Below are 144,179 nucleotides of genomic sequence, written 5' to 3' on the forward strand. Positions count from 1 at the left end.
ACAAACCTGAATTATTAACTTTTAATAAAATAAATAATGATTTTATAACGATAAATTGTCATGTCATTTTTTATTTTCATGACTTTCTAACGTTTATAAGGGCAGTTAATACAATTAAATTGAAGGTAGACATTGAACTATTGACCACTATATCACATTTTTTAGCCGACCTGACATGTCAACGTCCTGAGCAACTTTCCTCACGCAGCATAACCCTCATCAGAGTGATCATACAGAACTGACAGAATCAAACTTTAATCTCTCCGCCATTTTTGTTCTACCCGCGTCCGACGCTTTTCACTGTGTAGTACGACGTGCGTTGGGAACGTATTGCGTATTACGGAGCTGATTTCCACTGCCAGTGTGAAGGCGGCGATACACCTAAAAACACAGACATGGCGACCGGCAGCGCTGCTAATGTGGCTCTGAATCCACTTGTTGACAAGAACGGAGGAAAGAGCCATATATGGAAATATTTTCGATTAGGCTAATGTTGCCATAAGGGGCCGTTCGTTAATTTAAATAAGGCATACGCGCTCCACTCAGAATAGAAGTGACGCGGTGGCGGCGCGCTCGTTTATCCAATCGCGCCTCTGTTCAAGGTTGCATAGCAACGAGAGACTCCACGGGACAGCGAGCACTTGTGGAAAGGAGAAAGCGGTACGAACTGTTTCCACGAGGAAGTATCACCTACTGCTCATAGTCCTGATCTCTCTTCCGGCTTAATAATACCAGTCACAGCGTAAAATAAACATGAATGAGCATCTGAAAGTGTGTTAAAAGATAGAGTACAACTTATCGAAATCCGTATCATGTCACATTGATTCGCTCAATCAGCGTTTCAACCGTGGAAAGACGTCAGTTAAACAGCTTGTAATCAATGTCATGTATCGTCATATTTACCTCAGAAAACCCACATCAACTCGTTAGTCAGCTAGAAAAATAACTCTAAAGAGGAGTATTTTGCTAAATATATACACCATATTACATATGCATTATAATCTTAATGTTCTTCAATATTTAATGCATATTTGAATAAATCTGGCAAGTTTTTTTATGACAGTCACCATTTAAATGTTTATATAATCTTCTTATTATAAAAATAAATAAAAGTGTAAATTTAAGTGTTTGTATAGCTACAAAACAGTTCATTATTACCTTCATATTAGGCTAATGAAGCCTAGCAGGTTACTACAACTAGACTCCCATAGTTTACAGCATTAGTTAAGAGATTTGATTTCCTTGAGAAAATTAGCCATTTATTGTAACTGTCTGATATCCAAAATAATTAATATTGAATCGAATCGGAATCGAAACGAATTGCAAGCTTATGAATCGAAATCGAATCGAATTGTGAAATTTGTGTCAATACCCAGCCCTACATTCTAATATGATGATATCTGCTCTTTTTTTAAAGTTTCTTTTATTATTAAAAAATAACATCATGTAATAGTATTTCACAATATTAGGCTACTGTTTTTTCTGTATTTTTGATTAAATAAATGCAGGCTAGATGAGCATAAGGCTTCTTGCAAAAACATAAAAATAGTATCACTGTCACTCACACACATCTGAAAAACCCAGAAAAATTAAGTGCTCACAAATTGGGTGTGGCCTTTGCCATTGAGAAAAAATGTTCAATAAATTGTAAATAATCTTTTTTTGGGTTGTGACGTTTCATTTTTCCCCTATCAATTTCTACATTTTAGTTTGAGTTTTAAAATTTACAGGTTATTTTTTATTGTATAACGACCTCTTAACTGTCAAAATATCATTAAAGCTACATTATGTATTTTTCTCCGCCGCTAGGGGTCGCTAACCTCTTACGATAACAAAGGCGTAGGTTTAGGACGCAGTGAATAAGCGTAATGATGGAACTTGTCATGCAGATGGATCTAATGTGTATGGAAAATGTATTTATACATTTTTCAAACTCATGGTTGAAGGGGTTATTTAAAAAAAATTCTCCCGGAGGTGCAATTCCCCAAACCGCACACCGCCCCGCCCACAGCCCCACCCCGCCCCGCCTAAAAGCACATTTGTAACGTGTAGTACATGTTTTGTAATTTGTAATCTACACATTTGTAATGTGTAGTACATGTTTTGTGTTTACATCGGCCACGTGCTTTCATGTCATGTTTTGTCTTTTGCTGTATAGCACACAGCTTGTGTTTTACACTAGCTGTGTGCTTTCATGTTGTCATGTTCTGTGTGAACACGTGTCTTATGAGTGTTCTCATCGTTCTTCAGGTCTCATTTTTTGTGAGCACAACTGCTTTTTAATTTGTTTTATTGGTCATGTGTTTTTGTCATGTTTGGTATGAGCACATGGCTTGTGCTTGTCATGTGTTTGTTGTGCCATATGTGCTTTCCTGTCATTGTGTCGACTCCCATCTTGTTTCCTGATTATTAGTTATTTTGCCCCACCTGTACTCCCTCGTTACCTGACTTTTTTGGCTCCCAATTTATTCCCCTTGTTTGTTTTTTATCAATAAAATAAAGCCCATCAACTCTGCATCGAGTCCTCGCTCTTTTCACCATCACCACACCTGACAGTCGAGTTTTTAAAAAAAAGAAGAAAAAAGAGCTTCCCCTCTTTGAAAGACCAGCAGCCGCCACTGGAATTAATGGTGTTAAACAAGACATGAGGCTTATGACAATTTGCCAAAATAATATCCGAGAAATGTTTCCTTTTAGCCTCTTTCACAGTTTCCTGGAAATGATGCCAGCAATCCCTTAAAATTTGGAGAGACACCTGCGCTCAGCTCTACGGCACTCACGTCTGGCCGCACGAGTCATGTCATTTAGCCAGGGCTCAGATTTAGTTTTAGGCAGCCTGGATTTTAAAGTGTGTATGTCAGGTTAAACATTTTTTTTTAGATATATTAAATAATGTTTAGATGTATGAGTGAAAATGTAATTATCATTAAAATTATTACTGTAATTGCCCTACATTAAGCTTTATAGCCATTTTTGTCAAGATCATATTTTTAAAACTCAGTGGAGCTGCATGTGATGTCATAAGAGGGAGATGTGACAAAAACGTTCTATTCAAGTATGGAGAGTTTTGAGTCTGAGGAGATCCAAAATCCCCCTCAAACCTCCGATGGGCCACAACCTTACAATTTTGAATGAGGAACCAAGTAGCGTTGTTACACAGCCCCACCCCGCCCCGCCCACCGCGGCTTGGTAACAACCTCCGGCACCTAACAGCACCGCCGCTGAAAAAATTTCTAGGGGAAACACTGCTATCAGCATGTGTTTGGCTGTTCGCTACTGATGTTACACCTAAACTCAGGATCAAAGCCTGTGTTGACAGAATACCAAATGTGCCAGTTAATGTATTCAAGCAGCACATTCATTTATAATTTTGAATAAACTCCAAAGCACAATGACTAAGTGTGTATTTTTTATTTCAATTGTTTGTCAGCTTGCACAACTGTCTGTCACCATGCCTTGATGAGTATTGATTATTAATAATGTTATTATAATACTCCCAATCAACTACTGCGGAGGGTAAAGGTACTGTTATTTCACCCTTTTTAATTTCGTTGAGGTTGTGTTCCCACATCGTTAGCTAGTTTGGATCGCTATAACTTGAATGACTGTCAACTGTTGAATGAACGAGTGTCAAGCATGTCAAATCGCGCTTTGTTTACTTCCAACCGGAAGTCGCGCCCACTTTTGACGCAAGGCCTCATGGGGCGTAGGAAACTTGTGGATAAACCTCGCTGCTGCACGGCGCTGTCGCATATTAACCCTTCCACTGCTGCTCAGTTCTCGGCTGCTTTTAGTCAGAACACCATCACTCCTGAGTCTGTATTGCACACAGAAGAGCTTAGCGCATGGTTTCACTCCACCTGCCAAACTGTTTTGGACAGTGTGGCTCCATTAAAGTGTGTATGTCAGGTTAAATTTGTAATTATGATTAACACAAAATAGTTAGGGGAAAAACACGTTTGTCAAGTTGGTGTATTGTTTTGTATGTTTTTCGATACCTAAAGGCAGAATATAAGATGAAAAAGTTCGTTATTTTCAGTACTCACTTAAAACTGCTCCTCCCCCCAATCGAATCACTTGACGTCATAAGAGGGAGACGTCTCCCCAGGTCGCTGAGAGTGAGTCAGTGAGCTGTGTTGGTAATTGTACGAATGATAGAGCGAGAGAATTATTTGATTAGGACATTTATTTATTTAGTTATTTAAGTTAGGTAGTTAGTTAGGTAGTTAACCAGGAAACAGGTTTGCCAACCGCAATTAAACCCTGAAGAAGAAGAAGAATAAGAAAAAGAAGAAATGTATATATGCAGGCGTATTATCACGATGGTGAATTACTGCGTTTGTACTGGGTGCAAAAACACCGTTAAAACCGGTCACAGAGTCCACTTTTTGATGACAGCTGCGAGACTAGCTCTCAGAATATCAGCACTTCGGCAAACCTGACTGTGGCGAGGGGGCGTGAGTCTAGCGGCTGCGGGAGAGAAAGGACGGAGCCGCACGGTGAGATTAGTAGATCAAGTGCAGATGATGAACACCTGTGTTTGATAGCAGTAATTTTCCGTGGAGAGACCGTATATAACCGGCGAATGAGAGAGCGAGAGAGAGAGTTGGACTGGGACTTCACGCGGCTACTGCAACCGAGACTGAGAAGCAAGTGTTGAATCGCGTGTTTGTTTATGGTGGCGAATGCGCTACTGTGCGCCTCGTTTCTTTTTTGTTTTTTTCTGAATAAACGAGTCCCAGTCACGCCGACCCTGTCTTCTTTCCACATACTGAACCTCTTCACACTGACCTATTCTGATAGGCTACCGCACATCTCTACCACGTATCTAACAGTAACGTAATTCCGCATTAATTAATTTGCACGCGAGTTTTATTTATTTCAACCCTGTATTCTCCGTGTAAATTCATGCACCGAACCGTGACGGCCGTACGTTTCGGTTCAATACGAATACATGTACCGTTCCACCTCTAAGTTATGCCTATACTTACCAAGACACCTGACCAACTCTCCACTGGTTCTCTTCACACCAGATATTTATGTTTCTTCGAAAGGAATTATTTAAATTTCTGTTTGGTTCCTCATTCAAAATTGTAAGGTTGTGGCCCATCGGAGGTTTGAGGGGGATTTTGGATCTCCTCAGACTCAAAACTCTCCATACTTGAATAGAACGTTTTTGTCACATCTCCCTCTTATGACATCACATGCAGCTCCACTGAGTTTTAAAAATATGATCTTGACAAAAATGGCTATAAAGCTTAATGTAGGGCAATTACAGTAATAATTTTAATGATAATTACATTTTCACTCATACATCTAAACATTATTTAATATATCTAAAAAAAAATGTTTAACCTGACATACACACTTTAAAATCCAGGCTGCCTAAAACTAAATCTGAGCCCTGGCTAAATGACATGACTCGTGCGGCCAGACGTGAGTGCCGTAGAGCTGAGCGCAGGTGTCTCTCCAAATTTTAAGGGATTGCTGGCATCATTTCCAGGAAACTGTGAAAGAGGCTAAAAGGAAACATTTCTCGGATATTATTTTGGCAAATTGTCATAAGCCTCATGTCTTGTTTAACACCATTAATTCCAGTGGCGGCTGCTGGTCTTTCAAAGAGGGGAAGCTCTTTTTTCTTCTTTTTTTTAAAAACTCGACTGTCAGGTGTGGTGATGGTGAAAAGAGCGAGGACTCGATGCAGAGTTGATGGGCTTTATTTTATTGATAAAAAACAAACAAGGGGAATAAATTGGGAGCCAAAAAAGTCAGGTAACGAGGGAGTACAGGTGGGGCAAAATAACTAATAATCAGGAAACAAGATGGGAGTCGACACAATGACAGGAAAGCACATATGGCACAACAAACACATGACAAGCACAAGCCATGTGCTCATACCAAACATGACAAAAACACATGACCAATAAAACAAATTAAAAAGCAGTTGTGCTCACAAAAAATGAGACCTGAAGAACGATGAGAACACTCATAAGACACGTGTTCACACAGAACATGACAACATGAAAGCACACAGCTAGTGTAAAACACAAGCTGTGTGCTATACAGCAAAAGACAAAACATGACATGAAAGCACGTGGCCGATGTAAACACAAAACATGTACTACACATTACACAACACTGAACAGAGCGAACACGACAATACAGAACGCTAACGTTACGCATGAGTACGACCATAAGGTCATCCTGTGCACTCACAACCGAAAACAAACACGCGGAAAATGCATGTCCGAATCCCAACACAAAAAAAAACAAACTAGATGCCGTGATTCAAACACCACGCCCGCAAATGTAACAAGACACCTGGCATCGACGGAAGAAATGTGGGAATTAGGTTGAACTGTGAAATATCTGATGAAAATTGCAAATACTAAGAAATATGTTACAGCAGTTTTCGAGTAAAATACACACAAAATCCGCGACGAGACTGCGCTCGAAGTCTTTAAACTAGCTTCCGCGTCAGCGATTTTTTTATTGGGTGAAATCGCTGTCAATCAAAAGGAGATGCAATCCTCCAATCATCACGCGGACGCCCGGACGCCAGGCCAGCCCACTTCCCTATTCACCCCAGAGACGCCCGGCGTCCGTGGGCGGGATATAATCGCAGCATTTATCCAATGACCGTCTAGTTTAACAGCACTGAAAAAAACTGTTCAAAGCAGCCCCATTGAAGTCAATGGACGCCGAGCTTCAACGGGGAAATGCCATAGGAAAATGCATGCACTGTGACGCGCTACAGGTATGCATGAGAAGGAGATCAAGTCAGCCGACCTGCTATTTGTATTCTGAACGAACTCGTCTTCGAGATTACCATGTTCTAACGCATTTTTACTCAATAAAATGTTAACACAATAGTACACATTTGACCATTATTTTTTTGACATTATAGGGGAAGCTGAGCTTCCCTTGCAGTCTTAAAGAAATCTCCACTGATTAATTCAATTTTAAATGCCCCACAGAATGCTTGTATGGAGGCATCCACTGCTATGTGTGAAAATTTTCTATGCTTTTTTACTGATAAGGTCACTTCTATTAGGTCCCAATTTGCACCTGCAGCTTCTGACCCTTCAATCTCTGTCCCCTGCTCGGCTGTTTTTGATCATTTTGAGCCGGTGACTTTCTCTTTCTTAGAGGAGGTTGTTGGTCACTTGAAGCCCATGGGTTCTCCTAATGATGCTGTCCCCCCTCGACTATTTAAGGAGGTTTTCCCTACGTAGGACCATCTGTGATTGCAGTTATAAATAGTAGTCTGACCTCGGGTGTGGTCCCTGAAATCTTTAAACATGCAGTAGTTCAACCTCTTATTAAAAAGCCTGCGCTAGATCCGTCGGTTTTTACTAATTTCAGGCCTATTTCCAAATTGCCCTTCCTTTCGAAAATCCTGGAGAAGATTGTGCATAGTCAATTATTGGCATTTTTAAACGAACATAGTATACTAGAGGTTTTCCAGTCCGGTTTTAAAACCTTGCACAGCACCGAAACCTCTCTTTTAAGAGTTTTTAATGATATCTTTTTAGCGACTGACTCTGGCGACTGTGTTATCCTTGTGCTTTTAGATTTAACTGCTGCATTTGACACTGTGGATCATGAAATTGATTTCACGTTTACGGCAGTTGGTGGGCATCAGTGGCATCCCAGATAGCAAACTGACATTGAATCAACGTGGAAACATGACATCGAAACAACGTTGATCTGACATTGTTTTGCTCATCGAATTAACGTTGAACCAACATCAGACGCGTCATTCTTTCAAAACTAACGGAAAATCAACTTGAAATCAACGCGTTGTTTCAACGTTATGAAAGCAAACCAATTTTCGATTTTCATTTAGCTTTGAAGAATGCCGCGTCTGACGTTGGTTCAACGTTAATTCGATGAGCAAAATCAACGTTGTTTCAATGTCATGAGAGACGTCGTTTTTGGAGGGACCACTGGGACCCCACCGATAGATCTGGGCTCTTTGGCTCCCTACATTAAACCTTGCATTTCAAACCTTGGTGTTAAAGTGGACCATGAGCTTAAGTTTGACTGTCAAGTTAAAGCTGTTGTCAAATCAAGCTTCTTTCATTTGAGGAAACTGGCCAAAATAAAGCCATTTTTGTCAAGACAAAATTTTGAAACTGCAATCCACGCCTTTGTAACTACACGGCTGGACTACTGTAATTCACTATATGTGGGGGTTAATGGGTCCTCCATCACCCGTCTCCAGATGATACAGAACGCAGCAGCACGTCTTTTAAGGGGCACACGTAAACGGGAGCACATTTCCCCGATTTTAGCTTCACTACACTGGCTGTCTATTCAATTTAGGATTCATTTTAAAATTCTGTTATTTGCTTTTAAATCATTAAATGGCCTTAATTGCCCCGCCATACCTCTCTGAGCTTCTTCACTCGTATATACCCGCCCGCGCTCTCAGGTCAGATGATCAGCTGCTCCTGACTGTGCCTAAGACTAAGCGTAAGCTCAGAGGGGACCGTGCCTTTGCCGTGTCTGCCCCAAAGCTATGGAATGAGCTGCCTTTGCATGTTAAACAGGCCTCTTCTTTACTTGTTTTTAAAAAACTTCTTAAAACCCATCTTTTCTCTTTGGCTTTTGACACCTAGCAAGATGTCGACTCCATTAATTTTTTTTTTTGTTACTAATGATAAATGTAGGGTTTTTAATTGTATGTTTATGTTTTCTGTACAGCACTTTGGTTGACTTAGGTTGTTGTAAAGTGCTAAACAAATAAAGTTGGTATGGTATGGTATGGTATCAACCACCACGGAGGTCTGAAATCATGCTGTCACGATTCCTGTCTTGTGTTTTCCTTGTCTTGTGTGGACTTTAGTTATTTCCTGTTTCTGTGCCATGTTTTGTAGTCCTTTGTAGTCTTTATTGTTTAATAAGTTTCCCCAGGTGTTTCTGATTTATCACACCCCCTTGTTCCCTCATTTAACTTGTTTGTCTGTGTATTTAAACCCCTGTGTTTCAGTTGTTGGGGGTCGGTCGATGTTTCACTGTAGCGTTGTTTTGAGTTCTTGTTTCTGAGTTGTGTTCTGAGTTCCTGTTTCGAAGTTTCTTTGTCTTCCGTGGATTTCCCTTTTTGTTTGTTTATTATTATTATTAAAACTGTTTTCTGCATTTGGATTCCCCTTGCCTCCTCATCGTTACAGATCGACCGACCACCTATGAATCCAGCAGGACTTCAGGAAAATCTGCAGCTAAGTAGGTGCCCTCGCCTGATCTGAATCCCCAGGATGGCTGCTGCTATGCCTGATTGGTCTGAGTACCTGCGCATCCTGTCGGATGTGCGGGCTCAACTAGATCTTTGCACCCTGCCAGATATTCGTGTTATGCGAGATATCAACATCAGCCCCGCCGAGACCGCGCTCACCGTCAGCACCGTCGAGCCTGAATCCTCCTCATCGCTGGTTCCGTCCAGTCTCGTCAAGCCTGAACTCTCTCCATCGCTGGTTCCGTCCAGCCCCGTCGAGACGTCCAGCCAGAGCCCGAGACCGTCCAGCCAGAGCCCGAGACCGTCCAGCCTGAGCCCGAGACCGTCCAGCCTGAGCCCGAGACCGTCCAGCCTGAGCCCGAGACCGTCCAGCCTGAGCCCGAGACCGTCCAGCCTGAGCCCGAGACCGTCCAGCCAGAGCCCGAGACCGTCCAGCCAGAGCCCGAGACCATCCAGCCAGAGCCCGAGACCGTCCCGTCTGTCCAGCGAGAGACGGTCCACGCCCCGTCTGCCCCAATCCGGGGACTCAGCCCAAATATTTTTTTTGGGGGGGCCCCAGTGTCCCAGCCACGGCCGCCCGAGGGGTCTTCACCGCCGTGGCCGCCCGAGGGATCCTCACCGGCATGGACGCCCGAGGGTCCGACAGCTTCACCCTGGACGCCTGAGGTTCCGACAGCTCCGCCCTGGCCTTCGCCTCATTCTACTCCGGCCACGTTCTGCGGCCTCCACGGACCTGGCCCTCCATCCCGCCCCCAGATCCGCCTCCGCTCCACCTCCCACCTGGACAGTTTTGTTTTTTGAGCGTCTGGAATCCGCTCCTTAGGTGGGGGGCTATGTCACGATTCCTCTCTTGTGTTTTCCTTGTCTTGTGTGGACTTTAGTTATTTCCTGTTTCGGTGCCATGTTTTGTAGTCCTTTGTAGTCTTTATTGTTTAATAAGTTTCCACAGGTGTTTCTGATTTACCACACCCCCTTGTTCCCTCATTTAACTTGTTTGTCTGTGTATTTAAACCCCTGTGTTTCAGTTGTTGGGGGTCGGTCGATGTTTCACTGTAGCGTTGTTTTGAGTTCTTGTTTCTAAGTTGTGTTCTGAGTTCCTGTTTCGAAGTTTCTTTGTCTTCCGTGGATTTCCCTTTTTGTTTGTTTATTATTATTATTAAAACTGTTTTCTGCATTTGGATTCCCCTTGCCTCCTCATCGTTACACATGCCCTCTTTATAGAATGGTGCATCAGATTTTTTTATGGTTCCAGGATAAATTTCTCTCTGTCAGATCTTTTATATTCCTGGAGTTGATAATGTGGGAGCAGATATCCTGTTGAGGCAGGGGCTCAGGCCCTGGGAATGGCAGCTCTACCCTGAAGTAGTCGCCTCTCATGAGAACACTCATTGCCCTCTCTGGTACTCTTTCTCACATCCAGCTCTTTTGGGCCTGGATGACATGGTACAGATGTGACCGGGGTCACGTCTATACGCTTTTCCCCTGATCGCTCTGCTCCCTTTGGTTCTGAAAAGGGTCAGGAGGGTTACTATTTTGCCCTGGTGATGTCTGTTTATTTGTTAGTCTAGCCACGGTGTTAAATAAAAAACCTTGGATTATTTTGTTTATTTTCTATTAGTTTGCGGCGATGTTTAGCCCTGGCTGCTTTTAGAGCCTTTTTGTAACGTGACCTACTGTCTTTCCACGCGATTCTAAAGACCTCTAAGTAAGTTTGTTTCCATTTACGCTCTAAGTTACAAGTTTCTCTTTTGATAGCATGCGTAGCACTGTTGTACCAGGGTGCTTTAGTTTTCTCTCTAACCCAGGGTTCTCGAGTCTCACGCATTGGCCGTGAGACACACGCAATCCAAACAGTTCACACGCTCACACGCCACACCGTGTATTTCTCACGCTGAAAAGGCAACGTTAGTTGTTTACGAGCCGTAGGCACACAAAGTGAAGTTTCCTGCCGCCAGCACGTATCTCTCGGACAGATTGCGTTCGTTAGGTAATATAGACGCGTGAACACACGGAAGTTGACGGAACATTCTCGTCGTTACTAGGTAACCAACAACATCGGGTGAACACACGTTGAGATGGAGAAGGGAAGATAGCTCGTCTAACATTTTTAGGCTAGAACATTTGATATATAGCCCATCGTATATATTGATGCAGTCAAAAACTCTACAACTACTTTGCAACTACCAGGCCAGAAGGTTTGGCTCAGTTTGGCTAGCTTACATTACAGGTGAATATATTAGGGAAATGTTAGTAGGGATGGGAAGCAATGAAGATGTATTTCTTCATTTTATTTCAAAATATGTATAATGCTGTATTAGTCTTTCTAGTTACATTAAGGCTACATGTATTAAAGCAGAGTGCTCTGGGTATTATTTTATATCCTGTCAAAACATACATTAATCATGCCATTGCATTTGTATTTTTCAAAAATGTCAGGGAAAAAGCAAAAAGATATTTGTGTACACACACACTTTAAAGGGCACCTATTATGGAAAATTCACTTTTACATGGTGTTTGAACATAAATGTGTGTTGGCAGTGTGTGAGCAAAACCACCCTAGAATGATAAAAATCCACCCAGTGGTTTTTTTTACAATCTCAATAAATCATGTGCACTGTCTCAGAACGAGCTGTTCTGAGATTCAGCTCTTTGTGACGTAGAACGGGAGACAGGGGGTTGATTGACAGTGTGGCTGTGGCCTAGACCCCGCCCTCGGTGATCTGTACACGACAGCCGGTAATGTCTTTTGGAAACATAACTTAAGTGTTCTGTCGTGGACTCGTGGGTTAATCCTGTTGTTGTGGCTTAAAAGTTAATCCTCAAGTGTGGATCGTCATCTACTGTTTGCGATCCACCGTCACCCCAGTAACAAGTGTATTTTATGATTTTTGAGCAAATAGTCTTTTCAGTCGATGTCAGCCAATTCAACAACAAATGCGTCTAAAGTTGTTGTCGTCGTAGGATGTCTGTTTATATAATTTAAACCTTGTTTGTATAGTGTGTAACCACACGTTTATAAATATATAGATTTTTAAAGATATTGTATTAAAAACCGCATATATGTTCTTGTTCTGTAAGTTAGCCATCTTCTCACATTTGCCACAGAAGCACCTGTATGACAAGTAAACATGACGCCACAGGTCCCTCGCATAAATGTAATTTCGCTTGTAAGTTACGTTGCAAACTTTATCACAGAATGTGTATGTAACATTAGTTTAAAAAAAATGCACCAGCGTTAGTGTTTGTGTGTCTGTGTGTGTGTGTTGCTCCACCATACTTGCAAAGAGGACGCGATTACAACGCTAAATTACATAAATGTATCAAATAACCATACCGAGACGTACTGGTCCATTCTCATTTGTGTTTATTCTGCCGGAGTCTCTTCGTGCTATTTATTTATTCCGATTCAAACGTACGCTGAATGACAGAAAAAACAGCGCGTCTCTCACTCTCCCCTTCTGCTTAGACCGACTGCCATAGCCATAGGTATCAAGTTACGCCCTCATCCAAAGGCAGGGCGGGGATATGCAGCTCATTTGCATTAAAGTGGCATACCCCCTGAAACAGCTCATTTTCAAACAGGCCCCAAAATGACATTTTCAAATGGTTATAATAAATTAACTGTGGGGTATTTTGAGCTGAAACTTCACAAATACATTCTGGGGACAACCGAGACCAATATTACATCTTGTAAAAAGGGGCATAATAGGTGCCCTTTAATATTCTAATATGCCCATTTGTTCACAATGTCCCACCACACAATAATCATTATACCATTTCAACTAGACGCATTCAAACTGTTTGGAGCAATTTTTTTATATTTTTGTAATTTTTTGTATTTTCATTAATATAACATTACAGAGTAGGCTATATTTGATGCGATGAATTGCTCTGTCATTAATGACATTTACCAATTGTCATAATTTCAATTTGTGCTGGTTAATTATAAACAATGGGTGAAATTGTTTGGGGGGGGGGGGGGGGGTTAATTGGGGCTCCTCCCCTAACCGCATGTGCATCTCACTCCAAGCTTTTGATAAAACTTGAGAACCCTGCTCTAACCTTTTTTTAATCTAATTGGTGCAACAATATCTAATGTACTAGTGAAAATGGTGCTTAAACTGCTGCTAGACATTTCCTCTAGTTCATCTGTTTTTTTGGGTCCACTTAGCAGCTGAGATAGATCAGGTAAGCTATTTGAGAATCTATCTATAGTGGTTGGAAGGATGTTCTGCCTGGTCTATAACGTGGCGCAACATGAAAAATTTCAGCAGTACGTATTATGCAAGTTAACATGTAATGATCTGTGAGATTGTCGCTTTGCGGTATAATATCTATATAAGTTGGATTGGTTCCATATAATATAATTAAACCAAGTGTATGATTTAGACGATAAGTAGGACCACTGACGTTTTGCTTGACGCCAAAGGAGTTTAATGAATCTGTAAACGCAGCCATAACACATCATTTGTATTGTCTACGTTAAAATCTCCAACAATTATTGCTTTATAGACATTCACCAGATCTGAGAGAAAGTCTGTAAACTCTTATGCTACGTTCACACCGGACGCGAATCGCGCGTCAAATTCGCGCCTGACGCGTCTAGTTTGACGCTTGACCACTAGTGTTAATTCGCGTGTCAAGAGCGAAACTGGCGCGCGTCAGAATCAAAATCCGTTGGCGGCCATTGTTTTTATGTCGACCGAGCATTCATCAAGAGATTTACCGCTCTGTATTTACTCTGGAGAGCAGAACAGCGGAGTGGGGATCATCGTCGCCGTATATTTGTGTCCACCGGACCCTTCAGAGCCGAACCGTTTGGCGAGTTTCACCATTTGCTCGCTCCAGGAGCTGCGCTGGATGACGGCCGCTGTCAGCGGTACTTCCGCCTGTCACGCGCCTAGTTTGATGACCTGTTGTCCCGCATCTGAGCGAGGATCTTCCGCGCCGCGCTCCACGCCTCATTCGCGCCGCAGGAATTTTTCACGCGCGTAAAGCGTCTTTGCATTGACTTAACATTGAAATCATTTGCGCCTGACGCCCTATTCGCGTCCGGTGTGAACGTAGCATTACAGGAATTCAGCATATGGCCCTGGAGGTCTATATACAGTAGTCAAGGCTAGAGATAATAGGGATTTATTTCTTAAATCTAAGAGCGTAACATTTAGCATAAGTACTTCAAACGAATTAAACCTGTGACCTGTTTTCTGAGTAACTTTAAGAATATCTCTATAGATTGTTGCAACACCGCCGCCATGACCGATCAGATGGGGCTCATGCTTATAACAGTATCCTGGTGGACTAGACTCATTTAGACCGAAATACTCATTTGGTTTAAGCCAGGTTTCAGTAAGGCAAAGTACATCGAAATTATTATCTGTGACCATTTCATTTACAATAACCGCCTTAGGTGTGAGCAATCATTTAGAAAATGTTTAGAAGACCTAGCTTTAGAAATTGTTTTTGTTCACTGATATTTAGATTTTCTGGTTTAATTACAACATGTTTTTTCCTAGATCCTACTCTAGATTTATTGGTTGGCCTCACTATGCGGGGAATAGACACAGTTTCTACATAATATTCTACACTACGTATAGCAGAGTTTCCGCTAGAAAAAAATGGTGCCGGTCAAAGTGACCGGCAGAGGTTTAGTTTAACGGACATTTTGATGATATGCCCGTCAAATATCGCCTCTTAATTAGTCAAGTTGAGGAAAACTGGAGGCAGGCTATGTAACTTAAAAAATGACATAATCAGGCCGTATAGAATGCAACATGTTTATTAGCATAACTTTCAAATAGACGGAAACCATGAAAACATGAACGTCCGATTGGCGTCAATCAACGCCAATTTTTTTACTATGGTTTCACATTAGTTTAACAAACCAATCCCCCTTCTCCACATACAATATCTGAATAGTAGTTTTTACTCAAGCGAACTTAATTATATACACTCTCAGCGTCTCATTTAGCTGGTAACATTTAAATTGGCCACCGTGAAATGACTCCTTGTCAAATTAATTGGAACAAACAAATGACTAGGCCTATAACACTGTCTCGCGTAATTTTAGGCTACTTTTTACGCTGATTTGCAGTGCTGAAATGTGCAGCTGCCGACTTAAAATCAAAACTTCGCAGCGTCTCTCCACAACTTACCTTAATTGTTCTCTGCAAGGCAATTTCGCTGCTTCGTCTTGATCCGATTCTGCAGTGAGAACCCCCTCTCTGCAGGAACACTCGAGACAGGGAGGCAATCTTGGCGAGCTTGGTCCAATCTGGATAGATTTCGTTGAAATCGTGCCATCTGAACTTGGCATAACTTACATTCGCAGCAGAGCATGTGAGCGGAGTGGAGCGTCTTCACGTCTTTTCCCCGCCTGACTAAAGTTGCTTGCATTGTATTCAGCATCCCCAAGCGAGTCTGCAGCGCAGAGAGGGTTTTCTCCGCTGCTGGCCTGCTTTCAAGAAACCACCGCATGTGTCTGAAGCCTCAGACATTGTCCAAACTCGTGTTCTTGAAGGTGAACTCAAAAGAACTGTAGGCTAGATAAGAAAAGCAATTCTTTTTTTTTCTTCTTTTTTTTAAGTTTGAGACAATTTAAATTGTCATCCACGTGCTCTCTGCACAAAAGTTCAGTTAGATATATAGGCGTCTGGTGGCCTGGACGTTGATGTTGATGTAGATGATTTTTATTTACATAATTAGGCCCATTGATTCGTTTAATTTTACTTTTTTTTTTTTTTTTGAACAGATGATATAGCCCTAAGCCAATTTAAATTTTAATAGTGCACTTTGCGCAAAAATCAGTTAGGCTTATCAAAATCTGGCCTAAAAATGAATTAGCCTACTTTTAAACATTTATGTAGGCCTATATATTTTTTTTTTATACATTTTTGTACATATTTTTATTTTAGTTATATTATTAGGCCCATTTATTCGTTTAATTTTACAGCAGTTTGTGTGTACAATGGTTATTAACCCATTTACATTTTTATTGTGTGCGTTGGGCAAAAGTTCAGTTATCAAAATTCTGGCCTATAGTTAATTTACTTTTAAAACTTTTATGGATATTTTTTTTTTTATTAATTTTTTATTAATATTATTAGGCCCATTTATTCGTTTAATTTTACAGGACTTTTTGTGTATGCTACATTCCTGTTCTTGCTAGTCCTAATTTGTAATTTGAAATAAAACATTTCTGTTTGGAAAATGTTGTTGTTGGTCTTTAGTTTTTGTAAGGTAAGGCTGAGCGTTAGCGTTAGGTAAGGTAACGCGGAGCGTTATTAACCAATTGATCCATACATAAGGCGCTCCGGATTATAGGCGCACTGTCGTTTTTTGAGAAAATTGAAGGCTTTTAAGTGCGCCTTATAGTGCGGAAAATACGAATACATGCCGTCTTTAAATAAATGCACAAAAATATACATTTTTATTCAGCTTATATTTTAAATTTTAATAATGTCGTGTAAGTTTAAATGTTAGAAAAATAAATAAAGAAAGAAATCTTGCCATACTAAAAGGGCACCGACGTTTCTGTAGAATGACCGTATAATAAATCAACAGATCCTATTTACCGCTATGTGTCTGCGGATATCTAGGGATTCAGAAGGGCATCGAGCCAGTGAAGTAGATCCATGCAATCCTCGGGGAACCGATCTTGCAAGGTATCTATCAGATGTTGAACCTAGCGTTCCCTGGTTTTTTGAAAGCTTGAATGTAGCGGTCGCTTGAATTGGTCACTTTGACATCCTTGTATGTGCCGTCTTTAATAACATTCAAACGGTAGAGCCTGTTCCTTTATAACTGTTACGATGCTAGTGCTGTTGCAAGAAGGATAAGGCTGTGGATCCATGTGCAGCACACGCTTTATTTACAAACTAGACAACATACTGGACTCAGGAGCATGAACAACCAACACCGCCGTTAACAGTTCACATAAAACAAGAACTCACAAAGACAGGGTAGAAACACAGGGCTTAAATAATGAGGGACAAACAAGCTAAACCAGATAATGAGGGGGGCGTGAGAAATAATAAACACCTGGGATAATTAATAGACCGGGAACAACTGATAACAAAATAACAAGACACAAAACCCACATTATAACATAGCCCCTCCCCTATGGGCGGCTCCTGACGCCCATAAAAACAACAAAAAGTTCAGGTGGGCGGTGAAGCGGAGGCGGTCCGGGGGAGGGACGGAGGGCCAGGCCTGTGCAGGGGAACCGGGCAAGGATATAGCCCAGGCGGGCCTGGACCGCAGAGCGTGGTCGGAGCAGGACGAGCTGAAGTCCAGGGCGGAGCAGGACGAGGCGAAGGCCAGGGCGGAGCAGGACGAGGCGAAGGCCAGGGCGGAGCAGGACGAGCTGAAGGCCAGGGCGGAGCAAGACGAGCTGAAGTCCAGGGCGGAGCAGGACCAGGCGACGGCCAGGGCGGAGCAGGATCAGGCGACGGCCAGGGCGGAGCAGGATCAGGCGACGGCCAGGGCGGAGCAGGATCAGGCGACGGCCAGGGCGGAGCAGGCTGTGGACGTGACCAGGGCGGAACTGTGGGACCCTCGGGCGTCCACAGCAGTGAAGATCCCTCAGACGACCACGGCGGTGAAGACCTTTCAGGAGACCACGGCGGTGACGACCCCTCGGCCGCCCACGGCGGTGAGGACCCCTCGGGCGACCACGGCGGTACAGGACGAGATGAAGGCCATGTCTGTATCACCTCCATGGCCCTCACAAGGTATCCACTGCCCCCCCCCCCCCAAAAAATACTTGGGGAAATCCACGGGAATCCACCGGGGCTTGAAGGCTGCAGGAAAGGCGAGGCGCAGAGGCGGGACAGGCAGGGCGAGACGCAGAGGCGGGGCCGGCAAGGCGAGTCGCAGAGGCGGGGCCGGCAAGGCGAGGCGCAGAGGCGGGGCCGGCAGGGCGAGGCGCATAGGCGGGGCCGGCAAGGCGCAGAGGCGGGGCCGGCAAGGCGAGGCGCAGAGGCGGGGCCGGCAAGGCGAGGCGCAGAGGCGGGGCCGGCAAGGCGAGGCGCAGAGGCGGGGCCGGCAAGGCGAGGCGAAGAGGCGGGGCCGGCAGGGCGAGGCGCAGAGGCGGGGCAGGCAGGGCGAGGCGCAGAGGCGGGGCCGGCAGGGCGAGGCGCAGAGGCGGGGCCGGCAAGGCGAGGCGCAGAGGCGGGACCGGCAAGGCGAGGCGCAGAGGCGGGGCCGGCAAGGCGAGGCGCAGAGGCGGGACCGGCAAGGCGAGGAGTCCTGGTACGCTCACCGGAAGCCTGGCGAGCCGAACGAGTCCTCCTTCTCCTTCTGCGGCGGCGTGTCACAGGGCTAGACACGCTCACTGGACTCAATGGTTCTCTCACTGGACTCAATGGTTCGCTCACTGGACTCAATGGTTCGCTCACTGGACTCAATGGTTCGCTCACTGGACTCAATGACTCACTCACAGGGCTGACGTGAATCGTGTGCTCGGCTGGGCTGACGTGAAGCGCAGACCCTTGAAGCTTGCTCTCCTCCACGCACACAGTAAACGCAGAGCCGTTCTTCAACAGCGCCAGGTCGATGTAACATTCTAAAGACCCGTGCGGATCTGGATCGGGCATCAAAGACCGGAGTGGTTCTTCTAATCCCCCACGGAAGAATATCTTCAAACATTGGGTGTTCATATGCGCGAGATGAGCCAGTTCAATAAACTCCGCTACATACTGTTCAATAGTCCGACTCTCCTGATGAAGACGGAGAATCTGGATATCTGGACTCCGGGAAAGCATGGCTGCTGGATCACGAATGGGTGAGTTCTTCTGTTACGATGCTAGTGCTGTTGCAAGAAGGATAAGGCTGTGGATCCATGTGCAGCACACGCTTTATTTACAAACTAGACAACATACTGGACTCAGGAGCATGAACAACCAACACCGCCGTTAACAGTTCACATAAAACAAGAACTCACAAAGACAGGGTAGAAACACAGGGCTTAAATAATGAGGGACAAACAAGCTAAACCAGATAACGAGGGGGGCGTGAGAAATAATAAACACCTGGGATAATTAATAGACCGGGAACAACTGATAACAAAATAACAAGACACAAAACCCACATTATAACAATAACATAGCCAAAGGTCGGTGTATTTTTGCTTTATATATTTTAGGCTTATTCTCTAATTCAGATTGTGTTAGGGGGGCTGGATTATTAGGCAATTTTAATCTGACAATTTGACCGGAGAGATTTAATTTTGTCGGACATTTCATTTTTTTCCCGGCCAATGTCCGGTAATTACCGTACAACGGAAACCCTGGTATATAGATTACGTTTGGACAGCAAAGACTGTGATTTGGATTTTGACTTACTAGTCATCTGGTGTGTAACGTCTTGGAGATGTTGTCTGACAGAACAGCCGCTCCGATTCTGCTGTGGTCCATCTGCTGGGGTCCATCAAGTCCATCAGCACGATACAGCCTAGGTCTCTCCCAAAACAGATTCCAATTATTTACAAAGAGCAGTTTCTGTTCATTACACAATGACATTAACCATTCATTTAATGCAAATAATCTACTGAACTTTTCCTGTCCTTGGCGGTACGTGGGAAGCGGTCCAGATACGATGATCGTTGCTTCAGGCGCTGTGGTGCGTACCGTCTCGATCAGGCTCCTGTAGTCCTTCTTCAGAACCTCAATCTGCCACAGCCTGATGTCATTCGCTCCCGCATGCAGCACAACAGCTCCGACGTGCTCGTCACCGTTCAGGATCTCGGGAACCTGTTCAGCAACATCAAGAACACGAGCACCAGGAAAGCAGTGAGTGTGTGCACCTTACCCTTACCTGAATTAGCATGGACATGACGGACTATGGAAGTGCCGATGATCACGGCGTTGTCGCTTTCCGACTCGCGGAGAGGGGAGAAGCGGTTCCAGATGGAGATCTCGAAGACCGGGAGGGGCGGATCGGTTCTAGCTCTGGTCCTGGCTCGTGTCTTCCACTGTGGGATCACCCAAGGTCTATGGTGTTGTGTCGGTGCCGGAGTCAATGAAGCCAGAGATGATCGCGTCCTCCTGGCCAGAGAAACACACGGAGTAGACTAAGTCGGAGTCAAAGAGTTACATACACTGACTTGTGAGCATGGGCGTGTGATGTTTCAAGCGCTGATCGCCGATCCAGCAGCTCGGCTTGCTTCTCCAGCAGACCACGGATCTGTTTCTCCACCGATTTCAGCTCCAACTTCACAGAGAACAGCTCGAATGTGTCCTCACCTGCACTCCAGAGGTAACGTTAGACACGCATCCGATAGTTTCGCCATTATAACAGATAAACAGTAAATTAGTAGTGATACTACAAATATCACTACTAATTTAGGACTGAAATGTCGGACATAACCCGTATCCTTTCAGTGAAACAGGTGTAAAATGAGACGGCCGATAGGCAAGAGGCCACGCGTGAAATGCCAACGGATTAAAGCCTAGTAGCCGAGATTTGGAAAGTTGGATCTAAGTAGCGATATTAAAGCAATCCAATTGTTTTAAAATAGATATAAAAATAGAAATTGCTTGTTTATAAATGAGTGGTAAAGAAGAAAATCAAGGATTAATGAATCAATCCGATGGAGCTACATACACAAACAGAAAATGTATGGCCGGAAATAAAACGCTCGTCTAACCTGCCACATGAAGTCTCTTCCCTAGCGCACTCCCATGACAGATTGAGCCTGTCTGAAGCGCTCTCCTGAACCCCCAGCATCTCATCATACGTGGGGCTTTGCCCTCAAGAACTGCGTGCATTCTCATCACCCAGACAGTGAATGCACAAGTCATAAGTGTCTTCACAAATTATGTGTGTCTCTATGGCTGTAGTAATTGTTATTATGTATTGCAGAATGCATCATGGTTGTTTCACTAAAACATAAAAAAGTGGCAAACTGCTTGCAAAATAAGTAGTAAAGGAGATCAAAAGCAATTAAAATAAAACAAAAATTAAACAATTTAAAGTTTTAAACTAATTAACCTAATTTCTCTTGAGGCTGGCGGGGGTGGGATTACCTTAAAGAAGGTACCCGGTTTGTGTGTTTTGATTCACTTGAGACAAGTTGTTTTATTATGATTTACTGCTATGAAATATTAACCACACCCTCTAACGTTTTTTCATTACAGAGTTGTACAACATACAACAGTATGTTGGCTGGTGAGTATATAAAACAAGGCTTAACTCCCACCTCACATTTTGAGTGGTTGTTTGACAAGCAGGAGAAATGCATGTTAATATTTTATTGATAGTGACAACATTGTGTATTACCAGACTTATTCCTGCTGTGTGTGGGGTTAATTTAGGCACATGCATCCTCCAAGATGACCCTCAGCCCCCTGCTCTCTTCAAGGACGGAGACTTCATCATTGGAGGGGCTTTCACCATTCATTACTATCTAAGGACAGAGAAGCACACGTATACTAAGCGGCCACAACCACTGGATTGCAGTGGCAGGTTAGAATTAAATATGAAATAAAATGTTTTTTTTTTTTGTTTTTTTGTTTTTTTTACAGAGCAGTCTTGAGTGGGTTGTTATTTTGCAAAAATTTCATAACTGTCTTTTTGATTAAATTAATCAGAATCAGACCATCAAAACGTTCACATGCTTATTTTTTAAAAATGGTGGTGGTGATGGCACAGTGGATAAGACATGCCTTATGTGTGAGAGACCCGGGTTTGAATCCACTGTGAGACACCAATGTGTCCCTGAGCAAGACACTTAACCCCTAGTTGCTCCAGAGGCATGTGACCTCTGACATATATAGCAATTTTAAGTTGCTTTGGATAAAAGCGTCAGCTAAATTAATAAATGTAATGTAATATAAATGTAAATGTAAAAAGGTTTCTTAAACCTAATTTTTTTGTGTGTACTTCAACAGCATGGACTTCAGAGAGCTGCGTTTTGCTCGTGCCTTGCAGTTCGCTATCCAAGAGATAAACAACAGCTCTAATCTCTTACCGGGCATCACATTAGGGTATCATATATATGACACGTGTGCTTCTGTGCCAATGGCAATCAAAGTATCATTTCAGCTTGCCAACGGACTAGATCTCATATTTAACGACACCGATTCCTGTGAAAAATCAGCTGCGGTTCTTGCTATAGTTGGAGAATCTGGTTCCACACCATCTATAAGCATGTCAAGGCTTTTCAGTCCTTTTGGAATTCCACAGGTGTTTACTCAGTAAAACTATATTTTAGTCTTCCAAGAGATCCCCAAAATAAATAAAAATGTGGCGTTATGCCAGAAACTTAAATATCATTGTATTTTTGCCATATGGCTAACACATTTTATTTTATATGTTTTCTTCCCCTCTTGGTGCACTATAGGTGAGTCATTACGCAACATGCGCGTGTCTCAGTGACAAGCAGCAGTATCCTACTTTCTTCAGGACCATCCCAAGCGATCACCATCAAGCGGCCGCACTGGCACGGATGGTCAAGTACTTCGGGTGGACTTGGATCGGGGCTGTGCGCAGTGATTCAGACTACGGGAACAATGGCATGGCATCATTCCTAAAGGCTGCAGAGGAGGAGGGAATCTGTGTAGAGTATTCTGAGGCCTACCACAGGACCCAGCCGCGCAGTAAACTGAAAAGAGTTGCTGATGTCATTCGCAGATCAACAGCTCATGTAATAGTTGCCTTCCTGGCCTCAGGTGACATGAGACTTCTTTTAGAAGAGCTGAGTCAGAAGCCTCCTCCTCCGATGCAGTGGATTGGCAGCGAGGCGTGGGTTACAGACCCAGAAATTCTGCGGTTTAATTTGTGTATCGGTGCTGTAGGCTTTGGAATCCCGCGGTCTGTTATCCCGGGATTTCCTAAATTTTTACTTGACCTGTCTCCAGAGCAGGCGCTGAAATTTCCCCTGTTGACAGAATTCTGGGAAAGCTCATTTAGCTGTAGTCTAAAACGGCAGACAGGTTCTTCAACTGGTATGCCACCATGTGATGGCACAGAGGACCTGCGTGCATTACAGAACCCGTACACAGACACGTCCCAGTTGAGGATCACTAACATGGTGTACAAAGCCACATATGCTATAGCTCATGCTCTACATGGCATTGTCTGTATCGGAAAGTATTGTGACAAAAACATCAAAGTTGAGCCCAGACAGGTACAGTTTCTTGTCTTTTTAATTCTCATTAAAATACAGTATTATTAATTTACCTTTTGTGTAGAACTACTATATTTTTACAACAACACCCACTATTTATTTAAGCTACTGATTATCAGAAAATAAGTTTAGTCACAACCCATGTCATCACAATTTTTCATGTCTATCATGCAGGTTTTTGATCAGCTTAAACTTGTGAACTTTTCCAAAAATAATTATTCTGTTTCATTTGATGCCAATGGAGACCCCGTGGCCATCTATGAACTTGTGAATTGGCAGCTTCAGGGAGACGGTTCAGTTGATCTTGTTACAGTGGGTCAATATGATGCATCCCAGCCTAAAGGACAAGAATTCAGTCTGCACAGAGCTATCTTTTGGTATGATGGCAGTGAAAAGGTATAAGATGTGTTACGAGAGTTGTGAAATACCCCTGTTTTTGTATTTTTTTTGATGATACATTTTCTTCTAACAATATAAAAGGACAGTGTCAAATGTATGTCCAACACTTCTATTATTATTTTTATATTATAAAATATACATTTTATAATATAAAAATTAAATTAAATATAAAAATAAATACATTTTATAATATAAACATTTTATATTATTATTATTATATATTATTATTTACTATATTATTTTTTTTTAAAAGTGTATTATTCATTGAGAAAAAAATAAGTCTTGGTTCATTTCGGACTCTGATGCTGTTTGTCTCCTGCAGGTGCCTGTGTCTGTGTGCAGTGAGAGCTGTTCTCCAGGTTCTAGGAAGGCTGTGCAAAAAGGAAGACCTGTCTGCTGTTATGACTGCATTAACTGTGCAAAAGGAGAAATCAGTAATGAAACAGGTAATGTGTAGCCACATTGTTCTGGATAAATCACAGATGGTTCTGACCCAGTGATATAAAAGACAGTTTATCATAAAGAAACAAAAGTTATGGTTTAAACTGTACAAAGTTCTTACAAATCTTGGGTAAGATGGGATAAGAATAAGAATATTTTTTTTTACATAATCTGATAACCTGTTATTCTCCATTTTCTTTCTGTGGTTCATGAATGACTTTTAAGCACTGATTTATTCATCTTCCAGATTCATTAGATTGTCACAAATGTCTACCTGAGTACTGGCCCAATAATGAGAAGGACAAGTGTCTTCCCAAACCAGTGGAGTTTCTCTCCTGGGATGAGATCCTTGGGATTATCCTGGCTGCTTTCTCTATTGTGGGCTCTTTAGTGGCTTTGAGCATGGCTTTATTGTTCTACAAAAACAGGGCCTCTCCAATAGTAAAAGCCAACAACTCAGAGCTGAGCTTCCTGCTGCTCTTCTCATTGACACTGTGTTTCCTCTGTTCACTTACTTTCATTGGTCGGCCCACTGAGTGGTCCTGTATGTTGCGTCACACAGCATTTGGCATTACTTTTGTTCTCTGTACCTCTTGTGTTCTGGGGAAAACAATAGTGGTGTTAATGGCTTTCAGGGCTACACTTCCAGGAAGTAATGTTATGAAATGGTTTGGGCCTGCACAACAGAGACTCAGTGTTTTTGGTTTCACTCTTGTACAGGTACTGATATGTGTGCTTTGGTTAACAATATCTCCTCCATATCCTTACAATAATATGCAACACTACAAAGAAAAGATAATTCTAGAATGCAGTTTAGGATCAGCTGTTGGTTTCTGGGCTGTACTGGGTTATATTGGCCTCCTAGCTTTCCTTTGCTTTATTTTAGCTTTTCTGGCCCGAAAGCTCCCTGATAACTTCAATGAGGCTAAATTCATCACATTCAGTATGCTCATATTCTGTGCTGTTTGGATCACCTTTATTCCAGCTTATGTCAGTTCCCCAGGGAAATTTACTGTAGCTGTGGAGATATTTGCCATTTTAGCTTCAAGCTTTGGTCTGATTCTCTGTATTTTTGCTCCTAAGTGTTTCATAATTATATTTAGGCCAGAGCAGAATACTAAAAAACACCTAATGAGTAAAGTACCATCAAAAGCCCTCTGAGTCACACAGTGCAATCCCCGCAGTGATGCATACAAACACTCGCAAATTACATATTCTGTGATTTTAACACATCAGTTGTTATACTTCTTTTTTTTCTTAATGGTTGTGCTTGTAACAGTTCTGTTAAAAAAAATGTGAAAATGGAAAAATATATAATGAAAACATTTGTCAATTTATATTTTTTATAAATTCTCTTTACAATTCTGTTGGCACATGCCAACTGTGATACTTCATTTTATAACACTTTCTATAAAGCCTGTATTTTTAATGCATTATAATACATGCATGATGCCTTACAAACAACCTTATAATATGTTGTATTATCTGATAAATAATCACAACAATTACAATACATTATAATACTTACCAATTTGTAGTTAAAACATTTAAAAGTGCAATGCACTATAACACAAAATGAAGCCTGTATTTATAATGCATCATATGCTTAATGCATTATAATGCACACATAATGCCCCATAAACAACCTTATACAACATGCACAATGCAACATTTAGAGTGTGCATGGAAGATATACAAAATGGCTATATAGCCCCACCATGGCAACAGACAGCTAAACATTTGAAACAGCACCTCAAGGTCATTGTGTCACATCCTCCAACTGGAGTGCCCATGAGCTTCTTCAGAGGGCACTCCTTTTGTCTCTGTGTTAATTTTAAGGACTACATTCCCCAGCAATCCTTCGCCTGAACTCATTATGGCTTCATTCAGTACACCTGTGTATTGTTACCTTACTTGCTCTGCTAGCGGCTACGCGTCCTTAAATGGCCGTGGCCATTTTGTGTGTTTGGGCTGCACACACCATCAGCTCATGAGTCTGCTCCAGAGCCCGCTTTAGCCCATAAATCCACTCCAGAACATGCTCAAGCCCCAGAGCTCCCTGCTTGTCCTGTCTCGACAACGGAGGTCTTGAATGACCTTACTGTTTGCCCGGTTATTGCCACAGAGGCCATTACTGAACTCTCTGTCTGTCTTGTCTCAGCCAGAGAGGCCATTCTAAGTCCCTGAGTCTCGTCCGAGAAGACCATGATACCATGAATACTCTGCTCACCTTGTCATAGACAGTATTCCTGGATGTGCTGCCTGCCCTGTTATGGTCAAAGAGGCTTTAAATAAACCCTCTGCTTGTTTTGACACAACCCCTGAGGCCAACCCTAACCCCTGTGCCCTGTGTTCCAGTTTCTCCTGATCAGCTGCGGTGGTCTCCAGTTCCTCCAGATATGCCCTGGGGATCTTCAGCTCCAGTGTGGTGGTCTTCGGCCCCGCCAGCTCAATCGTCGTGGTCACCAGCTCCTTCCACTCTGCCGTGGGGGTTTTCAGTCTCATCTGCTCTACTTTGGTGGTTATCTGCTCCACTGTTGTGGCCTTCTGCTCCACCCTGGCCACCTGCACCACCATCTCCACTCTTGACACCATCCCTGCCTACTCCAGCCTGGCCACTTTCTCTGCTGGCTCCACCCTGGCTACTCAATCCGCATCTGTCTCCAGTACTGCTTCCTCTCCACGGACCTGGCCCTCTGTCCCTCCCCCTGTTCCACCTTCGCTCCACCTCCCTCCTGGATTTTATTTGCTTGTTGTTGGAGCGTCTGTTAGCTGCTCCGTAAGTGTCCTACAGAGGGCACTCCTTTTGTCTGTGTTAAAATCAAGGATTACATTCCCCATAATCCTTTGCTTAGATGGTTATCTTATTTGCTCTAGCTGATTTAAGCAGTGTCGTCTCATGATTTCTTTGTGTAGTCTTGCTAGTATGTTGCCACTGTGTGTCTGAGCTAATGTATTCTTGTCCTGTATCCTGTGTTCTTGACTTCTACCTGGTTGTTTATATTTTACCCTGTTAGGATTATCTTGATTTCAGCATGTTTGGACCATTGCCTGCTTTTGACAACCCTTGATAAAGACTGCACTTGGATCTTCAGCCAAGTCTCAGTTATTGCATATTAACACCTTGAATGGGAATACTGGCTTGCCAGGAACTACCCCCCTCTTTGTCGCCTCATACATATACTCATTATATAAAACGTCTCGGTTACGTATGTAACCCTCGTTCCCTGAGTAGGGAACGGAGACGTTACGTCAGAAGTGACGGAGATTGGGGGATTTCGCATAGAAAGCCAATCCTCTTCGAGTATTTAAACACGAGCCAATGGCATGCAATGCCTTGGGGCTGCGGAAATTTGCATAGCGTACTCCGCCCTACTCCGTGAGTATAAAAGGAGGAAGTGAACGCAACCGCAGTATGTCTTCGCTGAGGAGCCAAGACTGAACTCGTCATCTACCCAGCGATACAGCAGAAGTGGCAGGGAGACGTAACGTCTCCGTTCCCTACTCAGGGAACGAGGGTTACATACGTAACCGAGACGTTCCCTTTCGTAGTCACTTCGAGTTACGTCAGAAGTGACGGAGATTGGGGGTCTGTGCCATCACGCCACTTCAAGCTGTCTTCCAGTGCCCTGCGAAAGACTGAACCCCCGAGCCTTACCTCTTTTTTTTTTTTTTTGGGGGATCCGACTTTGACACAGGATTACCAAGGTACACTGGGAAACATATCCCGAAGGGGACATGCTACCAGCTGCCTACCGAAGGGAGGACTTATGAATACACATATGGCCACATAGGAATGCATATGGAACACTGGAGTACCAACCGCAGGTGGCTACTAATTTAAACTCCAGGGGTGGCAGATGGCTTGCCAAGGGAAGACATGCTCAGAGAGGCTTACAGTGGATAATACACATGAGACGGTTACCATGGGGAACCGTGCGCATGGAGGCACCTAGCTAGCATCCAGAGCAACAGCAGTGGTGCCCGCATCGTCGGTGCTGGAGGACTCAAGACTTCAATGGAAGAACTGAGGAAATATCGCACTTATCCAGTCCGGGGAGTGGAGTGGGGAGCAAGCGAAGACACCTGAGCGGATCCAGAACTGGCCGAAACGAGTACGTGAGAGGATACCGGCTCAACTCGCAGATTATAGAACCTGGCGAAGGTGTTGGGTGTCGCCCAGCCTGCAGCTCTGCAGATGTCTGTTAGCGAGGCGCCATGCGCTAAAGCCCAAGAGGAGGCCACACTCCGAGTGGAATGGGCCGTCACACCAAGGGGGCACGGAAGGCCCTGCTGCTGGTAAGACAAAGCAATGGCATCCACTATCCAGTGGGACAGCCATTGCTTTGAGAGAGCCCTTCCCTTCTGGCTCCCTCCATGACAGACAAAGAGCTGGTCTGAGGTCCTGAAACACTGCGTTCTGTCGACATAGGTGCGGAGAGCACGTACCGGACAGAGCAGTGCCAAGGCTGGGTCTGCCTCCTCCAGGGGCAGCGCTTGCAGGTTCACCACCTGGTCCCGGAAGGGAGTGGTGGGAACCTTGGGCACATATCCAGGCCGGGGTCTCAGGATCATGTGAGAGTAAGCCGGCCCGAACTCCAGGCACGCTTCGTCAACGGAGAATGCGTGCAGGTCCCCCACCCTCTTGATGGAGGCCAATGCAACCAGGAGTGCTGTCTTCATGGACAGAAACTTTAACTCTACCGATTGCAAAGGCTCAAAGGGATGCCTCTGCAAAACACTTAAAACTATCGGGAGGTCCCAAGAGGGTACGAGGGGAGGACGAGGCGGATGCAGCCTCCTCGCTCCCCTCAGGAACCTGATGACCAGGTCGTGCTTCCCTAAGGACTTACCTTCCACTGCTTCATGAGAAGCGGCAATGGCCGCGACGTAAACCTTAAGGGTGGAGGGCGACAGCCTGCGCTCCAACCCCTCTTGCAGGAAGGAAAGCACGACACTGATCGAACATCTCCGGGGGTCTTCTCCGCGAGAAGAACACCAATTGACGAAGAGGTTCCACTTCAACGCATAAAGGTGTCTCGTGGACGACGCTCTTGCGGAAGTGATGGTTGCCGCCACCGCAGGTGGCAGCGAACTCAAACCTGCCTCGTCCCGTCCAGGAGCCACACGTGCAGCCTCCAAAGATCGGGACGAGGGTGCCACAGAGTGCCCCGTCTCTGAGAGAGTAGGTCCGGTCTCAGAGGAATAGGCCAAGGAGGTGCTGTCGCGAGGAGCATGAGCTCGGAGAACCATGTCTTGGTGGGCCAATAGGGGGCTACCAGCAAGACCTGCTCCTCGTCCTCCTTGATCTTGCACAACACCCGTGCAAGGAGGCTCACTGGGGGAAACGCATACTTGCGTGGGCCCCGTGGCCAGCTGTGCGCCAGCGCATCCGAGCCGAGTGCCGCGGGTCAGAGAATAAAACTGGGCGCAGTGGGACGAGTCCCGAGAGGCGAACAGGTCTATCTGTGCCTCCCCGAACTCGTCCCAAATCAGCTGGACCGACTGGGGATGGAGTCGCCATTCGCCGGAGATGGGACGGACCCGGGACAGCTCGTCGGCTGCCCAGTTCCGGTCTCCAGGAATGTAAACTGCACGAAGGGACCTCAGGTGCTTCTGACTCCATATCAAGAGGTGGCGGGCGAGCTGCGACAACTGGCGTGAGCGTAGACCCCCCTGGTGGTTGATGTACACTACTGCCGTAGTGTTGTCTGAGCGGACAAGCACATGCTGGCCCTTGAGCAACGCTCGGAAGCGGTGTAGGGCGAGCCGTACTGCCAACAGCTCGAGGCAATTGATGTGCATGAGGCGCTGGGCTCCTGTCTAGGAACCGGCGGCTGCATGCCCATTGCACATGGCACCCGTGTAGATGCATCCGTGGAGACAACGAGATGCCTGGAAACTCGCTGTCCGTTTACCCGGTCCGTAAAAAGCTGAGGTTCGACCACGGGAAGAAGGTTCGGCGGCACGCTGGAGTCACTGGAACTCGGAGCGAGCCGCGATGCCATGCCCACCTCGGGACTCGATCGCGAAGCCACAGCTGAAGCGGTCTCATATGAAGCAAACCGAGCGGCGTTGCCGCGGCCGCGGATGCCATATACCCCAGGAGCCTCTGAAAAAGTTTCAGTGGAACCGCACTCTTGCTCTCGAACTGACGAAGGCAAGCCAGCAGTGAGTGCGCGCGCTCGTTCGTGAGCTGCGCGGACATGGCGACCGAGTCTATCTCCATGCCGAGAAAAGAGATCCTCTGCACGGGGCAAAGTTTGCTCTTTTCCCGGTTGACCCGAAGGCCCAGACGGGCTAGGTGCCGGAGCACCAGGTCTCTGTGTTCGCAAACCTGAGCTCGAGAGTGTGCTAGTATCAGCCAGTCGTCGAGATAATTCAGGACGCGAACCCCGTGAACCTTCGTGAAGACGCGAGGGGACAGAGCTAACCCGAATGCGAGAACGGCGTACTGGTATGCCTGGCCCTCGAAGGCAAACCGAAGAAACGGTCTGTGTCGAGGGAGAATGGAGACATGGAAGTACGCGTCCTTCAGGTCGATCGCTGCAAACCAATCCTGATACCGAACACATTCAAAAATGCGTTTGGCCGTGAGCATTTTGAACGGTAGTCGATGGAGAGAACGGTTCAAAATGCGCAGGTCCAGGATCGGTCGTAACCCACCGGTCTTTTTGGGGACAATGAAGTAGGGGCTGTAAAACCCGGACCTCACCTCGGCTGGAGGGACCGTCTCGATTGCACCCTTCGCCAGCAGGGTCGCAATCTCCGCTCTCAAGACTGGGGCATTGCCACCGACCATCGTGGAGCGAACTCCCGTGAAGCGGGGAGGAGACCGTGCGAACTGAATCGCGTAGCCGAGTCTGATCGTTCTGATGACCCAGCGGGATATCCCGGGAAGCGCTAGCCAGGCTTCCAGGAAATGAGCCAACGGGGTCATGCGAACCACAGACGTCCCCCCGGAGGGGCAGCGGTGCGGGTCGACTGGCACGCGTGCAGGAGTTACCCCGCTCGGATGCGTCGAAGCCCACTCCCCGACAGAAGGGACCAGGGAAAGCGGAGCGTTCCACGGGGGTCTGTTCTGCCGGGGGTCTGGCGACAGAGGGGGAAGGGATTGGTGTAGCCCGGGGACGACACACGCACCCTTCCGCGCCCTCAGAGACAGAGAGGAGTGTGTGGGCTGACGCACGGGGGCATCGAGCGCACCCACTCCAGTCTGTGAGCTCAGTGAGGATGTCAAGTCTTTCTTTAACCAGTTCAGGGTGCTGCCCACCCGTGGGTGAGCAGCGGGGAGCTAAGAACAAAAGATTCTCCCCCGGCCCTCCACCGGGGGAAGGAGGGGGCCTGCTACCGCCTCCTGAGAAAGATTCGAGATCGTCACTGAGCGGCCCGTGTCAGGATCTTCGCTTGGCCTGGCGTTTAGCGGGGCGAGCGGCCTGAGGGGGCTGTGACGCCGGCCTGCGGCCTCCTCGACGCCGGGGCCCGGGTGAAGGCTGCTGCTGGGGCCGGGCGGGAGGGAGGGGAGCCGCAGGGGGGCGTCCTTGGCGGCGAGCAGCGGGAGGCACCTGCGCCGATGACTGGGTGGAGGCAGCAGCTGGTCGCCGGGGCAGGATGTGTTTAATGGCCTCCGTCTGCTTCTGGGCGGTGGAGAACTGCTGGGCGAAGTCCTCGACCGCACCGCCGAAAAGGCCAACCTGGGAGAGCGGAGCGTCGAGCAGACGAGTCCGCTCAGCGCTCTGCGTTTCTGCCAGGTTGAGCCAGAGATGGCGCTCCTGAACCACCGAAGTGGCCATCACCTGACCGACGGCGCGAGCGGCCACTTTCGTTGCCCGGAGAGCAAGGTCAGTGGCGGACCGCTAATCTTTAAATGCCGTCGAGTCAGTCCCGCCCTCGTGCATGTCTCTGAGCATCTTCGCTTGGAAGACCTGCAAAGTGCTCATGGCATGCAAAGCGGAGGCCGCCTGTCCCGCCGCTCTATAGGATCGCGCCGCCATAGCAGACGAGAACCCACAGGCTTTGGATGGGTGCTTAGGAGGACCACGGGTGGAGGCGCTCTGTGGACACAGCTGCATCGCAACAGAGCGCTCCACCGGGGGCATCCCAGTGTACCCACGGGCGGCCCCACCGTCGAGGGGGGGAAAGGCGGGGGAGAGATCGCGCTCTCGAGTGGACAAAGGAGCCCCCCAAGAGCGCGATAACTCCGCATGCAGCTCAGGAAAAAAAGGTATCGGAGTTGGCCGTGGCCTTGCGGCGGCAGCTTTGTCCAGATACCAGTTATCCATCCGCCAGAGATCGGGGCAGGATGGAGGTTTCCATTCTAGCCCGATACTCCCAGCGGCTCGAGACAGCATGGCCGTCAGCTCGGGATCTGACACGGGCAACGCTGGCACTCCCGAAGGGGGCAACGCAGCCGCATCTTCCTCTCCCGAGGACTCAAGCCCGCCTAGTGATGCAGTGATAGACATCACATCATCATCTGGAGCGCTGCTAGAAGCAGCCGGCGCCGCCGAAGAGACAGCCGACTGAATCGAGCTGGCGCTCGCTGGCTCACGCACTGACCCGAGGAATCGTCGGGGCTCTATCCCACACCGTCACCGTTAGATCCCCGGGTCGACGGGCCCCCTTTCGTGAAGGAAGCCGTTTGAGTAGGGGGGACCGGGGCTCTCACTCTAGTGAGATCATTGAGCCTCGACCTCAGTGTGGAGATGGTCATGCTCCCACAGAAGGAACATGAGTCATCCACGAACGCTGCTGCTGCATGCTGAATGCCCAGGCATACAAAGCAGCGTTCGTGACCATCAGATGATGACAGAAATCTACCACATCCAGAAGGGCACGGGCGAACCATCTTTAAAAAGACGTGCCGCGTGCAGCTCTTTCACTTTCACTTTTATGAGAAAGGAGAAATTCACTCTTTCAGCGCTGAGGCTACCAGGGAGAAGTGCAAAGTCTGGCAGACCACTGCTCAGATCGCAGGCAATGCAGAATCTCGCTGGGTACCGCCGTCACACCAACACTGAAGAGGACGCTCGTTCTCGAAGAGTCTTGAATCAGCTTTTAGGAGTGAAGAGGTTCTCTTGGTTCCGAAGCGAAAACATACTGCGGTTGCGTTCACTTCCTCCTTTTATACTCACGGAGTAGGGCGGAGTACGCTATGCAAATTTCCGCAGCCCCAAGGCATTGCATGCCATTGGCTCGTGTTTAAATACTCGAAGAGGATTGGCTTTCTATGCGAAATCCCCCAATCTCCGTCACTTCTGACGTAACTCGAAGTGACTACGAAAGGGAACTTACATGAATGTGGTTAACCAGACTGTAAAAGAACATATACCGTATTTTCCGCACTATAAGGCGCACCGGATTATAAGGCGCACCTTCAATGAATGACGTATTTTAGAACATTTTTCATATATAGGGTGCACCGGATTATAAGGCGCATAAGATACTGCAGTCAAACTTTATTAAGCTTTCTACCAACTTGTTCAAACGTTGATGTGCATATTAACAATATCTCCCAGCCTTGCTCACTATTCTCCCAAACGTGGAGGGGAACTTTTCGCTAATTCAGTAAACGCCTACCGTTGTAAAAGAAAGTCTGATACCACTAAATCAAACGTTAGTGCATACTCAACATTGTTCAGTTCAGTTGCGTATGACACGTAAAGCTCACTTATTTCAGTTCATTCCCTATCCACGAATCCCTCGAATTCTATGGTCTCCAACCTGCCCCGCTCCCTCTTGTCATTACCCGAGTCAGTGTTGCTGCTTGTAACGCAAAGTTGAGATGTTGCCCAGAGATAAAACATTAATGTTAGATTTCGGATGAAAAGATGCACGAGAGACGAGAGTTGTTGTATTTATTATTTTAAAGGAGCAATGTGTGACTTTTAGCGACATCTAGTGGTTCGGTTGCGAGTTTGCACCAGGTTTGCACTAAGGGCTCAGCCCACTGCTCACCCCTCCCTTTCGAAGAAGCTACGGTTGCTAAAACGGGACAAACATCTCGTCGGCTGAGACAGCAGAGAATAGCCAGAGTAAGCCAAGAGTGTGTAACATTGTCACTGTTTCTGTACCACAGTCCATTATAAACCACATCATGAATACTGTCTGTTTACAAAGCCATAGTCAGGTGAGGATCAAGGGTTTTAATATATAATTTAATAAAATAATAATCAGCTGATTGTCTCACAAACGTAACCAGCAGCACATTTATCCCCACATACTGTAGCAAACCCATAATACAGCGAGGGAGCAGCTATATATTTTTTCTAACAGGGTAGTAATAGTTTAGCTGGCTAATATGAGCTGTTACTGTGGCTGAGCTGGGACGCGTCTGCATGAGTCCAAAGGTCGGAAGTGCGCGCGCTGTTACAATCATGTCATCTCCGCATCCCATAGATACTATTTACTACACACAATAGGCTTTTTTTCTCTGATTTTTAAAATTCTTCGCGATCGACTTTAGTGATAAAAGACTTTAGTAAAAGTCTCTATCGACGGGTTAGTGATTCCTGTAACGTACTGTTTTACGGTCAATGACATGAATACTAATCATCAGCTGTCTCACGAACGTAACAGCACATCTATCCCCAACATAACAAACCCATAACACAGCGAGGGAGAACTAAGTTACATGAAACAATCCCAACTACATATTTTACACCACTCACAAGGGAAAAGTCACTACTCACGGAGTGTAAGGCAGCGGCTAGCTTCCAGCTTTCCGCTACTTCTCTTTCAAGGTAGTGATGAAACGCGTTCTGTAGCACTGTGTGTTCGCGTTCGGCTACGGTAGGAATATGACGTCACAACATGGCGACCTTCATAGAAGGGGATTCCCTCGGTTATGGAGCTATTAATGTCTCATTCTAAGGTAATAAAAACATTACGGCTAATTAAGTAAGTTCTTTATACACCACTGAAAACATAGTTATGGATGTCATATTGCATTTCTGTTAATAGATACTCAACTTTGTTACACATTGCACCTTTAATAAAACCACTCAAACGTCACACTCGTCTGCATACATGGGGATAGAGCGAGAAAAAGTACACAAACAAACATCCAACTCTGGTCACAATAGAAAAAAGAATATAAAAGAAAGAATACAGGAGAGTCGGCAGAACGGTTATCTCCTCTCCTCACTTGTCAAAATCTGACTGACACTCATTTTCTCATTTTTTAGTCCGATTTCCATAAAGCACAAAGTGACCGTTACTGTACGTGCTGTTGCCTGGCAGTTCAGAGATTATTCCTGCCTTCGTCAAAGCTCGATTGATCCAAAAATAAGGCGCTTCGGATTATAAGGCGCACTGACGTTTTTTGAGAAATTTAAGCCTTTTGAGTGTGCCTTATAATGCGGAAAATATGGTATTTGAGCATGCACCTCAAAGTATACCTGTTTATTTTGAATATTTAAATGTTTATTTGCTGATCATTTTCAGGACAAGAACAAAAATAACCAATTAGCTGCATATATACCTGTGTTGTAAAACTTCTAAAATATCGATTGTTTATTTTTGTATATATAAATATTAAGCGCTACCTATTAAATATATTTTATCATTTATTAATCCATATTTATTATAGGTATTTATTAAATATCTTGTTTTTGATTTCCACTAATCATTACATTTATTTTTCTTTTATACTTTATAAAAAAAAAAATTTTTTTCTATTTCTACAACAATTTTACACACATTGGTCAAAAATTACCCATATAGTAACCTTTGATTTTTATAAATAGTATAAATACAGTTATACTATTTATTTTTCCAAAAGGGGTAAAATTACCAAAGGGGTAATTTTTTACCAAAAGGGGGAAAAAATCCACTTCAGTGCTCCTCCTACCGACCAATCTCTCTGCTGAATGTGGATTATAAAATTGTATCCAAGGTTCTGGCGGCTAGATTGGAGACTGTTATCACTTATTACAGCAGACCAAACAGGCTTCCTCCTAAATAGGCACTCTAGTTCGCATTTTAGAAGACTTTTAAATATTGTGTATTCCCCTCCATCGCGCTCCGCAGAAATGATCATATCTCTTGATGCTGAAAAAGCGTTCGATCGAGTTGAATGGCAATATTTGTTTGCAACTTTGAAAAAATTTGGATTTGGAAATTCCTTCATCTCCTGGATAAAACTCCTTTACTCGCATCCTACAGCCACAGTAATTACTAATGGACAGCAATCAGAGTATTTCTCTCTTGGCAGAGGCACACGTAAAGGCTGCAGTCTGTCTCCTCTACTTTTCGCCATTGCCATTGAGCCGCTGGCCATTGCTCTTAGACAATCTGGGGATTTCCGGGGTATAGAGAGTCGAGGCCTCACACACAAATTATCCCTATATGCAGACGACATTATTTTATATGTCTTAGATCCACTAAGCTCTATTCCCTCCATTCTTAATATTCTGACTCAGTTCGGAAACCTCTCTGGATATAAAATAAATTTTGATAAAAGCGAGATGTTTCCTCTCAATCAGTCAGCCACTTTAATTTCTGAATCACATTTCCCATTTAGAATTGTCAATAAGGGCTTTAAATATCTTGGGGTAGAGATTACGCCTGTTTTCTGTCTCTCTTCACTAAGAATTTTAACGTTTTGTTTGAAAAATGTAAAAAAGACATGTCTAGATGGATGAATCTCCCGCTTTCCCTAGCAGGACGAATTAATCTTTTCAAAATGGTCACGTTACCAAAATTCATTTACCTCTTTCAAAATATCCCCATCCTGATTAAAAAATCTTTTTTTGTCTTATTGGAAAGTAGTATATCCTCTTTTATTTGGAACGGTAAACCACCCAGAATCAAAAGAAGTTCCCTCCAAAGATCTAAAAAGATGGCTGGTCTAGCGTTACCTAATTTTATTTACTATTATTGGGCATGTAATATAAAGACAATGCTACATTGGATGGGAGGAGAGGGTTCCAATGGGCATGAGTCCTGGACGCAAATGGAGTTTGCCTCTAGCTCATTTGATCTAGGCTCCACACTTTGTGCTCCATCTCCTCCCCCTCAAAGCCAATTCTGTGCTAACCCAGTGGTCTATCACTCTATTAGAATTTGGTCTCAATTTAGAAGACATTTTAAGTTGCAGACAACGTCGATACATTCCCCTGTAAAGAACAATTATAATTTCCTACCTTCTCTCTCAGACTCTACCTACGGAACCTGGTCCTCGAAGGGCATTAAATCTATTCCCAGTCTTTACATAGATGGCAAGTTCGGATCGTTTGCTCAACTCTCAGAATTATTCGATTTACCTAAGTCCCACTTCTTTAGATTTCTCCAAATTAAACATTTTGTCCAGAAAAGTATTACTTCCTTTCCAGATCTCCCAGAGAGCAACACAGTCGACCATATCCTTGCATTATCCCCGTCACGTAAAGGTCTAATCTCGACTCTCTATAACAGTATATGCAATGTCTTCCCGCAATCCTTGCAGGATGTCAGGAGACTTTGGGAGAACGTTCTGATGTTCTTTGGAAGGCTGTGCTTGACTCAATTCATACATCTTCTCCTTGTGCCAGACACAGCGTGATATAACTCAAAATAGTTCTAAGAGCACACTTGGCCAAGACAAGGCTGGTGAAAATTTTCCCTAATGTTGACCCTGCGTGCCCTCGCTGCAAAGGTCAGCCAGCAGATTATATACATATGTTCTGGTCCTGCCCTAAACTTAATATTTTCTGGGCCAACATATTTGGTGCCTACACTAAGATGCTTAAAAAAACATTATTCCCAATCCTGTCAGTGCCCTATTTGGATTCACCCCTTAGAATCTCCCCCAGAATTGTCCCCTTATAGCTTTCACTTTCTTGATTGCCAGGCGCCTCATCCTGCTCTCCTGGAAGGAACATACACCCCCCAGCTTCACAAGGTGGATTAGGGATGTAATGAATTTCCTCAAGCTTGAGAAGATCAGATATACCCTTAAAGGCTCCTTACAAACATTCAGGAAGGTCTGGTCCCCCTTTTTAGAGTACTACGAGAGCTTGCAAATACCATTAAATAAAGATGACTAAGCTGTTATCATCGGTGTAAAGTGGCAACCCCCCCCCCCCCCCCTTTTAAATTAATTTTTTAATTTTTTTTTTCACTTCTGCAATCCTTAGTTTGATAAGCACTTTAATGGACAATCATTTTTGTGAACATCTGGACTTAAAGGAACGAACTGGGATGGTTGGGTGGGTGGATGGGTGGGCTGGGTTGGGGGTTTATCTTTCATTTTGATTAACATCTGTATAATACATCTGTAATATGTTTGTATAGATTTGGCCCAACATGAGCTGTAGTAGAAAATGTTACATGGTTTAATTTAAAAATTCAATAAAAAAAAAATTAAAAAGATATCAGACTTGGGAAAGTTAAAGATATGAAACTATGTGATATTTCATGCAAAGGTAATGCTCACATAGGTAAGCATTATACATGAGATGATACAACACATTATAAGATTGTTAATAAGGCATTATGCGTGCATTAATGCATTAAGAATACCTTTATGATCCATTATAAATACAGGCTTCATCTGGTGTTATAATGCATTGTACTCAAAGTTGTAACCACAAATAGGTAAGTATTATACTGTATTGTGACTAGTGTGAAGGTAATTTATCAGATGATGCAACATATTATAAGGTTGTTTGTGAGGTATTATGCATTTATTATAATGCATTTAGAATACCCTTATAATGCATTATAAATACAGGCTTCATAGATAGCAGTACCAAGTTTTTTAAAATTTATTATTATTTAAAATGGCTTTATTTATGTCAAAGCGGGTATCAAGTAATTATAATGACACATCTGACAATAAAATACAGAAAATTAAGTAAAATTAGTAATTTATTTCATTGCGTGCAATAGACTAGTGACAGACTAGTGGCTCCCATATATTTAAAGAACAGGCAAACATATATGATAAACTGGAATGAAATGCTGTCCAGATGGACAAGGTCAGTGTCATGTTGATAACATTTCATTTGGACATTTTTCCAGTCATTCCCTTCTTTGTGTTTAAATCAGGCCTCAACAGAATCACATAGCATTTAGGTATAAAAATACAAAACAGAAGTCCAAAAGTGGAAGCTAGAATGGCAAATATCTCAACAGCCACTGTATATTTCCCTGGTGAGCTGTTGTATGCTGGTATAAAAGAGATCCACACTGCAAAAAATATGAGCATACTAAAAGTGATGAGCTTAGCTTCATTAAATGAATCTGGAAGTTTCCTTCCAAGGAAGGCGAGAGCAAAGCACATGCAAGAGAGCAGCCCAATATAGCCCAACACCAGATAAAATCCTAGTGGCCACACATCTTTACATTCTAGTACAATCTTACCACCATGATAGGATGTGTTTTTGTACGGGTAAGGGGGTGCTAGTGCTAGCCAGCAAGCACACAGAATAACTTGGCCTGTCGTGCAGCAAAAGATGAAAACCCTTTGCTGTGGAGGGCCAAATAGCTTTATAGAAATGGACCCAGGCATAGTGGAACGAAAGGCCAAAAGCACCACAATGGTCTTGACCAGTATGCATGAGATACATAGAACAAAGCTGATTCCAAACGCAGCTTGGCGGGCACGGCACGTCCATGGTGAGGGCCGGCCCACAAACACCAGTGAGCAAAGAAAGCAAAGTTTCAGAGACAACAGCAATAGAAAACTCATCTCAGAATTGTTGGCTTTAACGATGGGTGTGCTTCGAAAAAGAAAGAAAATCACTGTGATAACAGTTGCCACAGCGACACCAAAGAGAGACAAAGAAATGAGAATGATGCCCATGATTTCACGGTATGACAAAAACTCCTCTATGCCAGCAACACAAGAAACCCTTTCTTTGTTTGGCCAGTAGAACTGGGGACACTTGGTACACTCAGTAGCACCTAGTAAACATAAACAGACACTGTTGATCAACCACATTTTCCACATAGCACACATTATTACAAAATTATCTGGAATACTTGATTCTGTGTGTCATTCAGCGGTCAGATCAAGTCCTACACACTCATGTGTGTGAAGAGTTCAGATGCAAAAGCCTCTAAATGCCATTTGAAATTTTCTTCTTTAATGATGATTTTTATCAAACTTGTATATTTAAGTTCAGTAATTTCACTTAAATTGCAATGATAATTAACTATTAATTGTTATTTAAGTGAAATTACTGAACTTAAATATATAAGTTTGATAAAAATCATCATTAAAGATGAAAATTTCAAATGGCATTTAGAGGCTTTTGCATCTGAACTCTTCGTATATACCACAATCTATTTACAATACATTTATTTCACACTAAGTATACTTTAAAACCATTCACATAATTTATTCATGTATCACTTTAGACTTTCTGATATAAAATTATATTTAAACTTTATTTGTAGTATTTCTTTTTATTTATAAGAATTATCTTAATACAGTTTTTTTTCAATTGCTAACACACTAAAATGGCATGCACAGCACAATTATTTAAACAGACACACAGAGAGCAAAACTTCTTCTCAAGTTTCCAAAAGTCTAAACACATTTTCTGCTTTACACACATTTTGCATTTCAAAATGCCCCTTTTTAACTGAACACAGTTCTCTGCATAAGACACAACAATCTGACATAAAGTCACATGTTTGCCATTTCAAAACACTACCATTCAAAATGACACTACATGAGCTAATTGGCCAATTACATGTGCCATCTGGCCAAACACCTCAATGGTTAATTGTTAACACTTCAATCAGGATGTAAGCACTATAAAAACTTTAAAAATTATTTTTCTTGCCACTTTTTTTTACTGTAATATATTTTCTGGAAGTTTCTTTTTCAGTTGACTGTTTTTTGTACTTTTTTTCAGTCCCATGTAAATATTTCTGCTGTGCATACGTTGAACTGACTTGTTTATTGTAGTGAAAAAATACATTACTGTAAAATGAAGTTTTAACAGCATGTGTGTGTCTGCAAATATTTCTGTGCATGTGAACAATCTGATACATATTTTATTATTATGGCAAAGCATACTAAAGATAGGAGTGCTTTTCATTATGCCCAACAGTGTGTAGTTGTTTAGGCAAAAATCTGGTCATATGAATGAAGTGTGTGCCAGTTCAAGCAAAAGTTTGATTTTGATAATGCTATGTATAGTTTCGGTTGCAGTGCTTAATTTTGCAGGATATATGAGGTATTTTGCAGTTTGGGTGTGTGGTTTTGATAAAACCAGACTAGTTTGCAAAATTGTGTGTTAGCAATAGTGATCGACCGATATATCGGCCGGCCGATATATCGGGCCGATATTTGAGGTTTTTACGTGTATCGGAATCGGCCGATACACTGCTGCGCGTTCGCCGATAGTTTTTTTTTTTCCCGCCGTTATTTATAGACAGGCGGCCACGGGCAGCTCCGTGCTGCTGGAGATGCTGCAGTTCACGTGCCCCGCCCTCCTCCACTAGCAGAGTGCAACCTGCTCTTCACGAGAATGGTAACTTAAACTTTCAAAGGATCTTTTAAATGTTTGACTCCTGAAATATTGTCAAACACTTTGAAAATGGAAACACGTCGCCCTATAACTGTTATGTGCTTGCAACTAAGCAAGTTTGTGGGTCCAAATGGAAAACGAGAATGCCTCGTCTATAAAACTTAACTGCTTGCCATTGTATTAAGAAGCTGCAAATAGTTAAGGTGTAGGTTATCCGTTCAGTATGCATTAGGACTGTCTATGAATATTCTACATTTGAATATCTATTAATTTTGAAGGTGAAAATTAATATTTGAATGTGGAAAAACACGCCCGCGGTTGCAGACTAATAACGTTACCACAGCTGCACAGCTCGCTCGGAGCGCTCACTGTCGGTTCTATACTGTGAAACTTCAATCACTGAACGAACTGAAGCCTGCTATATTTGGGACAAGAGTCGCGACTCGCAACCTTAAATTGCTTGCACAAAACTCTTGTTTAGCACTCAACATTTGTTTGTTGTTCATTTAACCGACGCGCAGAGACCGTGAGGGCGAGAGAGAGAGAGAGAGAGAGAGAGTGCCTGAGCGAGTCCAGGGCGAGACAGAGTGAGCTCTGCGGTCTTGGCCATTAGTTGATTTACTTGCTTTTTAATACGTTGTCAAATATGTTTAAACTCAAATAAACCATCTAATACTAGTAGTTATGTCTCTTTTTATTAATGTGTCCTGTTATTGATGTAATGCGCGTCAACAACAAAACGCGCAACGGGATGTTCGAATATGTTTTTTAGAGGGAATATGCAAACGCCATTTGAGCAATTTTGACAGCCCTAGTATGCATACGGTAACGAACTCTGGTCATAGGAATGCCAACGTTATTCTGTGCTTTTTGTGGGAGATTTATTCAGCGCTCACCTGGCTGAGGTTTGGGGCGTGTGGAGTTTGTCTCCCTCGCAATCGCAGTAATATTAGAGACTAGACATGCTCATTTTATTTTATGTAGGAAAATTGAAACCATGCAGTACATAGTTCGTTTCTTTTAAAATGAAGTACAGTGTGCACTGTGCACTTTATTATGCTGGTTGCTACTCTGTGCAATAGTGTAATTATTTAATTTATGCTTAAATATTCTATTCATTTTCAGCACTGAACTTTTTTTGTTCTACTTCATGTTTTTAATATTTTTTAAATTGTTTATCTACTTGTTCTTGTTCTACCTCACATGTTTTTACTATTTGTTAAATATTAATTTTTTAAGTTAGTTAAATGTTACTTTTATTAAATTGAGACCTGTAACATTTGTTAACATCATGTTATTTTTAAGATGTAAATTGAGGGAGCAAAATGTATCGGCTCCAAATATCGGCTCAAGAAAATCGGCAGCCCGTATCGGTCATCGGCTAAGGCTGATGGGAAAAAAATCGGTATCGGTATCGGCACTAAAAAATCCATATCGGTCGATCCCTAGTTAGCAATTGGAAAAAACTGTAATAAACATAGATAGATAGACAGATAGACAGACAGACAGACAGATAGATAGATAGATAGATAGATAGATAGATAGATAGATAGATAGATAGATAGATAGATAGATAGATAGATAGATAGATAAAGATGAACTGAACTGAAAAAAATCGACGATGAAAACGTGTTGTTTATGACAATTAAAAGTAAATTACACTAAACATTTTAATAAAAAATATTTATATAGCTTTTTATAAGCAACGCAAAATTGCGCTTGTTAGCGCTGGCAATTTCGATGACGTCACTGGCATGGTAGGACCCGCGGAGCACCATAAACAACAGCTGCAGGTCCTGTATACACAGACGAAAATGAGCACTTTTAACGGCATGGATTACGCATTTGAGCCCGCGAGGGACATGCCGGTGGTGTCTGACTACCACCACATGGAGGACGATCAGTTTTAGGCTTCACTTACAGTACAGGATCGTTTGGGGAGAAGTGATTGTGGGCGCGAGCGCTGTGGAGTATGCATACTGCACAGGAGTCGATCTGTTGCAGAGAGGTCAACCTGGAACATTTATTGATCGGCGAAAAATGCATCACCATGCACCGTTCATTTCGGATGCTGTTCGGTGAGAGAAACGTGTTGGAGGAGGCTACGCTGTCTATGGATGTCCGAGCTGAGACGCGAGCGCCCCATCAGTAGCAGGGTATTTTACGAATAGGTGACGGCTGGGCTAACTTGTTATACTTTTCTCAGACTGTTTAGATTAACAGCGTACTGGCAGTTCACTCTATGGGCGAGGGTGCATTTAGAAAGGAGAATCCCATCCTTTACCGTGAACTATACATCAGGGATCTTTTCCCCTCAGCCGAATATCAAGGATTCGTGTAACGTTAACGTGATATGTTGAACTTGTAACTTGTGTAAATAAAACATTTAATGCAGACATTGTCAGACGTTTCATGTACTCATTGACGAAAGTACACATCTCTAGATAGTGTGTCGCTAAAAATTCTGTTTCTTCAGCCATGTCAGCGCGCCTTAGACTGTTTACAAGCTACAGCTGTTCTGCTGGTGCGGGTAGGCAGCGGAGTGGCTTACCATGCCAGTGACGTAGTCGAACGTTGAAATCCAACATGGCGGCGCCCGTGTAACAAAAACAACACTTTCAATGTACCATTTTATCCCTTTTAACAAATTATGCCATTTTAAAAATTGTACCAATGATAATTAATAAAATACATCTGTTATATCACCTTTTTTCAAATTTCAGTTCAGTTCATCTATAAGCTATCATACCTGATATATTGCTGATTTCCCCTTCTGCACAGGGCAAACAGTCAAAGCAACAAATAGGCTTTCCCGGTTGAGTGGCCTGGCGTGTTCCAGGGGGACAGGGAGGGGTGCATAAAGAAACAGGAACCTGCATACAAAACATTATAACATCAGGAATTTCACAAAACGTACAGCTCTACAACTGTTTGCCATAGGGGCACAGGCTCACCTCAGTGTGTCCCCCTGCCCACTGAATCAACCCTTCATCTATCTTAAGCTGCTGTCCATGTGGGGCAGAGCCATCATAAGTGCCCACCATCTGAAACCGAATGGTACCCCTTCCATTTCTCTGCCAGTTTATGATGTCATAGAGGGGCACAGGCTCTCCATTGTTGTCAAAGTACACCTTCTCTTTAAACTGGTTTGTAAAATTCACTTTTTTCAGGTAGTGAAGAAGCTATTTAATTAGTTTAGGCAAGCAAAATAAAATGTACATAAATATATTTACTGTATGGAATATACATTTGAATATAATTAATTAGCAAAATAATCATTTGTACACATTTTAAAATTGCGAACATACAAGACGGTTCGGACAAACACATGAACATTACCTGCCATGTAGAGAACTTTGATTCAGTTTTGCAGAAGTGGTCTGAGCTTTGTTCCTCAGAGACACACTGTAACAGCTGATGAAGAGCATGAGCAATAGCATACACTGCTTTATAGACATTGTATGAGATCCTCACCCTTGATACATCAGTATAGCTATTCTCAGTCTCCATCAGATCCTCTGAGCCAGTACAGAGCGGCAACTCAGAATCACCACTGTCCTCATAACCTAGGCTGCATCCAAACAGTTCCTCCCAAAACATGTTATTGAAAACAGATTCGGGTCTCGGTGAAGGCCTCACCCTAAGGAGAAACTCAGCCAAGCCTGGAATAGTCGTGCCCCTGAAGGAAAAGCCTACTGTTCCAGCCAGGACAGGGTGAAGTTCAGGGATAGTGAGAAGTTTAGCCGTCACCCAGGCTTCACTGGCCACCCATTGCCACCTCGTCAAATTCCTGCGAGCCACTTCAGCCAGGAGCTCCAGCAGCTGCCCTTCAGTGGCAAATGCTATAATCACTCGTGCAGTGGAACCCTCCAGGCTATTAAGAATAGCATGTATTTGTGCCTGGGAAGGTGCTTTTGGTATAGTGTGGTGAAAGGATATGCAGCCACCAACTCTTTCTAGCTGCTCAGTAAAGGCCTGGATACCATAGTGACTGTAGTCGTCATCTGTGCCCACTGTTCCCACCCAGCGCCAGCCAAAGTGGGAAACCAACTGGACCAGTCCCTGCACCTGAAATACATCACTGGGAACAGTACGAAGGAAAGAAGGGTATTCCTTCTTATCTGTGAGACAGGTACAGGTCGCAAAGTAGCTTATCTTGAAGTGGGTCAACAGAAAAAGATCAAGAAGGAAAAAAAGAAAAGGGGAGATGTAAAAGGTGAAAGCAAGATCATGAATCAGTGTTTTTTGTAGACTTTTTTTTTTTTGCATTGTAAATTAATAAAATCATAAAATTGCAAAAACTATTTTTTTTCCCCTAGAGGTTTCCCCTTTGTTTGGTGCTGAAAGAACTATCTCAAATGCAAATATAACTACAATTCACAGTAATCAATAGAATAGAGAATCAGTAGAATAAATCATATGCACTAAAAGCCATAGGAAAGCATGTGAGTAACCTATTGATTAAACATTCAAAAAGGCCTGTTAAAGATTTTTTCAGGACCATAATTGGCATGTTATTTATTCAATAATATATGATAACAGACAGTATTAGTTGATAGCTGTGAGTATTTCTGATGTGTTTTTTTATGAGCATTAAACGTTTTAATAAATGCAATTTCCTTGAAGGTGGACATGTTTATTAATTCATGAAAATTAGAGAGGTAAAAACAAAGTTTATACATATTCACATACACAGAGCTCATATTTATATGCTCAACAAATTATTTTGCTCACAGTTATACACTGTTAAAGGCCAGGAAGGTTGATAAATAAATAACCTCTTACTCAGACTCTTACCAGTGGAATTCCAAATGGACCCAAAGTTTGTGCCACGGCCCGTGTAGGCGAAGATGAGGCTAGACCGATGACAGCTGGCACCGGGGCAGTGGAAAGGCATTTGGCACTGCCAGCAACATCAGCCTGCGTTTGACTGGAGGTGCCGTTCACCAGAAAAAGCACACTCCGCAGGCTTGTGTGCACATGATCACAGCTATCCAAGATCCGATAACCTAGTGTCACTCCTGGTAATAAACTGGAATTATTGTTGATTTCTTTAATGGCAAACACCATTGTTTGGACCCAGCGGAATGCACGAAAATCAAACCTGTTGAGAAGATGGACATAGAGCAAAAATAACAAAAATAGAGCTGGTTGTAGCAGTTGTGAAAAAGTAACAAACAGTCTGAAAAAGAAAGCAGTTCATAAAATTGATGAACATCATTCTTTTAGCATAATTATACAGCATATGTTATGAGTAATAAAACATTGATCTCATTCATGTTACATTTAAGGTTTATATTCATTCTTTTAAACCAACTGGCATTTTATCTTTTCATTGTTATTTTCCATTCTCTGGATGCCGTTTCAAACACACCCGCTGCACTCTTGATGTTGTGGCTTTTCAGAGTAATTATGGTCCATTTGCGCAGCTATATAGTGCATGGGAAAGAGCCCTCCAATTACAATATCACCATCTTGTTCCAGTACTGGTGAATTAAAATCACCCAATGTCCAGCACCTATTGTCCATTGAGGTGCAGAGAATTACTGAGAAGTACAGCAAAAGCAAAAGACCAAATGGTGCCAGTTCACTCACTGGCATCTTACTGGCCATTGCTGCATCTTTCAAATCCGACCATGGAAACAGCTAGTGAGGACACCAGAGTGTATGGAAGTCTAGAATTCCCAGCTATATAAAATATATCACAATGATGCCAAATGATACATCAGAGACTGGCCAATGATATACATTGTGGGTGGTCTCCCAGGTCATGTGATTTGACAGTCCTTCAGATCAATGTGCTTTGAAATGCATTAGGGATCATTCTAAAACTTTTGAAACTTTACTAATTTCATTTTATTTCTTGTTTTATGTGGATTATATTGAAAAATTATCATAAAGGCATAATAATATATACATCAGCCTCCCCAGTCTGCAGGAACCAAGTCAGGAGGGCATTATAAATAGACTATTCCAACACTGCATGAAGGACATTGCATGTGCATTTGAGAGGGATGTCTATGTATTTGCATCTGTTTGTAAGGGATACAGTAGCCTTTAAATTTAAAGGTTGATTAAGTGTTAGATAAAGTGAGTAATGACAGTTATACAGCTTGTCATTAGCTGACTGCCATCTACTGGATATAACAAATAACACCAAGAGTGTTATGGCACTTTTTACAGGTAAGGAAACACTTTGTGTGCTATTCTTTCTTTCTTTCTTTCTTTCTTTGGTAACACTTTATAATAATGTTCTGTTATGTCACTATTAGTTAATAATGAACTATTCATTTACAAAACATGACTATACATTCATAAATTATTAATAAGTGATATGCTAACATTTTATAAATGTTTTGGGCCCGGTGTTGCCAGATTGGGTGTTTTTTCGCTACATATTAAGCCCTGTTTACATTGAGTTTTAGCCGGGCTTTCGCCTGGAAGGCTCTATAGAAATCTGGCACCCCATTGAACGAAGTTAAACTGAGAGAGCAGACACCAGAATGAACGAGTTCACACGTTAATCAGGACAGGCAGTAAAACAATACATTCAGTTCACCCACAATATGAACGAGTTCATGAACGTGAACGAGTTCAGGCACAACGTTTGGCTGCCTGGGTCTCAAGGATATAGTTTTTTTTACTTTACCGACTTTTTTTTTTTTTTTTTTTGAGCAAGCATTGATTATGCGTGACACGGTCTCAATTTGCAGGACGCATGAATTGGGCTTCAAACGCTGTGCGCGCACGCGCTACGCGGGACGGGTGGTCACCCTAGCCCGGTTCCCCGATAACACTCACTATAGCGCGCTAATGTAATGGAGTTAAATATGCACTTTTAATAATTCTTATTTTCAAATTAGCATCTTTGAATGTTATTTATCATTTAATAATTTATTGTAATATTGTTTATGCGTGGTTATTGTAAAAATTAAAATGAAAGTTTCTGAAATAAGGCCACAAAACACATACTAAATATGTGTCCACAAGACTTTTGACTAATTGATGTTGTTGCCTAGGGTTTTTTTCTTCACAATGATCTGAAAATCATCCTCCTAATATCATTCACATAAAACTGTGAATTGGGTTATATTGTGAAAAACATTTTTTTTTTTTTGCCAAGGCAATATGCGAATGGGCGTGAACAGGCCAGCCCCATCATGAATAATTAGGTGATTCTCACCTGAGAGATAAAGACACGCATAATAAGTCTTTCATTCAGGTGAGTCAGACAAGAAAAAATTTAAAGGACAACATACATACATACATATATATAAATGAGAAGTTCAGATTCAAAAGTTCAAAAGCCTCTAAGTGCCATTTGAAATTTTCTTCTAGAATGATCATTTTTATCAAGCTTGTATATTTAAGTTCAGTAATTTCACTTAAATGACAATTAATAGGTAGTCTTCATTGCCATTGAAATTACTTGTAATTACCAAGTGAAATTACTGAACTTAATTATACAAGCTTGATAAATATGATCATTCTAAAAATGATCATTCTAGAAGAAAATTGCAAATGGCACAGAGGCTTTTGCATCTGAACTCTTCATATATATAAATATAAAATCAAAGTATAAATGAAAGTCAAAGCCCATTTTTAGTCATACCTGGAAACAAATCCTGGTCAAATAGGTTATGTGCCATTTTGTAGAAATTTTTGGTTCAAAGGTTTAAAATATGTTGAAAAGAAAATAATATGGGCAGAAACTGTCTAGCTAAATGAATGTTCGTTCATACGTTAGTTCACACTCCCGAATCATATTTAAACACTCGTTTTGGTTTTACAGATAACTAATGGTATCTTACTAATGTTATAGGAGCTAAAGTGAATTAATGCATGGCGAGCGTGTCAGAGAATTCGTCTATTCCTTCCTATCAGATGCGCATTTGATATTTAAATAGTCTTTGTGCAGTTTACAGACACTATTCAATAACGCGATTAGAACAAAGCACTTAAGAATAATGACTTACCGCATCAGCTGAATCCGTGCTCCTCAAAATGAAACTGGTAACTTTTTTCCAGGATCTCCTCACTGCACAGCAAGACGAAAGGTTGAACAACGTTAGATCCATAATAAACTGTATGTTTTTATCGATGTTGGTGTTTTCATGGCTTGCCTCAACATTACAGTTTGAATAGCACGCGTTCTCAGTGGGCGGGGTCACATTAGCACGTCATACCCTTTAATGAGGTGAAAGGGAAAAGACTGGCATTTCTCTTTTTCATACAGATTACTTCAACTGAGAATAGTTGTTTTTTATACAAATGACTTCATTTAAAAGAAGAGAATTTCAGCTTCATAAAGAGAGTTCTTTCGTGTCTCTTTAACAAGTATTTAATGAGTTACAGCTAATTTTTCGGACACGTTTCAGAAATTTTTTTTGCGGAGATAGAGTGAGCTGAAAGCGCACCCTGTTTAATTTATTTATTTTACAAAAACACAAGGTTTTGATATTAATAAGAGTGTACACAAAAAAGAAGACCCTCTATAGTTTATAATCATGTATTGATTTTATTTATATGACCATTAATGATGGAGAATTTTAAGTCTATGTTGCAGCTGTGTGCAAAAAAAGCGGGGACGCGTTATTGGTCGCCAGTGGGTTAAAGATGTGCATGCACAATGCAATGTTTTGAACATTAGACAGCCTGTGTTAGATGTGATTACCATTTTGACTTTTGTGTCTAGAGTTTTGAAAAATGACATCAAGGTTCTGAAAATAGTAGCAAACTGATTGTAAAAAACGTCTCAGGTTACGACTGTAACCTATGTTCCCTGAGAACAGGGAACGAGACAATACGTTGAATGACGCAATGGGGAACGCCTCAGGCGTGACAGGTGTCTGAAATCAAATATCAACTCACAGTAATCAGGTTGACCGGCGACAGCCCGTGCCTCATCAGCTTGAATGATGCGCGTGTTAATCTGAATGTATAAGAAGGACGCCTTGAAACCGTGACAACATCCTATCATCTGAAGGGACTGTTGCAGGCAGGCCCCGAGGCATGGCAACGAGACTTATTGTCTCGTTCCCTGTTCTCAGGGAACATAGGTTACAGTCGTAACCTGAGACGTTCCCTTTCAAGGGGAACTCAACAATATGTCGAATGACGCAATGGGGAACGAAATACCCACTCCGCCATGCTGAGGGGAGTGCATGCCGAAAAGGCAGTGACAACTGTCCGAAACCAGTAATTCCAAGGAACACTGAAACCACTCACCCTACATTATCGGGCTGTCAGTGACAGCACTCCCTACCGGTCATAGCCCAAGCTAATGAACCAAGAAAAACTAGAACGTAATAACTGGGCCAGCTCAAAGGCTTTAGGACCACAACTTCCAAATAGAAGGGGTCCCTTCTAGGGAGTGTGGCTAGGGGGCCAAAGGGACCCCCAGTCAGTCACTATTCAGGAGAACATTCCTCCTGAAATGCCCCCAGGCTGGCCTGGTGATCTGTACTAAGACACACAGTCTGGCCATAGCCTGTCCGTCCAAGACAGAGCCTCTGGAAATTGCCTAGGAAAGACATCCAAAAACTGAAGGCCTGCGAAGCTGGCAGAAGCCATCAAGTTTCAGATCACAGAGACGGGATCATCCGGAGAGTGTGACTCAACCACAGTGTGTGGGAGCTCATGACCAGGAAGGTCTAGTAAGGCCTGTAACCTGGCGACCATTTGATTTTTGATTTTGACTTTTAACGAAGAAACTATTAAGTTTACTGATCACTTAGCTGCAGAGACATTTTACAAGACTGTGGTCGAACCTGAGGTGCAAAGTAAGACTGATTGAACACGTATGGTCAAGTGCTGGTATGATTTGATTTATGACTTATGATATGATTTCATTACCATAGAAGTAATGTGTAATAGTAGGCCTGTCTGAGTTGGTGTACATCTTAGTTGCTGTTAACAAATGTTGGCAATATGGGGGTGCATTTGTATTAATTTGTGGGTGTGTGTGTCTTTGTGTGTTGTGTGTCTTTTTTGTTTAATTTGTTTACTTGGCTCTTTATGTCTAATCAGAAGTTACTCTTTGGGTAAAATAAAAAATGGTGATGGATAAAATACTCTCAAATAAAGGGTTAAAAATAGCTCATTTGAATATTTGTAGTTTGCGCAATAAGATGCAGGATATTGCTGGAACTTTGGAAAATAATAATTTGCATATTTTGGCAATATCTGAGACGCATGTAGATGCAACTATTGAGGACTCCCTTTTGTATGTAAATGGGTATTTATTATATAGATATGACAGAAATATGTATGGAGGAGGAGTGGCTTCTTATGTTAAGGATCATATACCAGCAAAGACTAGACTTGACCTTGGTTGTATTGGGGTTGAAGCGTTGTGGTTGGAAGTGCAGTTGCCACACTTAAAGCCTATTTTAGTTGGATGCTGCTATAGGCCACCCAATGCACCAATAGTCTGTTTAGATCGTATCTGTTATATGTTGGATTCAGTTTGTGATTTAGATACGGAGATTTATTTTTTGGGTGACCTAAACATTGATTGGAGTTCGAATAATTGCTCATTGAAAAATAAGTTACAGTCTATAGCAGATACCTGCAATTTGTCGCAAGTGGTTACTAAACCAACAAGAATTTTTTATAATGTTGATGGGACAAAAACAGAAACATGCTTAGATTTACTATTTACTAATGCAACTAATTTGTGTTCAAAAGCAATTTCTATTTGTGTTGGTTTTAGTGATCATAATTTAATCACGATTAACAGAAAAACCAAAATCATCAAACCAGGACAGAAAATAATAATCAAACGGATGTTTAAACATTTTAATGAGGCCAGTTATTGTGCTGATATAAGAAATACAGATTGGTCACAAGTATTAGAGGAAGCGGATCCTGAACTGGCTTTGAAGGTTTTTACAGATTTATTAATGCCAATTGTTGACAAACACGCTCCATTAAGACGAATGACAGTAAGAAATATTGCTTCTCCATGGTTAGATGCTGAACTTAGAGAATATATGAAGAAAAGAGATCAATTAAAGTCAGAGGCAAGTTTATCAAGGGATAAAGGAATATGGGAAAGGTACAAGCAATTAAGAAATTTTGTTACAAAATTAAACAGAACAAAAAAGAGGATCTATTATGAACATAAATTTGAGGAAGCAAAATTAGACAGGAATAAATTATGGAATACATTAAACCAATTAACAGGACGGAGAGATAAATCTGTACCAACATTTTTAGATGTAGGTGACACTTTTTTGACTAAACCTTCTAATTACTTCACAAAGAAAGTTCAGAATTTACAAAAAGATATGATCTCACAGGAACACTCTGATTTATCTTTTAAGACAATTAAAGATACAATTATGCTCTATAAATCATGTACATTTAAATTTGACAGAGTAAGTCTTATTACAGTAGAAAATACATTAAAGTTAATGAAATATAAACCTCCTGGTGTTGATGAATTGGATGTCAAACTATTAAAGATGGTTGCTGATGTGATAACTAAGCCTATATGTTATATTATTAATTTAAGTTTAGAAAAATGTGTTTTTCCTGATAACTGGAAAAAAGCCAAAATTGTGCCTCTTCCAAAAAATAAAAAATATAGCAGAAAAATAGCAGACCTATAAGTATTCTACCAATTTTGAGTAAGATTACAGAGAAAATAGTTTATGATCAAATTAATTTGTATTTTTCTAAAAATAAATTGAATTCACCTTATCAACATGCTTATAAGAAAGGACACTCTACAACAACAGCCTTAGTTCAGATGACGGATGATTGGTTGCAAGAAATTGATGAAAGAAAATTAGTTGGTACTGTAATGTTAGATCTTAGTGCGGCATTTGATTTAATTGATCATGATCTATTATTAGATAAATTAAGGTGTTATGGATTTGAAAAGTGTGCAATTCAGTGGATCCATAGTTATCTCACTGATAGGAAGTTTAATGTACTGTTTAATGGTAGTTATTCTGATACAAATGTCTTGCGTTGTGGAGTGCCTCAAGGGAGCTGCCTTGGACCACTGTTGTTTTCTATTTTTATTAATGATTTGTCTTTTATTTTGAAGCGTGCCACTATTTCTCTGTATGCAGATGACTTAACTATTTTTTTGTCTGATTATGACTCTACCAGACTTAATACTGTATTAAATAATGAATTACAATTAATTGAAAAGTGGAATAGAGTAAATAAATTGAAGATTAATGTTGGGAAGAGTAAATGTATGATGTTGGGATCTAATCATCTTTTAAAAGATTCCCCCGTTTTGAATTTGTCAGTTGGTGGTTTGATAATTGAACAAGTGGCGGAGGCCAAATTGCTCGGTGTGATTGTGGACAGCAGGTTGACCTGGAACGCTCATATAAAATTAATATTGAATAAAATGGGCAGGAGTATGGCCACAGTTCGTCACTGTAGAAAATGTATACCGTTTTGTATAAGGTAAACTTTAGTGGAATCAATAGTTTTGTGTCATCTAGACTATTGTTCCATTATTTGGGCTTCAACTACAGAGAATAATTTAAACAGATTACAGATTGCACAAAATAAAGCATGTCGGCTTGTTCTAAATTGTTCTTTTAGAACAAGTGTAAGAGATATGCATAATCAGTTAGCATGGCTTCATGTAAGAAGTAGAATTAATTATTCTCTTATTAAATTCTTAAAAAATATAATTATTTCTAAAGCACCTGAAATTATTTATGGTAGATTGACCTTCTTCAGTGACGTTCATATTTATTCCACTCGTCAATCAAATGAAGGGCGTTTCTTGTTACCTGTCTGTCTGTCACAGACTAGAAGGACTCAGATGGATGAGGGTAAACCAGGTTTATTGAGACAGGTGGTAGGGTTAAACAGCAGGTGAGTATATAATGGAGAAAGTTCGGTAATGAAGCGGGAAACAGTCTGATGAAGTCTTTCTTATCTTGAGCAGGACGGAGAGACGGAGAGTGGAAGCAGCGGACGGGTGAACAGAAGAAGACCGGGGACCAGGAGCGGATGAGAGGCAGACGGGACTGATGCAAGCGGGTAAGTATTCCTTTCGTAGCGGATAGAGTAGCGGGAGTCTGTAGCCGATGTGTCGACGAGACCAGACGGTGAGTGACTGTGAGGAGTGAGTTTATAAAGGGAGGATGATTGGGACGGTGATTGAAGCGGGCAGGTGACAGTGATTAGAAGGCTGGGGAGCTGGAACGAGTGGGCGGAGTGAAGGTGTCTGGTGCTGACGCAGATGGATCCGTGACACTGTCGAACTAATCAACTTCAAAGGACATCGTGTTACAGAGCAGTGGTGGCATGGAACTCGCTCCCATTATTTTTGGTTTCAGAGAGTCACAATGTTAGTTTTTCCAAAAGATTGAGACTGTATTTATTTACTTTGGAGTAAGTGTATTTTTTATAATTAATAATGACTGGACAATGAGCTATAATAATTGAAATGTGATTTTCATATTTTGTGTTGTACCCAGAGAGTGGTAATATTTTGCATATTTAAGAGCTTGTATTCTGATGTTATGTTTGTTATGTTTAGTGTGTGTGTGTGTGTGTGTGTGTGTGAGTTTGATGATTTATGATGTTGTGTGCACTTCTGTATCTGTCTTTATTGTTGTACAGCTTTGATGTTAAGTGTTTGTTAAAATGTTGTGACCCCAGGAAGAATAGCTGCTGCTTAATGTAGCAGCTAATGGGGATCAAAATAATAAACATAAACATAAAACCACATCAGGTGGGAGCTCGTACTCAGGAAGGTCAGTGAGACCCAGCCTGGTCTACCTGAAAAATCACAACAAGTGGGAGCTACTTCCAAAAGTTAGCTCTTAAGAACTCTTAAAGTGGGACCCGAGGAAAGACCAGGGTCTGAGCCACATAAGAAGGGACCGAAGCATACCACGCGTGACCCTCACCATAAGAAATGGATTTTAAAAAACGCACAAGACATCTTGTCGGGTGACTTACCACAATATTAGGTGAAGTATGGATTCGTGTACTTCATTCTGAATTCAGGAAAGGCCTGGTGAGGCCTCTAACCTAGCAACCACAAAATGTGGTAGCTCATAGCCAGGAAGGCCCGTTGAGGCCTGTAACCTGGCGACCACAGTGTGTGAGAGCTCATGTCCAGGAAGGCCTGGTAAGGCCTAAAACCTGGTGACCACATCTGGTAGGAGCTCGTACTCAAGAAGGTCAGTGAGACTCAGCCTGGTGACCACAACCTGTGGGAGCTTACTCCACCAAGTGGAAGCTACTTCTTCCAGAAGTTAGCCAGAGAAGGGCGTCCCAGTAGCCTACTTAAGTGACAGGACGCCTCTTAAAGTGGGACCCAAGGGAAGACCAGGGTCTGAGCCACATAAAAAGGGACCGAAGCATACCGCGTGTGATCCTTACCATAAGAAATGGATTTTAGAAAGTACACAAGACATCTCGTCATGTGATTTACCACAATAATAGGTGAAGTATAGGTTTGTGTACTTCACTCTGAATTCAGGAAGGCCTGGCGAGGCCTGTAACCCAGTAACCACAATATATGGGAGCTCATAACCAGGAAGGCCTGTTGAGGCCTGTAACCTGGCGACCACAGTGTGTGGGAGCTCATGACCAGGAAGGCCTGGTAAGGCCTGTAATCTGGCGACCACATCGGGTGGGAGCTCGTACTCAGGAAGGTCTGTGAGACCCAGCCTGGTGACCACAACCTGTGGGAGCTTACTCCACCCAGTGGAAGCTACTTCTTCCAGAAGTTAGCCAGAGAAGGGCATCCCTGTAGCCTACTTAAGTGACAGGACTCCTCTTAAAGTGGGACCCAAGGGAAGACCGGGGTCTGAGCCACATAAGAAGGGACCGAAGCATACCGCGTGTGACCCTTACCATAAGAAATGGATTTCAGAAAGTACACAAGACATCTCGTCATGTGATTTACCACAATAACAGGTGAAGTATGGGTTCGTGTACTTCACTCTAATTTCAGGAAGGCCGAACTTGAGGCCTGTAACCTGGCAGCCACAACATGTGGGAACCCATAATCAGGAAGGCCTGACAAGGCCTAACACCCGATAGTCCCAATGCGTGGGGAGCTAACATTCAGGAAGGCCGCTGAGGCCTGCAGCCTGACATGTGAAGACTCACAACTACACCTTAGCGACCACGATAAGTGGGGGTTTCACATTCAGGAAGGCCTGGTGAGGCCTGTAACCTGACTACCACAGTATGTGGGAACTCATAACCAGGAAGGCCCCTTTGAGGCCTGTGACCTAGCGACCACAATGTGTGGGAGCTCATAACCAGGAAGGCCTGGTGAGGCCTGTAACCTGGCGACCACAGTATGTGGGAGCTCTTAACCAGGAATGCCTGGTGAGGCCTGTAACCTGGCGACCACAATGTCTGGGAGCTTATAACTAGAAAGGCCTGGTGAGGCCTGTAACCTGGCGACCACAGTATGTGAGAGCTCGTATCCTGGTGACCACAGTATGTGGGAGCTCATAACCAGGAAGGCCTGGTGAAGCCTGTAATCCAGCGACCACAGCATGTGGGAGCACATAACCAGGAAGGCCTAGTGAGGCCTGTAACCTAGCGACCACGGCATGTGGGAGCTCATAACCAGGAAGGCCTGGTGAGGCCTGTAACCCGGCAACCACATTATGTGGGAGCTCCCACAGATGTCTCTCCGTGGCCACCATAGCACCCATGGAACAGCAGATTGCTTGGTGTCCCGGAGTCCCGCAGCAGATCAGCCTGGTAGGCCTGAGGACCACAAGGGTGTGCAGAACCGCACCTGCCTGACCTGCTGCAGTGTACTCTCTGTCATTCAAGCGTGAAGATTTCTGGAGCAGCTTGGATGACAGGGTCAGAGCTCTTAGTGAAGAGGACCAAACAGAGGCGAGATAGTTAGCCAACGTCTCTTCCACTGGCAGCATCGACACATATTCGTGCTACATGGCTCCCTCCACAGCAGCGAAACTAGCCCGCTGATGCAGATAGAGACGTGAGGAGAACGGATTCTTCCATACCCTCTCGATCCCAGCGTGGAGATCGGAAAGGAATGGAAGGAATGGAAGGAATTCATCCGGGCTGGTGGCTTATGGGTGGGGAGGAACCAGCCATCCAAAATACCATGAGCGGGTTCCTCCCAGACGCACCTCCACTGCAAAAGCAATCTGTCTGTGGCGCACCCCATAATGTCAACCAGCTCAGTGTACACTGGGCAGATCACGTACACTGGGCTCGCAAGCCGAAACGTGTGTTTGCGGCGTGCCTGTTGTTTTGTTTCCGGTCTAGATCCGCTTGCGCTTTGGTCGAAGAAGCAACAAAACGTCCTCGCACAGCGCAAGCTATTGAAATGAATGGGTTTCAGACAGTCTATGGTTTCAGAGCGCAGCGCGAGGATGTTTTGTGCCGCACACACTCATTTCAGCTTGTGAGCCGGCCAAATAACGTTACTTTTGAGTGGATGACGAGCGCGAGATGCCGAAATGGATGTCCTAAGATTCTGAATGGAAAGTTTACTTTTAAAAAGTTGCCATATTGTCCCATTGACAAGACCAAGTGATCTGTGTTTTGTCTTTGTGAACTGAGCTATCTTCATCCCAGCACGTCCAGTCTGAAACACCACTTGATGATGGCCAAGCAAACACACACAGCTGATATGAATTCTCCGCCCCCTCGCCAATATTAGGACCTCGTCAGTATTTCTTTCACCCTATTATTGATAGACAGTGTTACATTGTGTGAGAGATTATTTATATATGTTAGTGTGGAATTGAACACGATTCCAATGTTATTTTCAATAATAATTTTTCCACTTTTCCACTTTTACATATTGATAAGAGCATTAAAATGAGAAAAAAATAATGTAACAAAAAGAAATCAAGAGACATTAAGAATAGATAAAAATGTGCGATTAATCGCGAGTTAACTATGACATTAATGCGATTAATCGCGATTAAATATTTTAATCGTTTGACAGCACTAATATATATATATATATATATTTTTTTTTTTTTTTTTACAGCCAACTCCTGCCCTGCCCGAAGAGAACAGTTACAGATTCACCAGAGAGAGAAAGCGAGATGTTCAACATTAATCTGTATTACTCACCCTCGTCAGCTGGTAGATCATCCGCGAGGTTAACGCCCCTCTCCCGATAATTTGCCATCTCCATCTGAAAGCTCCACGAGCTCAACCACCACTGAGCCTCAGCCCGAGCGGGAACCGGAACCGCGGGGTTCAGATTGCGCGCCCACTTCCCTCAAGAGGTGGGACAGACGAGAGCAGAGAGTTCTGAAAGGAAAACTCTCACAGTTCGTGCAAAAAACTCCCTCGAGAGCTTCCCGCGCGTGCACTTCTCTCAGGCAGAACACGCACAGATCGTGTGAATCCTCCGGTGTCAAATATCTGGACAAAAGTGTTACATCTCTGTTTTAATCAAATAAACACACGGACGCACTCTTTTATGATTCTCCCCTTACTTTCTTTATCTCTTCTTCACTCTCGTTGTACAACACTTACTTTCAAACCACAGCGCCTTCTAGTGGCAACCACTTACAACAACACCAGTAATACTGATACATTACATCCCCCCTTTTCTTGGATATAAAACCACATGACTTAACTGAACATGTTTAAGACTAATTCTGTATTAACTCACTGAACATATCTCGAACATGTCTCTTTTTTTTCAAAACAATTCTCAACATATTTATATACTTCACTTGCCATTTTCCCCAGGTATCTGGAATTTGAACAAACACTCTAACATTAATGGCATTTACTCCTTTAAGTCTATGACATAATCAGACAACCTCTCAGGCAATCATCTGGTCCTTTGGGGTCTATCCAGTTTTGGTGTATTTGGGAAATCAGCCTTGGGGTTTTGATCATGAGAATTAGAATCAGGACAACAGCTGTTGGTGTTCTGATCTGTCTGTTCACATTCAGTTCCCCCGGCTGTTTTGTTGGTGTTGAACCTTTCAACATGAGTGGAGACCAGTTGGGAGTGGTCCTAACAGATCTACGGCCACATCCTGCCAGGGTCCATCTGGTAGTGGCGTTGGTCTTAGTGGTCCAGGTGCATACCACCTGGCACCCGTGACATGATTTTCAGAACTTTTCTGCAGCTTTATCCATACCCGGCCACCACACTTTAGACCGGAGATGCTGTTTAGTGCCCACAATTCCTAAATGTCCTTCATGCACTAGTGCTAATGCCCTGGGTTGTAATGCTTTTGGTATCACTATCCGTGTTCCACGGAGGACCAAATGGCCAATACAGCACAACTCGTTGGCTATTGGAGCATACGCTTTACAGTTCTCAAAATGTCCACTGTTAATTGCAAAACGCACCTCTTTCAACTCCATGTCGCTCTCAGAGGCCCTCTCGACTTCTCTGGTGGTTAAGGCATTAGGAGTTGCATTCACTGCAATAAATCTGACATATTCTTCTGAGTTGTGGATGTGTCTCTCAGTTTTTGCTGTTTCCCCGAGCAATCTTGACAACGGATCTGCAATGTTCTGGCTGCCCGCTAAGTATGTGACCCTGAAATAAATGGCTGTAGTCGGAGTACCCATCGTTCTATACGCGCACAGGGTTTAGAGCGGGGGCTGTATATGGCCTCTAGCGGTTTGTGGTCAGTGACCAGCTCAAATTCTCGGCCATAAATGTAAGCATGTAGTCTCTCACATGCCCACACGAGGGCCAATGCCTCCTTTTCTGTCTGTGAGTATCTACGTTCACAGTCCATTAAGCAGCGACTCCATAGCATATAGGCACCGTCTCCCCTTTTTGGATCTGAACTAAGACAGCTCCCAGCCCCACTGGGTTCCCATCCACGATCACTTTGGTTGGCGCACATATATCAAAATAGGCTAGCGTGCTTGCTCTGGCCAGTTCTTCTTTAAGCGCCTTGAACGATTGTCTTTGTTCTGGCCCAAACTCAAAGTATGTCCCTTTTTTGGTCAAGCATCTTAGTGGCTCTGACAAGGTTGCGAACTGCGGGATTAATCTGCTGCTGCGGGATTAATCTGCTGCCCACCAGACCTAGGAAACTCCTAACCTCTGAAGACGTCTTTGGTTCTCTCGCCTCCCTTACTGCTCGCACTCTCTCCTCCGTTGGACCGATTCCTTTCTCAGACAAAAGAATTCCCATGAATATCAGTTTGCTCATGTTGAACTGGCACTTCTCAGAATTTAATGTCAGTCCCCGTTCGCTCAGTCTTTTAATGACTGCATGTAGACGTTGATCGTGCGTTTCTTGGTCACAAGCTTGAACAATTACATCATCTGAGATATTTTCTACACCCTCGATTCCTGCTAAGGCTTTGGCAATCTCGTGTTGGTACTGTTCGCTGGCAGAAGATACACCAAAGATCAGCCTTTTATAACGATATACGCCATTATGCACTGCAAATGTAGTGATCTCTCTTGATTCGGGGCTGAGCTCCAGCTGGTGGTAACCCCACTTTAAATCCAGCTTGCTGAATATAGTTGAGCCATTAACGCCTTGGAGAATTTCATCCACTGTCTGGATGGGGTAGCGCTCCCTCACTATAGCACGGTTAGCCTGCCTCATGTCCAGACACAATCTTATCTCTGAGTTGGCCTTTGGCACGATGACAACAGGATTTACCCATGGTGTGGGACCACTGACGGGTTCAATGATGTCCATGTCCATTAGCTCCTTTATCTTCTGCTCTACTGCTCTTCTGAGATTAAAAGGAATGCGTCTGAGTGGCTGTGCTACTAGCTTTACACTCTGGTCTATGTGTAAGGTAACTTGGTTGGTGTTTAGCTTACCAACCCCACTGAACACTTCTGGATATTTTTGCTGCAGTGTTTGCTTTATTTCCACCACAGAAGAGATGTCAGCGCCAATTTTCAACACTGCCAGCTTAATAGCAGTCTCTCTTCCCAAAAGTGGTTCTCCTTTCCCTCTTATCACAATGAATTCAGCCTGCTCCGCTTTATTGGATATATTCACCTCACATTTGAACGCACCCTTGACAGTTAGAGGCTAGTTGGAAGAGTATGTGTAGAGTTTTCTTTCAGCTTCTGGTAAATATGACTTACATTTATTTTTTTTCTGTTTGAGATCCTCCCAGGTATCTTCATCAATTACATTATTTGTTGCACCTGAGTCGATTAACAGTGTTAGTTTTACTCCGCCCACAAGGAAAATCAACCTCTCTGACATTGTATTCTCTTGGACCACAAATGCATAATCAGCTTCCTCCACATTATTTACACGATTCTTTTTTTGGTGTTTCGTGCGACACATCTTGGAAAAATGGTCTCTTCCGTTGCATTTATGACATACTTGACCCTGAGCAAGACATATTTGGTCTCTGGCTAAATGGTCCTTGTGTCCGCATCTGTAACATTTCCTATCTACTTTTTCATCTGTTCTCTCTGCCGGTCTGTTTCTGGTGTATCCTTTCTCTTTTTTGTCTCTTTTTTGCACAATTCGATTGACTGCACCTGTTTCAGGTTTCAACGACATCACTGACATCTGTTCTTCAATTCTCTCACACTGTGACGCTAATTCCACTGAACGAGCGAGCGTCAGATTTGGACCTACCTCTAATAATTTCCGACGAATATAATCTGACATGCATTTGCTGAGAATAGCGTCTCTTATCTGACTGTCTGTGTCTGTTTGAAATGCACAGTCTTTTGCAGCTTGCCGCAGGCGAGTAGCAAATTGTTGTATCGTCTCATCTGTTTTCTGAGTCAGCATGTGAAAAGCTTGTCGGGTGAATGCTGCGTTGACTTGAGGCACGAAATAAGAGTTCAAAGCGGTCACTGCAACGTCATAGTCAGTGACCTCCCCCGAGTTTTCCAGAGTTGAAAAGACATCTTGTACATCTGGTCCCGCGAGGTGCAGCATTAAAGCTCTTCTCCGTTGTTTAGTCGCGTCCAACACATGCTCTGTGATGATGAGTCCTTTCCCATCAGCAAACAATTCTCTGTCATTTTTCCGGTTCACAACTTTAGATGTACTAATTTTCTATAGTTTTTCCTCGTCGCCAGTGTTACATCTCTGTTTTAATCAAATAAACACTCGGACGCACTCTTTTATGATTCTCCACTTACTTTCTTTATCTCTTCTTCACTCTCGTTATACAACACTTACTTTCAAACCACAGCGCCTTCTAGTGGCAACCGCTTACAACAACACCAGTAATACTGATACATTACAACAAGTCGGCACACTTGCGAAAAGTGTTTTGTGCGCTTAATCGTTGATACTATCAAACAGACAAACAGTCCCTGAAGACGAAAAGATGATGTCACGGTTTCAAGGTGCCCTTCTTATACATCCAGATTGACGGGCTGTCGCCGGTCAACCTGATTACTGTGAGTTGATATTTGATTTCAGACACCTGTCACGCCTGAGGCGTTCCCCATTGCGCCATTTGACGTATTGTTGAGTGCCCTTTGAAAGGGAACTGTAATATAAGGCTTGTTTGAGATCTGCAATGCCTCGCCTGCAATGTAGTCGAGAGTAGGCGGCTGCAGTTAGAGGAGGAGTGAAAAAAGCGGATTCAACCCGGACAGATCTCGGTTCTCGCAGTGGGTCTGACACCTGTGAGATCAAAGACTGATATCGCGGGATTCACGGGATTCACGCTCGTGCACGTGTTGCTAATAAACTGGATGTAATTTTAAGTTCTGTTGCTTTTATATGAAAATAACTATAATGAACAAGACACCCAAAATACTTGTTATTTAATTACATTCCAAATATGTTTTTATCAATATTTTTTTCTTTAATACAGACGTGTGTTTTTATATATTGTTTTAATAAAAATATCATATGTGACATCACATAATAACCCATATGGCACTGTCAGAGAGTTTATTCACCCATAACAAATATGTATACACATAAAACATGATAACAGAGTTTTAAAATCAAACATGTTAAAAGAGAAAAATACATCACGGTTGTTTAAACCAATGAGCATTAAACTGTGTCGTCAGCAAGTCGTTTCCCATTATGCTTTTGATCAGCGCAGGCGGTGGAGAGCAACTGCACGCAACTGCAGAATCCGACAGGTGCGCCTTGCGCTCGCGAGAGTTTTTTGACCTACGTCGACATGACATCAGAGCCAGGCGGACCGTTCTCAGACACATTTCTCGGAACTAAAGTGGGCATGTGGGTAAATTGAGTTCCACTCCAGCCCTGAAACCTCTCACTCAAAGTGCAAACCTACACACCGAATCTCCAAAATGATAAACTATTTCTCAGCCTTTGACTCAGTTTTCAATTGCATAAAACACTTTTTTTTAAAAAAAAAAAAAAACACTACACACAATTCTCTACCTAAAACACAAAACATCTAGCAGGAATTGACTTGCTTTCCTTTTCCAAACCAACCAATCAAAATGCTACATGTATTCACCAGGTCACACACTCCTCATATGTGCAAACACTAATTGCTTTACTGATCACTAACCAATCACTGCTTTACTGTAGTATAAGCCTATAATAGGTCAAAGATAGATTACCTGTTTTGAACAATGAATGCCAACAGTGGACAGAGACCCCCACACTCAATTGTGTCCTTTACTGTATTATAAAGAATATACTTTTGGTTTACACATGTTTATGGTTTTATACTGTACACAACAGTAATGTTTGGCCTAATAAATATTTTCTGTTTCTATGTTGCATTGATGATTACACTTGTTACCCCTCTCAGAAGATTACTTTCACTGTAGAACATCGTATTGAAAGATATAAGTGTATGGAAGACCAAAGAGCTTTAGATTTAGAAACACAATGGGTAACACTTTATTTGAAGGGGTGTGCATAAGACTGACATGACACTATCATAAACATGACATAACACCTGTCATGAACATGAAGGAGTCTTAATGAATGTTTATGAATGTTGTCATTAAGTGACATTCTGTAAATTATGACACTTTTAATGCAAAGTTGACATTGTTTAAAATGTCTTTGTTATGACGACTTTAACCAAGACAAAAATGTCTTGATTATGACAACTTCACATTAACAAAGATAGAAATTTCTTTCTTATGACAACTTGACATTAACCAAGAAATCATAACTAGTCTAACCTGTTCCACTTTACTTGAGGTAAGGGGAAATATTAATGACACTGTTGTTAAAGCATTTGACAGTGTAATAATGACATCTTCATAACTAGTAAAATGTGTTCCACTTTACTTGATGACAAGTAAAATATTCATGTCACAGTTATAATGGTGTCATGATAACCAAAGTTAAAACCAACCATAATATATGACAGGGTAATGTAATGTTAACACAAAGCTAAATAACTTCTTTAAGTTTGATAATTAGACCTGTAATTACATATTTGTGACAGGTTGACAGGTTATGATTTCTTGGTTAATGTCAAGTTGTCATAACAAAGACATTTTTGTCTTGGTTAATGTCAAATTTTCATAACAAAGACATTTTTGTCTTTGTTGATGTCAAGTTTTCATAACAAAGACATTTTAAACAATGTCGACATTGCATTAAACGTGTCATAATTTACCGAATGACACTTAATGACAACAGTCATAAACATTCATAAAGACTCCTTCATGTTCATGACAGGTGTTATATCATGTTTACGACAGTGTCATGTCAGTCTTATGCACACCCCTTCAAATAAAGTGTATGTTTACATGGTGTATCAAAAAATGCACTATTATGAAATAAGTGTTTGCCATTTGATGCAAATGTTTCATTCTGACGTTTATTGCATTTTGAATGATGTTACATTTTTGAAGGAGATGTGAGGCATTTTGCATTTTGTCAAGTCAAGTCACATTTATTTATATAGTTCTTTTTACAATACAGATTGTATCAACGCTGGTTCATAGTGATAACATGAAAGTAATATAACACAGATCAATAATATTGTTGAATATTAAATGTCCAACTAAGCAAGCCAAAAGCAAGGCAACAGTGGCAAGCAACCAAAACTCCATCAGGTGATTGGATGGAGAAAAAAACCTTGGGAGAAATCAAGGCTCAGTCGGGGGCCAGTTCTCCTCTGGCATACATTCATATTGTTTCAAAGCAGCTTTACAGCAAGTGCATATCAGAAAAGTACATGGAAAAAATACATTTAGTTTATCATGTAATATTAAGGGCATAACATAACGCCGGCGTTGAGTCGTCTTTTCACAGGTCTTCTCATCACAGGCGTTGGGGCATCTGAATTTGGGGCATCTGGCATTGTGTGTGAAGTTTTGAAAGTTTTAGAGTTTTGAAAAAAGGTGACAGAGTTTTGAAAATGTGTGTAAGTTTCTAAAGACTGCTGCACAGTGGCGGCGACTAGCATCTTGAGCTCAAACAACACTAAGAGAGAGCTTACATACCTTACGAAAGTGTGACTTACAGAAGATATACTTAGCGTACGATCGTGTCGGGAACCGTGGCATAAGGTTACGTGGGAGGTTAAGGAATAGGTTAAGAACTACTTAGAGCTAAGAACGTTTTGGGGAACTGGGCCTTGTTTATTAATTTACGAGTCATTTATAAATGATTAGATAATGATGAGCAAATTGTTTACAAAATGACTATATGCTCATAAATTATTAATAAATGGTATGCTAATGATTTACAAATGTGTTGTAAATTATCATACTTTTTTAGATGTTATTAAGTCATTAGTTGACACATTTTTAATCACTTGTAAATGTCAAAATTGTTGCATATGTATCTCAATAAACAATGGTAATCATAAACAAATGATTAACAAACAATTTGTAAATCAGTATATAATTTATTGATGGATCTTTAAGTTGTAAGCTGGCCAAAAGCACAAACATGCAGGTATGAAAGCAGTATTTTTAAGAAGAGTATTCATTTGTTGTCAAGTGGATACACATTAATACATGACTTACAGTTAAGGGGTTGCAGTGGGTTATGTGGAATCTTTTCACTCATCAGCACATTGTGTTCTGTGTGGAGTGTGTGAATCTAGTGAATACAATCTAGAAAATTATTTTCTGGCTAGCACATTACATGATACCAATTCCACATTACTTGCAACCATTTATTTTTAAAAATATATATTTCTCCTTGAGTTTTATTTTAGTTAGTTTTTCTAACAAATTGTATTGTTTATTGCTAGAAAATAACACAACCCCACATAGTTTTAAACCATAATTTAGGTAACAGTATTTCTTTGCAAATTTTGAAACAGAGACACAGTGATTGATGTAATTTCTGAGAAGACCATGTGGCACCACCTCTACTATAAAACAGTGCTGCACATCATACATTAATGAGTAAATTACTGTAGGTGTGTGTGTGTGTGAGAGAGAGAGAGAGAGAGAGAGAGAGAGAGAGAGAGAGAGAGAGAGAGAGAGAGAAAGAGAGGGGTAACAGAGATGTGGACCTCTCTATATTTATGTATTTATCTATCCTTTACCTCTATCTCTACAGCATCGATCTCTAGGTCAGGCTTCTGTCAACTCCAGGGACACTTCAGGTTAAACGGGATGTACCAAGACGGAGACTTTATCATTGGAGGCCTGTTTGCATTTCATCTCATCGCAGTGTTCCCAGAACTGAATTTTAAAAGAGAACCGGAACAGATGCATTGTGAGCGGTAAGCCTGGGCTAAACAGATGGCAAAAAAAGGACATTTAAAACAAAATAGAAGGAACAACATGGAGAACAAAATTATATTTAATATATATATATATATATATATTGACTTGTATTTGATAATTTTCTTATTAATTTCAAACATGTCTAATGACATGTCTAATAATAACTGCTTTTAAAATCTAAAAAAGAGATAACATTATTGTGTGATTGGACAAATAATTATTTCTCTTTATGTTTGTTATGTTTATGGTGATATTCTTCAGGGTGACTGAATATAATCATTTATGCGGCTCTTTCTAGATTCTATATGGCGAGTTTCCAGCAGGCACAGACTATGGTATATGCCATAAATGAGATCAATAACAATCCTAACCTGTTGCCTAACATCACCCTTGGTTATCATCTGTATGACAACTGTGTAAAGCTTGCAGTATCATTCAGGTCAGCAACAGCACTTCTTAGTGGGACAGATGAGACCCTTTCTAATTTCAACTGCACTGGCCCACCACCAGTAATTGGGATTGTGGGGGATCCTGGATCTACTCACTGTATAGCAATCTCTAGTGTGCTGGGACTATTTCGAATACCTATGGTAGGATGAGATGAATATAAACTTCTATAACCTTCTATAAAATGTTTCAATTTGCTCAATTGTTCAATTGTTTGCTCATGTAAAAGAGTAATTGCTATAACAATGAAAAAAAATCAGTTTTCCTTGTCGCTGTGATCTCTGCTATTAGGTTAGCTACTACGCCACCTGCTCCTGTTTGAGTGACAGGAAAAAGTATCCCTCTTTCTTCAGAACGATACCCAGTGATGCCTTCCAGGTGCGGGCTATGGTACAGATCTTGAAGCATTTTGGATGGACCTGGGTTGGTCTCGTCTACAGTGATGATGACTATGGCATCAATGCTGCTCAGTCCTTCCAAAAGGAAGTGCAGTTGTTTGGAGGTTGTGTTTCTTTTTCTGAAATCCTGCCTCTGGATAACAACTACATAGACATTCATCGCATTGTACGAGTGATTCAGGCCTCTACAGCTAGAGTGGTGGTGGTGTTCTCCACAGAAGCCTATCTGCTCCCTTTGATGGATGAGGTGGTATTGCAGAATATAACAGGCAGACAGTGGATTGCAAGTGAAGCTTGGGCTACTTCACCAGTTTTTCATACTCAGCGTCTTTTGCCCTTCCTGGGGGGCACTGTGGGGATTGCCATCAGGCGTGGGGAGATCCAGGGACTTCATGACTTTCTGCTTCGCCTCCATCCTGACAGTAATTTGAGAAATAATATGGTGAGAATCTTCTGGGAAAACATGTTCAGGTGCAGTTTTGACACTGGAGGAAGCGAGGGAGAAATAATATGTACTGGACAGGAGGATCTGAGCAGCACAGACACAGCATACACTGATGTATCAGAACTGAGGGCCTCATATAATGTATATAAGGCAGTGTATGCCCTGGCACATGCTCTTCATGACCTGATGCAATGTGAGGAGTGGAGCGGACCATTTAGTGGGAGTAGCTGTGCCAACCTATCCAACTTGAAACCCTGGCAGGTAAGATGACTGCTGTGGACAGAAGCACAGCTTATAAGAATATATATTAAAGGAAAAAACAAAATATTTTTAATATAAAACATAAATATATATTTGTTCTGTCTTTAAACTGTACAGGTGGTTCACTACCTACAGAAAGTGAACTTCACCACAGGCTTTGGGGATCATGTGTCATTTGATAAGAATGGAGATGCTTTGGCCATCTATGATGTGATGAACTGGCAGCCGACCTCTGATGGGTCAATAATTGTTCGTACAGTAGGTGTGGTAGATGAAGGGGCAGCAACAGGGAAGGTGCTCACACTGGACGAAAATGAAATATACTGGAACTTGGAGACAAATAAAGTAATTAATATTGTTTTTTAAAAAGTCTCTTAAACTATGGAAACATAACTAGCATACGCATGTCATGTTACGTGAGTAATGGTCACTGAAAGAGTACACTGTTCATAATATAGTACAAACATATACTATTTTTATGTGTGTTTTAAAAAAAAAATCGTATCCGCCAGCCCCCACAGTCTGTGTGCAGTGAGAGTTGCCCCCCGGGCACCAGGCGAGCCAGAAGGAAGGGTCTTCCTGTCTGCTGTTTTGACTGCCTGCCATGTGCAGATGGAGAGATTTCTAATATATCAGGTTCGAGAGTCATGTAATCATAAGAACGGAAATCAACGGAAACTATTATTATTCAATCATAGCTTTTACCAACATTATACAACTATTTTTATCTTTATCTTGCTCTCTCTCTCTCTCTCTCTCTACACATAGATTCCATTGAGTGCATAGTGTGTTCCGATGAGTTCTGGTCAAATACAGATAAAAATAAGTGTGTTCCCAAAGAAATGGAGTTTCTGTCTTACGAGGAACCTCTTGGCATTTCCCTGAGCACTGCTTCCTTGCTTGGCACCTTCATCTGTTCTGCAGTGGTTGTAATTTTTGCACATAACCGGCACACTCCAGTTGTGCGAGCTAACAATTCAGAACTCAGTTTCCTGCTGCTATTGTCACTCAAACTGTGTTTTTTGTGTGTGTTTCTGTTCATTGGCCGGCCACAGCTGTGGACATGTCAGTTAAGACATGCTGTGTTTGGTATTAGCTTTGTCCTGTGTGTCTCCAGCATCCTGGTTAAGACTATGGTGGTAATAGCTGTGTTCAAGTCATCTCGACCAGAAGGTAAAAGTGTGATGAAATGGTTTGGAGCAGCTCAACAAAGAGGCACAGTTCTGGTCCTGACAGCCCTCCAGGTTGTGATATGTGCAGTCTGGCTATCAAATGCATCTCCAACACCCAATAAAAACAGTTATTATATCCACTCTAAAATAGTATATGAATGTGCTATTGGCTCAGTGGCTGGTTTTTCTCTTCTGCTGGGATACATTGGCCTCCTTGCAGCAATAAGTTTCCTGTTAGCTTTCCTGGCGAGAAACCTTCCAGACAATTTTAATGAAGCAAAGTTCATCACTTTTAGTATGTTAATCTTCTGTGCTGTGTGGATTGCATTTATCCCAGCATATGTGAGCTCTCCAGGGAAATATGCAGTGGCTGTGGAGATATTTGCCATCCTGGCTTCCAGTTTTGGATTACTGGTCTTCATATTTGCCCCGAAGTGTTACATCATTATATTACACCCAGAAAGAAACACTAAAAAAGCCATCATGGGAAAAGCAACCTGAAATAACTAATTTTAAACAGTCTTAAATGTCTCCAGTCTGACACTATATTTCTTGTTGAAACTTGAATAAACAGCTTTGATGCGATATGAGAACAATTAGTAACTGTTTGGTATCAAATAATCTCAGTTGGTTTTCAGATAAATGTCTAGAAATGTATCATTCCATCTGATCCATACTCAAATTGATTATTAAGTGCTAATTATGTTTGGTATCACTTCACGTGTTTTTATGTATAATGCATTATATGTCTTCATAAATAACTGTAACCAAAGATAAAATGCATTATAATTTGCAGATTCCTTGTTACACCTGAAGTTGGTTGTTAATGCACTGTGAGTGTGAACTAATATGAACAAACAATGAACTTAACAAATATGAACATACACAGAAGCAAATGGTTAGTTCATGTTAGTTAATACATTAACTTAACAAATGAGACCTTGTTGTTGTTATGAAGGAGATGACAGAGGCAGATCCAAATGCAACAATTTATTCAAATCTAAGACTTTGTCAAAGATAAAGAATCAGCATCAACAGTTTCAGGGTTAAACAAAGGCGTGTCGATAACCAGGCTGAAGATCAAGGGCGGGCTGCAGGCAAACGAAATCCAGAAACAGGCAGAGGGTCACTAGGCAGGCTGCAGAAAATCACAGAGATCCACCCAGGCAAGAGTCAAGACACAGATAGGCAAGGAAAACCAGGAATGCTCAGGCATGCACACAACAGTGAAACAATCCTTCACAAACAGACACCAGGTTAACAAGCCAGATATAGGTTAACTAATCAGAGTTGAATCAGAACAGGTGATAGTCAATCAGCAATCAATCAGCAGCAGTCCTACATACTAGGAAGCAATAATATGAGTCCCTAAACATGCAAAAGGAGGCGTTGAAACTGGAGTAAGGATATTCCAGAAGGGCTGGCTACCGTAACATAGCCCCCACCCAAAGGAGCGGCTTCCAGACGCTCCAAACTAAACCCCTCCTTCCCAGGGAGGGTCAGGCAATTCAGGAAGCCAGGGAGGATCAGGCAGTTCGGGGATCCCCAACAGAGCCGGACGGACACAGAGACAAGGTGACACCGCAGGTCCGGAGGGCAAAGGCGGAGCGGAAGGCACATGGGACCGAGGCGGAGGACAGGATCTGGAAGGCTGTGGTGGAGCCAGGGTGACGGCTGAGCAATGCAGAAACAGTAGGACGAGTGAGCCTGGCAAAGCTGGTGGGCTGACAGGACATGACGGAGCTGAGGGAACTGTGGGCCTAGGTAAAGCCGAAGGATTGAAGGACCAAGGTGGAGTCTGAGGCTCAGGGGACAGAGGCGAAGGTGGGGGGTCCACAGGCCAGGGTAAAGCGGAGGACTGGACATACTTAGGCAAGTACACAGCGACACAGGTGGGCAGCTGAGGATGAGCAGAGGGGTGGACAAGGCTCAACAGCGGCAGAACAGGAGAGCAAGATGAGTCCAATAGAGGCAAGAGAGGGAGGGTAGGTGGGAACGCCAAAAGCTCACCATTGGCAGTGCAGGATCCATTCAACTCAGCTGAGCTGGTTTCATTCGACTTGACTGGGCTGAATTCATTCCATTTAGCAAGGCCAGATTCGTCAGACTCGGAAGGGCTTGACTCAGTAGACTCGGAAGGGCTTGACTCAGTAGACTCGGAAGGGCTTGACTCAGTAGACTCGGAAGGGCTTGACTCAGTAGACTCGGAAGGGCTTGACTCAGTAGACTCGGAAGGGCTTGACTCAGTAGACTCGGAAGGGCTTGACTCAGTAGACTCGGAAGGGCTTGACTCAGTAGACTCGGAAGGGCTTGACTCAGTAGACTCGGAAGGGCTTGACTCAGTAGACTCGGAAGGGCCTGACTCAGACTCGGAAGGGCCTGACTCAGTAGACTCGGAAGGGCTGACCTCGTTGCGCTCAGACTCAGGTGCGGCAGGCAAAACATCTGCAATCTCTGATTTGGCAGGCACAATTTCCACTGTCTTTGATTCAGCGGGCGCTATTTGGGGCGCAGACTTGACAAGACTCACGTGGACAACAGGCACAACAGCTGCGGTGCAGAGAGCAGAGTCGAAGGATCTGGCACGAGGCATGGTCTTTCTGGTTGATCGCACTGATATCAGGTGAGGGTCTATTATGCTGGATATCGTCAGATAAAGTCTAGTGACTGATTTGGTGGGGCATACGTGAAGTGCAGGCTCAACAGGACCGGTGCAGAGAGCGGATTCGAGAGATCCGGCGCAAGGCATTTTCCGGACAGTGTCGCCATGAAGAGCTGGCTGCACAGGCATGATGAAACGTGAAGGCTTGACTGGTCTCATGCGATGCACTTGTTTCTCCCCTTCCTCACTCTCCTGGACGTCACCGAACATTGCTTGAAAGTGCTGCATGAATACCTCAAATGAGGGGAAGGCGGATCCATCCATTTTCCAGACCGAGACGAGCCAATCCAATGCGCAGCCAGAGAGCAGAGAACAAACAAAGGCGATTTTATTGGCATCAGTAGGATAAAGCGAACGCTGCTGGGCTAAATACAGAGAGCATCTGAAAACAAAGTCTTTGCATTTACCAGGATCTCCACTGAACTTTTCGGGGAAAGCAAGGTGAGGGCTCGTACTTTCAATAGTCAGAGGCTCAGAATCGTGCGCTGGTGCAGGAGATGCTGACGCTGGAGATGAAGACTTTTGCAAAGACTGAACAGCCCTGAGCAGTTCCTCCGTTACTGAGGTCAGTCGAGACAGCTGGAACTGATGCGTGGTGAGCAGGGAAGCTCGAGCAGTGACTGCAGCAGACAGAGTAGACATTGTTGCTGGATCTTCATTTGGTGAAGGATTCTGTTATGAAGGAGATGACAGAGGCAGATCCAAATGCAACAATTTATTCAAATCTAAGACTTTGTCAAAGATAAAGAATCAGCATCAACAGTTTCAGGGTTAAACAAAGGCGTGTCGATAACCAGGCTGAAGATCAAGGGCGGGCTGCAGGCAAACGAAATCCAGAAACAGGCAGAGGGTCACTAGGCAGGCTGCAGAAAATCACAGAGATCCACCCAGGCAAGAGTCAAGACACAGATAGGCAAGGAAAACCAGGAATGCTCAGGCATGCACACAACAGTGAAACAATCCTTCACAAACAGACACCAGGTTAACAAGCCAGATATAGGTTAACTAATCAGAGTTGAATCAGAACAGGTGATAGTCAATCAGCAATCAATCAGCAGCAGTCCTACATACTAGGAAGCAATAATATGAGTCCCTAAACATGCAAAAGGAGGCGTTGAAACTGGAGTAAGGATATTCCAGAAGGGCTGGCTACCGTAACAGTTGTAAAGTTTTGCCATTATAATGTATTATAACTGTGGTTACATATATTCATAAGACCATTCATTGCATTAATAAGTGCGGCAAAATGGACTTTCTTTCAAAAATACAATAACAAGGCATTACAAGGCATGATTAATGCATTATTAAATACTTTCATAATTCATTATATATAATGGTGTTACAGGTTTTTCTTCTATTGAAGAAATTCCATCTTTGAGTACCACCAACTCCTCCTACAGTCAATGTGAGAATAGGCATCACACAACACAATAGTATCGTTAGATATGATATGGTCTTGTATTGAAATACAGCAGAAATCAGGATGGAGCTCAATGGAATGGAACAAGACTCTGCGGGCTTGAGAGTGGTTTCTTACAGTTTATATTAGATGAATATAAACTGTTTCTTCTAAATTCAACACACAGTGTAAGATACACGTCCTGTATGAACAGCCCATGAATCTAACTTTGGTAGATTTAAAATCTTGATTGCAAAATGACTTGCTGCTCGGGAATGTAGCTAATTTTTAAATTGTTTAACCATTTGATGCACAACATGGGTTTTTAAATTTTTCCTTAAATTTTTCCTTTCTTACTTTTCGAATAAAAATCTTCTGAAGAATTCTAAAGAATTCTTACACATGGCACCTTTAAGTTTTGTTTTGTAGAAAGCCTTTCTAAAAATTTAATTTCATTTTGTATAATTTGTATCTTATTGTTATTCAATGTTTTATCAACCAATTGCCTCGATTTAATAAATAAGAAGAACATATAGCAGACAATATAATCAGGACATGGAGGCGCCGGCGAGATTGCATGGCTCAATTGTTGTGTCACAGCCCTTCTAATGTGCAACATGGGTCTAAAATGACCCATATTCATGTTTCTTTGCTGAATATTTGAAAGAAATGTATTTTATCATCTCTAAGGGATCGCCCAGCCACTCTGCGGAGAAAGCTCATTTCGGCCGCCTGTATCCGTGATCTTGTCCTTTCGGTCATGACCCAAAGCTCATGACCATAGGTGAGAGTAGGAACGTAGATTGACCGGTAAATCGAGAGCTTTGCCTTACGGCTCAGCTCCTTCTTCATCACAACAGACCGGTACATCGACCGCATTACTGCTGAAGCTGCACCGATCCGTCTGTCAATCTCCCGTTCCATCCTTCCCTCACTCATGAACAAAACCCCAAGATACTTAGGGTGTATTCACACCTGCCTTGTTTGGTTCGATTGAATCGAACTCTAGTTCGTTTGCCCCCTTGGTGCGGACCTTTTGGGCAGGTGTGAATACAGCAATCGAACTCGGGTGCGGACCAAACAACCGAACCGAGACCCCGCTGAAGAGGTGGTCTCGGTACAGTTCCAAACGAACTCTGGTACGGTTCGTTTACGGTGTGAACATGAACCGACCCAATTGCAAGAAAGCACTGCGTCGAAAGAGAATATTGCGCGTCTTTCTGCGCGTCGTGTGTGAATGTCTAATCGCGCAAAGATGCAAAAAATAAATAATTTGCAGTTCATAAAGCATTTGCAGTTCACCACCTTTTGGTGGTGGTTGACGAGTTTCCCCCTTAAAGTGAGTGCCGAGAAAAATTCTATATATAAATGTAATGAATTATTATTATTATTAATGTAAGGATAGTTACAATACAAGGATGATGATGCGTTAATTTACGTTAAACTGGACGAACTTAATCGCAAGCATTAACATTGACAGCACTTGTTAGTACACAATAAGAATCTCATTATTTGAATGAGTGGACATAGCCCTTCTCTATGAATGAAAACTTTATACCTTCTCCGTCTTCTGTGCAGTGCCACTTGTAACGCAAAGTTGAGATGTTGCCCAGAGATAAAAAAAAAACAGTAGATGGTCGAATGAAAAGATGCACGAGAGACGAGAGTTGTCGTATTTCCCGGCGTTTATAGAGCCACTCAAACGTTACACTCGTCGTCTTCTCAAAATCCGAATTACAACTTCGTATAGATGACATTGTATCATATGATACTCATTAGTTTCTTTATATTGCGTTTGTACAGAATTAACACAAAATTAGTAAAAGAACAAATATTGCAGTATGAAATATATGGAAATATCTCCATGCTGAGCCTTTTTTGCACTTCCTGATTTCCCTTGAGAATCCTTGTCCAATGAATGGACGACCTTAGCACACGTGTGGTTTGGTTTACAAATTTTGGTTCACTTGCAAAAAGAGCAGTGTGAAAGCGAACCGTACCAAAAAAAAATAAAAAAATTTTTTATTTGGTCCGGACCAAAGCAAGTGAACTATCGGACTTTCCTGCTGTGAATACACCCTTAAACTCCTCCACTTGAGGAAGGATCTCTCCACCAACCTGAAGTGGGCAAGCCACCCTTTTCCGGCTGAGGACCATGGCCTCGGATTTGGAGGTGCTGATTTTCATCCCAGCCGCTTCACACTCGGCTGCAAACCGTCCCAGTGCATGCTGAAGGTCCTGGTATGAAGGGGCCAACACGACAACATCATCCGCAAAGAGCAGAGACGAAATTGTGTAGTCCTTAAACCTGACACCCTCCGGCCCCTGGCTGCGCCTAGAAATTCTGTCCATAAAAATTATGAACAGAACCGGCGACAAAGGGCAGCCCTGCCGGAGTCCAACATGAACCGGGAAGAAGTCTGACATACTACCGGCAATGCGAACCAAGCTCCTGCTTTGGTCATACAGGGACCGGACAGCCCTTAGCAAAGGACCCCGGACCCCATATTCCCGGAGCACCCTCCACAGGCTGCCTCGGAGGACACAGTCGAATGCCTTCTCCAAATCCACAAAACACAAGTGGACTGGTTGGGCAAACTCCCATGAACCTTCCGTGTTCCACGGCCCGGACGAAAACCACACTGTTCCTCCTGAATCCGAGGTTCCACTATCGGCCGTATTCTCCTCTCCAGTACCCTGGCATAGACTTTCCCAGGGAGGCTGAGAAGTGTGATCCCCCTATAGTTGGAACACACCCTCCGGTCCCCCTTCTTAAAAAGAGGAACCACCACCCCGGTTTGCCATCCCAGAGGCACTGTCCCCGGCCGCCACGCAATGTTGTAGAGGCGTGTCAACCAAGACAGCCCCAGAACATCCAGAGACTTGTGCCTTGCTACCAAGGAGTTTCTTAAATACCTCGGTGACCTCAGCTAGGGTGATACCATACCATACCATACCAACTTTATTTATAAAGCACATTTAAAAACAACCAAGGTTGACCAAAGTGCTGTACATTAACAGATAAACAACAACAACAAGCAAGCAATTAAAACAATCAATAAACTATAAAACTATACAAGGTACAACTCTCACGCAGGAGTAAATGCCAATGAATAAAAGTGTTTCTTAAGTCGTGATTTAAAAGTGTGTAGGCTAGGGGCTAATCTGACGTGCAGAGGCAGATCATTCCACAACCTTGGGGCCACAACTGAAAAAGCTCGATCACCCCTATTTTTGAGGCGGGTTCTAGGGACCGATAAGATTAGCTGGTCAGCAGACCTTAATGACCTCGAAGGAGCGTGAATCTTCAGTAGTTCAGAGATATAAACTGGGGCTTGACCATTAAGAGATTTAAAAACAAACAACAAAATCTTAAATTGTATTCTAAAACAAACTGGTAGCCAATGAAGGGAGGCAAGGACAGGCGTAATATGATCTCTTTTCCGTGTTCCGGTTAGGACTCGAGCAGCAGCGTTTTGAACCATTTGTAATCTAGAGAGGGAGGTCTGGTTAATGCCCACATATAAGGCATTACAGTAGTCCAGACGAGTTGTAATAAAAGCATGTATAACCCTCTCAAAATCTGTAGATGATAAAAATGGCTTTAGTTTGGTAAGCAGTCTAAGTTGAAAGAAACTGGCTCTTACAACGGAACTTATCTGGTTATCAAGTCGAAAATCACCATCCATCTTAACACCAAGGTTGGTTACCACAGACTTAACATAGGGAGCCAGGGGACCAAGGTCCAATTGGGAAGCACTAGTGGAGCTACTGGGTCTAAATAACATGACTTCAGTTTTCCTTTCATTAAAATGTAAAAAGTGATGTACGAGTCCACCCCTGAGCCCTCAGCCTCTGCTTCCTCAATGGAAGACGTGATGGCGGGATTGAGGAGGTCCTCGAAGTATTCCTTCTACCGTCCGACGACATCCCCAGTCGAGGTCAACAGCCGCCCACCCCTACTGTAAACAGCATTGGTAGGGGACTGTTTCCCTCTCCTGAGGCGCCGGACAGTTTGCCAGAATCTCTTCGAGGCCAGCCGATAGTCCTTCTCCATGGCCTCACCGAACTCCTCCCAGGCCCGAGTTTTTGCCTCCACGACCACCCGGGCCGCAGTCCGCTTGGCCTGCCGGTACCTGTCAGCTGCCTCCGGAGTCCCACGAGCCAACCAGGCTCGATAGGACTCCTTCTTCAGCTCGAGGATTGCTGCCTTGACAGGCACCGGAGACCTTACGGCCACAGCTCCGAGCAGCCGCTTCGACAATGGAGGTGGAGAACATGGTCCACTCAGACTCAATATCTCCAGCCTCCCTCGGGATCTGGTCGTAGCTCAGCCGGAGGTGAGAGTTGAAGATCTTTCTGACAGGAGATTCGGCCAAACGTTCCCAGCGAACCCTTACAGTACGCTTGGGTCTGCCGAGTCTGTCCAGCCTCCTCCCCCGCCATCGGATCCAACTCACCACCAGGTGGTGATCAGTTGACAGCTCCGCCCCTCTCTTCACCCGAGTGTCCAAGACATACGGCCGCAGGTCAGATGAAACGACCACAAAGTCGATCATCGACCTACGACCTAGGGTGTCCTGGTGCCACGTGCACTGGTGGACACCCTTATGCTTGAACATGGTGTTCGTTATGGACAAACTGTAACTAGCACAGAAGTCCAATAACTGAACACCACTCGGGTTCAGGTCGGGGGGGCCGTTCCTCCCAATCACGCCCCTCCAGGTGTCACTGTCGTTGCCCACGTGAGCGTTGAAGTCCCCCAGTAGAACAACGGAGTCCCCAGTCGGGGCACTTTCCAGCACTCCTCCCAGAGACCCCAAGAAGGCCGGGTACTCTGCACTGCCGTTTGGCCCGTAGGCACACACGACAGTGAGAGACCTATCCCCGAACCGTAGGCGCAGGGAAACGACCCTCTCGTTCACCGGGGTAAACTCCAACACATGGCGGCTGAGCTGGGGGGCTATAAGCAAACCCACACCAGCCCGCCGCCTCTCACCATGGGCAACTCCAGAGTGGTGAAGAGTCCATCCTCTCTCAAGGAGTGTGGTTCCAGAGCCCAAGCCATGCGTAGAGTAGGGGTGCACGATATATCGAATCAATATCGTTATCGCGATATCACGTTGCTCGATATCAATATCGAAAGTGTCGCGATGTTTATGCAATATTTTGTTTATGATGCGTCTGGTCCGCCATGCACCGTTGCATTTCCCCCCGAATCATTTCCTGATTCTCCTTCTCCATAAACAATATTAAATCAAGAGAGGTTTAACTTTTCATGCTACAGATTTCCCACAGTGGTCAGAAAGAACAGGAGAGACACTTTGTTTTTCTCAATATAAAGTCGCTACTCGCTCCAAAGCTAACTGCCGTCACTCTCTCACTTCTCCCTTGCTCTCCTACCACACAGTCCCACACACACACACACTTGCCCCGGCTCTACGCGCACACCAGCGCACAAGTATAACATCAGGCCACGGTCCACCTGGCAACTTCATGCGTTTTCACTGATCGGATAGCTATCTGATTTATCAAAATACGATCTTCAATTCCCGCGCTATATGCAGATTTAATGGAGTGCACGTCACCGTCACGTCAACAGTTATGAGCTGCGTTTTATGATCATCAGGTAAAATAAGATCAGTTCGTTTATTTACTTTTAATGAAGATAACTGTGAAAAGCGTCTGCGACTTACTTTCACTTTGATTTGCGATAGTTTGCGCGTTGGCTTGATGAAAAGGAAATGTTCAACAGCTGCTCATCTGCGTGATGCGTGTTGCAGTCGCGCGCCCCGTCATATCTGGCCATAACATGACAAGCCTGTAACGTTCTCATTTTTAGCGTTTTTGGAAGGAGTACATTTTACATATGTGGTTTATTCAATAACGAGATGCATTTACATTTGTCCAGTTTCAACTGAAATGCGGCCCAGACCGCCTCCTGAAGTGGTTTGAGCGATTAGATTCAAATACGTCACGAATGCGTTTCACAGGGCATTTACACCTGGTCTTTTCACGATCAGATAGCTATTCGGTCAAAGAAAACGCATATAGTGGGGTTTATGTTGCATAGTGTGTTCTGTAGACTTGCTATTTATTTATTATCTTTTACAGTGTAGTGTACACAACTAACATGTCCTGTTCTGTTGACATATTATTTAGGCTTATTTATTAATGCTGTACCAGTCCAATATGACTGTCAGTTGAAATAAATCTTATGTTGTAAGAAAACTTGTTTTATTTATTAATCTTTTTGATGCGTTTTCCAATAACTTTTTAAAAATATCGAAATTAATATCGATATCGCAATATTCATTATCGATATCGCAATATCACATTTTTGTCAATATCGTGCACCCCTAGCGTAGAGGTGATCCCGACTATCTCTAGTCGGAACCTCTCAACCTCACGCATCTTGGGCTCCTTCCCCGCCAGTGAGGTGACGTTCGACGTCCCTAAGGCTAGATTCCGTGTCCAGGGATCGGGTCGCCGAGGCCCCTGCCTTCGACTGCCGCCCGATCCTCTCTGCACCGGCCCCTTAGGCTCCTCCTGCAGGTGGTGAGCCCAAGGGAAGACGGTCCCACGTCGCTTCTTCGGGCTGAGCCTGGCCGGACCCCGTGGGGAGAGGCCCGGCCACCAGACGCTCGCATATGAGCCCCAACCCCGGGCCTGGCTCCAGGGTGGGGCCCCGGCTGCGCCATACCGGGCGACGTCACGGTCCTTGAGTATAACTCTGCCATAAGGGGTTTTGAACCGCTCTTAGTCTGACCCGTCGCCTAGGACCTGTTTGCCTTGGGAGACCCTACCAGGGGCATATAGCCCCAGACAACATAGCTCCTAGGGTCATTCAGGTACTCAAACCCCTCCACCACATTAAGGTGGCAGTTCAAGGAGGGGATATATATATATATATATATTTAAGGATAAATAAATCTAGGTGTACCCTTACACTCATGTGAAACAATACCTTATTCTTAACAACCCTTAATTCAATTCATACTCACCCTCCTAGGAGAAGATTCCGTGGAGTCCTGGTGACTTCTTGATCTTGCAAGAATGATTCTAATGCTCTGACTATTGCTTATAGAACTGTTTCATGAACACTGAAGTAAAAAAATATAACACCTTCGTCTTTATAAAATAAAAATTTATTTATACAAACGATTAAAGTACTGGTTACACAATGATTAGTATTTGTGGCAAAATAATAAAAGGTTACAGATTATAATACTTCAGTATATCCAAACTTAACAGGGCAGTCCTGTATAAGTGTAACAATTACAAAAGTTATATACCTCGTACACAGTTCAAGCAATAGATGAAAAAAATCTACTTGTTCTTGTTCAGAGCATATCAAGTTAAAATCTTACAGCAGAGCAATTAAATCAAAAACTTTTCCAGTAAACTGGACTGAAGAGTAATTCACCAGCAGCGTCATTGGAATCGTGAACGAGCAATGACAGCAATGACAACAGAACCGGAAGAGAATACAATGCTGAATAAAGTCGTTGTTTTTGCTATGTTTGGACCAAAAAGTATTTTCGATGCCTCAAAAAATTTGAACTAACCCACTCATGCCACATGGACTACTTTGATGATGTCTGTATTGCCTTTATGGACAAGGTACATACATTTCCAATGGAGGAACAGAAAGCTCGCCGACTAAATCTAAAATATCTTAAGCTGTGTTCCGAAGATGAACGGAGGTCTTACGGGCTTGGAACGACATGAGGGTGAGTCATTAATGACATAATTTTCATTTTTGGGTGAACTAACCCTTTAAATATATGTAAAATGATATCGAAATATATGTACATATATACTGCAAATGTATGCACAATATATGTGTACATATATGAGAACATGCACATTCTGTAATGATGCAGGCAGGAATGAAGCGGAGAGTGAATCCTATCACAAGCACTTTAATAAACAAACAAACAGGTAAACCAGGGTACACGACAGAACACTCAGAACAGGAACAGGGAACGGGAACAAGGAGACAACAACAAATATTACAATATCAAGAACTCACAAGGACTGAACTAAAACAGGACTTAAACACAAAGGAACACAAGCTAAACAAGATAACAAGGGGGCGTGGTTAAACTGTTGATTAGTCTTCCCAAGCTGGGAAGGAAAATATCTCCAAGGGAAAATGCAGATATTTCCCTGCGGTTTGGTTAATTTTATTTCTAAAATAAAATTAGCCAATTTCTAAAAACTCTGGCCAAAGTAGAGATTTCTGAAAACATCGGTTATGTGTTGTCGTGTCAACTGGGAGAAACAGCGTTTTACGTTCTCTCTTGTCGATTCTGAGGATTCTGATTGGCTTGCATGGCTATATCATTCTCCCTACACTGCTGCCCATAGGTTTGGCATAGATATGATGGCGCTCGACGGCGTATTTATGCGGGTGTGTGCACGATGTTATTATTGAAAACGGAGAGGGGGAAAATATTAATTTCTCTAAATACCTGGCTTTGTGTAAACGTGGCCACAGACTAATGGGTAATCTATCAAAAGCCTTTTTTTAATTAGGCACAGATACTTAACCCAATTTGAGGTAGAGCTAAAACCACAAAACGCCTTGCATATGGTCAGACAAAGGTAATGTGATTGACTACATTTATTAACAGGGCAACATTTTTAAAAAGTGCCATTGACCAGTAAATATACAAATTATACAATATAAAGGAATTTCAATGACCAATGTCTATTTCAAACTTTCAGCAGTGCTGTTATGAAATATAATATCTATTAAAAAAATGCACAAATAATAAGGAATAAATAAATAATATACAAACTTTCAAGGACTTTTGGGAACTGTGGAAAAGCATATATGTTTCAATAAATCTTATTTGTGTAATGCAGTTGCAGTAATTATTTGTGATAGTTAAGCTAAATAGTTATGACATGCATGTCCACATGTTTGTTTACTTGGAAAGTATAACATGTAGAATCATATATAGCCAGTAGCGTAGCATACCGTGGGGTCTCAGTCAGGGCCTTCAGTAATGACCATCACCCCCCCTCCCCCTCCCGGAAAACGTGTGCATGCCAGAAATAGAAACAATGCCTATTTTTCAGGCGACACGCAAGCATGTTTGAAGCGTTTCCATAGAATAGGAAAAGTTGTTTATGTTATTTATTTTGTACACAAATACATATTTATAAATTTCATTTTGAAGGTTGAAAGTCTAGGTTTTGACATAAATTCAGATAGGCCTACAAATATAATTTATAAATAAATAAATAATTTTCAGTTTTCAAATATTGTCCTGTCGATACAGAACAAAGCATTCTGTCAATAGTGCTGACAGTGTCTTTATCAGTAGGCTGTATATTTATGCTTAACATGAAGTAGCCTAGTCACCTATGAAGTCACCTAGCAGCAGCGCCGCATCAGACACGTTTCTGGTGTGCAAAGACATGCAGAAAACGCGATGCAGCTGACACGCAACAGAAACGCCACGCTCGCGCCACGCAGCCAGTGTGTCACCGGCCTAACACTCATAAATACATCCTCCGATCATTTCTGATGAAACGTTCAATGACCTCATGCAGTTGTGCGTCCTGCTTAGGATAAATGAGCAGCTCCTATGGCAATATGAGAGAGTCGTGCAGAGAGTTGTGTTTGTCCAGTTGTATTCCTTAAATAGGCCTACCTTTTGATGCGCTTGAGAGCGGAGAAAGATCGCTCAACTGATGTGGTGGACACTGGAATGGCCGCGATCAAGCATGAGGGCATAAAGCTGACATTTACTGACATTGCAAACCCGCCGAATTTTCAAACGGCTGATGACATCAGCTGGGGCTAGCGCCGATACACATCGCTGCCCCCTAGGGCATTCTGTCACTGCGCATCAAATTTTGATTGGCTAATGAGACACGTCAGTCAAAGTTAAAATCAAATTGGAAATGGCAGCTTCAACGGAAGGCTAGCTATTCTACTAGTGCTGGTCCACAGAGCTGTGATGCGTTTAGATGACCATATGAAAAATCCAGCTCAGCGTCAACAAAGTAAACATATTCTTTCAGGAAATATCCCAGCAAACACAGAATGTTCCCCTAACGTTCCCCTAACGTTCCTGTATGGTTCCTATTTGGTTATTTTTTTGGGAACCAAATAAGAACGTTCTGGGAATGTTCCCTGTAGGTAATTTCTAGGTTTAATTTTATAACCTAAGGAGAACATTCTGTATTTTTTAGGTTCTCCTAAAAAGGAACGTTCCCAGAACAATCCCATAACCTTAAGGGAATGTTCTATTTACGTTAAGAAAACTTTCCTGGGGAACCAATAGGGAATGTTCTGGGAACCAAAAACTAACGTTCCCAGAACCTAAAATTGTTTGCTGGGATAATCGTAAAAATGAAAAAAAATAAATAAATAAAAATAATTTTAAAAAAAATATATATATATATATATAAAAATTTAATATTATTTTATATATTTTTATATTATTTATATTATATTATATTTTGACAGGGCCAACAGAGAAGGCCGTGATGGCCCTGACAGCCCACCTCTGTATATAGCCTATGTATGCATGCATGCATGTATGTATGTATGTGTGTGTGTGTGTGTGTGTGTGTATGTGTATATATATATATATATATATATATAGCACATATATTGCAGTATATCATAGCATATAAAGACAAACTTTAAAAAGACAAACTACTAAAAAATATAGTGCCTTTTTGGTCTTGGTTGCAATATATGTATCAATATATATATATATATATACATATATGGACTAGTGTGAATCTACACTGGTCTCACGGTTCGGTTCGATTACGATTATCAAGTCTTCGATTCGATTCAATTCGATTATCTCGATGCATCACGATGCATTGACGATGCACTGCATCCTTATTTTTCAATTTTGCTTCACATGTATACAATTTTGTCAATAAATACAAGCAGTCAGATATATGAACTGAACTTTTAATTTTTACCTGAAAACACGCTTCTTGAATGTATCAAACATCAAATAAAACTGAAGTCTGGGCACAGAAGACAACAGCAGAATTAGATTAGAACACACAAAAGTAAGTACTAAAAGTGCATAATGCAGGGAGTGTACTTGAATACTTATATAGTGCAGTGTACTTGTAAAACGTTTAAATGTTGACAAATGTATAAACATGAAATTAAATTACAAACCAAAATAAACAAGAGGTCAAACCTACTTGAATATATTCAATATACAAAAAACTAAATCTGCACTTCAGCATTGTTTTTTAATACAAAAAATAAAAGAAAACAAAATAACAGCTCTGGGCACAGGAACTTCCTGAAACATCAAAAACTGCTCAGCATGTGGGAATTTGTAAATTTTTCTTTAAGAACACTAACTGGTCCACATGCTCTGGTTTAAGAGTGCTTCGTTTAGCAGTGACCACATCTCCTGCTGTGGAGAAAACTCGCTCCGCAGACACGCTTGTGCCTGGGATACACAAGTATCGCTTTGAAAGCCGAGAGAGGAGAGGAAACATGACCTCATGGACACACCACCAGTTCAAAGGGTCCTCAGTAAGAGGCAGAGATGGAGCTTTACAGTATGCCTCCATTTCCTCCTTAGCAAGGACATCGGGGGTCTTGGGTTCTACTGTCCCTTCAGTGTCAGTGAAAGATTGTCCCAGCAAACTCACAAGCAGCGATGAGGCCTTTCGTTTGGGAGAGGGCCCAGCAGAGGGCCTGTCCTCCATGGAAGTTTCTTCTCCTGTTCCCTCAGGTGCTTCATCCACTTCTGTCATTCTAGGTGTCCTCTGTGTTTGAACAACATATTTTAAAATACAATTAAACTAGGACATTGGCAGTGCAGTCAGCCAATACAATAGCTCACATATATATATATGAGGATTATAACTTTCTGTTTTAATAAAAATAAATAAAAATAATAAATAAATTTAAATTACTTAACATTTTAACAAATTTTACCTAATATTAATATTATGAGCATTTAAGTTTGTTTTAATTTTATATAGCCTTTTGTACAAGAAACATGATAGAATTACCTCCAAGGATGCAGCCTCCTCTGTCAGTGCTCTGTATACCTCCGATCTCTCCTCTTCTGTGAGAAAAGGCATTCCCTTAAATCGGGGATCCAGGGCAGAGGCTGTATGAAGGATCCTCTTCTGTGACTCACTGTTGTACCTCTTCAAGAGATCTGTTCGGATTGCATTCTTGATCTCATGGATCATGTGCGAGTCTCCGTCGGTGTCGGACATATTCTGCAGAAGTTGCGCATGTAGAGGAGTAATGAGGGAAACTGTCGGATTGCGCTCTTCTGACATCAGTGTTGTTGCATCCTTCATTGGCTTTAATGCCCTCACAGCATCCTCTGCATTTGTCACATCTGTTTCAGTAAGAGTGCACAGATCTGTTTCTCCTTTTCTGACTTCTGGTGACAGCAAGGTGGCACAAATTGCAGGTTGTTGTTCCAGGAACCTCTCGACCATGTCGTATGCGCTGTTCCACCTTGTTGCAACATCAGTTATCAGTTTATGATTTTTCAGGCCAAGACATTGCTGTTTCACTTTCAGACAATGGCTCGCTGTGGTGCTACGATGAAAGAATGTTGATATTCGTCGGATTCTGCCCAAAAGCCTGGAGAGCGCGTCCACTTTAAGCGCGCGCTGGGATGCCAGATTCAGCGTATGCGCAAAGCATTTTACGTGAGGGAATGTTCCGAATTATGCCGCAGCGATCATGTTTGACGCATTATCTGTTACAAGCACTACATCCTTATGTGATATCTGCCATTTATCCACGACATGAGACAGTAGCTCTGCCAGATGAGCACCCGTGTGAGACTCATAAACGGCTCTCGTTTGCAGCACATGAGACAAAATCTTCCAGCATCGCTAATGTAATGTGCCGTTATTGTCACTCTGTCGCGACCGATGTCCAGGAATCACATGTTATTGCAACTCGATGAGCTTGGCTCATTGACGCCATAACCTGGGCTTTGGTTTCGAGGTAGAGTTCCGGAATAATCTTTTCTGAAAAGTGGCTGCGAGAGGGGAGCTTATATCGCGGCTCCAGTGTTTTTAACAGGTGGCGAAACCCAGGGTTTTCCACTACAGAAAAGGGCCGTATATCCTTTGCAATAAAAGATGCCACTGCTCTAGTAATTCTCTGCCCTCTCACTGAGTTGGGCGGCAACGTTGATATAAGTTGATTTATTTTTGGCTGAGCTGGATCCACAATGGCACTGGCAGGCTTTTGCAGCTCGGGGTGAAAACGACTGCCGTGGTTTCTCATGTTGGTGGTATTACCCCCTGCATATTTTATTTTTGCCTGACATGATTTTCACACAGCGTGTGTCTTGTCAAGGTCGGGCTTACCGTGTTGTTGATAAAAGCCGAAATGTGCCCAAATGTCGGCTTTTAAAGTGGTTGGAGCATTTTTTAATGCACGCTCTGTCGTTTCGCCACCCTCTGCCATTGTATTGCCGCATGCACGCAACACGCGGTGCTGACGTCAGAAAAGCGTCAGTACATTATAACCGGTTATGGGCTATTACTGAACCGATACCGAATCGTCCTCGTCTGCATCGCGATGCACCGTAGAAACGATTAATTTTGACACCCCTAATATGGACTATGCATATATTGCAATATATTGGACAATATAAATATTAAATCCTATATATGGGAATATATTGCCTAATCTATCACATGGTATTTTCCAATATACTGCAATATATTTTTGTTTTGTTAGGGTTTGTGGCTGTTTTATTTCTCGATCCTAAATACAGACTTTTTCTAAGCAAACTTCTATCCGAAAGCAAGAAAATTCACTTATTTCATGCCTGAGAAGCTATTCAGAATTTATCTGGCAGCAACGCGACTACACAGCACATTCCATCCCAGTCTTCAAACGACGACAAGATAGATCAGCTGTTGTTGGCATAAGAAAGCACAACAGTAAAAGAGAGAGGATGTGCGGCACAACCCATCAAACTGACAGGTTTATTGCCCCTCATAAAAATAAGCCCTGTCCCTTTTTACCCCTCCCAACCAGTGTTGGGGCTAGTTACTCAAAAAAGAAATATATTACATATTACTCTCAAAAATAGTAATGCCTTACTTTACTTTATTACTCACTGGAGAAAGTAACTAGTTATATTACTAGTTATATTACTAGTTATTTTTTTTTCTTAATTACTCTATAATTGCCTGAGAATGCATCAGATGGAGGGAGAACATACAAAGGAGGAGTGATCTGTAGGGTCTTTATTATGCCAACAACAGACTGGCACTGTCTAGCACAAATAACTACAAACAACTGTACTTGTGCAATCAAGTACAAGTATTAACTTCCTCAATGTTTAACAAACACCATCTGGTGCAAACAATCAATAAATTTGATTGTCAATTTATAACAAGTCAAAACATATATTAACTTCCTCAATGTTTAACAAACACTGTCTAGTGCAAACGATCAATTTGATTGTCAATTTATAACAAGTACAAGAATATATTAACTTCCTCAATGTTTAACAAAAACCATCTAGTGCAAAAATCAATTTGATTGTCGATTAACAAGTACGTACAAACAAATTTTTTTTAACTTCCTCAAAAAAATATATCCATAAATAAAAAAGACTGGCCTTACCAGCACTGTGTAGAGGAGAGGTAAATTGTTAAAAAGTAAAACACAGTGCAGAGGAGAGGTAGGTTGTTGAAATGAGTTAAAGCAGATACAGAAGACTCAAAGTAAATAAAAGGAAAAATACAGTTGGCATTTACTGTAATGCATTTTTCTGGTGCAAAATATGAGCTTCTGAGTGGGTCAGCTTATTTGTCAAAGTAGTGGTTATACCTCATAAGGAGGAGTCTCTCAAAGCGCTTGTCTCCTAACCTGTTCCTCCTTGGAGAACAAGACTTCCCAGGCTGAATAGCCTCTCCACTGGAGCACTGGATGCTGGTGCTGTATTGTATTTTAAAGATAAGTTATTAATTCTGGGGAAGTTGTCTAGGACCCCCATCTCTGACCCAGACTTCAGGTACTCCATCACCTCCCTGTCTGGGCCAAAAGATCCTGAATCCTGCTCTTCCTCAAACACAAAAAAGTCATCCTCACTACTGCTGGATGCTGGACTAATCTGTGGAGGCCTGACCTCGTGCTCCTCATTGTGGGGGGCAGCCAGGGGTGAAGCACGGCACTCTGTTATCAGCAGAGTCTTTAGGGCCTCTCTCCTGGTCTCTTCCCTCAACCACCTCATCTTGAACTTCGGGAGAGTGACAGCAGCTAGGAGACCCTCCCTACTGTCCAAAACAGAAGCAAAGCGGGTTTTGATGGCCTGTAAGAAAGAGATTTCTAAAATTAGATATTTCTCTTAAAGAGGAAAAACATACCTTCCTGTGGAAGGAGTTGACATGTAAATGATGCAACAAGCACATTGACTATAGACCATTTCACAAGATGTAAACAACACTGGTCCAGAAGCACTTCCTGTTTCAGTTTGTAACTGTTTTCTTTATTTCACATGTAAAGAAAACATCTTAATGATGTTATTTAACTTTTTGATTCAGTTTTACATGTTCTGTTGGTAGTATTTTTATTCCAGCTTTTATGTAGCGTTAAAAAACTGAAACAGGAAGTGCTTCTGGACCAGTGTTGTTTACATCTTGTGAAATGGTCTATACCAGGTCTTCAGAAAGTACCAGTAAACAATTCTTACATTCTCTAAGAGCCAATTTTAGTGTGAAATTTAGAAGACTGTGATAATGAAAGCATCTGTGATAGTGGAGGGATGTGCAATTGTGCATATGACAGGCTTTTCTCATATCACACAAAGTTACAGTTAGTAAGTCTTAAATACACACTCACAGCCTACCTGCACTATGACATCGGGCAGATTTGCCATCATCTCGGAGAGGCCGGGACGCAGTGCCAAGGTCTTTGACATCAGAGACGCCAGTGTCGGTAATAGATTGCCACAATCATTTTCTCCTGGAATGAATGAATGTGAATCAATGAATGAATTACTTGTTTGATTCAAATGTTTAACATTCAAAAAAAGGAAAGGCAAGAAGCCACAGGTTTACATTAACCTATACTTTATCTCACCTTGTAAACGGTCCAAAGCTTTTGTAAGCGGTTTTGTGACTGTGCAATACTCTACAAGGAATTTGTACTCTCGCTCGGAAAAGGCTCGTACACCTAACCGACTGCAAAGAGTTGTCAATTGTGGTCTGGATATCTCAGTTATTCGTGCAACTGCATTGTGGAAAGAGTTCCATCTCGTCACTGTAGGCACCACGAGCTTTTTTCCACAAAGGCTTTCCACTAGCTCTGCAGCTACTGTAGACCGGCTGGCCTTATTCCAGAGGGCAGAGCACTTTGCAGTGGCACTTCTGTAAATTGTTTTGTTTGTCACTGTCAACCATTTTTCAATAGCAACAGTTGATATCAAATTAAGTGTGTGCGAGGCACATCTTAAGTGAGGGGGGAGAGTAAAGTGTCCTGGGTCTTCTTGTTCCGTGGAGAGCACTTCTTGTACATCGGTAAATGACACTTCTTCATCCTCCTCCCCTGATCCCTCGTCCTCTGAATCGGATGCTGCTGCTGCTGGCTTGGGCTCATACTCCCTGAATGTGAGAAGTGCAAGAAGAAAAAAAATATATAATGTGTGGCCTATTCAATTCAAATGTAATCTTATCATGTGTCTTCTTGATTAATGCAATCAACCCTTAACTGTCACTGTCAGAAAACCTAAACCTAAAGTAATATTGACAAACTATATATCATTTGAAAGCTCACAATCTCTAGTTTTCATATTTTTTAAAAATATTTTTTTTAAATAAATTACAGAGGATCAGTAATTTATCAATTTGCAACAAGAATATTTAATATTCAAAGTTTGTAGTGATTTTTTTGTCTATGTGAAAAGGGGGGGGGGGGGTGACAGTTAAAGGGGTTAAACAATTTATTAACTATACATTTGCAAATAAGTACAAGTAAGTAAACTATTATTCAACTGACCTGAAAGCCTTGACAAAATCGATCCATTGTCTGTGACTGTTGCTGTGACCTTCTCTGACAGTCCATAAGATGAGTGAACCTGGTCAATTTCAGTGGCCACAATGTCATATGTGTGTCGTCCTTTGATTCGTTTGCAGGCAAGGGCTGCTTTTTCACGATGGAAGTTGCTTGGATCAATCCAATGGGCAGTCATGCCTATGTAGCTTTTGTTGTGACAAGTCCAGATGTCAGCGGTCGTTGACACATACTCAGTGCACTCAAACGTTTTCTTCAGCTCACTTTCCATCATGGCGTAACATTTATCTAAATACATTGCGAAGGTTTTCCTGTCAGAAAACGGCTGGTCTGTCCCTGCTATCGGTATTTTGCTAATTATCTTTCTAAAAGACAGCGATTCGACGGTAGAAAGAGGTAACATTTCTTCTACTACGTACGAGGCAACAAGCTTATTTAGCTCGGATTTTGATGTTGGTAGTACTGTATGTTCAAATGAAAGTTTTTGCTGCTTGTGGGGCTGCTCGTTCATGTCACTGTCGCTTCGCAACGAGCTTGATGTGTCCGTGCTGTCGCTGCAGGTGCTTTTTCAAGTTGGAGGTAGAGTTACAAGCGGTGGAGAGCAGTTTTCTGCCCGGGCAGAGTGTGCACTTCACCGTCAAGTTATTTTCCTTCCGTTGAACATATTCAAAATAATGACTGAATCTCCACCCGTCGAAACTAGCTTTCTGTTGCTGGGAACCTTCCTCTGAAAAAGAGCTTGCCGTTGTTGACGCTTCCATTTTTCCTCATCTGTCTTTGAGGGTGCCGCTCTGCTGCTGGCTGCCGGGTGTGTCGACCAATCGGTGATGGTAAATGATACCTCGTGCCAAACCCAGACCAATCACTGTTCCATTCACGCCCTTCTGTTCTCTGTGTTGTGTGCCTTGTGTGTGATGTGCTACTGGCAAATGTAACGCAAGTAACTAGCTCGGGATAACTGTAATAATATTACCATTTTCAGACAAGTAATGCCTTACACTACCAGTTACTGAAAAAAGTAATATTATTACTGTAACGCGTTACTTTGTAACGCGTTACACCCAACACTGCTCCCAACCACTTCCGGTCTGTCTACCTGGACCGTGGGAAAATTCCCACGGTCTCCCCTCCTCTTTCCGCCCACCACCACCCCTCACCACTATGGAATTAATTTTGAGCCAATAAAAATGAACGTAACTTTTCAAGAAACGAATAAAAATATAAATTGAAACTGAATAAAATATCTTTGTAACTGAAAAAGAATGAACCGCAAGCAATTTTTTTGACTTTGTTTTTAATAGACTACATGTTTTGCTAACTATTCCTCATATTTCGTTTACTGATCTACACTTACAAATGCGCTTCCAGAGTTTTCATTTACGCTTCTGAAGTTTTCGTTTACACTCCCTGAGTTTGCGTTCGCTGTTCTGACACAAATCTCTCGTGGGGGCGGGGCTAGTAGAAGTGTATTCTCATTGGCTACTGAGCTTTTGATTGACAGCTTCTTGACCTGGAAGTGAAGACGTCAGAGTTGTGTTTACACGTGTGGATGTGAGCGTCTGTAAGCGCAGCTTTCTATTTAATTTTAGTAATATTAAGTTATGTTTGTTTTTTAATTTTATCTGTATTTACCTTCTGCTGCGATTACTTTGTCAACAGAAGCTTTTAGGTTCACAAGAGATCAGTCTATTCAGGTGTAATTGTACATCAAAGTACGCCCACTGTATGTGACTACTTAAAATATTTTGTCCAATGTTTTAGGAGAATATTTGTTTATTCTTGATGATTCGTTTGCATGTTAGGCTCTGAATAGGTTGTGCTATTACAATATAAAGAGAATAGCCTACTAGTATACGTGTGTGATATATTCAGCAGTCAAGAAAGTTTCACTTCAACCAGGTAATCAAGGTTGGCAACCATGGCCATCAAATTTCTCATTGTTACCATATGCATTTACACCATCAAATGATCATGTATGATCACTTAAATAAGAGGAATTTAAACTATATGAAAATTACAATCGTGGGTTGCTGTCAGATGATACAGACCTCAAAGGGCATTTCATTACATATTTCACACAAAGAATATTTTTGTTGGTATTTTTTTAATCATGCTGATAATTTTATTTATTTCATTTTGTTAATATTATTTTCTAACCTTTAAAATGGTAAATATATTTGAACAATCATCAACAGGTTCAATTATGACTTATAAAATCAGTTAAATGAATTTAAATAAAAAAATCTAATAAATTTATTCATTCTTTATTGTCACTACAGCATATACACAAGTACCAAAGTGAAAGTCTTGGATGCAGTTATGACAGGAAAGACCAGAATCCACAAAACATTAACTGCATACTATACATGTAATGCACAGTATTCTCATAATATAGATAATAAAATGTATAATCTCACAAAGATTTTTAATGAAATAATACATCTCTGTGAGTCCACATAACACAAGTGGATTGTACCCATGTATGGCAGTTGGTCGGAAATGATTTTTAATAGTTAAAACAGTTTACATTATTAGTATTTTTTTTTTTATTCTATTGTTTCACTTCAGTATTGATTGATTCACTGTGTGTGGTTTTTAAAGCATCTTTAGGGCTTGCAGAGATGGATTACTTTCCTTAAAATCTTAATTCGTATTTATCTGTAGAAAGAAAGTAAAATGCATCTGGGACAGCATGAGGATGAGTAAAATAAGTGAGAATTTTATTTTTGGATGAACTATTCCATTCATATGCTGTTGGTATGCTAATCCATGATCAGCAGAGACTAATAAGAATAAACTGCAACCTCTTGTGTACTGTGTTTGTTTTAATCTAGAGCTCCAAAGAAATTAAAATATTTGCTATTTTATAATATTAAAATAAAATACAACAGGTGTCTGAAGATAAGGATCCCAGTAATTCAAAGGTGATATGTCTGAACAAAGTAACATTATTGTCTGATGGAGACAGCTGATCTCTGGTATTATCACTCCATCCTCTGTGTCAGCATCAGAATTTTGTTTGTGGAAAAGTTGCTCAAATCCCTGGAAAATGAGAAAGGAAATATATTATAATCTAACAATACAAACTGCTTTGAACTCCCACATGCAGTAACCATTTGCAGACTTAAAATAATTATTTCAAACAAATTATATAAATGTTTTAAGGGATTTTACAGTACCAAATGTTTACCTGACTCACACACCATTTATCATCTGTAATACTATTGTATACCCAGTAGATGGCTCTATAGCCCAATAAACATTTATCCATGGCTGTGTAGCGTCTACTCCCTAGTTGCTGGATTTTTTCAGTCATAATTACTTGCATGTATTAGGTTTTGAATTTGGATATATATATATATATATATATATATATATATAAATTATTAAAGACTATTAAAAATTCAACATTTTTCTCCAAAATGTTGTTTTTTTTTAAACATAATTATTACTAAAATATGGATACAGAAAAAGCATTTTGTTGCCTTTTGCAGAATAAATATTGCGCCCAGGGTTATACTTGGGAACAAATGAGTGTTAACATATTATGAATGGAGACGTGGAAAATGGTCAAGTACTCTCTCTCTTCTTTTAAAAACTCTGCATCACAAATTAATCAGCAATTGGCTTTACATTGCCAAAGTTGAACCGGGCAGTGATTGACAGGGCTCTGGTCCAATGGCATCGGTCATTGTCTGATACAGTACATTTTGTACTGTAGGCTACAGATACTGTACAGTACTCTAGCACAATGTTGTTTGGGGTGGCAGAGGGGAAATATGATCTAATTGAAGCAAATATGATCTAATCGAAGACTGTAACCGTATGTAACGTTAGATAAACAAGACATGTAATGATTGGGCTAACAACTTACCAATTAAATCAAGACAACACTGCTGTATAATGTTATGGGCTCTCACTGAGCTCTAATATGCCTCTCCACCTGAAAAAGCAAGAACTGTATTATAATTAGTATTAGTTTAGTATTAATTAATAAAAAAAATAAAAACAATCAGACTTACCACGAGTAGCCTATGCTATCCAGTATTCTGATATCGACGATGACAAATTATATCATTTGTCTGTACTATTCCTTCTATAAGAAATCATATCAACAATATAGTGTAGCAGTAAATAAATAAAGAAATAAACTTAATATCACCTAAATGAAATAGAAAGCTACGCTTACAGACGCTCACATCCAAACGTGTAAACACAACACTCACTGACGTCTTCACTTCCAGGTCAAGAAGCTGTCAATCAAAAACTCAGTAGCCAATAAGAATACACTTCTACTAGCCCCGCCCCCACGAGAGATTTGTGTCAGAACAGCGAACGCAAACTCAGGGAGTGTAAACGAAAACTTCAGAAGCGTAAATGAAAACTCTGGAAGCGCATTTGTAAGTGTAGATCAGTAAACGAAATATGAGGAATAGTTAGCAAAACATGTAGTGTATTAAAAACAAAGTAAAAAAAAATGCTTGCGGTTCATTCTTTTTCAGTTTCAAAGATATTTTATTCAGTTTCAATTTATATTTTCATTCGTTTCTTGAAAAGTTACGTTCATTTTTATTGGCTCAAAATTAATTCGATACACCACCACCCACACTTCCGGAGAGGTCACGTGATCATGGGAATTTTCCCACGATACGGAACCCCTCACCACCACCACACCACTTCTGGAGAGGTCATGTGATCGTGGGAAAATTATCCCACGGACCACATCTGATGATGTACTTTTACACAATTACACATTGTTTAAAAGTATTAAAATACACGTATCTTTAGTGTTCAAACACTTTCAAATGTTTAAACATAAAAATAAATAATTAATAATAAATTAAAAAATATAATTCAATAATTAACGTTATAAATGCGTATTAAAACAGCATCAATCTTAAATTAAAATTACATCAAACAATTATTAAAGCATATCAAAACGTAAAAGCATAAAAACTGACTTACGTTTTTACATTCTGTTTTGTTGTTGAAAGAAGAACAAAATGATCCTGTTTAAAGATCCATCTCCATAGATTTATCCAGTTTTAAAGATCCATCAGCAAATATATATCCAGCAGCAAAGGTTATCCAAAAGGTATCCAACAGCAACACTTTATCCAAAAGGTATATATCCAAAACTTTAGATAATTCCAAAAGTCCTTGTGAGGAGGTCGGCGAAAGAACAAAAATTATCCTGTTTAAAGATTAATCCAAAGATATATCCGACAGGATCTGATAGTTATCCCATGGCATTAATCCGTTTCCATGGGTATATCAAACTTTAGAGATTTTAATTCCAAAAGCTTGTTAAAAAGTTAGTAATTCCAACAGTTCAAAGTTGTGTAAATGTAATTCCAGGGAGACCGACGAAGCACAACCGCACTCTTACAATCCAAAAGCTAGAATGACGTTTTGGGATGGCTCACAGTGACTGGACACAAACTCCACCCCTAGTCCCTCCCACACCTAGATCCCACCCACGCTAGGTATTGAGGCGTTGTGAAAACGAGAGATAGTTCCCACGCGTCGCGCATGCACAGTACAGTACATGATAAATAGCTTCACGCATCACACATGCGCACGTACGTACGCACACGCAAGCCCTACCCACATGGCGGCAGGAGACGCGCGTCTGTTTAAAACTCTCTGACCTCCAAAGTCTCTGAGAGATGCCTTTAATGAAGCTGATGGATTTAACTCTAGCTCCGCGAAAATGGCGATGATTGTGATTATCGCGTTTTCTTCACGAAGCTTCACGGAACATATATGGAATATATTTTTCATTTGATTGACCTGTGTGGATAACGATATAAGATTTACACGGAATACGGCGGAGCACCCAAGATTTGGTTTTCACAGAGCTTCTCTTTTCTTAAAGGAGACTTGGATTAACAAGTGGATTAACAAACGGGAAATATATATTTCATTTGACTGATTGCTGTGGATATAAGATTTACATGGAATATACGGCGGAGCACCCACGATTTGGTTTTCACAGAGTGAGATATTGGATTTATAGTTTTTACCACATTATGGATTGGCTTGAAAAGACTGAGGAGACTTGGATTAACAAGTGGATTAACAAACGCGAAATATACAGACTGCTACGGACCATGTTAAAGGGTTAGTTCACCCAAAAATGAAAATTAAGTCATTATTTACTCACCCCCATGCTGTACCAACCCCGTAAGACCTTCGTTCGTCTTCGAAGCACAAATGAAGATATTTTTTATTAAATTTGAGAGCCGAATCACTACCATATAGGCTCTTAAGGGAATGACACTTGACGGCCCAGAAAGTCAATAAAGAAAATGTTTAATTATTCCATGTGACTACAGTGGCTCAACTATAAGTTTATCAAGCGTTTTAATACACATTTTGATAATGTTAATTATTGAATTATATTTGAAAATGTATTAATTATTTATTTTTATGTCTAAACGTTTGAAAGTGTTTGAACACTAAAGATACGTGTATTTTAATACTTTTAAACAATGTGTAATTGTGTAAAAGTACATCATCAGATGTGGTCCGTGGGATAATTTTCCCACGATCACATGACCTCTCCAGAAGTGGGGTGGTGGTGGTGAGGGGTTCCGTATCGTGGGAAAATTCCCACGATCACGTGACCTCTCCAGAAGTGTGGGTGGTAGTGAGGGGTGGTGGTGGGCGGAAAGAGGAGGGGAGACCGTGGGAATTTTCCCACGGTCCAGGTAGACAGACCGGAAGTGGTTGGGAGGGGTAAAAAGGGGCGGGGCTTATTTTTATGAGGGGCAATACACCTGTCAGTTTGAAGGGTTGTGCCGCACATCCTCTCTCTAGTAAAACATAATATTTCAGTTGATAAATGATATATGCTGTATATTTATTGGTGTTGACGTTATTTTCTGAAACTGTCCCTGACATGAGACAGATGGAAAGGCGCTCCGCAGCTGAGACGGAAAGCCATTAGTTTGTGTCCATCCTCTGGTGCTGTGAACCTAGACACGTCGGCGTTTGGCTTTCCTCCATATTTGGGACTTCGATCCACAACAAGTACAGAGCATCAATATCTTTTATTTCAGACATGACGGAAACGTATGCCAGAAAGAAATTGTGTTGTTGTTGTTGTTTTTTATTCGTGAGTGAGGCGGATGTGCGAATGGGTTCAAGATGGTCAAGCGTCTAACTAGACGCGATAGTTGCATATTTGACGCTCTTTTCGCGTTCAGTGTGAACACACCATGAGTGTATTTTAAGTACTGAGCAAATGTTGCTCCTACTAACCCAGATTTGCATAAACTTCATATGAATAAAATTGCACTGCCTGTAATGCAAGTCAGCGTAGAGCATTTTCATGCCTAAAGTACATTCTTTCACCACTGAGGTCATCAGTTTTTTTCAATAGTAGTCGACCAGTATTTTTTCCAATCAATCTGTTTTTGGAACGTTAATGTTTAACGAGAAACGCAAGAACAGAAATGTTAAAAAACTGATTCTGATTTTATTTAATATATTTTTTAAGCTGCTTTCCACTCAGGATTTGAAAATGACAAGTTAGAGTTACCCAGAAGGATGTCCTCATTTCTCAAGTGACACCTCCTTCTCTATAAAAGAATATCACACTGGGTCATGCAGTGAATTCAGTAGTTGAGTTGGCCATAAAAAAAGAAAGAAGGAGAGAGATGTGGCTCACTCTAAACATCTGCCTGTATCTGTCCTTTTACTATATTTCTGCTGCTTTCATCTCAGATTCCTGTCAGCTCCAGAAACGCTTCAAATTGAATGGGATGTACCAGAATGGAGACTTTATCATTGGAGGCCTGTTTGAGGTTCAGCACCTCAAAGTTTTCCCAGAACTTAACTTCAGAACTGAGCCGGAAGTTCCCCACTGTGAGGAGTGAGTTTGGACTGTGCAGGATGAGAACAGCTATGCTGAACAACGGGTGTAAAAGAAAAGTAAAATGAGATTTAAAGAAAAGGATGACAATAGAATGAACGCAGCTACTGTGACTTCTTCTCACACTATTTTTCTAAATGATCTGTTCATTGTGACTTCAGTATAGCTATTCCACTTGAAATTGCAAACCAATTACTGTTTATCAAACTAACAGAAGAAAGGGGGGGAAAAGGAAATGTATTTGTAATTGTATGATACAGTATATGTTATTATCAATCTCTTAATATCAATCAATTTCAAATATACAGTAGACTACATACATTTCTACTTAGTTATACAATTCATTTTGATTTTTTCCAGATTCTATATGGCAAGTTTCCAGCAGGCACTGACCATGCTTTTTGCCATAAATGAGATAAATAATAACAATCTGCTGCCTAACATCACACTTGGTTATCAGATCTATGACAACTGTTTAAGGCTTGGAGTGGCATTCCGGGCTGCAATATCCCTGGTTAGTGGTACAGAGGAGTTCTTCTCAGACCTCAACTGTACTGGCCCTCCCCCAGTGATTGGGATTGTGGGGGATCCAGGTTCAACTCAATCTATAGCAATTTCCAGTGTGCTGGGACTGTTTCGAGTTCCTATGGTAAGATATGAAGGTTTTTTATTTCTCCATAAAATATATTTGCTTCCAAATAACTCTTGGTAAAAAAACACTTTATATATTGTTCTCATTTCCTTGCTTTTTATGTTTAAAAATTAAAATGACCTTTGTCTTTGTTTCTCCTGCTTTGTATTAGGTTAGCTATTACGCTACCTGCTCCTGTTTGAGTGACAGAAAAAAGTACCCCTCTTTCTTCAGAACAATCCCCAGTGATGCTTTCCAGGTGCGAGCTATGGTACAGATCTTGAAGCATTTTGGATGGACCTGGGTTGGTCTCCTCTACAGTGATGATGACTACGGCATCTACGCTGCTCAGTCATTTCAGCAGGAAATGCACTGGTTTGGGGGTTGTGTGGCCTTCTCTGAGATTCTGCCTTATGATAACAACCTTAGGGATATTCAACGAATTGTAGAGGTTATTCAGACCTCTACAGCCAGGGTAGTTGTAGCATTCTCAACTGATCTGTCATCCCTGATGGATGAGTTGTTGATGCAAAATGTCACAGGCAAGCAGTGGATTGCAAGTGAGGCTTGGACAACAACGCCTGTCCTACAAACTCCACAATATTTGTCCCTACTGGGGGGCACACTGGGCATCGCTATCCGTCGTGGACAGATTCAGGGACTTCATGACTTTCTAAAAGGTCTCCGTCCTGACAATAATCCAAAAAACAGTACAATAAAAATTTTCTGGGAGAACATGTTTGAGTGCAAGTTTGGAGGCAAAAATATAGCTCAAGAGCAAGAACAAGGGGAAAAAAAATGTTCAGGACAAGAGGATTTGAGCAACACAGATACAGCATTCACTGATGTATCAGAGCTGAGGGCCTCATATAATGTGTATAAGGCAGTTTATGCTCTAGCACATGCTCTTCATGACCTGATGCAGTGTGAGGAGGGCAGAGGACCATTCAGTAAGAACAGCTGTGCTGACATATCCAACCTGAAACCTTGGCAGGTACGACTCAAATAAATAGTGCATAGATATAATATAAGTAATATATTTATATTTCGAATGACACTGTCCTGTCTACAAACTGTACAGCTAGTTCACTACCTAGGGAAAGTGAACTTCACTACAGCCTTTGGAGATCATGTGTCATTTAATGAGAATGGAGATGCTCTGGCCATCTATGATGTGATGAACTGGCACCCGAGGTCTGACGGGTCGATCATTGTCCGCACAGTCGGTGTGGTAAATGAAGGGGTGACAACAGGGAAGATGCTCAAACTGGATGACGATGCATTATATTGGAACTTTGAGACAAAAAAGGCAATTAGCATATAGCATGTTACTTTAACTCTTGATGAAGATATCTGAACGTTTAACAAAAATCAGTTACATTTAATTGACTGATGAGTAGCAAAAAATGAGTAAATTAGTGGTTTTCAAGCTGGATTACTGGATCAACTCTATACACTGACAAATATACATGAATATGATAAAAAAATATTCATACATATATTTATTAAGTACATGCAAATACCCATAAATTTGAAAGTAATGATACCCCTGCTAAATGAAAAGGCCAAGCTATTTATTATGCATTAGAGATAGTCACAAACATAAAAACCTATGAGTTGTAACAGATGATGTCTCTTTCAGCCACCACGGTCTGTGTGCAGTGAGAGCTGCCCCCCAGGAACAAGACGAGTCAGGAGGAAGGGCTTTCCTGTCTGCTGTTTTGACTGTCTGCCATGCGGAGATGGAGAAATTTCTAATACAACAGGTGAGTAGATTCATGTCTACAAATGAAATATATATAGATGTTATATTAGCGATACATTTCCCTATATGTTGCTCTTGTTCTTTCTTTCTTTCTTTCTTTCTTTCTTTCTTTCTTTCACAGATTCACCTGAATGTTTCAGGTGTCCAGATGAGTTTTGGTCAAGTCCAGAAAATGATAATTGTATACCCAAAGAAGTGGAATTTCTATCTTATGAAGATCCGCTGGGAATTTCTCTGACAACAGCCGCCCTTTTAGGCACAAGTTTCTGTGCTCTTGTGATGGTCATCTTTGCACATCACCGAAATACTCCCATAGTACGCGCCAACAATTCAGAGCTCAGCTTCCTGCTCCTGGTGTCACTCAAACTGTGTTTTTTGTGTGTGCTACTGTTCATTGGCCGGCCGCAGTTGTGGACATGTCAGTTAAGACATGCTGTGTTTGGCATAAGCTTTGTCCTGTGTATCTCCACTATCCTTGTTAAGACTATGGTGGTAATAGCTGTGTTTAAGTCATCTCAACCAGAGGGGAAATCTGCCATAAAGTGGTTTGGTTCAGCACAGCAAAGAGGGACAGTGTTGGCCTTAATTTCTACACAGGTACTAATATGTACAGTCTGGTTATCCACAGCATCCCCAACACCCCATAAAAACAGTCATTATATTCGCTCTAAAATAGTATATGAATGTGCTATTGGCTCAGTGGCTGGTTTTTCTCTACTGCTGGGATACATTGGCATCCTTGCAGCAATAAGTTTCATATTAGCCTTCATGGCAAGGAAGCTTCCAGATAATTTTAATGAAGCAAAGTTCATCACTTTCAGTATGTTGATCTTCTGTGCTGTGTGGATTGCATTTATTCCAGCATATGTGAGCTCTCCAGGGAAATATGCAGTAGCTGTGGAGATATTTGCCATTTTAGCTTCCAGTTTAGGATTACTGGTGGCCATATTTGCCCCAAAGTGCTACATTATTGTTTTACATCCAGAAAGAAACACTAAAAAAGCCATCATGGAAAGACCAACCCAAAAGAAATAGTTTTACATGGTGACCACATAAATTATTATCTGCTGCAAGATCCTGTACCAAGTCTCCCTCTCCTGCTTGTACAAGTTTATTTAACATTTAGGAAATTATATCAATTTATACCTTTGGTGTGTTTAACAGGTAACAGATTTATTAGGTTGTTTTTGCTGTGTTTGAATTTTATGATTGAATTTGATGATTTTGTTTTGGGTTTCTCTGTCAATCTGAATTAAAATTATGTTCTTCACAAATATCATATGCATGTAACTATTAACTATTAACAAGGGTGACACAACATTGATATTAATACATAATAAATATATTATATTATTTATTCCAATGTGCATTGTTAGCAAAGGTGCTATATGTCAATACAAATATGTATGTGTTTCAGTTGTTTGTCAATTTGCACTGCTGAAAAGGGATTAGGGAGTATGCAAAGCTCTTATAATAACCACAACAAGTACAAAATGGTGTCCAATGCATGACTGCCACCTACATGATATCCTGTGTAACATATCAGAAGAAACAGAAGCTACAAAACCAATGGCTGACTCGCACCAGCTCAGGTCTTCAAACCCAGAATCAATTAACCCCATTAATCTTATCTGAAAATGATTAAATATACCGAATATGCAAATCCAGTTGTTTATTTGAACAGCCCATTTGTTAAACAGCTTATAAAGCTATAAACTACTAATTTCTGATGTATCTACTGTAAAATCTATAAGAAAAGGTCCCAAATGTACTTGAATCAATCATGCAATGAATTGTATTGTGTATTAGAGTTACGGGAAATGTTCATTGTGTGTGTGTGTGTGTGTGTGTGTGTGTGTGTTTTGACAACAGAAAAGCTAATACAAAAATGTTCCATCCTGCACTGGCATTCATCAATGATATTTTAATAACATTAAGTAACACACAATGACGTATTAATTCCCAGGAAGCTCAATGTGACCACCTGTTCTAAAGAAAAAAAGAGAACAATAATAAATTAAGGAATGGATAGGGTGATGTGACTTATACAGAGAACAAGTAAGAGAGATGCTGATCACTCTAAACTTATGCCTGTATCTGTCCTTTACATTTATCCCTCCTGCTTTCAACTCAGACTTCTGTCTAAGCCAGGGACACTTCAAGTTGAATGGGATGTACCAGGATGGAGACTTCATCATCGGAGGCCTGTTTGAGGTTCAGCACCTCAAAGTCTTCCCAGAACTGAGTTTCAGAATGAAGCCAGAACAGCCCAAGTGTGAGGAGTGAGTGTGGAAAGCAAAGGATGAGAAATTATACAGATTGAAGATTGTGAAAGACCAAAATGAAATGACAATAACAGGAAAAATATCATTATTTTGCATGTTTTTATTTGATTACATGCAATATCCATTACAAAACCAAAATCAGTTACTTAATAGAATGTGTATAGTGTTAAAATAAACTTTTAATAACTCTCTAGATAAATGCAGATTATTTCATATTGTGATTGAGTGTGTAAAACCAATGATTTTTGACATTGTCACTGAAAATATCTGTGTTTATTTCTAGATTTTATATGTCAAGTTTCCAGCAGGCACAGACCATGGTTTTCGCTATAGATGAGATAAACAAGAATCCAAAATTACTGCCTAACATCACTCTTGGTTACCATCTTTATGACAACTGTTTGAAACTTGTAGTAGCATTCAGGGCTGCTACAACTCTTATTAGTGGGACAGAGGAGACATTTTCAAACCTCAATTGCACTGGCTCACCGCCAGTAATAGCTATTGTTGGGGATCCTGGGTCAACTCACTCTATTGCAGTTTCTAGTGTATTGGGTCTGTTTCGTTTTCCTATGGTAAGATATGATATTAATATAATAATAATGAGAGCATATTAATGAAATTACTCTTTGTCTTCTAGCCACCCTAACCATTCTGCTGCCTTTCTGTCTTTCCTAATTAGATTAGCTACTACGCCACCTGCTCCTGTTTGAGTGACAGAAAAAAGTACCCCTCTTTCTTCAGAACAATCCCCAGTGATGCTTTCCAGGTGCGAGCTATGGTACAGATCTTAAAATATTTTGGATGGACCTGGGTTGGTGTCCTCTATAGTGATGATGACTATGGCATCTACGCTGCTCAGGCCTTCCACCAGGAAATGCAGCGGTTTGGAGGTTGTGTGGCTTTTTCTGAAATAGTGCCTTATGATAATCACAGGGACATTCAGCGCATAGTGGCAGTGATTAAGGCCTCTACAGCCAAAGTAGTGGTGGCATTTTCAACTGATCTGTTACCCCTGATGGATGAGTTATTACTGCAAAATGTGACAGGCAGGCAGTGGATTGCAAGTGAGGCTTGGAGCATCTCACCTGTCCTCCACCTTCCACGTTTTGTACCCCTTATTGGAGGCACGCTGGGCATTGCCATCCGTCGTGGAGAGATTAAGGGACTTCATGAATTTCTAATATGCCTTCACCCTGACAGTGATCCAAGAAATAATATGGTGAGAATCTTCTGGGAGAACATGTTTAAATGCAAATTTGAGAATGGAAGCAAAGATGGAGAAAAAGTGTGTACAGTCCATGAAGATCTGAACAGCACAGTTAATGAATATAATGATGTATCAGAGCTAAGGGCCTCTTATAATGTGTATAAGGCAGTGTATGCTCTAGCACATGCTCTTCATGACCTGATCCAGTGTGAAGAGGGGAGAGGACCATTCAGTAAGAACAGCTGTGCTGACATAACCAACCTACAGCCATGGCAGGTAAAACCCACTGGAATAGGGCACACAGCTTACTGTGCTAAATGGAAAAAAGACAGAAATATTTGAGCAATATTTGTTTTTATAACCTGTACAGCTGGTTCACTACATACAGAAAGTGAACTTCACCACAGGCTTTGGGGATCACGTGTCATTTGATGAGAATGGAGATGCTTTGGCCATATATGATGTGATGAACTGGCACCCAAGTTCTGATGGGTCGATTTTTGTTCGCACAGTAGGTGTGGTAGATGAAGGGGCGGCAACAGGGAACGTGCTAACACTGGATGAAAATGCAATATACTGGAACTTTGAGACAAAAAAAGTAACTACCATTTTAACTTAATGCTATCCTTTTTGCAGATGTGTAGTCTTAATGCTGCACAAAGCTATGATAAGACAAATTAGAACAAATGAATGAAAAGGCCTAGCTATTTATTATGCATTAAAGATAGTCAGAAACATACAAACCCATGAGTGATAACAGACGATGTTTCTTTCAGCCCCCACGGTCTGTGTGCAGTGAAAGTTGCCCCCCAGGAACCAGACGAGCCACAAGGAAGGGTCTTCCTGTCTGCTGTTTTGACTGCCTGCCATGCGGAGATGGAGAGATTTCCAATACATCAGGTGATGAGTGATATTCAAAAAGAAAAATGTATGTTTTGTGCAGAACTCTACAAATGTTACACACATATTTTTCTTTATACATTTCTCACAGATTCTAATGAATGTACAGTGTGTCCAAATGATTTCTGGTCCAGCCCAGAAAATAATCGCTGTATCCCCAAAGATGTTGAGTTTCTCTCCTATGAGGATCCTCTGGGTATCTCACTGACCACTGCATCTCTGCTTGGCTCCTACTTCTGTGCTATTGTGATGGTTATATTTACTCATCATCGTAACACTCCTGTAGTACGTGCCAACAATTCAGAGCTCAGCTTCCTCCTGCTGTTGTCACTCAAACTGTGTTTCCTGTGTGTGTTGCTGTTCATTGGCCGGCCACAATTGTGGACGTGTCAATTAAGACATGCCATGTTTGGTATTAGTTTTGTCCTGTGCGTCTCCAGCATCCTGGTCAAGACTATGGTGGTAATAGCTGTGTTCAAGTCATCTCGACCTGAGGGTAAAAGTGCCATGAAATGGTTTGGAGCAGCTCAACAAAGAGGCACTGTGGTCATCCTTACTGCAGTCCAAGTTGTGATATGTGCAATCTGGCTCTCAACTGCCTCTCCAACACCCCATAAAAACATCATGTATATCAGATCTAAAATAGTGTATGAATGTGCTATTGGCTCAGTGACTGGGTTTGCCATTCTGCTGGGATACATTGGACTGTTGGCCGCAATAAGCTTTCTGTTAGCTTTTCTAGCAAGGAATCTTCCAGATAACTTTAATGAAGCTAAATTTATTACCTTCAGCATGTTGATCTTCTGTGCTGTGTGGATTGCGTTTGTTCCAGCATATGTGAGCTCACCAGGGAAATATGCCGTGGCTGTGGAGATATTTGCCATTTTAGCTTCTAGTTTTGGATTACTGGGGGCAATATTTGCTCCAAAGTGCTACATCATTATATTACATCCAGAGAGAAACACTAAAAAAGCAATCATGGGAAGAATAGGAAAAAATAAATAAAGCTATATGCTGACTGTAACATTTTCTTACATTGGTATTTCTGCCTTTGAATTTCCAGCTTTTATGAGCTTTAAAGGGTACATATCATGCTTTTAAATCATTCATTTTTACATATAAATCATATCGTTGTGGTCTATATAAAACATAACTGCAATGCTTGGGTCTGAATTCCTCATTATTATAGCTCCACAAGCCCCTTTTCTACCCCTTTCCTGATGTGCATCTGTGAGCGACCCGTTTCAAAGCATACCGCTCTCCAGGTCGATGTGTTCACGGTCAGTTCAACTCCCCACGTTCGGCCATTATTGTAGTTTGATTAGAGATATACGATTATATACGATAGGGTATTCACACGTTAATAAAATGTCAACAACAGAAGACTTGTCCATCAAGCCTTACATATTCAAGCCAGAGCGAGCGAGTTGATAAAGACGACGACGAACCTGCAGACCAACCTCTTCATATGGATATATTGGTATGTGAGTTAACTGTTTTGTGTTATTAGCGAAAGTCGACTATTTCTCTTGTTAAAACAAGCACACTGACAAGATAAATGACTACGGTCTAATCTTACCACAAAAAAATCACCTGCGTGAAGTTGGCCCCCCACCCAACGCAAAACGTCGTCAAAATATGCTCAATCGTTTGTGCTCCATTTGTGCTGGTTTGTGCTGTAAAAAGTTTCGTTTGTGCTGCTTCGGTTTTTTAGATATTAAAATAATATTTTTAGGTCATTCTGAGGTCACTCAGCCCCCCCACATGATCAAAATTCACCCAAAATAGTCTCGTTCGTTTGTGCTTCGTTTGTGCTGGATTGTGCCGGTAAAATTTTCGTTTGTGCTGCGTCGGGTTTTAAAATAACAGACTTTGAATTATAGGCGATGACGTCATCAGCCCCCCGCATGCTCCAAATTAATCCAAAATAGTCTCGTTCGTTTGTGCTCCATTTGTGCTGTAAAAAGTTTCGTTTGAGCTGCTTTGGATTTTTAAATATTAATCATTGAAGGTTAGGTCGATGACGTCACTCAGCCCCCCAAATGCTTCGAATTCATCCAAAATAGTCTCGTTCGTTTGTGCTCCGTTTGTGCTGGTTTGTGCTGTAAAACGTTTCGTTTCAGCTGCTTCGGTTTTTTAGATATTAAAAATATTTTTGGTAGGTCACCTGAGGTCATTCAGCCCCCCAGATGATTGAAATTCACCCAAAATAGCCTCGTTCGTTTGTGCTTCGTTTGTGCTGGATTGTGCCGGTAAAAGATTCATTTGTGCTGCGTCGGGTTTTAAAATATTAGACATTACATTATTGATGACTTCACCAGCCCCCCACATGATCGAAATTCACCCAAAATAGTCTCGTTCGTTTGTGCTGGATTGTGCCGGTAAAATTTTACCGTGCTGGCGTCGGGTTTTAAAATATTAGACATGAAATCAATTAGAAATGTTAGAAATGTCAATAGGCCTATTTAAGCTGAGTTTTAAAGTTTTTAAAGGTCAACATTTTTTTGTTATGATCATAATGTTCGATATGATTAAATTTTAAAAGTTAAATCATTTTGACTTAATTCATTGTCATGAGTTTCCACATAGTAGTTATTAAACGAATTAGGCCTATATATAGCCTACACATACAACACACACAGTACCAGTCAAAAGTTTGAAAATATTTGAATAGTCCCTTCTGCTCACCAAGGCTGTATTTATTTGATCCACTTATTTCAAAATACAATTATTTCACTGCTGTTTTCTGTGAATGTATCGTGAAGTGTAATTTATTCCTGTTCTAAGCTGAATGTTCAGCATCATTACTCCAGTCTTCAGTGTCACATGATCCTTCAGAAATCCGGATAATATGCTGATGTTATTAATTTGATGCTCAAGAAACATTTCTGATCATTATCAATGTTGAAAACAGTTGTGCTACTTAATATTGTTCTTTTTTCTTCTGGAAACCAAGATACAACCATTAAACGTTTTTTGGTTAAGTAATATAAAAGAATAATAAAAGAAAGTTGATTGATTGAAAAGAAAAAGACTTTTATTTAGCAAGGATGCATTCAATTAATCAGATTTTTTTTTTATGGTTTCCACAAAAATATTAAGCATCTAAAACCCACGCAATGGGTAGGCTATTCAACATTGGTAAAAAAAAATACAAACCTTTCTTAACTGAGCACCAATAATAATTGATCAATCAACATTTTACTATGATTTCTGAAGAATAATGTGGCATTAAAAACTGGAGTAATGACAGTAATTTCAGCTTTGACATCACAGGAATAAATTGCTATGTTTAATTAAAACAGAAAATCGTTATTTTAAAGTGTAATCATATTTTACATTACCAGTGTATGTTTGATCAATAACAACAACAAAAATCAGCCTTGGTGAGCTTAAGAGACCTTTAAAAAAATATCCAAACTTTTGACCTGTACTGTATCTATAGCCTACACGCACGCTGCCATAAGGCAAAGTGCAGTAAATACGCAAACAAAGAAACAGAGAAAAAAGCCTTTAAAGTTTTTATACCAACCAGTCAAACATGTTATGGGTAGATTAGTGGTAATGCATCTCCGAAACGGGACATAATTTAACCCCGATATTTTTTCACAAGACAGAACACATATCATAAAGCCCTTTACAAGTCTTAACTCATTTTTGACTAAATGTGTTTACTGCGCTTTGCCTTTGTAGGGCACAGCAAAACAGATTATGGTGCATGTATTTTTGACAATGTATTATTATAGGCTATTAACAAAACCTCATAATATGTAAAAACCGGTAAAAACACTTAGGCTACCTTGGAGTTTGTGTTACATTCCACACATAATGATCCTTAGTGTCCGTTAAGAGTTGAATTAGGCTACACACAGGATAGGTAACAGAATATTGTGATTTGGTTTGCCGTTTCGGTCTTCCTTTAACTGTTGTCTTACTGTTGTGCTGCTGTCTATAATTCTCTCTCATTCAGTCTAATATTTTCGGATCATTCGGATCTAATATCCGACGCCACGGTAAAATTTTAGCACAAGCACACGGTAAAATTTTAGCACAATCCAGCACAAACGAACGAGACTATTTTGGGTGAATTTTGGATTTGTGGGGGGCTGGTGAATTCATCATTAATAATGTAATGTCTAATATTTTAAAACCCGACGCAGCACAAATGAATCTTTCACCGGCACAATCCAGCACAAACGAAGCACAAACGAACGAGGCTATTTTGGGTGAATTTCGATCATGTGGGGGGCTGAGTGACCTCAGGTGACCTACCTAAAAATATTTTAATATCTAAAAAACCGAAGCAGCTGAAACGAAACGTTTTACAGCACAAACCAGCACAAACGGAGCACAAACGAACGAGACTATTTTGGATGAATTCGAAGCATGTGGGGGGCTGAGTGACGTCATCGACCTAACCTTGATTAATATTTAAAAATCCAAAGCAGCTCAAACGAAACTTTTTACAGCACAAAACAGCACAAACGGAGCACAAACGAACGAGACTATTTTGGATTAATTTGGAGCATGCGGGGGGCTGATGACGTCATCGCCTATAATTTTTAACCTTTATTTGTTTAGCGCTTTTCATAGTAGGTTGCGTCAACAGCAGAGGAGAAAGTCTGCGAAATTGTATAAATATTAATAAATATTACTGTTATTTTGTCATGAAATGTAATTTTAAGAGTTTAAAAGTCGATAAAATAGTTGTTTAAAGCTCAAATCTGTGGTTTATTTATAAAGATAGCGCCTTTTTAAAACATTGTTCTGATTAAGAATTTTTGTTCTGTAGCCTGCTGACTTATTGACTGAATCTTTTAACTTGTTTTATTTCTTGACTTGTATGAGCTTATTTTACCTTTTAGGCTACTTATTAATAATGTCTATTATTGATCAATAAAACTGAAATTTAACAAAAAGTGACAGGATTGTGTCATATTATTTCATGTACCTTATATAAGAATTTTTGATAACACTTTAGAATACGGTTGGTGAATAACTACACAAGAACTAATGAGTAACACAATATTAACAATCTAGTAACTATTATTAACTAACAAGAAACTCTGATTAACGAACTAATAAGTAATAGCGCACAGACGAAAGTGGTAGTTCACTATTAAGTAATTAATAACTACAATTTTTTTAATACTTCCCAGAGAACTACTGAAAAAGTTTATTAACAATCTAGTAACTACTATTAACTAAAAGAAACTCTTATTAACGAATTAGTAAGTAATAGCTCACAGATGAAAGTGTTATTAGATACTTCTGTGGGAATTACTAATTATTTGGATTCGTATTATAAAGTGAAGATCATTGGAACTAACTAGTAATGACTCAAGTGTTACTACATGATCTAGTCATGATTTGTGCAACCGTTTGAGATTTTTGGTGAACTTTAGTAACTTTTAGAAAATGTCTTTAGTAACACTTGAGTCATTACTAGTAGAATACTGAAGAATGGGATGTCACCACTTCTTTTTCTGTCTGTTGAGAAAAAGCAACACCAGTGACTGATCACATCTTCTTTTCATCAGTTAGGGTACACCAGTAACTGAACAGAAACTGTTTAGAAAAATAAGAACATGATAGATGATAGAGACATGTACAGGAAAGAGCAAGACAATTATAATAATCATTAATAATATAAATATCAAATCTGTTTTCTGTATCATAGTTAGGATGGGATTCTGTGGCACTCATTTGTGTGGTTTCAGCAGTGGTGAATAGATGTAAATGTATTTTGATGATCCATTGTTTTTAATCTTTTTGTACATAGTTTATGCTATTTTATCAACTTAACGCTGTATCCTCCAATAAAGTGTTGTGTATTAAAGTATTGTAAACATGGTGTGAACGTGGTGTTCAGTTCTACAATGAATAAAATATTTTACTTGGCTCATACGAGTTTATTTCCTATAATAGACGAAAAAATCCTAGCCTATCTACTGCATTAAAAATGGAAGCAAGCACATTACTGATGTCAGAAATGTAAGACACAAGAAGAGGGGGCGAAGATTATATTTTGGCAAAAAAATTATCAAAGTTTGTTTTTCATGATGGACAGATATGCTGCACTTCCACAGAGGGACAGTAACACCCCTGGTTAGGATACAATTGACAGGATACTTTCTCTTGCTGTGTTTACTAAATAATGTTGGACACAATTTTCAGACACTTATGTAAAAGTGGGAAAAACTTTTTTTTTTTTTTTTTTTTAATTTTAAACCATACAAGTCCGACAAAACTGAAGAGATTTCGCTGTCTGTCCTAACACACCACACAGAGACAGATGCGCACAACCGTGGATATTCCACTGTCCATGAACCCACTATTTAGTACAATGGAATATGTGCTACGTGGGATGTCCATAGCTCAGGTCAGGAGAGGTGTAGAGAGCCAGGACTTGTCTCATTGCCCTCATCAGAATCAGACATTTTTCTGTCGCCATCCACAATGAATAGGCTCATCACGAACGGGGGTTAGGAAACGCTTAGAAAGCGGCTAGGGCCCTCAAACTCTGGGGCCTGACTCAAGGTCCCTAGACGACGGTACTCGCCAAGTTTCGGGGTCCTGTGACCTTCCGTGTCCTTATGGCAGCTCGTTTCGTTAGTTTGACCTTTTTGACCCCTGTCAGTTTTAAAATTAGCTTTTTTTCAGCCTTTTTCAACCTTTCGACTATTGAACGAGGTCCCAGGGCCACCAAACTTTCCCACCCGCACCAGGGGTCCATGGCAAGATGAAAAATTTTGCCCCCCTAGTCGCAAGGCCATTGCGAAGCGGTGTCCACGAAACCACTATGGCAAACACAGTCATTAAATGGGCGAGTGGGATTTTGACAGAAAGGTCCCAGGGGCCCCAAATTCAGCAAGCTGACCCTTGGGCCCTACCCAAGTGACATACTGAAAGCACTGGGCTCTAGGGCTAAGACAACACATTTTTACCCTTTAACCCTAATCTCAGCCCTACAGTCTCTTTGACTCATGTACCTTAAGAGCCTTTTGAGTGAAAGTTGGTAAAAAGTAGCACACTTGCTACAGGAAGGTTCTAGGTTTTCACCCTTCGCCGTGCATCGGGGACCCATGGAGGGTCCAAATCTCAAATCTTAATGTACCATGACCCTGCATCTGCGTACGGGGGCCGTCCCACGGGCCACTTATCGGCATAGCGATTTCGCAGACAAGTTTCCCTTTTTCGATCTTTCGACCACCACCAAACGTTTCCGCCCGCACCAGGGGGGCGTGGCAGAAAAACGGCGCCCCCTAGTTGATCGGCCATTTCGAAGAGGTGCCCGCGAAACCACTATGGAAAAATACATTAATTTAATGGGCAAGTAGGATTTTTACAGAAATGTCCCAGGGGCTCCAAATTCAGCAAGCTGACCATTGGGCCCTCCCCGAGCGACATACTGAAAGCGCCAGGCTCTTGAGCGAAGTCAAAACATTGTCAGCCGCTAACCCTAACTCACAGCCGCTTCTTTGACCTTGTGACCCCTGAACGAGGTCCTAGGGCCACCAAACTTTTCGTCATACCAAAAGCACCGGGCTCTAGAGCCAAGGCAAATGTTTTTTAGCCTCTGTGCAAAATTTCTTGCTCAAGGATGTTTCAATCCCACCCTGAAAGAGCCTTTCAGGCTCTTAAATGATTTGATGAAGGGGGAGGGGCGATTTTTAGCAAAGGCCCTAGAGTTCCATGCTTCGGGGCCCTGCGTCAGGGGCCCCTAGAGAGTTGGAATCTGATATCCCAAGTTACCACGACCCTGCGTCTGCATACAGGGGCTGTCCCACGGGCCATTAAAAAGGCATAGCGGTTTCGCAGATGGGCTTTTTTCGGCCTTTCGGCCCCTGAACGAGGTCCCAGGGCCACCAAACTTTTCAAACAAAAAAAATCCTTGTAGCCTATATCTACTGCATAAAAAATGGACGCATACACAATAAAAAAAAATGTTGTCCATAATGAAGTATGCCAGTGTTTCCCAACCCTGTTCCTGGCGGCACACCAACACTGCGCGTATTCTTTGTCTCTCTTATCAAACACACCTGATTCAACTCATCAGCTCATAATCAGATGGGTTAATGAGCTGATGAGTTGAATCAGGTGTGTTTGATTGAGGAGACAAAGAATACGCGCAGTGGTGTGCCGCCAGGAACAGGGTTGGGAAACACTGAAGTATGCACTTCAAAATGGACAATATACTGCTCTTCCACAGGGGTCCAGTAACACCCCTGGTTAGGATAAAATTGACAGGATACTTTCTCTTGCTGTGTTACAGCATGTTTGTGTGTTTTTCAGAGTTCCTCAGCCTCCACGTCTCATGACCTGACTGCATCATCGAGGCCTCAAGAAAAAAATTGACTGCACATACAATATGAATCAATTACAGATTTAACTTTACATACAGCAAAAGACACTGCATCTATTTGAGTATAATTGGTTAATCCAGGATGGACCTAAAAAAAAAAACACTGTCTCTCAAAATATTTAACCTTACAGTTCATTCAACATTGTTAACACAGCTATGAAGATATTTTCATTCGATCTTCACACTGTATAGCCAGAAGGATTATCACAAATATATTTGGGAAATGAAAGTTTCCTATAGTCTGTTTAAAGCTGTTTTGTATTGTTGTGCATTTTAAAAAGCTCTATAAATGTCCATGTAAATGTTCATTTTGCTTGTAGTTCTGTGTTAATAACAATATAATCCATTACATCTTATAATTCAGTTGAAATAATTTAGTATCGTATTGTGTAATTTAATCAGATGTCATTTTTATAGCCTGTAAGTTTTGGTTCACTAATTTTATTGCATTGAATGCCATTGTATTGTATGATGTTCTGTTTTAAGAAATAATTATGACAAATCATATGAATTAGAACACAAAATGACATGAATGTAATTTTTAAAAATGTTGTTAAATAACAAATAACTTAATGTTGCAAAACATATGCTATTTATTGCATTAATCAGGATAAAAAATAAAATTATGATATAAATGAAGTTTGATAATGATTACATTACGATTTGTGATTCAGTAATTTTTATTACACTGTCTTGTAATCAAGGGTAGACAAACAATTCATATTATATGAATTAGAACACAAAATGACATGAATGTAATTTAAAAAAAAATATTATGCCTTATTGTTTAATAACAAATAACTTAACGTTGCAAAACATACCTGAAAATGCTATTTCTTTCATTAATCAGGATAAAAAAAATAAAATTATGATATGAATAAAGTTTGATAATGATTAAATTACGATTTGTGATTCACAAATTTTTATTACACTGTCCTGTAATCAAGGCTAGACAAACAATTCAAATGATCAACATCGCACTGATTCTAAAGACAAAAACAGTGACAATTATAATTGCATTTCGAATACGGTAAGGCAGTATAAGCTGCGGTAAATCTCAGCTAGCACGAATCATCGGATAAATGCTATGCTACTAAGCTAACTAAAAACACTAAGAACGAGAAATGTTTAAATGTACAATCTACAGCTTCGGTTATATACTAGTATATAAAACATATAAGTTAAAATACATTAATGACTCGTTATAACGTACTTCAAACGTCTCTTTTAATAAAGTGATTTGTAACCAGGCATTAAAGCGATTACCCATAAAACTAGCTTTGAACCAATCGGATCGCTTGGGTCCTAAGGTGGGACTCATCTCTTCAGGCGGACCCATCTCTTCACCACACCGGCACAATCCAGCACAAACGAAGCACAAACGAACGAGACTATTTTGGTGAATTTTGATCATGTGGGGGGGCTGAGTGACCTCAGAATGACCTATAAATATTATTTTAATATCTAAAAAACCGAAGCAGCACAAACGAAACTTTTTACAGCACAAACCAGCACAAACGGAGCACAAACGATTGAGCATATTTTGACGACGTTTTGCGTTGGGTGGGGGGCCAACTTCACGCAGGTCAAAAAATCTGTATTGATAATATGAAAACACAGCAGCTAAATGACCATTGATGAAACTCAAGAACAATAATACTGCAGACGTGTAACGTTACTTCAAAACAAAAACAAAGAAAGACAAAGGTACTGCTAAACCATGACCACCATGTGTTTTAAGAAAGTAAAGTACTTTATTTATATTAATGATATTTACAGCTTATCGAAATGCTCTGTTCGTTGTCTCCAAAGATAGAAGGAATTTACCTCTCATTCAGACGAATGCAATCAGCTAACCCTTCTTTATACTGGCGGAGGTTGTTGAAGTGGGAATCCTTGAAGTGCTTCAGGTCACTACATGATCCAACAACCGAACATTTTGACTTGCCCTCTCGTAACTTCTGCATCATTGAGCTCGGACTACAAAATCGGAGCAAGAAATAATAATGGCGGATTGCTCGAAGTGTTGGACCGGTAGTCAATGTCCTTATTTGTCAGTTCCGCCGCAAATACGGCGACGTAATAGTTCAAAAAACGTCATAGACAACAGAAAAATCTGAACAGGTTGAAAAATATGACCAAAACAGAATATAAAGATATAAACGAAGCACCTGAAGAGAATAATTTCATCTTTTCTGTACTTATAAACACTCCAAATATACAACAAAATGCATTTAAGGGCTAAAAAAGTGGATTTTGCATGATATGTCCCCTTTAATAGTCAGATATGCACCATTACACTTTTAAACACTGTCTGTTTCTCCCTCTATTACATTGCATGTTTACTAATATATATATATATATATATATATATAAAATTACAATAATATTGATTACCATAACAAATGCTTTAAATCAATATTTAAGAAAAATGTGTGAAATGTGACTTGTGAAGAGATGATCCATGATCATCCCTTAAAGGTGCTCTAAACAAAACGGAGGCTAGATAGACCTTCCCTCCTCCTGTCTGCACTGACCCCCCAAACCCCACCCCCAAGGCCTTCTTGTCAGTTATTGGCTGGAACAGTTTGTTATGTTTCGTGGAGCGGGTTTCTGCAGTTTGTTTTTATTGCCATTTGTGGAGCCTGGGTTGTATGCATAGACCGCATTTTTTTTTACAGTGTGTTTAGGGGACAGGCAGCTAGCGGATAGTGAGGAGATGTTTGCTGTTGGGGAAAGTGGGGTGAGTTGTGCCAGTTTTTACTCAAAGTGACTTTAAAGTGAGGCCATGGCAGTGATGCCTTCAAATGATGGATGTACATATATTTCAGGATGTGGTGCATCCATGAGAACAATGACTTTGGATCTGAGATAAATTGTTTCAGAAATATAGCTTTTGGGAAAAAAGTGGTCTCGTGGCACAACTTGCCCCCGGTGCGGGGTAAGTTGTGACTTTGGGGGAATACGTTTGGGGTAAATTGTGCCAGTGATTTCTAAAGTAAAACAGAACATTTTAATGTTATGAACTCTAATGCTGTCACAGTCTTCCGTCTGCACCAGTCTGTCTTCGTCATCTGCACTACACTTCCCAGGATCCTTTTGTCTCTACTCCCGATCTCACTCCCTCATCAGCCACCTGTTCCTCGTCTTGTTTCATCATCTTCACCTGTTTGCACCTCGTTTTGGTTGATTCCTCTGTGTATTTAGTTCCATCTCATTCAGTCTGTCTTTGTCAGTCGATGTTTATGGTATATTGAATGTTACCCTGTGTTTACGTCTGTATTCTGCCATCATCTGTACCCCTGCCTGTGATATTTGGAATTAAATTCATCTTCAAGTTCATCTGGACTCCACCTGTTCCTTCAGCCTGCACCCAAAGTGTGACAGATCGACTGACCTTCTAAAGGAAAAGATGGACCCTTTCGTAGGGGTCCAATTGCTCTGTTTAGAGCAGACGGACCGGTCTCTGGAGTATCATCTGGCAGATTTCCTCCACCTCGCTTCTGCCACAACCTTCTCGGATGACAGCCTCTGCAGCTTCCTGTATGCCGGCCTCAACACCGCCACCAGAGAGCAGTTGTCCGGGAGGGGTCCCCAGGGGAGCTTTGCCGCGTATGTTGAGTGGGTGCTGGTGTCCTGTGGGTCACCTCTCACCATCGAGGACAGCACCAGCCCCATTCCAACGCCCGAGCTCTCCTCATCGCTGGTTCCGCCCAGCTCCGTCCAGCCCGAGCTTTCCTCATCGCTGGTTCCGCCCAGCCCCATCCGGCCAGAGACCGTCCAGCCTGAGCCCTCCTCTTCGCTGGTTCCGCCCAGCCCCACCGAACTCGAACTTTTCACCCCGCTGGTTCCGTCCAGCCCTCCCGAGTCAGATCTCCCCACTCCGCTGGTCCCGTCCAGCCCTCCGGAGCCTGAACTCTCTTCCCCGCTGGTTCCGTCCAGCCCTCCCGAGTCGGATCTCCCCTCATCGCTGATTCCGTCCAGCCCTGCCAAGCCCGAACTTCCCTCATCGCTGGTCCCGTCCAGCCCTCCCGAACCTGAGCTCCCCTCACCGCTGGTTCCGACCAGCCCCGTCCAGCCATCGCCCGAGGCCGTCCAGCCCGAGACCGTCCACTCCCCGTCTGCCGCTAACCCGGGACTCAGCCCAAATATTTTTTTTGGGGGGGGCCCAGTAGTCCAGCCACGGCCGCCCGAAGGGCTCTCACCGCCGTGGCCGCCCGAAGGGTCCTCACCGCCGTGGCCGCCCGAAGGGCTCCCACCGCCGCGCCCGCCCGTAGGGCCCTCACCGCCGCGGCCGCCCGAAGGGTCCTCACGTCCTGCTCCGCCCTGGCCACGCCCTCATCCTGCTCCGCCCTGGTCACGCCCTCATCCTGCTCCGCCCTAGCGACGCCCTCATCCTGCTCCGTCCTGGGGGGCTTCCTGCTCCAGACCACACCCTCCACAGCCTCCAGGGCTACCACCCCCCCCCCCCCGTTGATGTTACGGCGTGAGGTCACGCCTACCGGGAGGGGGGAGTTCTGTCACAGTCTTCTGTCTGCACCAGTCTGTCTTCGTCATCTGCACTACACTTCCCAGGATCCTTTTGTCTCTACTCCCGATCTCACTCTCTCATCAGCCACCTGTTCCTCGTCTTGTTTCATCATCTTCACCTGTTTGCACCTCGTTTTGTTTGATTCCTCTGTGTATTTAGTTCCATCTCATTCAGTCTGTCTTTGTCAGTCGATGTTCATGTTATATTGAATGTTACCCTGTTTACGTCTGTATTCTGCCATCATCTGTACCCCTGCCTGTGATATTTGGAATTAAATTCATCTTCAAGTTCATCTGGACTCCACCTGTTCCTTCAGCCTGCACCCACAGTGTGACAAATGCTATATTGAAAGAAAGACAAACTTAATAGAAAATTACTCATTTAAGGTTTATTTAGATATTGATGACCTATTAAACTGTTGGAATAAGTCATATTTTGTAGTTCTTGGGAAAACACAAAAACATGGAAAATTTTACTGCTCAAAGCTTGCTTTTCTATAGCTCAGGAGACAAATTTGAGATTCTCATCCAAGCCTTATTTTAATCTCTATTTTGTCTAAAATGTTTCTCATATGTTTCTCCTAAAATTCACTAGGAGCAATAGGTGAGACAGAGGAAAATTTTACTGCTCAGAGCTTGCTTTTAGGAGACAAATTTGAGATTCTCATCTAAGCCTTATTTTAATCTCTATTTTGTCTAAAATGTTTCTCATATGTTTCTCCTAAAATTCACTAGGTGAGACAGAATAACCAGAGGGAGTCATATCTGAGACTAAAATGAGATGGCTTGCTAATCTCAATTCAGTGTTTTTAATGACTCCTTTATTTCTCCTTGGAAAAAGAAAATGAGTACTACTGGAGCTACTATGGAGCAATATCCAAGTCTCTCTCGCTCACTTTCCCTCTCATGCACACAAACACACACACATGCACACACATGAATTACTAATTCAATCAAGACCTTTTCCTCCTACCAGACTAGATTCACCGTTCTAAACATTACAGAGCATCCACTTCAGAACATCTTGATGGACCAGAGAAACAACTGACTGGAATGGTACTCTCTCTTCACTGCAGGACAGACAGCGGATCTATCTACAGCCATCAGGCTTTACAAATCTATAGCAAATGGTAGATTAGCTGATGTAGTAAAGAAATAAAGAAATTTGAATCTGAATCTTTATTTAAATCAAAATAACATTAACAAATTTAAAGACAGCAAAAACTGTTTAAACATGGTCATTACAAAATTAAAGTGCTTTTTTGTTGTCGTAAAATTCTGTTTTTAAAACGGTAACAATTTTAACAATAGCCGCGTTTCCACTGCCGGGCCAGGGCCGGGCCGTGCTAGTGCGTGCCAGGGCCAGTCGCGTTTCCACTGTCACTTCCGGGGCTTGATCGGGGCTTCCTCAGGGCCAACGGCCAGGATATCTGGCCCGTCGAATACCTTGGGCCAGAGGGGGCCAGCTCGGGCTAGAGGCGTGCTCAAGGTAAAAGGCGGAGTTTATCGGTGTTATGGAACGTTATGATCTGAAGCAAGATGCACATAGGGGTGTCCATGTTTAACCGATTAACCGTTTAAAATTGCATAACAGTTTAATTTGAACTGTAGGCCTATGCCAAATGCTGCGCAAAAATATATAGGCTATAGGCTACATATCGACGAATTTTCAGATATTTGTTTGATTTTTTTGCCCCTTAAACATTTAAAATATTTGACAAATTAATATGAAAAAAATATATATTTTACTGGTTTTCTGAGGCCAAATTAGAACCTGGAAATGATATTTTCCCCGCAGTGCTGAATGAGAAGAGCCGTAACCACAGCCTACAGAAAGGGGATTATAGGTGATTTATAGGCTATAATAAATGTGTCTGATGATAAAATAATATAAAATAACGAGGCATTAATTGTTTATTAATAAACTATTGTTTTCTAAATGATTTTCGGCTAAAAACATATCTCTATCTCCGGATGCACATTTAGAGAGAAATTAATTAGCTACATAATTACATAGTCAGAAGATATTGGCTTTCGATTCGAATTTGTTCGTTTTAAATTGGACATTTAAAGCTTTAATCTACTGTAGACTAAAGCTTTAAATGTCCAATTTAAAACGAACAAATTCGAATGCGGTGGCTGTTTCAGGTCTCGTGCTTCAGTTCACGGAGATCATGAAGCGCTCCTTGATTAATTGTTAAAGCACAACGTTTTCTTGTTATTGTGAGTTTACGCAAATAAATGTATTTGCGAATAATGTATTATTTTCTGTATGACCAGAAATGAAAGAGTATTTTAAGTTGTTTCCACTGAAAGAAATGCAATGAAACTGCAAGTGTTCACATGGGCGTCTCGCAGCCTGGATATGCGCTGATATGCGTAAAAAATGTTTTGTTTATTTGTGCTCTGTTCCTTTTTTGGATAAAGGCGTCTTCTACATATGCAGCCTAATAAAATGTTACAATAATGATGATGATGGTTATTATTATTATTATTATTATTTAGAGGTAGACCGATTCATCGGATTTGCCGATTAATCGGCACCGATAGTTGATTGGTGGAACTATCGTTATCGGCAAAAATCCGCACCGATAGTTATTTCCTGGTTTCGTCTGTTGCTGGGGCGGCTGAGAAGTGCGCGCTGTCATTCATTACACAGTACGAGAGAGCTGAGAAGGGTCTGCTGGCATCATGCAGTACAAGAGCGGCCTCTGGAGGTGTCATAAAAACTGTATCAACTGATGCCTCGTGTTGTTTATTTCGACACGTGACACTGCGCGCTGCACTGAGAGCGCGCGTTGTGTGGAGAGTGGAGATCGCTGACATCTGATGCGCGTGCTAAAGCACGGACAGCGAAAAGGTACAGGGAATTTTGTCATATCATTATAAACGGATGAATTTGTTGACTAAATGCTGCATTAGTAGAGAAAGAACCGCACGACAGTTTGTTTGCCTTCGAGAGTGGCTGAGACACTAGCGTAGCCAGGAATCATAATGTAGGTGGGCCCAGAGAAAATCAGGTGGGCACAGCCTAAATGCATCTGTGATCAAAATAGGCCAACACAACTAAACCTGCTTGAATACACCACAGTTTAATCAGAGCACAAGCATGTATGTCATCATCATAAGCAGTATTAAGAACATAACGATAAGAACAGCAGTTTCACTGCGCGCAACCCGGCAACACTACACACACGTGCGCATCTGACAGATGCAAAACAACACCATCATAAAATCAGCAGGACAGTGTGTAAAAACAATGCTTGGTCATAGTCTGGCTCAGCGGCCACATAAACCACGTTAAATAAACAACATTAACTCGGCAACTATACGTAGATTGGCTTACTTGTGATGACTAGCTTATAACAGGACAGTGATAGGCTTAGCCGAGTCTGAAAAAATGAACGTACATAACGCTGATATAGTAAATCATGATTCATTTGTGTTAATTATTGCACATTTGTATATAGGCCTATTACTTATCCTAAGACATGGCTGTACAGTATGTACCTGTACACTGGCGTGTAGGTGAGGTAGAATGGAGCGCTGCTGGTGAGGGAGAGATTGCTGAATTAACGTAATCTCTAGCAGCAGAGCTGTCCAGCTCCTTACTACTCGAGTCGAGACTGATGGCTGAGGCTCCTGAACATCTGCATTATTTTCCTCCTGCAGCGGCTGTGGTCTTTTTGACACAAACTTTAGTAAGTTTCTCTGTTTCATTTTAGTTTAACATAACGTTACTTCTTCTTAGCTAAACTTCAGTCTCCCTCTGTGAAATGTGTACGTCGTTGTGAAGGGGGGATGGGCTGTTCGCAATCTGACTGCGCGGGCATTTCGTCATCACCATGACAACCAAACAAGAATCAAGAAACATTAAGATTTATTTTATTATTATAATTGTTTTTATTATTTTTATTTTTAGTCAAGTATTGTGACAATCGCAACAGAATTCCCTGCTTCAGCTACATTGTGAGGCCACTAAGGCACACCCGTAGCTACGCGAGTGGGCTGAGAGGACACACATTAGTAGTACCTCAAGCGGTTAAAACACTGACACAAAAATACACCTAAGTCCAACCCGAATGTTTAATTTCACAAATTTTTCCCATCTATTTGCATTAGTTTATATCCAGCTGGTCACTTTGATGCATTCATTATGCAGCGACGTTGCATTAGAGACGTATGATAGCAAACTGATATGTTCATACAGCCGACAAAAACAAACGAATCAGAGAAGCATTCGATTTCGGTTCTTTTTTCACCATCACTTTAATACATATTTATTTTTATTAAATATTCTTTAAGTTCTATAAAATACAGGGCTCCAGACTGCGACCAAATAGTAGCATTTTGCGACTAAAATTTGAGAGTGTGACGGAGACAAATATCACAACCTGATGTGCGTCTGAGCAATAAGCGATCTATCGACACGTTACCTAGCAGCGAATACAAACAAAATGAAAGTGGAACTAAAATACGCAACTCATATAGGCTATGCTTCACGGACCGTTGGCGTTTTTATTGGACCAATAATAGATCAGCGCATAGTGGAGCCCCCTGAACCACCGACAGTAATAAAGCCCCGAACTTGCCAGTCGCTGGTTAACACATTAATAACATTAACTAAGGTTAATAACTGCTGTTCATTGTTTGTTAATTAACATACTAAATTTTTAAATTAAGGTTTTTATTTGTTAACCATAGTTAAAACTCTATGAACTAACATGAATGATCAAGGTGAAATTGTATTGCTCAAATATTAATGCTGTAAACATTTATATTGCATAATGCACATAGTTCATGTAAACTAGCTAATAAATCATTGTTAACAAATTGGACTTGCAACATGTTATAGCTAAAGAAACACACATTTAACATATTTTCATGTTTAAATTATTTTCAGATGGCAAATTTTGTTATTATTTGAAACGTCTTTTTTATTCATTAGGTTGGCTTGAAAAAGAACAGTTAAACAGTTACATTTGGAATGTTTAATTTGTTATTTAGAGTATTATTTTTTGTTTGTTTGAAAGAATGCCTTTTATGCCAGTTTTTTGTATTTTTATAATACAGTTCAGCACTGTTTTACTTGGAGTGTTATGTTTGTTTTTATCCAGTATCAATTTTAAAAACTATCGGTTGATTAATCGGTTATCGGCAAGTACAGCCCAACCTAGCTATCGTTATCGGTAAAATCCAATATCGGTCGACCTCTATTATTATTTACAGACACGGAGTTTTTGTGAAATGGACGTTTTGCTTATTTTCAATTGGCAATTTCAGTTTGAAGGGTGATGGCAATGCGGCTTTAACTGCTCCGTACTTGCTGCGTTTTATTTCTATAAATTAATTTCGTTTCAAATGGGGTCCAATCAGTTATTAAAGGTGTTAAAAAATTAACTCTGTATCTCGAGGTTGCGGCGCGCACACTATGCACCGAGTATTAACCGATGGGCCTCAGTTAACGGTTAATGAATAACTTGAAAACGTGCCCGCAGCCCTACTTGTTATATCGCGCAAAAAATCGCTGCTTGAAATGGAGAATCGCCTGTACTGGTCTTGTTACACTATTGCAGCCACTGCGGCAGGTGAGTTAATATCTTCCTAATTTAAAAAATAAATTAATTCATAATACCCGCTGAAATGGGTTGGGTTTTATGACGTTTGATCCAGAAAGGCGTGTTAGGGGTGGGGTCTGGGGCAACGCTGTGGGGCTACTGGCCCGGCAGTGGAAACGCAAGCCCGGTGCTTGAGGCCCGAGGCCACTAGCTCGGCTCGGCTCGCTGTTAGCTCTGGCCCAGCCCTAGCCCGGCAGTGGAAACGCGGCTAATGTTATGAGCAGTGGCAGGCCAGGTTTACAACAATTCACAACAGTAAACTTGAGTCTCTGATGCCAACATACATAATTTGAAACAACAAGGACTTTTTGTGAACATTGTCATTTCAACAAATGTCTCTGTGTGCCCCATTCGATATTTATAGTGTTGTGGCCCTGATGCGGCATTTGTTTATGAAGGCTTTTTTGACCTTACTTTTCTCAACCGGTGTCCAACCATCCAGTGTACTACAGCGCATGGCGTAAGCTGCAAGAATAAAATAAAAGAAAGCACAAATTACAGATTGCATTGAGTAACCGCAGTTACCACAAGAGTATTAACAACTTTTTTCAGATACGACAAAAATTCAATGGATCACACATAAGGAAATGCAGCAAAATCATAACATTTAACGTAGCTATGTGATATAGTATATATGGCTTATTGGGTTCCCACTGGGGGTGTAACGATACACAAAACTGACGGTTTGGTTTCCCCACGGTTTTGACATCTCAGTTCGGTTCGGTTTAGAAAGCTAAAATTGCTTTTTTTTTTTTTTTTTAACAGTGGTTTAATGAAAAAAAAAAAGGTCTTTGTCTTTGAAATTCATTCAATTACAATTAAACGTTTCACAAGCATTAAAACAATAATCTGCTAATGCTGTAAACTATATAGGGAGCCACACATTACTATAACATTAAAGGTTGTAGCCTAGACTTGTAACCTAAATTCAGATGCTATTCATTTTTTAGATATAATAATCAACACACAACACATTGTATGAAAACATGTAAACTGAACAGTTTTTGCATTAACTTTTTGAAATATAATAATTTACACAGTTGTCATTTTCATGAAAGATATTTTAAACAAACATTAAATAATCAAGATATCATTAACAGGTTAAGTAAAATATAATATATAGGCTAACATAGTGCATTTATTTAGTCCAAGAGTTCATTTATAGGAACCAAAGTTGTTGTGGACACTGAATCACTTGCCTGTTGAGGTAAATATAATGCTAGTGACAAGCTATGCTGTTTTATTGACGTCTTTCCGCTGCTGAAACACTGATTGAGCGATTACACGAGTTATGATGCCTTTCAGTAAGTATACTGTATCTTTCAACATACCTTCAGGTGTCCATTCTGTAACTGAGGAAGAGATGATCGCGTTTACTTAGTGGTAAATAGTGGCTAGGCTACAAAACTGAATTCGTTGTGTACAGTACACATAACATGAGGTCCATTGAGCCGGGCTGGGCGGGGCCGGGGTAGCAGGGGGCGGGTGTGTTCGGTACGCAATGAGAGTATCACGATTCGAATCATGAGTTCTGTATCGCGTTTTTTCGGTTCGGTTCGAATATCGTTACACCTAGGGGTTTTTTATCGTTATACCTAAAACCGCCAACACATTTTTACCTATGAATTTTCACAACTTTTTCCACAAATTGTTAAAGAGATAGTTCACTTTGAAATTAATTTTTTGTATATTTTAGCTTACCTCAAGGGCATCCAAGATGTAGGTGTCTTTGTTTCCACAGTATTTTCAATTTTGATATTTTTAGGTTAAACCGTTCTTATCTGTCAGTCATATAATGAAAGTCAATGGTCACCACCTTAAAGAGCATGCACAGAGAAGTCCAAATTAAACATGATTGAATGACTCGTAAATGTAAGTACACATTGATGCCCTAAGACATGAAACGAGCGGTTTGTGTGAGAAAACTAACAGTATTTAAATCATTTTTACCTCGTGTAACCACAGCCACGTCTTACTGATCTGAATCAGTTGTTCAATGTCCAACTGAACCATGTCCAACGTTGTGATCTCTCGCGCGTCTACGTCACTCATTGTTTACACAGAGATTTCAGAAGTTTTACCTTTCACTAAACATATTTAGATATATCGATATCGTCTTCCGTTGCTATTTCCTGTGTATCTAAATATGTTTAGATCTTTACAGTGAATGGTAAAACTTCAGAAATCTCTGTGTAAACAATAAGTGATATACACGCACAAGCGATAACTTCCGGCGGAACGTTGGACATGGTTCATTTCGGAGCCCGTCTGGTTCGGTTCAGTTGGACATTGAACAACTGTGATGCCGGTACCGTGGTGTGGCAGAAACACGGGAAGGAGGCTGGATCCAAACGCAGTGTATAGGCTTTATTTAGACAAACTACATATTTCAACAAAGACTCAGAAACAGGACTCAGACACAGGAACGATTAACATCGACCTCACACGTTCAACAACTCACAAACTAAGGCAGAAACACAGGGCTTAAATAATCAGACAAGCAAACTTAACAAGGTAACAAGGGGGCGTGGACAATAGGAAACACCTGGAAAACTCAATAGACAGGGAACCACTAATAATACAAAGACAAAGATACAAAACCACATCATGACAGAGCCCCTCCCCTATGGGCGGCTCCTGACGCCCATAAAAACAACAGGCGAAGGCCAGGGCGGAGCAGGACCAGGCGAAGGCCAGGGCGGAGCAGGACCAGGCGAAGGCCAGGGCGGAGCAGGACCAGGCGAAGGCCAGGGCGGAGCAGGACCAGGCGAAGGCCAGGGCGGAGCAGGACCAGGCGAAGGCCAGGGCGGAGCAGGACCAGGCGACGGCCAGGGCGGAGCAGGACCAGGCGAAGGCCGTGGAGGCCGAGCAGGCTGTGGACGTGACCAGGGCGGAACTGTGGGACCCTCGGGCGTCCACAGCAGTGAAGGTCCCTCAGACGGCCACGGCGGTGAAGACCTTTCAGGGGACCACGGCGGTGACGACCCCTCGGGCGACCACGGCGGTGCAGGACGAGATGAAGGCCATGTCTGTATCGCCTCCATGACCCTCACAAGGTACCCACTGCCCCCCCCAAAAAAATACTTGGGGAAATCCACAGGAATCCACCGGGGCTTGAAGGTTGCAGGAAAGCCGAGGCGCAGAGGCGGGGCCGGCAGTGCGAGGCGTAGAGGCGGGGCCACCAGGGCGAGGCGCAGAGGCGGGGCTGGCGAGGCGCAGAGGCGGGGCCGGCAGGGTGAGGCGCAGAGGCGGGGCCGACAGGGCGAGGCGCAGAGGCGGGGCCGACAGGGCGAGGCGCAGAGGCGGGACCGACAGGGCGAGGAGTCTGGGTACGCTCACCGGGGCCTGGCGAACCGAACGAGTCCTCCTTCTCCTCCTCCTGCGGCGGCGCGTCACAGGGCTGGACAACTCACTCACTTGAACTGGAGATGCAGCGCTCACTTGAACTGGAGATGCAGCGCTCACTTGAACTGGAGATGCAGCGCTCACTTGAACTGGAGATGCAGCGCTCACTTGAACTGGACATGCAGCGCTCACTTGAACTGGACATTCAACGCTCACTTGAACTGGAGATTCAGCGCTCACTTGAACTGGACATGCAGCGCTCACTTGAACTGGAGATTCAACGCTCACTTGAACTGGAGATGCAGCGCTCACTTGAACTGGAGATGCAGCGCTCACTTGAACTGGACATGCAGCGCTCACTTGAACTGGAGATGCAGCGCTCAGCTCACTTGAACTGGAGATGCAGCGCTCACTTGAACTGGACATGCAGCGCTCACTTGAACTGGAGATTCAACGCTCACTTGAACTGGAGATTCAGCGCTCACTTGAACTGGAGATGCAGCGCTCACTTGAACTGGAGATGCAGCGCTCACTTGAACTGGACATGCAGCGCTCACTTGAACTGGAGATGCAGCGCTCACTTGAACTGGAGATGCAGCGCTCACTTGAACTGGAGATGCAGCGCTCACTTGAACTGGACATGCAGCGCTCACTTGAACTGGAGATTCAACGCTCACTTGAACTGGAGATTCAGCGCTCACTTGAACTGGAGATGCAGCGCTCACTTGAACTGGAGATGCAGCGCTCACTTGAACTGGACATGCAGCGCTCACTTGAACTGGAGATGTAGCGCTCACTTGAACTGGCAATTCACTCGCGGGGCTTGAGTGAAGTGCATACTCGTCGGGGCTCATGCGAAGCGCGGACTCGGCTGTGCTGACGTGAGTCCCGGGCAAATTAATGTACACGTGAAGCCCGGATTCGTCAGGAAGCAGTTCTGGTTCGTCCTGGCTGAATTGGACCAGCGGCGAAGAAGGTGACGAAGGCTTCACGGGTAAAGTACACTTGGCAGGTGTCGAGTAAAATAAGCGTGTAGTAGCGAAGAGGTCTTCCAAGGAACAAGCCCGAGCGATATACCTGTCCAGAGTCCAGTTGGTAAGGTCCCGCGGCATCCATCGAGCGATCTCGTAATCCAGCCCATTCCGAAACAGGTCCATGAGCTGGATATCATCTAGCGCTCCTAGATGGCAAATGGTCAGGAAATCCTTCGTGTATCTTTGAACCGACTGGCCCTCTTGCAAGAAAGATGACAGGTATTCTAACAGAGCCCGGTTGCTGATGACTGCTGGATCCATTTCGTGGTGAGTTGTTCTGTGATGCCGGTACCGTGGTGTGGCAGAAACACGGGAAGGAGGCTGGATCCAAACGCAGTGTATAGGCTTTATTTAGACAAACTACATATTTCAACAAAGACTCAGAAACAGGACTCAGACACAGGAACGATTAACATCGACCTCACACGTTCAACAACTCACAAACTAAGGCAGAAACACAGGGCTTAAATAATCAGACAAGCAAACTTAACAAGGTAACAAGGGGGCGTGGACAATAGGAAACACCTGGAAAACTCAATAGACAGGGAACCACTAATAACACAAAGACAAAGATACAAAACCACATCATGACAACAACTGATTCAGATCAGTAAGGCGTGGCTGTGGTTGCACAAGATAAAAACGATATAAATACTGTTCGTTTTCTCACACAAACCGCTCGTTTCGTGTCTTAGGCCATCAATGTGTACTTACATTCACGAGTCATTAAATCATGTTTAATCTGGACTTCTCTGTGCTGCTCTTTGAGGTGGTGACGATAGACCTGCATTATATGAATGACAGACAAGAACGGTTTGACCTAAAAATATCAAAATTGAAAACTTCTATTGTGGAAACAAAGACACCTCCATCTTGGATGCCATTGAGGTAAGATAAAACATACCAAAAATTAATTTCAAAGTGAACTATCCCTTTAACAACCACATGAGCAACATACTTACTTAGAATAGCATTGACTTTGAACCTATCCAGGACTCTCTTCCCATCTGGCACCTTTCCGTGTTTCCCAAATGTCACCGCATTCTTGCACTCCTCTGCCGTAAAGAATTCATCAAAAAGAAGATGGAACAAGCGAAGGCAGTCCTTTTTTGCGGTTGCATGGATTGCAGCCAGGTTAGTCGAGGACAAGGGACAAGAAGAGGCCACTTCCTGGATATAGCTCCTGCTGCCGAGATCTGCCTTTTGGAGCCCAAACACCAGCCTGAGGTTGGATCTGTTCCACTTTGTCCAGAAAACTTCTGAATGCCTCGAGGTGCTCACCACCTATGACACAAAAGATGTATATTACCTTACAGGGACACAGCAGCATTCATAAAGTAAAAAAAAAAATTTTTTTTTTAAAAAGTCCAAAAGATTTCATGATTGGATAACAGTTTTACCAAATTGTTTAAAGCTTTTAAGATTTAGCTTAAGCATCAAATAACTCCCAATGTCCAAAGTAGTAAGACAATGTAGTAGAACTTTAAACATATACCAATATAAAAACATAATTACAATGTTATGTTGCACAATAATTTAATACACTAGATTATTACCCACGTTTTTTTACACAACTCTTCTGAATAGATATTAGGTGTGTTCGAAAAACTGTTTGAGAAAAAAAAGAAGTGTTAAAAGAACAAGTAATTGCAACAGAGAGACAAAACATACTTACTTATACCACACAGCTCATCAAGCAGTTTGGCCTTTTCCTCCACTAATTTTTCCACCTCTGTCTTGCATGCTTCGCATGGCTTCCATGATCTGTCTTCTGCTGACTCAGACGAACTGAAACATGGTTCTCCATATTCTGGAATTGGATCACGCTCAATGATTACAGTATCTGCAGATGAGCTTGGAGAAGCCTTATGTACAGAGGTGCTTGTCTGGCTCTGGTCCCCAAGAACAGCAGGTTTTTGATGTGTATTAGGACTTTGCAACATTTGGAGGAAGCTTTCTTTGGCTGTAGGAGTTGGTGGCTGTCTTCGCTGATCCAAATCTGCCAAAACAGGCTGCTGTTGTGTTTGGTCTGAAGGTGCGAGTAGTGCTGTGTGAGGCTGGTGATACTTTGAATACTGCGAAAGGCTGGAATTGTGTGGAATTGGAGACAGAGTAGTTCCATACTGGTTGAGCGACTGGACTGGTGAATGCTGGTAATGTTGTGGCTTATTCAGTGATGACTGGGAAACTGGAAGTTGGTACTGTGGCCAGGCAGTTGCATGCTGGTGCTGTGGCTGGACAGGTAGAAATGACTCTGTAGGTGGAGGCTGGTACACTGGCCAGGTTGTTGGAGGCTGACATTTTGGTTGTAGAATCTTTGTGCAGCTGCATCTCTTTTTTTCATGTCCCTCTTTGTCGCCTTCTTGGTATCCACCGTTTTGTCAGCTGTTCCAATGAAGTCTACAGTAGCATTGTAGAACTTATTGTCAGACCATCTGTTACGGCCCACTCGTGGCCGCAACAATATAGGAAACCAACACGAGCGATCAATATAACCAACGTACTTTATTGAATCAATCTAGGGGTTTCACAAAATGCAATAAACGCTATTAAGCCATTAGGAATCTTCCGAAGTGCCGACAGTCGTCCAAATCCAGCTATCACCAAGAGCCCAAGAGACGAACAGTGGATGATGTCATTTCCCCGTATGCGCCTCCCTCCATGCATGACACCGGAACCTATATCTCCACCTCCTAATTTGAATCAGATGTTCCTCATCTCCATCACGACCTACCAAACAAGAAATAAAAACAAAACAAAACACACCCCCCATAACACCTCCCCTCTTAAGAAAGAGGTTCCTTATAAAGGACCTCTAACAAAAACAAGTCGTTCATTCTCAATTAACAAAAATTAATAATACCACCAAACTCAAAATCCTTATAACTAACCCTGCATATGGCCTCCTTAATCTGGTTCCCCCCTTGAAACTGGAATACAGCAACTCCTGGCACCTAGGAAAAACCAGTTACAGATGAGAAAAAAAAGGAAAAAAAAGAAAAAAAAAATCAATCGAATCAGTCGCAAGAACTCTCACACGGGGCACGAGATAAAGCATCAGCCAGAACATTTTCTACACCTCTTATGTGTCTAATCTCCAAAGGATAGGGTTGCAAAAAGAGAGACCACCGAATCAGACGCTGGTTTGGGCTCTGCAAAGAATGCAAAAAGGTAAGTGGATTGTGGTCTGAAAATACCACAATTGGAAAAATGCCACTTGTCACATAGACTTCAAAAAACTGCAAAGCCCAAATCAACGCTAATGCCTCCTTTTCAATGGTGGAATAATGCAGCTGGTGCGACTTAAACTTTCTAGAGAAATAAGAGACTGGTCTTTCTATACCCTGTTCATCAATTTGTAAAAGTACCGCTCCAGCCCCAACTTGACTGGCATCAACCTGGATCTGAAAAGGATGTCCAATGCATGGAGCAGCTAGCACAGGGGCAGTGCTAAGCAACAGCTTCACATTCTCAAAAGCTTGTTTACACCGCAAAGTCCACTCAAACTTTACGTTTTTCTTCAACAAATCGGTTAACGGAGCTACCACTGAAGAAAAATTTGAGCAAAAGTTTCTGTAATAGCCCACCATACCCAGAAACCGCATAAGATCTCGTTTTGTGTTAGGTGGAGGAAAATTATCAATGGCCAAGACCTTAGCGCGCACGGGACGCACTTGACCCTGCCCAACTACCTTCCCTAAATAGGTCACAGTCGCCTTGGCAAACTCACACTTTGCCAAGTTGACCGTGAGCCTAGCTTCTGCCAAACGCTCAAAAAGTGCTCGGATATGTAAAAGATGATGCTCCCACGTGTCACTGTATACAACCACATCATCTAAATAAACCGCACAACCCTTCAACCCAGAGGTCACACGGTTCATCAACCGTTGGAAAGTAGCGGGCGCATTTCTAAGGCCAAAGCTCATTACCGAATAAGAGTATAGCCCAGAAGGGGTAATGAATGACGCAATCTCCTGTGCACTAGTGGTCAAAGGCACTTGCCAATATCCTTTCAATAAATCAAATTTACTGACATACTTTGCAGAACCAACAGAATCTACACAATCTTCCATCCGGGGCAATGGGAAAGAATCCGGTTTTGTTATGTTGTTTACCTTCCTGTAATCAGTACAGAAATGGTACGACCCATCTGACTTCCCCACCAATAAACAAGGTGATGCCCAGCTTGCAAAGGAAGGTTTAGCAATGTTATTTTCCACCATATATTTAATCTCAGAATCAAGGTGACGTTGTTTATCCAAAGAAACACGATAAAAACGCTGATGTGGTTTTGCGTCACCGACATCTATATCGCGCTCTAACAAATGAGTGCGTGAAGGAGAATCTGAAAACAACATAGGGAAAGCTGAAATCAAAGCCAACAATACAGTTCTCTGGTGAAGAGGCAAATGTTGTACAAAATTCTCCAAGTTGTTAAGCGTTTCAGAGTTGTTAAGGCGGGGTAGGAGCATGCCGTCTTCAGGTGCCTTGACATCCTCAGCGACTTCCATTACAGATGAAGCAACAGCCACTGCCACAGGAGCCTTCTCTGACGCCAAAGGACGAGGATAAAAAGATTTCAACAAGTTAACATGGCACAACTGTGTGCCTTTTTTCCGCTCAGGCGTTGAAATCAAGTAATTTTGGTTGGAAACTTGACGTACCACTGTATATGGACCAGAGAACTTTGCACAGAATGGGGAAGCTGGAAGAGGCAACAGAGCCAACACCTGATCACCAGGGCAAAACACACGAAGCTCTGTATTTCGATCAAACATCCGCTTCATCTTTTTTTGTTTATTCAACAAATTGTCCTTAGCCATTTGACCAGCTAAGAATAACCGACGTCTAAAACCATCAACGTATTTCTGCAAACTCTGAGGTGGATCGGGCTCCCCCTTTAGTCCATCATAGAGGACAGCCAGAGGTCCACGCACTCTATGACCAAAGACCAACTCATTTGGACTAAACCCAAGGCTGTCCTGAACCACTTCACGAGCCGCCAACAATAACCAAGGCAACCCTTCCTCCCAGTCACGCTTTAACTCCACACAATAGGTCCGCAACAGCGACTTCAATGTCTGGTGGAAACGTTCCAAAGCCCCCTGGCTTTGTGGATGATACGCACTAGAGAGATTTTGTTTCACACCGAGCTGCTGCAAGACTTCCTTGAACATATGAGAAGTAAAGTTTGATCCCTGATCGCTTTGAACAACCCTGGGAATCCCAAATACAGAAATAAATTGTGTCAAAGCTTTAACTACAAAGCGAGTAGTAATGGAACGAAGAGGATAGGCAGCCGGATATCTTGTACTCTGACACATTACTGTAAGAAGATAAGCATTTCCTGATTTAGAAGGGGGCAACGGACCCACACAGTCTACAATTAAATGCTGAAATGGTGAATCAATAGCTGGTATTGGATATAGCGGTGCAGGTTTTAAACCCTGGTTCGGCTTTCCCGTGAACTGGCAGGTCGTACAGGTTTTGATATACTCTCTCACATCTTTTTTTATACGAGGCCAATAAAAAAAATGCAACAGGTGATTATAAGTCTTATTGACCCCAAAATGACCCACCATGTCTCCATGTGCAGTACGTAACACAGTATCTCGAAGAGACTCTGGCACCACCACCTGAATACAGGCCTCACCCAAGGGTACCTCACTACCCGACCACCATTTCCTTAGCAGGATTCCATCCTCAATAAAACAGCCACTTGCCGCACTCTCCACCTCTTCAGTGGACAATGCGGCAGAAAACATCTCTTTCAGGGTAGAGTCCTCCCGCTGCGCCACCACCAACTCCTGGTGAGAAACGGAAGGGAAAGTGTACGAAAGACCAGGAATCTTTTTCTTCTTTCCACAACTAGATCTAAACTCCACACTCTGGATTTCAGATACTCTTTTGCTCATTGCACGAGTAACAGCACAAGTCACAAACACATCAGGAAACTGTTTATCAACATCAGCTTGTTCTAATAAGAAAGGAAAATTTGTTACAATGGGAGGAGGTGACACATCCCTCCAAACACGCCCTCCAGCCAAATTATTACCCAGAATAACAGAAATACCCTCCACTGGCAGAGACGGTCTCACCCCCACAGTGACCTGCCCCGTGACCAAATCTGATTCAAGTACAACACTGTGTAATGGAACAGACAGAACTTGCAACCCAATTCCTTTTATTAACATCTCATTTCCTGTACTGGAACTTTCAGAAAAACTTAGTACGGACTCTAAAATAAAGGTCTCTGAAGCTCCAGTGTCTCTGAGAATCTTAACTGGGACTCTAACATCACTTCCGACCAGAGATACAAAGCCGACGGTAATGAAAGGAACATAGCTCAACTCTTCTACTTTACCGAACACCTCGCTTTCATGAAGAAAGTTCACATTAACCCCAGGTACAGTAGACCCTTCAATAACGGAAGACGCAGCAAGAGCAGATTTTGGTTCGAATTTAGAACGGTTCATTTTTGCTTTAAGAGCTGGACAATCTTTTTTCCAGTGTCCTTTATTCAAACAATAAGCACACTGGTCACTTTTATCAACCAGACTTCTTGGCTCTCTCTCAAAGTTCATATTACCAGGCAAAGAGAAACGAGTCTCCATAGGAGCTCTTTCCACAGAGCTACTTAAACGACGCCAATTATAATTTTTTTTATCTCTATGAGTCAAAACATATTCATCAGCAAGGACAGCAGCGGCCTCTGCATTTTGAATATTACGCTCTGTTATGAAAACAGCCACATCTTCAGGTAAGGTGTTTTTAAATTGTTCCAACAGTAACAACTCATAGAGAGAATCAAAATCACCGGCTTGTGAAGCCGAACACCAACGATCAAACAGAATCCTTAGCTCTCTACTCAGTAAATGACTGCTGCATACCTTTCTGTAACGTCCGAAAACGTTGTCTGTAAGCTTCCGGAACTAACTCGTATGCCTTCAGCACCACGTCTTTTACCTTGCTGTAAATTTGACTGTCCTGGACACTTAGAGTGGAGTAAGCTTTTTGAGCTTTTCCATAAAGCACACACTGTAAAAGTAGCGTCTGCTCACAATCTTCCCACTCCATAAGATCTGCTAACCGCTCAAACAAAGTAAAAAAAAGTATCCAAATCATCCTCATTAAATTTTGGCATGAGGTTAAGAGAACGAGCAACATCAAACATTCTTGGAGCTGGACTACCTTGGGCCTGCAAAACATCAGAGCGGTATCCCAGCTTACCTTCTCTAATTAGAGCAAACCTTTGAGCTTCAATGTCCAACTTTCGCAACTCCACTTCTTGATTTATTCGACTCTTCTCCATTTCCAACAGCAACAGCTCCTTCTGCTCCTTAAAGGACAGGGCTGAAGGAATACAAACAGGAACATTACTTTTTCCAGTACCTTTTGCAGGTTTCCCTGATTCAGATACAAGAATATCCAAATCAATAAGAGCAGCTTTAACAACAATTACCACTCCCTCCTTTGAACTCTTTTGTTTAGTAGTAAGGATGATATCATATTTTTCTGCTACTTCCAATAACTGTTTCTTAGTAAGCTTATTAAAGCTCTCCTCAGTAGGATACTCAAAAAACTCATCTAACAAGGTAGCCATCTTAATATATATATATTTTCTTTTGTCAAATCTCACTTTTAGTGACCTTCCCCACTACCTACACACAACACTACCTCAACCCTAGACTTCATGCTTCCACCAAGGGCTAAGTGACTTTAAGCACTCTAATACCAACAGTACAGACCCCTCTCGGACAAACCAGAGAGGGACTAACCCAGTGTCAGCACAAAAAAAACAAACTAAAATAATAAAGAGTCAACGAAAACGTTGCTTCAGCCTAACAAGGGAAACGCCACCAATATGAGAAGACAAACATCAATTTGACCTCGCTATAATCTCACGCAATTCACGCTACAAACAACGCAGGCTACATACCACACACACAAAAAAGGTAAACAACCTTTACGTAAATGCCAGATCTCAACTGTTCTTATCGGTATTTATGTATCATCTTCCAAATGTAGAAAAAAAAACTCACCTACCTCCCTTCCCAATCATGGATAACAAACATTTGTGATTACCTACTGAAAAAAAACAGTGACTATCCAACTTACACGTCGAACTGTCGGCACATTAACTTACAAACAGCTGAGCTGCTGAAAACACCAACAGGCGTCCTTAATTACCACCGCGCTTCCCAACGACTATAGCCTACAAAATCAAACAAAACGCATCGGACGAGCCCCTATTTGTTACGGCCCACTCGTGGCCGCAACAATATAGGAAACCAACACGAGCGATCAATATAACCAACGTACTTTATTGAATCAATCTAGGGGTTTCACAAAATGCAATAAACGCTATTAAGCCATTAGGAATCTTCCGAAGTGCCGACAGTCGTCCAAATCCAGCTATCACCAAGAGCCCAAGAGACGAACAGTGGATGATGTCATTTCCCCGTATGCGCCTCCCTCCATGCATGACACCGGAACCTATATCTCCACCTCCTAATTTGAATCAGATGTTCCTCATCTCCATCACGACCTACCAAACAAGAAATAAAAACAAAACAAAACACCCCCCCATAACACCATCTTGCAAGTACTTTTTCTCCTGGTGTCAGATCTCTAAAGCAAGCGATGGGTTTATCATCTTTGTTTAGAATATCACAGAGATTAAAAATCTTTGCTGTGTATCCATCTTCAAAGGTCAAAAATACAAAAAGTCCTGAAAATGAACACAAAGTAAACAAAAAGGAGATTGTGAGTAAATCAGTGTAAATCAATCTTCTCAATCTTAAATTCATATTCATATTCAATTCAATCTTAAACATGCTACTATATATTTATTGTCTTATTTCTAATACTTTTAGCAAAGCAACAAAATTACCTCTTCACTTTAGCCTTCAACTAGGATTAACTTTTTCTTTTAAGATTCTTTTAGCACTTTCAAATTTATTCACTTCTGCAACTCTTTGATTTATGTACTCTCTATTCTATTTTTTCAATGTTTTAATTATCACATATTCATTATTTAATTGTCACATATTTTATTTGTTTGTTTATTTATTTATTTTACATATTGTCTATGAAGAGAATGGCGTAGGGATATTTTTTTGCAAAGAACTTTGAGCTGCAATTCCTATACAAATTATTTTATCCCTTAAATGTTGAGATAATTCGCAAAATTCAGTCACAAAAATATACAAATACTCATTTTTCATGACATTCCATTAAAAATTCCTGTAATCAATATTGTGCCAGCTACCAATATACAGTATTTATAAAAAATTCCAGGAGACCAAATACTGACGAACATTTTGGTTAGTAAAGTGTCCAAAGTACGTTAAAATTACCATTTTTTAATACTTAACATAATTAGCTAAGCCCCGTAGCATAGTAAAATAACTCAATTACCATCTTGGTTATCTATAGGGGAGCTGTCTGGTTCATACAAACTCATCTTTTTCGGAGGGTTTCGCGCTCTTCTGGGCAGTTTTGTATCTGCACTCATTCTGTAAAATAAACAAAAGTACAACACATTCAATTATTGGTGTCTCACTGCACGAGATCAAATTTTTCCAATCATACACAATTTATGTAACTTCAAGAATGTATAGGCCTCGCTGAATGTAGAAATATATTTTTTTACATAAAGATGTTTATTGCAGAGAGCTAATTCTATGGCCTTCCTAGCAAGCCAACTACAAAATACGACCAGTTTCTTCAGAGTATCAGAACCCGGATACACTCGCCATTTAAAATGTACCTAAATTCTGTTTTAAAAAAAAATAAATAAAAATGTTGCTTACCTTCTTTTGAGTCCTGCAACTGTTTTTTCCTCCATTCCGTCTGACTCGGCCTGTCTGCAACTCATACGTTAACTAATGCGCGCCTAACCTCGTTGATTAAGCAGCGCCCCTCCACTGTGAATTAACCAATGACGATGCAGCATTTGTGACTGATGGCGCTCTTCTACTGACGTAAGGTTCAAGGTTCACTGTGTTTTTGCGCCAACTGAAGCTCAAAAAAGAAAACAAAGGTGGCGGTGCAGTATCTATAAGTGGTGAGTGGATACAGCGACTTTTTAATAATAGAATAAACTTTGTTTTCTTTGTAATTTAAGGTTTTTGTGAGCTTTGTAAATGTACAGCACATTATCTTTAGTTACTTGATTTTTTTTAATTTTTACATTAAAAAATCAAGTTTTATTTTTATTTCAGTTAACTTATTGTTCTTGTACGCCAGTCAGTGTCATATAATTTTGTTTTCATTTACTACAATAACTTTATGAAACCCTAATAATGAAATGGTTAGTAAAATAAGTGAATGTTTGTCACATGCCATTTGCATTCTGTACCAGCTAATAAATGTCACAACTGCACTGCGATCATTTTCATTATGATCATAATTTAGTCAACTTTGTTAATCAATTTCTATTTAAAGGGTTAGTTCACCCAAAAAATGAAAATTAAGTCATTAATTACTCACCCCCATGCTGTTCCAACCCCGTAAGACCTTCGTTCATCTTCGGAACACAAATAAAGATATTTTTGGTTGAATCTGAGAGCTAGATCAGTCCTAGATAGACTGCCTAAGGGACTGGCTCTTGACGGCCCATAAAGTCATTAAAGTAAAGGTTTAAATATTCCATGTGCTTACAGCGGCTCAATTATAAGTTTATCAAGCGACGAGACTACTTTTTGTGCGAAAAAAACATAAATAACGACTTATTTTATTTATTTATTTATTTATTTAAAAGGGACAATGCATATTGATAAACATTTCAGTAATGTAAATATGCCAGAATTAGCCCCAGGGCTACTTTCCATCTGCAGTCCCCTGTCAGGTCATCACAAAACAACATATAACAAAACTAACATTTAAGTTTAAATTGAATACTACACAGTTTGAAGAACACCTTAAAATTCAGTAACAATTACAAAAGACACCACTGTTTTCAGACAAATTACACATATACAGTAAAGTGCTATTCTATGTATACATGCTGGAATTACAATAAATACTAAATTGGGTTTATTATACATGCAAACGCTTACACGATACTACAGTGTTCTTTATTCATATACCTCGATTGTAAAGAAGAAAGAAAAAAAAAAAAGAAAAACAGAAAGAAAGGAAAGTTGTTTAATGGTCACAATTTTGATGTGTCTTGAGCCATTGTTTAAGTTGATTCTTAAATCTGGGAAATGTCGGACATTCTCTAATGACAAGTGGTAATTTGTTCCAAATCTCTGACCCCTTTATTGACAGAACATATTGTCCAAATGTAGTACGCCTGTACGGTACCACACAATCACCCCTGATGGAAGCTCTGGTGACACTTCTTCCCTCTCCCTGTTTTTTTAGTGTAATATATTCACTCAGTGGGGGTGGGGCAAGACCGTGCAGGATCTTATAAACAGCACAGGCATATTTAAGCTTTAGAAAATTTTCAAAACTTAGTAGGTTATATTTCTGTAATATTAAGCAGTGGTGATGTGAAAACGGTTATTTTTAAGGCTCTTTTGAAAAGTGACTCAATTGATTTAAGCGTTGTGGCATTTGTGAGTGACCAATTTACAAAACAATATTCAATGTGCGAGAAAATCATAGAATGAAGAAACATTCTGGCTGCTTTACAAGATAGTGATGGTCTGATGTATTTGAAATTTGCAAGATTAAATTTAACACTTTTCGATAGACACTTTACATGATTTTTAAAAGATAGTGTGGGATCTAAAACAACGCCAAGATACTTAAATTCATTTACTAGCTGTATTTCTTCTTGTTTTAAAAATATATTTGAACGTGTCATATCAGTCTGCCGCTTAGAAAACATTAAACAAACAGTTTTTTTGGGATTTAATAGTAGACATGATTTTGTAAGCCATTCCTGTACACAAGTCAGTGCCGATGTAAGCGCCTGAGAGGCGTCTTGGGCAGTTTTTGCATGTGTAAAGAGTACTGCATCGTCTGCATACATTAAAATATTTGTGTTTTGGCATACTGTAGGGAGGTCGTTAATGTATAGGGAAAATAGAATTGGTGCAAGTACAGAGCCTTGAAGAACTCCTACTGTACACTCAAGGTGAGGAGATTTAATATTGTTAACAGAAACACAGTGCGTTCTGTTGGTTAAGTAGGAATTCATCCAGCTGATGGCTTGTTTGGAAAAATTGAAGTTTGTCAATCTAGATAAGAGCATTTGATGATTGACGGTATCAAATGCCCTTTTCAGGTCCAAGAAGACAGCACCAACAATAGGATGGGTATCTAATGAATGTTTGACCTTTTCGATAAATACAGTTACAGCTGTTTCGGTAGAATGATGGGCACGGAAGCCAAATTGCATGGGATGCAAAGGAGAGCCACAGGTGTTTAGATGCTTTACTAATTGTTTTACAATCCATTTTTCAATAATTTTGGATATGACAGGCAAAATACTGATTGGTCTATAATTATTGATGTCTGTTCTGCTACCAGATATGAAAATTGGTGTAATTGTGGCCATCTTCCACTCTGGTGGAACAACAGAATGTTTAATGGAAAGATTTATCATATGTGTAATAGGACATACTAGGGACTCTCTGTGCAGTTTAATGAAATTTGTGTCCAATCCAAACTCATCCTTAGCTTTGGAACTGTTTAGTTCATCAATGATGGAAGCCACATCTGGTTCTGTAATTTCTCCTATCCTAAATATAGGCTGTGCATAGTCGATAGGAGAAGACACATTTTCAGATGGGATAAATAATTGAGATATTTCCTGAACAGAGTTCTTAAAAAACAAATTTAACTCAGATGCTAGGATGAGTGGATCTTTCACTAATACATTATTAATTTTAAGTTCAATTATATTGTCTTGTTTATCATGTTTACCAGTTAGTTTATTAATACTTTGCCAGATTTTTTTCCCATTCCCTTTTGCACTATCAATAATGTTCATAAAAAAATTCATTTTGGCCTTCCGCATTGTATGTATAACTTTATTTCTAGCTGATGTAAATAGTTGTCTATCTGAGGTGAGGCCAGTTTTATTTGCCCTTTTAAGTAACTGATCTCTTTCCTTCATTCGCAACCTACAATCATTATTAAGCCATGGTATATCATTATCATTAGATTTTCTGTGCCTCACCTTTCTTATAAATAATGCCATAACCATTTTGATCTTATTATGGAACATGGCACTATTATCTATAACATTTTCACATGAGACAATAGCAGCCCAGTCCTGCTCGTTTAGGGCTACGTCCAGATTTGAATGCTGACTTTTGGGAATAATGTCATGATATAAGGAATTATTTAGACTACTGGAATTACGAGATCTTGCTTTGATTAATTTTCGTGAGAAGAAAATCCCATTATGATCAGACAGACCAGTTAAAAAGTTGTAGGTTTTAGCGATTCTTTCAGGTCTGTTTGTAAAAATTAGATCAATTCTTGTTTTGGAATGATTAGTTACTCGAGTTGGCGTTTTAATTAATTGTTCTAAATTGAAATAATCAGTTATCTGTTTGAGTTTTTTTCTTTCTTTCTTGTTATCCCAGTTAATATTAAAATCACCTATTAAGATTAGTTCTTTTTTCACATTCGTAAGATTAATCAGGGTTTTAAGATTACTATAAAAATCTATTTTAGCTGATGGTTTACGATACATACATATAACTGTAAATGTCATTTCTGCAGAAAGTATAATGTCTACTCCCACACACTCAAGGTTGATGTCATCAGACCATTCAATCTTACTGCATGTAAGGGTATCCTTAACATATAATACAACCCCCCCTCCCCTCCCCTGACCTCTATCCTTTCTAAAAACATTGTAACCAGGTATTGTTATTGCTGCCTCAGGTGAGGAAGAAATTAACCACGTTTCTGTTAATCCCAAAAAGGAAACATTTGATTGAATTAATAGATGCTCTAACTGTTCACGTTTAGGGATCATGCTTCTGATATTTAGGTGTCCACCAAGTAGCCCTTTAGGTTTACAGCATGGATCCCAGATCATTTTAGCCTGACTTAATGTCTGAAAAATTTTTGTTATCTTATGTTTTTTAAAAACTGGGTTTCGGGGTTTAGCCTTGATTATAATTTGGTCACGTTCAATGTTACAGTTTATCCCTGGTGAAGTTGATTTCATTTGGCATTCACCGCCTTGAGTCTGTACGGGTTTGCTGGTCGGCCTACCTTGAGGTGGTATTGCCAGTTCTGCATTAGAGAACACCAACTTTATTCCACTATTCCATTACTTCCTTACGGGCGCATGCGCGAGAACTGAGACGAGGACGTTCTCATTCGTCTACTTCTTGTTACCGGCTGCTCACCGCTTAGGAGTTTTACCGCCCCCTACCGTATAAGATGATGTGCTGATATAGCTGGAAGCGCAAAACTTTCTGTTTACAAGCAGAGGAAGATGCGCGCTGTGCACTTAAAAGCCTTTAATCTTCTCAAAAAACGACAGTGTTCCTTATAATCCGGAGCGCCTTATATATGGATCATCATTTTATACGGTAGGTGGCGGTAAAACTCCTAAGCAGTGAGCAGCCGGTAACAAAAAGTAGACGAATGAGAACGTCCTCGTCTCAGTTCTCGCGCATGCGCCCATAAGGAAGTAATGAAATAGTGGAATAAAGTTCGTTATTTATGTTTTTTTTTCGCACAAAAAGTAGTCTCGTCGCTTGATAAACTTATAATTGAGCCGCTGTAGGCACATGGAATATTTAAACCTTTTCTTTAATGACTTTATGGGCCGTCAAGAGCCAGTCCCTTAGGCCAGTGTTTCCCAAACTTTTTTTCTGGCGACCCACATTTTAAAGTCGATAAATCCTTGTGACCCAAAAAACATTAGGCCCATATAGTTCATATATCACGAAGAGAATTTATGCATTAACAAAATATGTATGACCATTTTTTAAGGTCATTTTTTAAGCTTCCAGTTAACTATTTAAAAGAGATACAGATATTTGACAAAGCACTTTTTTTGTTTAACCTGTTGTTGACAATATGCAGAGGTGAAATGAGAAAGGAAAAGTTGACAGGGCATCTCATTGTTTTCATATTCTCATAGTTACAGTGTACATAATTTACTATAATAATTATTATAGGCTTAAATTAAAATATTCTGACACTGAGACTTTGTAACCATGCATGGCTCACTACCACTGCATAAAAATGCCTAAACAGGCACAAAAAAAAAAAAAATTACACACAAGATTAAATACATATTCCTCTACCCCCCTAATAAATCTAAGGCAATATAAATGACTATAACATAGCATTCAATATAAATATTCCACATTTATGCCCAAACCATGGTAAATGATTACATTCAGGCTATTACATGGTAAATGTTTGTAAGGGGGGTGATTAGGGCATTTAGTCTTCTAACTTTATTCATGTTTCTTCTATTTTTCTAATCAGTAGTGTTGGGAATGTTAAGACTGTTTCATCCGATTTAAAACTAGTTAAAATCATTGAGTGATGTGTGGTTTGTAAGAGAGAGGAGTACGTGTCCGACGCTTCTAAAAGGATGTCGCGCAACGTTGTTTAATAATAGTGTC

At 41.6% G+C, this 144,179-nt stretch overlaps 5 protein-coding genes, 1 long non-coding RNA gene and 1 pseudogene across 8 annotated transcripts; 4 read left to right on the forward strand and 3 right to left on the reverse strand.

The window, feature by feature from the left end:
• Positions 1 to 21,473: 21,473 nt before the first annotated feature.
• On the forward strand, positions 21,474 to 25,505 carry LOC120485999 (extracellular calcium-sensing receptor-like). The gene is made up of 6 exons (XM_089135429.1): positions 21,474 to 21,703; positions 22,129 to 22,423; positions 22,581 to 23,366; positions 23,541 to 23,762; positions 24,088 to 24,211; positions 24,454 to 25,505. Exons 1-6 carry the CDS (start codon positions 21,474 to 21,476, stop codon positions 25,365 to 25,367), a joined length of 2,571 nt encoding a protein of 856 aa, XP_088991555.1. The 3' UTR covers positions 25,368 to 25,505.
• A 13,593-nt stretch (positions 25,506 to 39,098) lies between these two features.
• On the reverse strand, positions 39,099 to 59,128 carry olfcu1 (olfactory receptor C family, u1). Its single transcript, XM_039681731.2, has 7 exons — positions 58,748 to 59,128; positions 49,648 to 49,709; positions 46,469 to 46,775; positions 45,011 to 45,826; positions 44,626 to 44,853; positions 44,421 to 44,544; positions 39,099 to 40,094 (listed from the first exon to the last, which is right to left on the reverse strand). Exons 2-7 carry the CDS (start codon positions 49,650 to 49,652, stop codon positions 39,190 to 39,192), a joined length of 2,385 nt encoding a protein of 794 aa, XP_039537665.2. The 5' UTR covers positions 49,653 to 49,709; positions 58,748 to 59,128; the 3' UTR covers positions 39,099 to 39,189.
• Positions 59,129 to 67,025: 7,897 nt separating this feature from the next.
• On the forward strand, positions 67,026 to 70,474 carry olfcq1 (olfactory receptor C family, q1). 2 transcript variants are annotated; one of them, XM_089116645.1, is made up of 6 exons: positions 67,026 to 67,246; positions 67,549 to 67,840; positions 67,989 to 68,801; positions 68,919 to 69,146; positions 69,314 to 69,437; positions 69,570 to 70,474. In XM_089116645.1, the coding sequence occupies exons 1-6, from the start codon at positions 67,026 to 67,028 to the stop codon at positions 70,472 to 70,474; spliced, it is 2,583 nt and encodes an 860-aa protein (XP_088972771.1). The 2 variants fall into 2 exon arrangements, with proteins under 2 accessions (XP_088972771.1, XP_039537646.2); XM_039681712.2 differs by having other exon boundaries at positions 67,041 to 67,246; positions 69,588 to 70,474.
• A 22,825-nt stretch (positions 70,475 to 93,299) lies between these two features.
• On the reverse strand, positions 93,300 to 95,649 carry LOC148977370 (uncharacterized). 2 transcript variants are annotated; one of them, XR_016169894.1, is made up of 3 exons: positions 95,074 to 95,649; positions 94,926 to 95,009; positions 93,300 to 94,093 (listed from the first exon to the last, which is right to left on the reverse strand). It is a non-coding gene; the product is annotated as an uncharacterized LOC148977370 (long non-coding RNA). The 2 variants fall into 2 exon arrangements; XR_016169893.1 differs by having other exon boundaries at positions 94,926 to 94,994; positions 95,074 to 95,648.
• Positions 95,650 to 98,715: 3,066 nt separating this feature from the next.
• Positions 98,716 to 102,361, forward strand: LOC120486053 (extracellular calcium-sensing receptor-like). Its single transcript, XM_039681898.2, has 6 exons — positions 98,716 to 98,930; positions 99,291 to 99,579; positions 99,734 to 100,555; positions 100,643 to 100,870; positions 101,204 to 101,327; positions 101,448 to 102,361. The coding sequence occupies exons 1-6, from the start codon at positions 98,716 to 98,718 to the stop codon at positions 102,359 to 102,361; spliced, it is 2,592 nt and encodes an 863-aa protein (XP_039537832.2).
• A 1,032-nt stretch (positions 102,362 to 103,393) lies between these two features.
• Positions 103,394 to 106,726, forward strand: LOC120486018 (extracellular calcium-sensing receptor-like). The gene is made up of 6 exons (XM_039681855.2): positions 103,394 to 103,608; positions 103,895 to 104,186; positions 104,294 to 105,097; positions 105,192 to 105,419; positions 105,598 to 105,721; positions 105,813 to 106,726. The coding sequence occupies exons 1-6, from the start codon at positions 103,394 to 103,396 to the stop codon at positions 106,724 to 106,726; spliced, it is 2,577 nt and encodes an 858-aa protein (XP_039537789.2).
• Positions 106,727 to 123,187: 16,461 nt separating this feature from the next.
• On the reverse strand, positions 123,188 to 138,463 carry LOC148977371 (uncharacterized; annotated as a pseudogene).
• Between the last annotated feature and the right edge of the window lie 5,716 nt (positions 138,464 to 144,179).

This window comes from Pimephales promelas, chromosome 10 (assembly GCF_988280905.1).
Source record: "Pimephales promelas chromosome 10, fPimPro1.hap1.1, whole genome shotgun sequence".
Classification (NCBI taxonomy): Eukaryota; Metazoa; Chordata; class Actinopteri; order Cypriniformes; family Leuciscidae; genus Pimephales; species Pimephales promelas.

Bases quoted from the DNA above. Each gene is read 5' to 3' on its own strand.
- LOC120485999 (XM_089135429.1), top strand. From the start codon at position 21,474: ATGCATGTTAATATTTTATTGATAGTGACAACATTGTGTATTACCAGA. The intron at 23,367-23,540 runs GTACAGTTTCTT...TCTATCATGCAG, and splicing joins TCAAAGTTGAGCCCAGACAG to GTTTTTGATCAGCTTAAACT. The intron at 24,212-24,453 runs GTAATGTGTAGC...TTCATCTTCCAG, and splicing joins AGAAATCAGTAATGAAACAG to ATTCATTAGATTGTCACAAA.
- olfcu1 (XM_039681731.2), bottom strand. The intron at 45,827-46,468 runs GTAAGAGTCTGA...ACCCACTTCAAG, and splicing joins GTCCATTTGGAATTCCACTG to ATAAGCTACTTTGCGACCTG. The intron at 40,095-44,420 runs GTATGATAGCTT...TATGTTTACTAG, and splicing joins GGAAATCAGCAATATATCAG to GTGCTACTGAGTGTACCAAG.
- olfcq1 (XM_089116645.1), top strand. From the start codon at position 67,026: ATGTGGACCTCTCTATATTTATGTATTTATCTATCCTTTACCTCTATC. The intron at 68,802-68,918 runs GTAAGATGACTG...TAAACTGTACAG, and splicing joins CCAACTTGAAACCCTGGCAG to GTGGTTCACTACCTACAGAA. The intron at 69,147-69,313 runs GTAATTAATATT...CGTATCCGCCAG, and splicing joins GGAACTTGGAGACAAATAAA to CCCCCACAGTCTGTGTGCAG.
- LOC120486053 (XM_039681898.2), top strand. From the start codon at position 98,716: ATGTGGCTCACTCTAAACATCTGCCTGTATCTGTCCTTTTACTATATT. The intron at 99,580-99,733 runs GTAAGATATGAA...GCTTTGTATTAG, and splicing joins GACTGTTTCGAGTTCCTATG to GTTAGCTATTACGCTACCTG. The intron at 101,328-101,447 runs GTGAGTAGATTC...TTTCTTTCACAG, and splicing joins AGAAATTTCTAATACAACAG to ATTCACCTGAATGTTTCAGG.
- LOC120486018 (XM_039681855.2), top strand. From the start codon at position 103,394: ATGCTGATCACTCTAAACTTATGCCTGTATCTGTCCTTTACATTTATC. The intron at 103,609-103,894 runs GTGAGTGTGGAA...GTTTATTTCTAG, and splicing joins GAACAGCCCAAGTGTGAGGA to ATTTTATATGTCAAGTTTCC. The intron at 105,420-105,597 runs GTAACTACCATT...TGTTTCTTTCAG, and splicing joins GGAACTTTGAGACAAAAAAA to CCCCCACGGTCTGTGTGCAG.